Source organism: Vombatus ursinus, unplaced genomic scaffold (assembly GCF_900497805.2).
Source record: "Vombatus ursinus unplaced genomic scaffold, bare-nosed wombat genome assembly UNPS02003292.1, whole genome shotgun sequence".
NCBI classification, from domain to species: domain Eukaryota; kingdom Metazoa; phylum Chordata; class Mammalia; order Diprotodontia; family Vombatidae; genus Vombatus; species Vombatus ursinus.
The window spans coordinates 19,141,275-19,285,453 of record NW_020943070.1 but is presented as its reverse complement, the minus strand read 5'-3'; the positions used below and the strand labels follow the sequence as shown (position 1 = coordinate 19,285,453).

Here is a 144,179-nt window from a genome sequence, read left to right as displayed (position 1 = left end):
GCTTTCCTGGATTCCTTCTTAAACCCCACCTTATTCAGGAGGTCTTTCCCACATCCACTGTGGTTTCTTTTTCTCTGAGATTATAATATATATACATATACATATATATAAATACACATATACACACATGCATACACATATAAAATAGATAAATCTTTGGTTAATTTGATTTAAAGAAAGAAAAAAGAAAAACAAATTACCAGTATCAAAAATGAAAAGGGTGAATTCATCACCAATGAAGAGGAAATTAAAAATAATAATTAGGAACTATTTTGCTCAACTCTATGTCAATAAATTTGACAATCTTAGTGAAATGAATGAATATTTACAAAAATAGAAATTGCCCAGATTAAAAGAAGAGGAAGTAAAATACTTAAATAACCTCATCTCAGAAAAAGAAATTGAACAAACCATCAACGAACTCCCTAGGAAAAAATCTCCAGGGCCAGATGGATTTACAAGCAAATTCTATCAAACATTTAAGGAACAATTAATTTTAATACTATATAAACTACTTGGGAAAATAGGCAAAGAAGGAGTCACCAAATTCTTTTTATGATACAATTACGATACTGATACCTAACCTGGAAGAGTCTAAACGCAGAAAGAAAACTATAGACCAAAAATTAGCAAAAAGATTACAGCAACTTATCACAAGAATAATACACTATGATCAGGCAGGATTTATACTAGGAATGCAGGGCTGGTTCAATTAGGAAAACTATTAGCATAATTGATCATATCAACAACAAAACTAACAGAAACCACATGATTATCTCAATAGATACAGGAGAAGCTTTTGACAAAATAGAATACCCATTCCTATTACAAACACTAGAGAGCATAGGAATAAATGGAACCTTCCTTAAAATGATAAGTAGCATCTACCTAAAACCATCAGCAGGCATTGTATGTAATGGGGATAAGCTAGAAGCATTTCCAATAAGATCAGAGGTGAAGCAAGGATGTTTATTGTCACCACTGTTATTCAATATGGTACTAGAAACGTTAGCTTTAGCAATAAGAGAAAATAAAGAAATTGAAGGAATTAGAATAGACCAAGAAGAAACTAAGTTATCACTCTTTGCAGATTATATGATGATATACTTAGAGAATCCTAGAGAATCAAATAAAAAACTACTTGAAATAATAAACAACTTCAGCAAAGTTTCAGGCTATAAAATAAACCCACATAAATCATCAGCATGTCTATATATTACCAACGAAGCCCAACAGCGAGAGATAGAAACAGAAATTCCATTTAAAGTTACACAGACATTATAAAATATTTGGGAGTCTACCCGCCAAAATAAACCCAGGAACTCTATGAACACAATTACAAAACACTTTTCCCACAAATACAGTCAGATCTAAATAACTGGAAAAACATCAGTTGCTCATGGGTAGGCTGAGCTAATATAATAAAAATGACAATTCTACCTAAATTAATTTACTTATTCAGTGCCATACCAATCAAACCACCAAAAAATTATTTCATGGAGCTAGAAAAAACAGTGACAAAATTCATCTGGAAAAAACAAAATGTCCAGAATGTTAAGGGAATTAAAGAAAAGAAATGCTAGGGAAGGTGGCCTAGCCATACCAGATCTTGCATTGTAAAGCAGCAATCATCAAAACTACTTGGTATTGGGGCAGCTAGGCGGCGCAGTGGATAGAGTACTGGCCCTGAAGTCAGGAGGACCTGAGTTCAAATCTGACCTCAGACCAAACACTTGACACTTACTGGCTGTGTGACCCTGGACAAGTCACTTAGCCACAATTGCCTAAAAAAAAACACAAAAACAAAACAAAACAAAACAAAAAAACAAACTACTTGGTATTGGCTAAGAAATAGAGTGGTAGATCAGGATAAGTACATAAGACATAGTTGTCAATGACTATAGTAATCTGCTGTTTGATAAACCCCAAAATCCCAGTTTCTGGGATAAGAACTCACTATTTGACAAAAACTGCTGGGAAAACTAGAAAACAGTATGGCAGAAACTAGGCATAGACTAACATCTTACACCACATATCAAAACAAAATAAAAATGGGTACATGATTTAGATATAAAGGCTGATGCCATAAGCAAACTGGGAGAATAGCAAGGAATAGTTTACCTGGCAGTTTATGGAGAACAGGAGAAGTTATGACCAAACAAGAGATAGATAACATTATGAAATGCAAAATGGATAATTGTGATTACATTAAATTGAAAAGCTTTTGTACAAATAAAGCCAATGCAAGGAGGGAAGCAGAAAATTGGGAAAGAATTTTTACAACCAGTGTCTCTGATAAAGGCCTCATATCTAAAATATATAGAGAACTAAGTCAAATTTATAAGAATACAAGTCATTTTCCAATTGATAAATAGTCAAAAGATATGAACAGGCCATTTTCAGATGAAGAAATTAAAGCTATCTATAGTTATATGAAAAAATGCTCTAAGTCACCATTGATTAGAGAAATGCAAATCAAAACAACTCTGAGGTACCACATCACACCTATCAGATTGGCTAACATGACGAAACAGAAAAACAATAAATGTTGGAGAAGATGTCAGGTCTTCCTGACTCCAGGCCCAGGACTCTTTCCAATGCAACATCGAGATCCCTCTGGACCTCTTAGCCCCCAAGCCAAGATGCTGTGTCAGGAAAACTGGATCCAATGAGGTTGCATTGTGGGAAAGAAGTCAGAGAACTCAGGGATGCTGAAGCAAGAGAACACTGATTCTATCACATCTAGTATCTATAAAATATTTTTAAAAATCTCTATAAAGTCTTTACGTGTTATTATCAAGCAGTTATGGAAATAATGGAGACAATAACTCCATATAGTAAGAACGCAGGATTGGTTTGCAATTTACGATGATAAAGAGAATACTTATACTGGTGAAATGATGAAGACAGAAAGGTATAGCTAATTAAAGGCTTGAATGAATGTTAAAGAATCTGGGTTTTATGACAAACCACTATAAATTTCTAAAGGGAGCAGCATAAATGTCTGAATAACGTGTTTCTTACTCTCACAAGGCATGATGAATTTGAAAGAAGAACTGAAATAAAGTCTAGCCTCTCAATAGAGAGACACTACCACTGGGATTCAATAATAGCTTAAACCAATTTTTAATGCACTCCAGATGGATTATAGTGAAATAAAAACATCAAATTTCTGAGGAAACAAAATTACAGACCTTAACAATACTTTAGTGAGCTCAAATAATTAATGAATAATTTACAGTACATAATGTAATCCAGATAGTAGAATAACTTATTTGTCTAAATACAATCTACATTTTTCCTAATGTTTGAAGTGAACATTATCAAAAGTCATTTATTTTCCTGGTTCTAAATTACTCTTAAAGGAGTGCTTTTCACTTCTTTTAATGGACAAAAGGTTAATGATATTCAACACATCTTGAATTTTAAATATATCCTTTAACAAAATATGGGTCTTGCATGCAAATTATTAGTTCACACAGTTATTTAAGTATTTTACTTCCTTTTCTGTTAATATGGGCAATTTATATTTTTGTAAATATGTATCCATTTCACTAAGATTGTCAAATTTGTTGGCATATAGTTGGGCAAAATAATTCCTAATTGTTGTTTTAATTTCCTCTTCCTTGGTGGTAGTTTCACCCTTTTCATTCTGGATACTAGTAATTTGGTTTTCTTCTTTCTTTTTTTTTAATTAGATTAACCAAAGGTTTATCTATTTTATTGTTTTTTTCATAAAACCAGCTCTTAGTTTTATTTATTAGTTCAATAGTTTTCCTAATTTCAATTTTCTTAATTTTTCCTTTGGTTTTCAATATTTCTAATTTGGTATTTAATTGAGGATTTTTAATTCTTTCTTTTTCTAGTTTTTTTAGTTGTATGCCCAATTCATTGATCTCCTCTTTTTCTATTTTATGTATGTAAGCATTTAGAGATATAAAACTTCCCCTAAGAACTGCTTTTGCTGCATCCCATAAGTTTGGGTATGTTGTCTCATTATTGTTATTCTCTTGAATGAAATTATTGATAGTTTCTATGATTTGTTCTTTGACCCAATCATTTGTTAGGATTAGATTATTTAGTTTCCAATTATTTTTTAGTCTATCTTTCCATGGCCCTTTATTACATATAATTTTTAATGCATCATGATCTGAAAAGGATGCATTTACTATTTCTGCCTTTCTGCATTGGATTGTGATGCCCTAGTACACGGTCAATTTTTGTATATGTGCCATGTACCGCCGAGAAAAAAGTATATTCCTTTCTATCCTCATTCAGTTTTCTAGTTCATACAGTTTTGAAATGAAGCTTAAATACTAAAAATAGTTTTAGTTCTACTGGAATTATTACAATATAATAATTTCATCTACTTAAGTTGTTAAAAAACAATCCCTTGGAACCCTAATCAGTAAGAATTTAGGCACTTTGGAAATTTTTAAGTTAACAAGATGCCGAAAAATACATACCTGAATATAATGAGAACAGATGCCATAACATGAGTTATTATCATAATTGTAGAATGTGTTTTCACTGAACCAACTTTTGATAGCAAAAGTTGCAGAATATTCATTATCAGGGCCAGTCCATATATTTTCACCAAGGCCACTAAAAACAGGATGAGATGTTCTCATTTCTTCTAAATGAGCATTACCTTCAGGAACACATTTCTTTGCCCAGGCTCTGGCAGTCTTTGCCAAAGCTTCATCCCAAGTCTGCAAACCAAAACAAGTAAGTTTTAGCTATGCTTTGAATTATTTCAGCATTCTAAAATGAGATATACAATTGGTCAGAAATGACAGCAAGTGTCTTCCAAAAGTCCAGATTGATAAAAAAGGCCAAAAGGAGAGGAAAGATGATGTAAACACAAAATTTAAATATGAGGGATTAGACTGGAGTATTTGAATGGGAAAGGAGTAAAGAAGGAAGGAGTGAAATAGAAACAATATATATTTTGGAAAGGGGAGTTACAAATTAGAGGGAGAAAGAGCAGTAATAAAAGTAAATTCTAGAAACTTAGAATGGGGCAGGAAAGGGGAATTAGTAGGAGGAGATAGGGATATTTTACTATAAACAAAACAAATCACAAAGACTAATACTGACCTAATAAAGAGGGAAGCAGGGAATACAATATAAAATAGTTTAACAAAGGCATAAATTTAACAATTATAACTTTAAATGTGAATGGATTAAACATCTTTGTAAAAAAAAAGAATGGAGGAATGGACTTTTAAAATTGCTTTATTTGAAAAACACATTTAAAATATACTGAAATGGATCTGTGCTCTCACCAACTTGAATGCCTTTTCCAATTATGCATATTGCAACCTATCCACGCCTTCCCATGCTGGGCAACTCTTGTCCATGTGTCCTCTACCTCCATAATTTAGTAACCTCTTTTCCTGTGCTGAGGTTCATTTAATCCATATCTACCACTCAAACAAAATCCTTAGCTGTTGTCTACCAAACTTTAAGACATTTTTCTTTCCTTAAAGAGTTCAGTGCCTGGCTCACAGTCTTCCTCTCCTCCTCTCCTCCTGCCATCATACTTGGATGTGTATGTGTATGTGTATGTGTATGTGTGTGTGTGTGTGTGTATGTGTGTGTATCTACACACATACATATAAACATATATGTATATATATATTCTCATATGTGTGTATAGATAAGTAGATAGATATTTCCTTAAACATCCTAACCTCACAGCTCCTAAATTTACACATTTCCCATGATCTACTCCTCCAAGTCACTTCAGCCACACTCCTGAACTTGACATCATCCACAAATGTACCACTTCCACGTTCGTGAGCTCTGAAATACCCTCATCAGATTACAATCTATGTCATTCCACATCTCTTGCTGCCTCGCAACTCAAAGTCCTGTTCTTCATCTGCACCATGATTTGTAATCCATCGATTCCTAAATTCTTTCAAGGCCATTACCCCTGCACTAGTTATGTTCTTCTCCCTTCCCCATCCTGACCCACTGCTAAACTTGTTCAACACAACACTGTTAACTTCTCTTGAGTCCCGTGCTCCTTTTTCATATAGTCTATCTTGCCCTGTCATGTCTCAGCCTTCTATCACTTCCATTATTGCTGTCTTTACTGCCACACATATGCTCCTGAATGAAGCTTGAGAAAATCATAAAACTATATTACTGTATCAATAAATTTATGTTACATAACTTTAACCGGGTTTTCACTATTGGTAGGTAATCCTTTTACATTTCCTTAACTGACTCACTATCTCATTCTCCACAGTCTTCCAAATCTTTTCACTTCTCTTCAAACCTCCATGGCTCTCCCACCCACCCACCCTCCCAGCTGAGAACCTCATAGTTTATTGAAAAATTGAAGCCATTCACAGAAAGCTTCCTCTTTCCCTCTCCTCCTCATCTTATATTACCCAAATGTGTTTCACCACTATCTCTTCCTTCACCCATTTCTTAGGTAATGAGGTAGCCTTTCCCCTTGCCAAGGCAAACCCCTTTACATGCAAAAATGGCCAAATTCCATCCTCTCTTCTACAGAAGACTGACCACTCTCTATCATCCTCAGCCTCTCACTTATCTTCAATTTCTCCCTGTCTACCTGTTACATTTCTCCTGTCTACCTGTTACTTCTCTATTGCCTGCAAACATGCCCATGTCTTTCCCATACTCAGAAAAATACTCTCACTTAATCCATCTGTCCTGCTAGTTATCCTCTCATATCTCTCCTCCCTTCTGTGGCTAAATATGCAAAGTTCGTCGACAATGGGTATCTCCACTTTCTCTCTTCTCAATCTCTTAATTGCCTTACAGACTGGCTGCCAACCTCATCATTCAACCAAAGATGAGTTAACTGCCAAAAGTTATTTAACTGCCAGTTTCCATGTTCTTCACTCAATCTTTATTCTTCTTGACCTCTCTGCACTCTCTAAAACTATCAATTACTCTTCTTGATACTTCTTTAGGTTTTTGTGACACTCATTTCTACTGGTTCTCCTCCTACCTGTAATATCACTCCTTTTCAGTCATATTTGCTGCTTCTTCATCCAGGTCATTTCTGCTAACTGCAGGGTGTCTCCCAGGGCTCTGCCTTTGGCCCTTTTTTCTATTTCACTTGGTAATCTCATCAACTCCCTTGGATTCAATTATTATCGCTATGATAATGATTCTCAAATCACTTGTTCAGCCCTAACCTCTTTGGTGACCTCCAGTCTCACACCTCCAACTTCTTATTGGACATCTCAAACTGGATGTCCCATAGACATCTTAAACTCAATAGTTCCAAAACTGAACTCATTATTCCAACCAAAACTCATCTTCCCAACTTTCCTATTACTTTTGATACGATCACCATTCTCATAGGCACCTGGCTTGAAATCTAGATGTTATCTTCTCTCTCATCTCCAATATCCAATCTCTCTCATCTCCAATATCCAATCTCTCTCATCTCCAATATCCAATCCAATATCCAAGCCTATCAATTATACCTTCATGACACCTTTCTTATATGACACCTTCTATCCTCTGCTTCTGCCACTACTCTGGTACAAGTGCTCATCACCTCATACCTGAATTATTAGAATACCCTGCTGGTTAGTTTTCCTACCACACGTCTCTCCCCACTCCAGGTCGTTCTCTGCTCAGCTATCACAGTGATCTTAAAGCTCATGTCCAACAATATCACCTTCTTACTCAATAAACTTCAGTGGCTCCTTATCACCTCCAGAATAAAATATAAAATCTTCTGTTGTCCAAAGCTCTTCATAACCTGCCACCCCACCGCCAACTTTGCAAGCTCCTTACAATTCATATTCCCACCGCATGAGGTACAGTCTGTGATCAGGGGCCAATAGTTTCCTTTTTGTTTGTTTTGCTTACCCCTATTCCTGGAATTCTTCCTCCTAATCTCTGCCTCCTAGCTTCCTTCAAGTCCCTCCTCCTCCAGGAAGCCTTTCCCCACCTCTCTTAATTCTAGAGTCTTCCCTCTGTTGCTTATTTCCAATTTATCCTACATACAGCCTGTTTGTACATAGCTGTTCGCCTGTTGTTGTTTCTATTAAACTGTAAGCTCTTAGGAGTAGTGACTCTCTTTTGTCTTTCTTTGTGTCCCCAGTGCTTAAGATAGTGCCTGACAGGTAGCAGGTGCTTAATATATGTTTCCTGATGGACTTAAGTTCACCATGGGAATTCAGCCAACAAACAGAAGACCTTCTTTGCTTCCTTCTAACATTGTGAGGATACCTGTGGAGCATGTTTTTCTTTTTTCTCACCATGCAACTAGTCCGTTTTCTTTTTCATTTATGCATTTAATGACATTCTTTATACCAAATCTTCTTCAAAGTTTCTTATTCATTATATGTAATAGCACACTTGCACCCACCATACATCTCTCCAGTCACATGATACTGATTTTAAATTCTTTAGAGACTATAATATTTCATGACTTGCAATTACACAATATATTATTGCAATATTTATATTAAAAATATGAACCTTTTTCTGGAGGAAGTTTGAAGTCATTACAAGAAACTTTGTAATTTCCCAAAGGAAATTCAGCCCACTCTCCATTTCTTCTTTGATTAGAAGCTCAACTTAGGTTGACTGTTTAACTGCATATCATAATCTTTGCAATAGATATTCTCCCTCTATACACTTTATTTTTCTATGTGGATAGTCAGGCCAAATTCTATTAAGTAGTTAAGATCTCTAAAGTGTTTGGTGTAAATAGCACAATCTCATCTGGTTTTTTAAAAGATTTTTTTTTAAATTTTTAAAATTTAAAAATTTTTTTAAAAATCTTTTTAAAATATTAGTAAAGTCTGAAAAATCTTCCAGATTTCTCCAACTGTGACATCTTCCCTCCTTTAGATACCTTGTTAATTAATCCTTTATTGTTCTCACAACTCTGTTGATTCCAGCACAGATTTCATATATATGTGTGTATATATAGATATAGATATAGGTAGATATAGATATGGATATATATTCGGTTTAATCCAGCTCCTTGTTCCACTTGCTGTTTTCTTTAGTGTCATTTCTACCTCTACCATCTACCCAGGGAATGGTGATATTAAAGTCCAAGTGTGGTGGTTCCCCTTTCTTTGATTGTGAAGAAAGTTTGTTTTAAAATCTTTACATAAGTGAAGTGAGCGGAACCAGGAGAACATTGTACACAGTAACAGCAACACTGTGCAATGTTCAACTATGAATAACTCAGCCCTTCTCAGCAATACAATGATCCAAGATACTTCCAAAGGACTAATGTTGGAAAATGCTACCCACATCCAGAGAAATAACCGATGGAGTCTGAATGCAGATAGAAGCATGTTATTTTCATTTTCTTTATTTTTTCTGGTTTTTTCCTTTTAGTCTGTTTCTTCTTTCACAACATGACTAATATAGAAATATGTTTTACAAGATTGCACATGTATAGCCTATTTAAAATTCTTACCTTTTTAGGGAGTGGGGGAGAAAATTTGGAACTCAAAATTCATAAAAAAAGTGTTAAAACTGTCTTTACATGTTAATTGGAAAAAAGTAAAATACTATTTTAAAAAATTAAAGTGTTTAGATCAAAAAAAAATCTTTGCTGATTTTTTCATTTGTGGTCCTTCCATTTTCATCCTTAAATGTTATAGTCATGACTTTGCTTGGTGGGGACTTACGGTAGTGGTAACATATACTGTTCCTGTCACATAAATTAAGCTAGTTCTTCCATAAAAAATATAGCAAAACCGTTGAGACATTGACATAGCTTACTGGTGGCCCAAGTATTAAAACAAGCCCAGGCAGAAGCTTTTCCTTCAGGGTCCATTTCCACACTGGCATGGCCAACATAATGGCAGGAAAGTTGTGATCAATTAAATCAATACAATAGCCTTGCTGAATAATCTTTCATTGCTGTGGTTTCATAACCTATTTTTCTTAACTGCTGAATGGTTTCTGAGTGTCTCACTTTATTCCAATTCTGAAACTGAAATATAGGAATGGCCTGAATCAAGGTGGGACTGTAACATTTTAAACATAGTTAGAAGGACTGAATCAAAATAACCTTTTTTAAGTGTTAGATAAAGGCTATTAGGAGGAAGCTGAGTCCCTGATCCCTGGAGAAGGTCCTGATAAGGAAGCCAGGAAACCTAAGGCCTCATCAGTTCTGGCAGTAAACCATGAGGTTATCTGTGAGTGACCGGGGAGGATTAGAAAATAAACTCTGTGGGCATTTAACAAGCACAGATACATGTGAACGTTCTTTGGGCATTTAAGAAACATGCCCTGAAAAATGTTATAGTAGTAATAAGGGATTTCAATAATCTAAACATCTGCTGGAGCTCTCTGTCTCTCTGCCTATCTTTCCTGACCTCTAACCTTAACCTAAAAGCAGAGCAGCTAATAACTTCTTTATTTGCCTTAGTAATAGTTTCATATTTCAAAAGGTGGAGGAAACAGAAATTCTATTGAAGATCTTATTCTCACCAACAGGAGAAGAACTGGGGAGAAAATTATGGGAACTTTAGGAATATGTGACCATTCCATCCAAGAATTTATAGTACAAAATGAGAGGGTAACTAGTTTGGTTTCTTTGCACCCTAGATTTTGGGAAAGCAGACTTCAATGGCTTCAGAGGAAAGATAGGTAGGATATCATGGACTAAAAAAATCAGCTCAGGAGGGATAGGGTATGTTCAAGAATGAAATACTAAAGACACAAAGGGAAACAATTCCAATGAAGAAGAAAAATGAGATTTTTCTGAAGAGGCTGGTGTGGATACACAGGGAACTCACCAATCAACTTAGAGTTCAATCATTTTCAATCATGTCTGACTCTGTGGAACTCCATTTCGGGTTTTCTTGGCGAAGATAATGGAGTGGTTTGCCATTTCCTTTGCCAGATGAGGAAACTGAGGCAAACAGGCTTAAGTGACTTGCCCAGGGTCACATAGCTAGTAAGTATCTAACGCCAGATATGAACTCATGAAGATGAGTCTTCCTGACTCCAGGCCCAACACTCTATCCACTGTACCACCTAGCTGCCCTTAATTACCTTCTTTGATTATTTTCTTTAAAATATCAAGATATTTAGCTGCCATATCCTCATCTGCAATGGCCCCCTCTCTAATAATTTTAACATTATACAACTGAACTCAATTTTTAAAGCAACTGAACCAAAGCTTACAGTAAATTTCTTCACTGTTCACTTCATTTCTATTTTCTTTCACTGTCTCAAATAATAAAAACTTGAAGCTTTTGTCTGAAGAGCAAGTTGGCTAAGAGAAATATGTTTTTGATCGTAATCTTCAAACTATACAGTTAAAAGGTGCTCCATTTCTCTCATCATGCTATTTTTGTTTCCTGTAGTTATTTGCAAACATTTTACAAAAAGTTTTTCATTTTGCTGTGTTTTATATAATATTCTGTAACACAGATTAAAGTGCTCCAACATCTTGTCCTATTTTAGATTTACTATTATCACATTTGTGACATTCATTACATCAAATTTTTTTCTAATGTATTAACAAGCCTCTTCCTTTTAACCATCACAGAATACATAAGTCTATAAGCAGGAACCCTGTGAGACCACTGTAGATCCTCCCAGCTCCTGCCACTGTGGAACCTACCCCCTTTTCCCAGTGCCAGATACCAAATTGGCTGGCATCCAGCAAAAGGAGAGGGACCCTCTTGATAAATGGATGATGGACCTCAACAACCAAGATAGCATCTACACAAACACATCTAGATAAACAACCCCCTTATAGCAGGCAAACGTGTCTGCTGCTAAGACAGGACGATTAGGGAAAACTCAGCTCCCCTATTAGAATGAGTAAAGTGTTCATTATTATCATTTACCTACAAGAGATTTCCCTCCCAGACCCTTCCTCCCAATTGACTACTCATATTGAGGCAAAAAGAGCAGTGAGGCAATTGATAGTAGCCCCTTGATTATGTGACAATGAGCGCAATGCCAACATGCCAGATGATATGCACTTGACCTACTGTGGCCCTCCTGTGGAAAGCGGGTAACTTATAAGGAATGTTATATGTAACTTACCTTTTCCAGATCTGAGAGGGTAACTTAACCCTGGCCCCAAATAGGTTTTGTCTTTTGGCTGGGTGGGGGGAGGCAGAAACAAGGACAGACTCAGTCATAGAGAAAGGTAAAACTATTTATGCTACTGCCCATTGGGTAGATGGGCCATATCGCCAACAGAAGGGCTTTTAGGCAGAGGGTCCATCCTGGTGGACCATGTTCCTCTGGCTTTTAGACCTTGGAGATAAGAGGGAAGAGACAGGGAGAATTCCCAGCTTCACTATATAGAGAAAATACTGGTATGCAGAAAAGTCCCCAAGAGGAAACCTCAATAGGATCTTGTTAAGAGAATCATAAGAGCAATTACATAGGCAGGTGATCAGAATGAGGATCTGTGAGAGATAGAGAAGGGAGGCCTTTCACTTAGGCAGTCATCACTTCATCTGGCGGCCAGATGTCTGACAACGCCTGTCTCTACTTTGACCTAACTCTATTTCAAGGATACCAAGGTGGACTAGGAGTGTCACCCAGCTGTTGGGCCTCACTTAGCACTGTCACTATAATGGGTTCTCATGAGGGACACTGGCACCCAAGTGACTATAATCCTGGGAAGCCCCAACAGCCAGGATGCCTCATTCTTTTTAATGATTTTGTTCAGACATGGATCCTTAACCTGGACACCCAACTGATGGTCACTATCAGTGTGGGACTATACGGGTTCTTGTGGTAGACTGTGAACCCCTTCTGCAATGAGGAATATATATATAGGAACTGACCTCCTGCATTATTTACTAATAACTGCAAAGCATTGGAAATAGCTCCTCACCAAACAGCTACTGACTGATGTTCATTATAGTTGGTAATGTCTTCAGCTATGCCCTGTCTTATCTTTTGACTCCTCATCAAGTAGTGCAAGCGAAACAATATCAGATACCTGGAGATGAGAGCAAGATTACTCACCCTCATCCAGGACCTCCTGAATGCAGGGCTGCTGTAGCTGATCACCTGCCTGTTAAATCGTCCTGTCTGGCCAGTACACAAAGCCAATGGTATCTGGAGCTTGGCAACTGACTTGGGCCTTCAACAAAGAGGTCCCACCTATTGTTTCAGTGGTCCTAAAAATAGTTACCACCATGGACCACTTGACCCCTACTTCCAGACACTGGTATGTTGCTGTTCATCTAGCTTGATGAGCCTTGGCATATACTTGGCAAGGTATGCAGTACACCTTTGCTGTCCTTCCTTATGGCTACCTAATATTCCCACAATCTGCCTCCAATGGATGGGTTGTACACTGGCCTCTTTGATTGTGGCCCTGGAATGGCCATCTTCCATTACACTGATAACATCCTGATTAGGCTGAGTAAGTACACTGTCTAAGGTTCTGAAAGCCTTGTTTACTGCTCATCGATGATGGCTGGGCTACCAACATTGATAAAATCCAACGGCCCACTCAACAAGTCAAGTTCCTGGGTGTTCAGTGGGCTGGGGACCAGTGGGAAAACCCCACCAAAAAGAAAGAGACCCCTTGCACTGAAACCAAATCCCACTAAGAAGGATGTCCAACATATCATCAGGCTTTTGGCTTCTGGAGACAAAACATACCCCATCTGGGCATCATCATGAGGCGATCCATGTAATTTGAGCAGGGTCCCAGGCAACAAGGGCAGGATCATCATCAATTTTCCAGCACTTAGTAGAGCACCTGGCACATAGTAGGCACTTAATAAATGTCTACTGACTAACTCATCTGTAAAATGAGGGGGTTGGCTTAAATCGAGGATTCTTAACCTTTTACAAGCCATGGGCCCCTTTGGCATCATGGTGAAAGGCTATGGGCCCCTTCTCAGAATAATGTTTTTAAATGCTTAAAATAAAATACAAAAGATTACAAAGGAAACCAACGATCTTGAAATGCAATCATTTGACAATTCTTAAATTTTTATTTTTCGTTTCATATATAACTTGCTAATTATATTTGATACTAAAATAGAAGTAGTAAAATATTTTTAAATCCACTCACTATAAACCGGACATTGGCTGCTGGTGGGTTAAGATGTGACCGAAGCATATTGTGCGTATCCACACACTCCTGGATAAATTCGCCATCATCGATGTCTGGGAAGTCCGCCTGTGATGCTTGGACCCTGAGGATAAGGAGCAAGAAAAAGCTCCGCCACTGCCTCATGGCTTCCGTGGTTTCACCCTGCCTCAGGTACCTGGCACGCACTGCAAGTCTGCGCCTGCCCAGAGCTCCCGAGGCTTTGATTGGAGAATTCTCTCCCGCTTGCCCCGCTCTGTCCTGCCCCTTCCCCAGAGCTCCCGAGGCTTTGATTGGAGAATTCTCTCCTGCCTGTCCTCCTCTGTCCCGCCCCTTCCAAGAGTTCCCAGGGCTTTGATTGGAGGGCACCTCACCTACAAGGACAGCTCCCTTAGTTTTGATTGGAAGGATCCCTCGCTGCAATTGCACTCCCCGCCCTCAGGCTTTTCGAGGCCACGAGGTGTCAGAACTCCCAGACTCTTATTTGTCAGGATACTTTCGACCAGCCTCCTCTCCCCCCACTCTACCTTGCACCTGCCCAGAGCTCCCCATGCTTTGAATGGCAGGAATTTTACCTACATGACCCTACTTAACTGAAGAAGGAGATTACAGACTTCTTGAAGGAGACACTCTAGCTCAAGGATTCTTAACCTGGGATCCATAACCTTTTTTTTTTTTTTAAATAATTGTATTTCAAGATAATTAGGCTCCATTATAATTGTATGGGATTTCATTTTGTGCATTTAAAACATTATTCTGAAAAGAGGTCCACAGGTTTCACCAGATTGACAGTGGGGTCCATGACACATATATAAAATGTTAGGAATCCTTATCTATAATTCACAACCCCACATTCAATCCTTTAGAACCCACGGTCTTTCCAATTTGGATCCTTACAATCTAAAGTTCCAAACTCTTTGTAGAATTACTTTATTTTTTATTTTTATTTATTTATTGGTTTTTATGTGTTACCTCAGTCCCAAAACCCATTAGTAAGTTTTTTTTTTCCCCTTTTTGATAGAGACTGGCCCGTGTGAAGGGCAGGAGAAAGCAGAGCTCTTTAGTTCTCATTAAGTTTTAAATCTCTTCAGAATTTTTCAAGACAATTTGGGTGCTTCTAACTTTCAACTTTCAGAGAGAAAATGTTAAAAGCCAATCCCACTTCAGATTGCTGAAGGAAAAGACTCTAGAAAGACATGGGAAGAGTTGCCATTTTCCATTACGTCCCTTGTCTTCAGCTTGCTACACTAGAGACTTTAGGGAATTAACTCTTAGATGAGATTTACGATTCTCTTGTGAACCATATCTAGACAGACCCATGTGGAACCACATAATCTATATGGGTAATTTTTCCCAGTATCTTTTGCCCTCATAGAATCATCACATATAATAAATAATATATTATCAAAGAAAAAAAAAGAAATAGAAAAACCAGCAAAACCAATCAATATATCAAAAAAGTCTGAAAATATATATAATATTCCATACACATCGGCCTCTTATCTCTGCAAAGAAGTGATAAGAGGATCTCTTTACATCTCTTTACAACAATATGCAGTTGTTCTTTCCATTTTCATTGTTGCGATCATTGTGTGTATTGCTTCTCCATGTTCATCATATTCAGAGTGTTGTGAGTAAAAGTTAACAAAAGGGTAAACTGGGGCAATTTCTCTGAGCAAGATAACATTTTATTATCAGGGCTGGTAATCTGAGAAGAGGAGTCAATGGCTGCCTCAGTTTCCATCCAAAAACCCAGAGCAAAAGGATAGCTCCCCTTTTTATAGATCTGGGGGAGTACAGAAGAAAAAACAGAATGGGGCAGGTGACAACATGAGGTTGAAGGAAACATGATTGGTTACATAGCTGAGGCATGGGGAACAATATGATAGGTTGGAAGTTGGGAATAAGAGGAGAGCAACAACTCTCACCTCTCCCTCCTGTGACTAAGAAGTGTTCATTGTTTGAGTCCACCCATAAGGTCAAAAATAAGACCCTAGACTTCTTTGGATAGAAAATAAGACGTCCTTGAAGGATAGCATGGTTATGTAAAGATAGTAGGCCTGACTCCATTATGGCAAGCCACATCCTTCAAGGATGTGGAAAAGTATACAGGGTATACAGGCAATAGAATATACAAGAGGAGTGGACTCTGTAACTTAAGAGTGAAACTTCAGTTTGACCAAGGAAAGAATGCAGCAGAGAAGGGAATTATAGAGGATCCGAGAGACTAGCATATTGCCTCTAGGTTAAACAACAAAAACAAAAACAAAAACCAAGCTAAATTTTGTAACACAGAATGGCTAATTTAATGCCCCCCCCCCACCTCTCCTCTCCTTCTCCCAGAGACAAAGAGAATATAGGGGATGGGACAGTGAAATGTATTGGCTGAGCCAACTGCACCTTTTTAGTGACACTCACATAATCACCAGTATTAAAGCCATTTGAAAGAAAATGTAAGCTATACATAATAGATTCACAGTTTCATATGTACTTCTCTTTTTTTCTGTTTAATTCTCTGTATGAAAATGCTAATATTATTTGATCTTTCTTAAGTTCAGAATAAAAAAATTTAAAAGAAAATGAATTCTTTTATTTCTGTTTTTCTTCATTTGAAATACTTTCTTGAAGATAAAAATAATGATTAATATACAATAAAATTGTAGTATAGGGTTTTTTTTAATCTTCCTCCTGCCATCACGATACACAACTTAGAGTCAGTCTTAGAGAGTTACTTGGGGGCATTAAGATTTTATAAGGTTTGTCCAAGATTATATAACAGAGTCAGAGGCCAGATTTGAAATTGGGTCTTTCTGATTCCAAGGCAGGCTCCTTATCAATTATATATCATATGGCTTGACAGTTTAATATTAGCTAGAGATAAGGACTGGACCTATGATTTCATTAGTATATGGAATTCCTAAATGAGGAAATTCCCTCTGCCAATGCAGATAGGCACTTTCTCCGAAACTTGCAGTCTTAGAGAATTGCCCTTACAGTCTTAGTAATTTAATGGCTCATGCTAAAAATTCTTTAGTGGCTCCTTAAACAGTAAATAATTGCTGAACATTATCAGTGGCATATTAAATTGCAATTCACAACATGTTTCTGTTGTTGTTGTGTTTGTTGAAAGAGGTTCACAGAACAACAGCAACGAAATAAATTGGTAACCACTGACCTAAGGCACTGAGATGTTTAGGGTCCCACCCAGGGTCCCATGGCCAGTATGTCTCATGTGGAGCTTGAATTTAGCTCTCCCTGGCTCCCAGGCCTGCTTTCCATCCACTATTCCATGTTGTTGTTTCTGTTGTTGATGGGTATGATGGAAACTGCCAACTCCTCTGTCTTTTCAGAGATTTTTTCTTCAGCAACCTGAAGTAGGGTCTGCTTCTTCCATTTTCTCTCTTGAAGCTGAGAGTCAGAAACACCCAAATTGACTTGAAAATAAAAACAAAAACAAAATAACATACTATTTTAATCAATCAATATGCATTTAGATAAACTCTTTCCAAGGAGACAAGATGTATGTACAAAATAAATGCCAGGTAAGTTGAAGGGGATGGTACTAGCATCTGAGTGTTATCAGTAGTTGAAGTAGTTGAACAAAGATGTCATGCCAACTGATGAGGCCATTCCTAATCTTATTAATGTAATGTACCAGGTAATCTAAGCCACTGGAGAGTTGTATGCAGTTATGAACTTAATGTCTTTTTCTTTATTTATATGGTTGAGACTAGTCAGGAACAATTGGCTTTCAGATGGGAAGGAGTCCAATACTCCCTCCCTGTCTTTCCCTAGAATTACCTGAACTCTACTTCATATTTTCACAGTCTGGTTGGCAGATATTTGAAAAAGGCCCTTCTTCCTGATAGCATTCCTATCTACCACCACATTTGTGATATAACAGTGACAAGACCCAAGTTGGATGGTATCTCATATGAAGGACAATCCTAGGTAGGTCATCCCTAAGAAAATACAAGATATAGCCCACTGCCGAATTTTGAGGAATGGAGTAGATGAGAACCCAAATCCTCCCAGACACAGTCCAGAAAAATCTGAATTTTCTTCCTTTCTCAAGAAGCCCAGAGATATTTAGACTTTTAATGTTTGGAGAACTCACATTCTCTATTTGGCTATTTTGATGGCTCCCATTTATCAAGTCCCTTTCATGACTGCCTCTTTTGGATGGGATGAATGAACTACAATCCTTTAAGATCTAAAGCAGACTATCCTGCAGATTCCTCCCTGGGCCCTTATGATTATTTGGAGGTCTCTGTCCATAAATACCAAGTTGAGTGGAGACTAAGAACCTAGAAACAAAATGACTATTAGATTTCTTAAGCCAAAAGTTCCCCATAGTGGGTCCTTGGGATACCACTTTAAAAAAAAATAGTAATACTTTATGAATAATGAGTATGGTAACTTAATTACTTGGCCTAAGTATTACCATCAGAAACTGTGTATTTAATTGGAAATTTTGTCTAACCACATGAAGAGAAAGAAAAGGAGGAGGAGGAGTGAACATGACACTCACTAAAGTGGACAGTTATACTCCCTTTCTTTCACATGAATGGGCAGAATCAATATTTTCTGCCCTTTTTGGAAAGGAGAATACACCATTCTGAGCTGTCTGGGAACCAGACACGGACAAGCCTATGAGTTTGCCTGAAGTGATACTGTGGCAGGTTAGGCTTGGAGGAAGGATTTGGAGTGGGTGTATCTAATGGTATTTCATGAAGTTTCTACCTTTTGTGGTGGCTGTCTTCTTACCTTGTGAATTTAGCTTTAATTACCATAGGTTTTCCTATGTTTCTGGAAGTTTTTAGGTTGGAAAGATATGGGGAACAATGACTACTCCCAATTATCTTGCTGATCATAGAACCTACAAATAGCAAGTGAATTCTAACATTTAGAAATGAAGACCTTTTTCATTATGTTTTGTGAGCATTTTATTATGTACAATAATTTTATTTGTGGGTTGCAGAACACAATTACATAAATGTTTGCATTGTTAGAGACTACAGATTACTACAAATTTTATGAACAATGAATATGGTAACTTAATTACATAGCCCAAGTACTACCATCGGAACCTGTACATTTAATTGAAAATTCTGTAATTATTCATGTTTTTAAGTTTTAAGAAAATCTTAACAGTAAATCCTAAGAAAAGATCAACTCTAATATAATATTTTAAGAAAGCCAGTGAAAATCAGGTTATTTTAAATTGTTATGTATAAATATATATGTAATATATATATACACACATACACATATACATACATATATATATATACATATATAGTATTATATATTGTGTACTTGTCATATTCCATGGACCAGTTAAGTTATTAATCTCCCTCTTCTCTCTCTTTACACACACACACACACATCTTTCTCTACAATATAATTTTTCAAATAACCTGACAACCTTTTAAATATAATTAATTAATTGGAGGAATTGAAGACGTCTGTCCTAAAATAATGTATTAATTGCACATTTAATTTTAAGCAAAAGTTTATTAAGATAGCATGAAAATAAATCAAATGGCAAATAGAAATTAGAGAAGTAGAAAAGTAATTTGAATTCCAACTATTGCTCTCATATGTGACTTTGTTTTTATCTTGTCTAACCATGTTTGGTAGCCATTGTTAACTCAAATATTAATAATGAAAGGGCTTATGTTATTAAAACCTGATGAAGGCAATGACTGCATCTACAATATACCAAAACACCAGAACCAAAAGTTAAAAAATTAAAGAACCTGGACATATTTGCTTATATTGCATCAATTATTCAGATAAATGGAAATATCCAGATACTCAGAAACACAAACATTGCAGATTGGCATTTTTAACTTTAATACTAATGTTTTCATTGGGCAGAAATAACCAATAACCCAGAGGCAATATAGGCATTTGCTAGCTGAGAGACACTGGTATTTCAGCTGAAATATACAATGTCAGGGAAGCTACCTCCCCACCCCCTTTCAGGAATATATTTCTCACATTATTATGGAAGTTAGTGGAAAAATACTATTTGTTTCACAACAATTCATTTTACAATTTTTTTTTACAATATTGGTTAACAATGACAAAAATTAAGTCAATTTGGTACCTAAACAATGGAATTTTAAAAACTGAATGAACTAAAAACTAATTATTTTGTTACCATGTAGGAAAATGCTCAAATAATTCTGGTCTTTGTTAGCGATAAAAGCATTGTTCATCTCAGAGCAGAGGCTCATTTATTACTCACATTTTTCTTTTAGGTTTAAAAAGATAAAAAAAAATTATACTGTTAACTTAGAATAAATCAGTTCTTGTTGGCTTGTCCTAAAATATGATTTTGAGTTTCAAAAACTATGAATATACTTAGTAAGTGTTTATAGTTAGCTTGGAGACTTCCCCTTCGACGATTTAAATCAGAATGTCACATTTCATTTTCAAATTCCTTTCCATTGTTAATTGCTATACAACTCTCTTAACATTTAAAATTTTAATATTATTTCTTAAAAACATATTTATATAAATATGTTGGGCAACCCCTATGTCACATATCTAACTGAAAATGCTCATATATTCTTTATTGTAAATCATGGTGGTGATATTCTCAAAGGTAAGTTTTGGAGCCAAAGCAAAATACATCAATTCATTTGTTTTATAGTTTACAGCAACTTTACCTTTAACACAATGGCACTCATTCTATTGGGAAAGAATAATATGAGAATCTTCTCATGTTTATGTAGCTATAATGCCAAGTTCACATAAATTACTTTATCAACCTTACTACCTGATTTCACTAGTCCATTCTTTTAGTAGAGATCTACAGGATCTCCTCTGACTTCCTATTTAATTCAAATAGAAGAGACATTTAGGGCATGGAGATTTGGAAGAAAATTGGATTGATGGTAGCTCAGCCTTAGTTATAAACTAAGCCATTAATTGCATGTTCGGAAATTTCTTTTGTAGTATATAAACACCTGTAATTGCAAATACAATTCCTACCAATCTAAACGACACACAGATTTGACAGAATTGATTACATGTAATTCGACGAGGAATTTCCCAACTTGGATTCCAATATGGGTAATCTGTTACAACAACAACAGCACAGAATAGTTAGAATAATGTCACACTAAACAAATCACTTAATTAAAAATTAAATATTTTAATGTATACGTACTTAAGCTTTTATCACGTATTGGATTTCCTAGAAAGAAAAAAAATACAAATGAAAAGGTCTTTAGGATTTATTTCCTCCATTAACTTTGGAAACTAATTTTAGTTATTTTTTAAACACATATTAGGAAGATTTAGAGATGAGCAAATACAGCATTTAAAAGTTTATGCTTTCAAATTACTGACAGCAGCTGTGAATCAGAAAACATTTGTAAGAAAATTTTTTATGTACAAAGCACATGTCAGTCCTAGCTAAAATTTTTGTGAAGTAAGAAAGATTTCTTATCAGGATCTCTCAATCCCCTCCTTTTTTTTTTTTTTTAAATCATCATAGCACTAAGGCCCTGCCATCTTTTAGGGCCCCTTAGCTGCCCCAAGACCCCAGTGAGTGCCCCATTAATCCAAATTCCCAGAATCTCTCTACCTCCTTACCCCTTCAAAAGATTTCTGTATTCCAGCCAATTTAGCAGAGACATCCTCCTCACTAACCAAGTGACAGAATGTGGGTATGATTACATGTCTGAATAATCATATTTAATTTTATATATAATTTGCAAGTCAGCAAAAATTGTATCTGCAGTAGCTATTCCTTGTTGTCTCTCGAAAATTGTGAAGGAAGATAGGCCCAATACAAAAGTCTTTGACATAGTGTTATTTGAAAGGTGAAAAAATTTGTCTGACTGATTAAAAAAAAAAAGTATTTCCTCCCGAAGTCTGTCATGATGCCTAAAATTCCTTCCAGTGGAAGTTAGGTAGTGCAGTAGATACAACACTGGGCTTGGAGTTAAGAAGACCTGAGTTTAAATCCAGCTTCACTTCAGATGCTTACTAAACAGTATGACCCCAGGGCAAGTCATTTAACCTTTATCTGCTTAACAGTGACTACCTCCCAGGGTTGTTGTGAGGATTGCATGAAATAATACTTCATATTACCTAGAATATAATAGGCTTTATATAAATGTTTTTTCTCCTCCCTTCTCCTTCTCCTCTATTAACTTCACAATAATAACAGCGACATTGACATTTACATAGCACTTTAACGTTATTATTATACAAAATATTTTATATACATGATCACATTTAGCCCTCATAATAACTCTGTGAGGCAAACATGGTTACTTCTATTTTGAAGATGAAGAAATACTTATGATTTGCTCATGTTCACAAAGCTGGTAAGTGTTGAAAGTGGCATTGGAATTCAAGTCTCTCCTGATTCCAAGTACAGCAGTGTTTTCAGATAAATACATTAGCGTTAAGGAATTATGCTAGGGATGCGGTGGGGAGAGAACATGTTATTATTAAGTAAACTCAAAGTAGCTTTATGTTTTTGTTCATTCAACAAAGATGTATTGAATGACTACTATAGCTACAGTAGATTGAGTTTTGGAAGATACCAATATTATCATTTCTATCCTTGGAGAGATTTAATTTCCTTTTTATAGTAGCATTTACTATATTAGGACAGATCTGGCAAGCTAGCAAGCCCCCAGAGGAAGGGACAAAGGTATTGAAGGGCCTTGAGATCATGCCATATGGGGAAATGAAAATCTTTGGCCCGGTTAAGAGAGCACTTAGGTTAGATAAGGTAATGATCTTAAAGTGCTTGAAAGGCAGTCTTGTAGAACAGCATTTAGACCTGTTCTTCTTACTCCTAGGAATAATGAACGGAAGTTGCAGAGGCAAAATTTGGCTCAATATAAGAAAATAAACTTCCTAACAATTAGAACCAAAAGTGGAATGAACTGCCCTCAGAGGGAGTGAGTTCCCTGTCAAACAGAGGCTGGACGCCTACTTGTGAAGCATATTGCAGAGCATATTCTTGTTTGGGTATGGGTTGGTGGTACAGTGAATAGAGTACTGGGCTTGAAGTCAAGAAATCAAGAAGTTCAGATTTGGCCTTAGACACTTAGTGGGCTGAGCTTTGTGACTGAGCAAATCACTTAACCTCTATTTTCTCATCTGTAAAATGAGGATACTAACAACATCTACCTCCCAGGATTGCTGTGAGGGTAAAATGAAATAAATCTTTATAAAGTGCTTTGCAAACCTTAAAGGTATGCAAATGCTTACTATTATTATTATTATCCCTTCTAACATTCTCTGACTCAGTGAAAAGCAAAAACTTCGTGGAAATTCTCCTATCCTATTTAATTCTTCTTGCGATTTGTTGTTGTTTATGTTGCTTACTGCATTGATTATTTTCACAAGTATCTCCTTCCTCACAATAAGTGCATGATACTCCTTTTGCATAAGGTCTCGTTCCAACCAAGTTTCCTCTATAAAAATAATAATATTCATTAGTTAGATAGATATCAATAACTATCATTTCAGTTGTTTATTTTTAAATTCTATGAGTATGTTATGATTAAATGAATTAAGAAAATATGCTGATGTCTGAAAGTTCTGAATAATATAATTCACTTCAGTAAACATTAATTGCCTACTGCAGGGTTAGGATACATTCTAGACCAGGTTCTGCTGTCCACTAACTTTTTTCTTCAAATATTTTGAAATCCGTATTTCAATAAAATTAGTTTAATTTTTAAACCTATATATTTTAATTTTTTGGCATATAAAAACATTATTCTTCAAGGGCTGTACCAAACTTCAAAAGACCACAAAAAAGGTTAAAAGTTCTAGGCTCAGACCCATTAAAACAAACAAATAAACAAACAAACCCTAATGAATTAGTCTTTAGAAAAGGGCATTTCATTTTTGAATTTAAAGAATTCTTTGAAGACAAGTATATTTTCATTTTCACTTAATATAAGTAGAAAACAGTTACCTTTTAGATGCAAGAAACTAGTAAACACACACAAAAAAATCATAGTAAAGAGAAATGAAGATAACTTATTTTTAATTAATGCCCTTACTAAGAAAGGATAGTAAATAGCTTACAAATGAATTCACCTCAAATTCTCAGGATTGTGTTGACCATTTTGCTGCCACTGTTTTCTTTCAACAGTGAACCTAGATATAGTTTTCAAACTTATCAATCAATGGGAATGGAACACCTCGGTGGGAGCACTTTTGGTGGCACAGTGCTAGGTACATCATATGTGCTTAATAAAATGTTGATTGTTTGGCTAATCGAAGGACCTCTAAAGCAACTACTTCACTATTTCCTGTTAATTACCCCAAAACCAAACTTTCTGGACTATTTGTTATAGGGAAGCAAAGATGGTAAGAAATGACACTGTGCATTGTTTTGTGCATTTGTGCAAATGACATTTGTGCATTGTTTATTCAAGTAGATACGTCAAACATTACCTTCAAATTTACTTTTATGATAATTTAAGACATGTTTCCCTTCTCCCTAACATTCCTCAGAATTCATTTTAAAACTAATGAAAGTTATTAATGAGAAGTGCAAAACAACTCTTAATTTCCACTTCATGCTCATCAGACTGGTAAAAATGACAAGAAAAAAGAAGAAAAAGGACAATGGTTGAAGGTACAGTGGAAGGGCAAACACTTTGTGCCCTGTTTGGGAAGCTGCGAAATGGAAAACATTCTGGAAAACAATTTAGAATAGTACCCCAACAGTCAATAAACTGTGCCTACCCTTTCACCCAACAACAGCACTATTAGACATATACCCCAGAGAGATTAAAGATGAAGGAAAAGGACCAATACGTTCAAAAATATTTACAGCAACACTTTTGTTGTAGCAAAGAATTGGACATAAATGAGGTTCCCATCAATTGGATGATAGATGAACAAATTATGGCATATGGATATATTAGAATATTGCTGTGCTTTAAGAAAGTATGGAAGGGATGGATTCAGAGAAACCTGGGAAGACTTGTATGAGCAAATGCATAGTGAAGAGAGCAGAACCAGGAGAACAATTTATAAAATGACTTCAAGATTGTAAAGGAAAACAGCAGTGAAAGACTTAGAACTCTAATCATTGCAATAGTTTACCATGAATTTAGAACAGTGGTGTCAAATTCAAATAGAAATAGGGTCACTAAACTGTGCATAAGGATCCCTGCTGGCCACATACTAACTTACAAACCACGTTAACATTATTTATTTTATTCTATTTTTACTTATTTTGTCAAATAACTCCCAAATACATTTTAATCTGGTTCAGGCAGTATTAGGGAGTGTTGTGGGCCATGGTTGTTCTGTTTCAGAAGACTGATGATGAAGCATGCTTTCCACTTCTTACCAGAGGAGTGACAGATTATTGTTGCGAAACAAGACATACATTCCTAAACAGTGTGTGAATTTGTTTTGCTTGACTATACTTATTACAAAAAATAGCATGCATTTTGCAGAGGGGACAGTTGTAAAGGATAGTTTTAAGATAGTGATATAGGTATGAAGAAAAAAGAAAGAAAGAAAGGGAGGGAGGGAAGAAGGAAGAAAAAAACCAAAAAAATGAAAGAGAAGAGAGCAAGAAAGAGAGGAGGAGAGAAGAGGAAGAAAGAAGTGCCAATGGATCATTTAAAAATGCAGACAAGAGCAGAGTTTCTAGGAAACACAAATGGGGAATTATTAGTATTGTTGTGTTAAATTTCACATATATTTTTAAAAGAAAAAATCTATACATAATATAAATGATTTCCAATATAATCCTTTCTTGTTTTTATATATGGAAATGTTCATGTTTGTTGATGATTGTCAGGTTCACAATAAAAAAAAAGAATTTGGAAAGAGTAGTAAATGGACGTGACAAAATACTTTACAATTGTATGTTCAATTGAGAAATTGCTTTCCTAATTGAAAACAATGTTCAATAAGACAAATACTACACTGAATATACATTGTTCACCCATTAATTCCATAATATATCAATCAGGACCTAGTTTTCTTTGGTTTCATGATCATTGCTGCATAAAGTGGGAAACAGAGACTAGAGAAGTAGTCAGAGGTGAGAATCCATGTCATTGGTTGTGACACAATTGTCCAAATCAGTGGCTGTTTGGCTTTGTTCCCTCAGCTTGGGATTTAGATATGCTGTATTAGAAAATGTGATAACTACCTTTGACTTGTGGAAAGAAAGCACTTGTCATGCCAGCCATAGTATGACCTGCCTTCCTGTCTCTGACTGTCCAAATTTTTATCCATTCTGCCTTCTCATCTGATCCCTCCATAGCTCTTCCTCAATGATATCCATGATTACTCAAAATACTGTCCTAAAATTCTACATGAGGGGAATGGATTTTGGAAATTATAGCAGGAATTATTAATAACATAGGTTTGATTGTTGTTTTTCAGTCATTTTCATTCGTGTCTGACTCTTCATGACCCCATTTGGGTTTTTTTTGGCAAAGATATTGGAATGATTTGCCATATGCTTCTCCAGCTCATTTTACAGATGAGGAAAATGAAGCAAAATAGGATTAAGTGACTTGCCCAGAGTCACACAACTAATAAATATCTGAGACCAAATTTGAACTCAGATCTTCCTGATTCCAGGCCTGGGTACTCTACACACTATGCCACCTAGCTGCCCATAGGTTTGAATACACTGTCAATTTGTATCACTTTTAGACAGGCTTTAGCACATGAAGAGAAGTCAAAGTAAAAGTCATGTTTGAGCTGAAATAAATTGCTTCATGGATTAAGATAAAGTTTAGGTATTATGTGTACTATTTCTTTGTAACCACTGACTGGTAACTTTTTGAAAGTGCAAGTGTTGGCAGTATATATCACAAATGTGAAGATAAATTTCTTTTTATGAAGGAAACAATGCTGATCTCTATCAGAAAAGCCTATATATGAAAAGTAATTGGAAAGGAAGAAGGCCTGGACTTATGATTTCATTGCAATAGGGAAATCCCAGGTGAGAAGACTCCCTCTACCAATGCAGGCTGGCACCTTCTCTGTAGCTCTGAGCCTTAGACAGTATGGAGAAGTAACTTGCCAAGAGTCACACAGATAGTATGTATCAGAAAGAGTATTTAAATCACCTCCTGAAAGAGATCCCCAAAGGAAAACTCCTAGGAATATTGTAGCCAAATTCCAGAGTTCCCAGGTCAAGGAGAAAATATTGCAAGCATCCAGAAAGAAACAATTCAAGTATTGTGGAAACACAATCAGCATAACACAAGATTTAGCAGCTTCTACATTAAGGGACCAGAGGGCTTAGAATATAATATTCTTGAAGTCATAGGAGATAGGATTACAACCAAGAATCACCTATCCTGCAAAACTAAGTATAATCCTTCAGGGGAAAAAAATGGACATTTAGTGAAATAGAGGACTTTCAAGCATTCTTGATGAAAAGACCAGAGGTGAATAGAAAATTTAACTTTTAAATACAAGACTCACGAGAAGCATGAAAAGGTAAAGGAAACAGAAATCAAAAGGGACTTATTAAAGTTGAACTGTTTACATTCCTACATGGAATATTTGTTTCTCATGGGACCTTTCTCAGTATTAGGGTAGTTGGAGGGGAAAAATTATATATGTAGATAGATAGATAGATAGATAGATAGATAGATAGATAGATAAATAGATAGATAGATAGATAGGTAGGTAGGTAGGTAGATAGATAGAGGGCACAGGGTGAGTTGAAGATGAAGGGGTGGTATCCAAAAAACAAAATTAAGGAGTGAGAGGATTATACTGGGAGAAAGACAAAGGGAGAGATAGAATGAGGTAAATTATCTCACATAAAACAGACAAGAAAAAGCTTTTACAGTGGAGAGGAAGAGGGGGAGGGTGAGAGGGAATGAGTGAATTCTTATTCTCATCAGATTTGGCTTAAGGAAGAAATAACATACACAATTGGGTATGGAAATCTATCTTACCCTACAGGAAAATAGGGGGGAAGGGGATAAGAAAAGGGGGTGATGATAGAAGGGAGGGCAGATTGGGAGAGGGGGTAATCAGAAGGAATCACTTATGAGGAGGGACAGGGTCAAAAGAAAGAATTGAATAAATGGGGGGCAGGATAGGAAGAAGGGAAATGTAGTTAGTTTTTCACAACATGACTACTATGGAAATGTTTAGCATGACTACACAAGTATAACCTGTATCGAGTTGCTTGCCTTTTCAATGAGGGTGGATGGGAAGGGAGGAAGGGAGAAAATTTGGAACTCAAAGTTTTAAAAACAAATGTTAAAAATTGTTTTCACATGTAACTTGGAAATAAGATATACAGGCAATGGGGTACAGAAATCTATCCTGCCCTACAGGAAAATAGAAGGGGAAGGGGATAAGAGAAGGGGGGGTGATGGAAGGGAGGGCAGATTAGGGGAAAGGATACTCAGAATGCATGCAGTCTTGGGGTGGAGGGAGGGGTGAAATGGGGAGAAAATTTGGAACTCATAATCTTGTGGAAGTGAATGTTGAAAACTAAAAATTAACAAAAACTAAAAAAAAAGGAAATATAGACACACACATATACATACAAATACATACACACACATGTATATATACACACATATATGTACATGTATACATATATACAGACAAATACATACACGTTTGCATGCACAAAAATGTCTCTGTATGTGTGTGTGTGTGTGTGTGTATCAGAGACAGAAAGTCTCCCCATATATCAAATTATTCAGAATCACACTCTCTGTGTTAGCAAGACACTGAGAATAAAGTGGGTATACATCAGTTTTTGAATGACTGAATAAATTTTGGTATCTGAATTTATAACACCATAGATAACAAATATAAGGAATTCAGAGAAATGTGGGAAGGTCCAATTAAGTAGAACCATAGGAACAAAATATATAATAATTAAAATAACGTATAAAACAACACTAAAGGTAGTTGTACTCTGATCTTAACAATTTATTTCCTCCTTAGGAAGGAGACAAAAAAACACACTTCCCTTCTCTTCATAGAGATGTGGGGATCCTATGGATATGAAAAATTGCATTTCCCTGGCAATCAATTAATCAAGCATTTATCAATTTTTATTCACTAAGTATTCACTAGGAGCCAGGCCCTTTGCTAAATACTGGGGATCAAAGAAAAGCAAAAAACATTCCCTGTCCTCAGGCACAGTTGGCTATATCACTTTGGTGATGTTGTTCAACCTTTGTTTCTGTTACAAGAGAAAGTTTAATGGTATCTCTCTGAGGTCAGAGCTGTTATTGTGATCTGATATGAAATCAGGAAGAGCAGGCAGCAAAGAAAAACCAGGCGCTTTGGAATGACTAGGGAATGGTTACATCTCAGGGTGTGATGAGGTGGACGTGTAGGAGAGGGGGCCATAAGGCCGTTCAAAATAATAAAAGGTTTGCAACTTCAGTTCAGATATTTGGTTTGGGTTCTAATGGTTCATAGAGCTGTCTGTTAAATACAGAAGGAGCTGTTCTTATCATGGTGGTCAAAATAGGTACTTCCTAGTTTATGAAGTTCTAAACAAATGTGTACAGAGCAAAATTGTGCATCACAATTAATGAAAGAAACTTGCAGTACACAAGTCATTGTATACCCTTTGAAAACCACAATTCTAGACAATCATATCCATATTTGGTCCTCCAACATTTCTATGACAATGCCTCAGTGATATTTGGAGGAGATAGAGGATAGAGTTATACAGGGTTACATTGTTATATGTCTTCTTCCATATAGTACTACTCTCCAACCTCTCCTCCCTTTTTTTTTTATTAAATCTATTCTCCTTGAATTACATAGTCCTTATGGATCTTAATATTACTGTTCTTAATAACAAACAACTCTTGTTTATTTCCACTTTTAAAATACTTTTAAACAATAAAATTACTTACTCAGGTGAATAATTGCACACAAACATTACAACATGTTTTCCTAAATTAGGACACATTTTAAGAGCACAGCCAACTTTATAGGTAGAGGCCCAGACAACCTAGAGGAAAATGGATTTAAAAATAAAACACCCTGAAAATTGTAAGTCAGAGCTTACACTATACGACCATCTGAGAATAAACTGTACTTTTTGGGGGGGCAGCCATGAAATGAGCCATTTAGTACTTCTTGGGTACCTCTGCAACCTCCCTTCCACTCCAAAAAAGAGTTGTTTCTGAAACTGAACTAATAAAACCTTCTTTCTACTTCTATACAAATAAAGCATTCTATGGGTCGGCAGGGTATAATAAAAAATACAGGAGAAATATAGAGTGAGGTGCCTTTCGCTTTGGGTTTTCCTTCGGGTATAAAGAAGAGAGCATAGCAAATGGTTTTAAAGAGTTTTGATTAATGAAATCAGTTTCAGCATGGATTTCTGAAATGCAAATGAATTAAAGATATACATTCTTGAGAAATATTTAGAATATTCTGTCCCTTAATTTAATAATTTTGGCCCTTATATCTTTGCTTGTCTGTTATTTCTTATTTGGCATGCCTAACTTCCTCCTCTTTTCAAGTCCCAGACAATGTTTTTCTCCAGGAAGCATTCTCAGATAAACACCTTCCAACTCTGATCAAGTCTATAAGTCCCATTTGATCTTGGACTTGATAATTATGTGTTATTTTGATTATCCCAAGTACACTGTATATATTTTGAGGGTAAGATAACATATAATACATAAGAACATATGATAGTTATAATGAACATACACATGTGTATATATGTACATATATAAGATATTTCCAAAGAAAGATTTAGGGTAGGAGGAGGTTAATTATGTTTTGCAAAATTGGTGTACAATCATTAGACCAAATAAACCATCTCTAGGCGGATTTTGGAGTCTCTACAGAATGAACACAGTATCAAGCATAACAATTTTTTCAAAGTTGATTCTTTAAATATTGTTTTATTCATGGTTTTCGATAAGAGAAATTGGCAAAAGATTAGAAGATATTTACCTGAGTGTAATGGCCACAGACTCTCGAACATGTATTGTCGCTCATCTCAAAATATTTTACTTCATTGAACCAATCTGTAGTAGCATTTCTGACAACATATTTGGTCAGTATGCCCATCCATAAATTTTCTCCTACAGTTTTAAAAAGAGGATGGCATGCATGTCTCTTGCCTATATGAACATTATGTTTAAAAACACATTTCTTTGACCATGCTCTGGCAGTCTTTGCTAAACTGGCATCCCAAGTCTGAAAGAGAAAATAAAAGCAACCAAATTGTGCATAGTTAGAGATTGAAGTAAAATAACAATTTTTTTTAAGTTTACATTTATTATTCTTGTAAAATACAAATGTGTAGTCTTAGCTGTTTGTTCTTTAAAATCATACTCTAATCTCCTTGGTTGCTTTAAGTAACCGATCAATGATCCATGTTGTCAATGGGGATACGCCTTTTACCAATACCAATTATAACCCTTCTGCAACACCATGGGTGGTCTTGGTGAGCTATTGTGACAAACAAACAAAAGAACAAATGAATGAATGGATAAGTCTTCACCTTGCATCCAACCTAGAGATGAACTTCTCTGAACTAACTAGGCTGGTTCATAGATAACAGGCAGATTGTCCATTGCCAGTCTGGTACTAGTATAGGTGGTCTTTCTTAATTCTGTCAGCTTGTCTGCTGATCCTTCTTCTAGCTACAAAACACCCTAATTTATGAAACATTAAAAGAAACCTCATGTAATCCATTTTACATGGCTATACATTCTCAATTCTGCAAAGAGATTGAGATTTGCCTTAAAAGAACAAAGAAGTTGCTGCCTATTGGATCTATTTTCAAACCTAACAACTATAATTTCCACTTCTCTACATATCAACATGAAATATTTTAAAGTCTCATTTTATCCATGTCTTTTTTTCCCTTCAAAAACCAGAGTAGTCAGTCAAACATTTATTGAGCATTTATGTTGTGTTCAGTACTCTTTTTTGAAGTTAGAGTATTAAGGATGCATTTTATTTTTTTGCCTAAACAAGCAACCTGTTTTAAAAATACATTTCCCTGCTCCATTCTAGAAAGTTTTCAATAAAGATGTATTGTAAATCTGTAAAACAAATATTGATTCCAGTGCTTAGCACAGGGCCCAGCATATATTTGGCACTTAACATATATTTATTAACTTTCATCCAAGAAATATGCAGTTGAATAAAAAGGAGATAACATGGATACAAATAGCAATAATACAAGTTAGGATGTGATAAAACATATGTGAGAGAGTAAACAGGGCTGAGAAAAGGGGAAACAGTTCAAAATTAAATGATAGAAGCAGATGCGAAATGGAGGGGTGGCTGAATAATTGATAGGAACTGCAGTTGCGTGACATTCAGCTGGAAGATTAGCGTTTTGGATTACTGGATCCTAGACAGATATGGCAGAAGGACAGTGAATTCTCTCTTGATTCAAGTAGGAGGAGATCAAGTTAGATTGTATTTCAGAAATTACATCATTATTTCGAAGATTCCAAAATGTTCGTTGCTGCAAATGCCAATGATCCCAAACTAATTAATACTGCAAATAACCAGCATTCTCTTCATGATGTTATTTGGATGGAAAAGTGGAGAATTGCCAACTCAAAAGAATTAAAATGACAACTCAGAAAGTGATGGAAAGGAACTGAGTGTGTATAATCAGGCTGTGTTACAGTGGTCATTTGTTTCCAAGAAGTAGCATAAAAAGACATTCAACAGGATTTGTCTGACTTCAAAAGGAAGTGGGCTGGTCTTAGAACAAGAGTGAGAGATGGACAGCCTGGGGAGAAAGAGGAGGAAGAGAGGGAAGCATACCATGATAATCTTACAATACCAAAAGAAAAAGAGGAAGTCCTCCAATATGTTGGGTAGATTTTCTATGAAGTACTTGGAGAGATTCTTTCACACTTCACATTATATCATTTTGTTTCCACAGTTATACAGGAAATTTCAAATCTTTTGGTGGGGGAGGGGAGAGTAACACTCTTTTAGAGAATTTAGAGAATAAATATACTCAATTTAATACTCAGGAGTAATCTGAATAGTTTTGAGAATTCGATTCATTTCTCTCCTCTGACACATTAGACTGAGCTCTTTGAGAGCAGGGACTTTTGTTTTTGTTTGTTTTTGCCTTTCTTTGTATACTAGGTACTTAGCATAGTGGCTAGCATATAGTTGCTTAATAAATTCTATTGGAGTGATTAGCCCTAGTGCATGCCCTCATAACCTTACACTTGGATTATTGCAATAGTCTGCTTTTTGGTCCCTCTGCCTCAAGTTTCTCTCCACTCCATTCCACCCTCCACTCAACTGCCAAATTGATCCTCCTAGAGCCCAAGTCTGACCATGTCATCCTCTCCAGTCTCCCCATTCAATTTACTTCAATGGCTCCCTATTGCCTCCAGGATGAGGTATAAAATACTGTTTAGTGTTCAAAGCTCTCTGTAACCTGGCTCCTTCCTACCTCATTCTTTTTTTTTTTTCAGCCAAAGACAAGGTTTATTAGAACATCCGCCATATTGGCCAGACTCTTAAGGAATCTGAACGTTACTGAGCTATTGGCTAGATTATAAGAATCTGAGTACCTTAATGGAGACAAGATAGACCTTACATACAGAAAGACTGTGGGAGAGATCTAGGAGTGGCCAAGTAGTCTGTGGGAACTGTGAGGTAATAGAATGCCAGGCACCTGGACCAAATGGCCAAGGGAGAATGGAGCCTAGCTAAAGATTAAGGGTGGGAAGTGGCCCAGGGCCAGAGGGAGGTAAGAAAATGGAGGGCCAGGCTAGGTTAAGGGGTAACAGAGAATTGGGAGATTAGGTTTAGCCACAATGAAAAGCCAGTTGATGGGATCATAGCCTCAAGTGAACACCAGAGATTTAGCCACGTGGAAAGGTCCAGGGTTTTTCCTTTCTGGGGTCCAGTTCCCATCCCCATTGTTCCTCGCTCAAACAAATGGGACCCAAATTCTTTCGGAGTAAAGGATGAAGGTCTTGGCTTCTGAAACTGCTTCTTGCTGGCAAGGGATGTAGAGTGGTTCCTGCCTCGAGGGGGTCCCAAAGAGGAGGTTGACTGGAACCAAGCACAGGCTGCCTTCAGGGGATGATGGGAGGACATTGGCTGGTACTTACTGTTTGCTACCAACTGTAGGTAAATGGCCTGTAGTCTGGAAGACACAAATCTGACAGAAAAGACTGCAGGGCCCAGATATGAGACTTAGCTCTGTTTGGATTCAGATAATTCAGTTTTCCAACCATGCAGTATCAAATCTACCTCATAGCCAGACTCGGGAATAGCCAGGTGGGTAACATTTCTTTTCAAAGGAACATAATGGGGAAACTTGAGCCAGGAGGATCCCATTTTACATTGAGGCTAAAATTGTCCTCTCAGTTTTTCCTGATGCTGACTTCCCACCAGCATCACATTCTCTCTGAGTGGCTTGTGGCATTTCTCTCAGATGGTGGATTATTGATTATCAATGGATTTTTATGATCCATTAGACAACTCAAAATAAAATCCCATGAGCTTTTACCCCAAACAGCAAGTTTCACTAATCACCACTTAGGAAAAACTTTTCCAGGATTTACATCTCAAATTTAAATTTGTCCTGGTGTAGAAAGTCAATTGTTAGAGATTATTTCTATATACTTGCATATTCTCAGCAAGACAAAACCCAAACAAGCTTTTTAGCAAGTTTACACATTAAAACAATAACCAGCAATAGCCAAATTATTTCAGCGGTAACCAAATAATGAAAAGTTGCTTGACATAACTGATACAAAATGTTCATCAATTTGAAACTTGAAACAAACTCACTACCAATCAGATGACTTCAGTTTTATTAAATGCATTTCTGAACTACTTTACACAGAGAATCAATATCTCATCATTAACATTTAAAACTACAACTTTAAAAGAGTGTGCTCACCCAAGTTCGGAGGCTAGCTTTTTTACCTTGAGCAGGATATGCTGAACGTGGGTGATGCTTCTAAGAAAAGATTGCCCTGGGTGGGGGAGGGCAAAATCAAAAGTGAGTGGGAAAGGGTGAAACTCTTTTCTCCTTATGAGAGGGGTTAATAGATAGCCTCTTGACTCAAGGGAAGGGAGTGACCAGGTTGTACAGAGGTGTTTCAAAACTCCTTAATGATCAATCACAAAACCTCCAGAATCTGCTAAGATGTTTTTAGCTGTTCTGACTTTTCCCTGTAACCTCCATGAAGGAGGATCCAGGGCTATAGAGGAAAGAGATAAGTAAGCCTGAGGGAATCAAAGAGCACCTGCAGTTTTCCCAATTCTCTAGCACTGAAAGAATTGACAGAATTGGACATACGCTTCCAGAAAGGGCATTTATCCTTGTCCTCCATGCTTCGGAAGGTGTATCCAGGTCCATGGCCTCAAATCAAACCAGTGGACTGACAGTCTGAGAGTGTCAGGCTGAGTAACAGCCTCATAACTGTCTGCCCGAAAAGCAAGACTTCCTAGGTGCTTGGAGAGCGAGCCCAAACGCAGGGCAGGAAAGAAGGCAAGAGGCTTACATACCTTCCAGTCTTGGCTGAAGAAGAACTTGGGGTTAGGCAGTTTCCCTGTATGGGTCACCAAAATGTTGAGGTTTAGGGGTACTAGGACCACAAAATCACAACACGCAGGTTCTCCCTGAAAGAATTCAACCCAACCCTCCTTTCAGCCAAAGATAAGGTTTATTAGAACATCCGCCATATTGGCCAAACTCTTAAGGAATCTGAACATTACTGATCTATTGGCTAGATTATAAGAATCTACCACATTCTTAAACCTTATACCCCGACTCCCAATGTACTCCATCATCCAATATTGTCATCTTTGCCTGGGCCCATAGTAGATGTCCCCCACACCTGCTAGTCTCTCTTCATCATCTTAACTTCTTGGCTTCCCTGGTTCAGCTAAACATTCTCCAAGATTCAGCTGAAGCCCCACCTTCTACAAAAAGACTTCTTTGATCTCCTGATCCCCCTTAACACTTTCTCCTTCCCTGAGACCATTTCCAATTTATCCTGTATTTGTCTTGTTCATACATAGTTATTTGAATGTTGTTTCCCAAACTAGACTATGAGGTCCTTGTGAGCAGGGCCTGTTTTTTAACTTTCTTTATATCTCCAGCACTTGTTCCAGTACATAATGGGTACTTAATGAAAGCTAGCTGACTGATTGATATTAAAACTGATGAAAGTAAAAAAAAAATCAGTTAATACCCGGATGGTATGAGGGCTACTGAGCCCTTTTCAGGGCTGCTTTCCACCTTTGGTGTCTACTGGATTCACCCAACTCTCACTAGTGGCTCTAAGAAGCTGTAGCATGCTCAGTGACCACACCCTGGTAAACCATCTCAGCAGATCAGCTAAACCAGGTTGAGGGTAAGCAACAGGTCACAAACCCATCAGAGAATTAGGGACTTCCCCAGTGGAATAGGCAGTTAAGAACAACTTGTTCCAATGTTCATGAAGGCAGCTGAAGCAGGTGTTGTGGCTCCCTTGCAGGAGTGGGGAACCTGCAGCCTCAAGGCCATATGTGACCCTCTAGGTCCTCAAGTGCATCCCTTTGACTGAATCCAAACTTCACAGAACAAATCCCCTTAATAAAAGGATTTGTTCCATAAAACTTGGCCTCAGTGAAAAGGCCACACCCGAGGACCTAGAAAGTCACATGTGGCCTTGAGGCCTTGGGCTCCCCACTGCTGGCTTAAGAGGTTGGTTGAACACTGAAAATGCCAAGGTCATCCACTGCATACTAATCCATCTCCAGCCATCTAGACTCCAATGACTCTGGAAGAGAGTGAGGTCAATGACTTCGAACAACTCTGCCTCACTTAAATCCAATTTATGCATGAGTCAAAAGACATCACCCGTACCAAAGTCCTGTGGTGATAGGCAAGTAATGAAGCAGCAAGTGTGGATACATTTGGAAACTGTAGTCACAGCTCCACACACAGGCGGCCCAGGCCATAGGGTCTTCTTCTCACTGGAAGCAGCAGTGGGATTTGGCAGCCCCCTGGCTGTCTGAGCAGCCTTGTAAGGACTGCACTACTCACCTCCTGGCATGTGGAAGGGTGTAGAAAAAGAGCTCTAAAAATTGTCTGCTTCACCCAACCCTGGCCTGCTTGCAGGTAGGGATACTATCCTGTGGTTGAAGTACACACATACACATACGCGCGTGTTCACACCCACCCACCCACCCACACACACACACACACACACACACACATATACCTACAAAAACTTTTGTCGCAGTACATAGAATGCATATACTCTTATGGACAACATGAAATCCAGTAGACCTAAAAGATGAACAGCTCTTGTTACAAGAGAACTCAGCAGATATCCCGTCCAAATAGCAACCCTGAGTGAAATAAGACTGCCAATGAAGGCCAGCTTACTGAAGTTGGAGCTGCATACACCTTTTTCTGGAGTGACTACAGTGAAAGGGAGCATTATGAAGTTGGCATAGGTATTGCAACCAATACTAATCTAGTCAACAAGCTTGTATGCCTACCAAAAAAAGTGAATGGCAGATGCATGACAATGGGATTGCCACTTGCAGGAAGGCATCATGCCACCATCATCAGAGCCTATGCTCCCACCATGATGAACTCTGATGACATCAAAAAAAATTTTTTATGAAAACCTGGAGGCCCTCATCATCAAAAAAGAGGACATCACCTCCAAAAGAGGACAAGCTTATAATTCTGGGTGACTGTTTTTTAGGCTCTACATGTACATTCCCATTAAACATATTTTATATTAGTCATGTTGTAAAGAAGAATTAGAACCAATAGGAGGAACCACAAAAAAGAAGAAACAAAACAATATAGAAGAAAAAAAAAAGGAGAGCAAAGAGTATGCTTTGATCTGCATTCCAACTCTATAGTTCTTTCTCTGGCTGTGGATAGCATTTTCCTTCATGAGACTTTTGGAGATGTCTTAGATCCTTGCATTGCTGAGAAGCACTAAGTCTATCAAAGTTAGTCATCACACAATGTGGCTGTTACTGTGTACAATGTTGTCCTGGTTCTGCTCATTTCACTCAGCATCAGTTCATACAAGTCTTTCCAGATTTTTCTGAAGTCTGCCTGCTCCTTTTTTCTTATAGCACAATAGTATGCCATTATATTCATATACCACAACTTGTTTAGCTATTCTCCAATAGATGGGCATCCCCTCAATTTCCAATTCTTTGCCTCTAGGTGACTTTAATACCAGAGTAGGCACAGACTACCAGACATGGCAGGGAGTGCTTTGGAGGAATGGAGTCAGAAACAGCCCAGCAATCAATTACTACTAAAGACTTGTGCATCTTATGACCTTCTCTTATGACTCATGAGTATCTTCCATTTACCTAAATGAAATAAAACTTCATGGATGCATCCTCACAGAAAACATTGACATTTAATAGACTATGTCATTATGAGGAAAAGAGACAGATAGGAGGTGAGACTGATGAAGGCAGAGTGATCATAAACTTATCCTCTTCAAGCTAAATATTTACATTTAACAAAATCGTTGGCCACAAGTGAAAATAATTACCAGGAGACTTAACGTCAACAGATTAGAGTACTTGTAGAAAGAACAATCTGTTACTAATGTGGAGGGAAAACTGAGCCAATACACAGTTGGCAACAATGGAGTAGAAAAGGAGTGGGCATCAATCAGCCATTTGGTTTACAGTACTGAATTTACTCATCTGACCCAGAACACTCATTAAGTATGGAGATTGATTTAATGAAAATGATGGGGAAATTCAGAAGCTATTAAATGAAAAACCCAAGAATTCCACAGGGTTTACCAGCAGGATAGTTCATCTGTCTCTAAGAAAGCAGCATTTAACTCTATCAAAAGTAAAGTGTAAGCAAAGATTAGAGAGATGCAGGATTCTTGGTTCAGTAAGAAGGCAAATGAAATTCAGTTTTATGCCGATAATAACAATTACAGGCCAAAAACCTATGGTGCACCTCAACTACTCAGTGCTGATGGACCCACATTGATTGGTGATAAACATGATAAAAACATGATCCTGAAGAGATGTGCTAAACATTTTCACAGTGTTCTCAACAGACCATCATCCGTCAATGCTGATGCCACTGACCATGTACCTCAGATTGAAGTCAATCTCTCTCTAGCTGAACTTCCAACTGAAAAAAGAAGTTTTTTAATATCATTTGGCTCCTCTCCTGTGGCAAAGCACCTGGTGCTGATTCTATTCCAGCCAAGATTTCCAAGGCACTGCTCATACAAAAGCTGACTAAAATCTTCCAGATTATACAGCATGAGGAGGTTAACCCCCAAGAGTTCAATCCTATCCTGTCCATCTCTGTAAAGGTAAAGGAAATAGGTTATCCTCTGACATTCACATGGTTGGGGGAAGGGGGAGGTCTCCCTGTCATTGCAGGCAAGATTCTTGCCAGACTCCTCATTAATGGGCTGATCCTTTACCTGGAGGATGCTCATCTACCCAAGAGCCAGTATGGCTTCAGAGAGGGCCAAGGAATGGTCAGTATGGTGTTTGCTACCTCACAACTTCAGGAGAAATGCCAGGAACAGAACAGAGGTCTGTACACATTTGTCAATCTGACCAAGGCCTTGGATACTGTCAGTCATGATGGCTTGTAGAAAATCATGGCAAAATTCAGTTGCCTGGAGTTCATCAGTATTATACATTGGTTTAATGATGGTATGCTTTTATGGGTTCTGGATCATGGATGATGCTTTTATGCTTTTCCAGTCACCAATAAAGAAAGACTGCACATTTGCTCCCATGTTTTTCTTAGCATAATGTTTACAGCAATGTTGTTAAGATTCCTTCATTGAGGACAAAAACGGCATTGCTATCACACTGGTGGTAAGTTATTTAACTTGAAAAGGCTACAAGCCAAGACTAAAGTGGAGAGACAGTTGGTTCAAGACTTTTTGTTCGCAAATGATTGCACACCCAATGCAGCCTCTGAGGTTGAGATGCAGCAAAGTATGAAGTATTTCTCTGCTGCTTGTACTAATTTTGGCCTAACAATTAACACCAAAAAAACACAGGTTCTCCACCAGCTAGCACCACACCATTTATACATGGAACCATCAGTTACAGCGAATGAAATTTGGAATGCTGTGGATAAGTTCACTTATTGTGGCAGTATACTTTCCAGGGATGTACACATACATGATGAGGTTGATGCAGGCATCGTTAGAGTTAACTCAGTGTGTGGGAGGCTCCAAAGGAAAGCATAGAAGAGAAGACTGTCTACCAACCTGAAGGATGACAGAGCCATTGTGCTGACCTCATTGGTGTATGCCTGTGAAACTTCGGTAGTATACCAGCACCATGCCAGGAAGCTGAGTTACTTCCATTTAAATTGTCTTAGGAAGATTCTGAAGATCATTTGGCAAAATAGGGTAACAGACACTAGGGTCCTTTCTCAAGCTAAACTGCCAAACATCCAAATTCTATTGCAGAGAGTAAAACTCCAGTGAGCTGGCCAAATGTGTGTGGAATTCTTTTGGCCATGGCAACTCATGAAATAAAGAAAATATTTTTTAAGGGTCCTCAGTCCCGTGTTGTAGCACAGTGTGTAAAACACTGGACTCAAAGTCAGGAAGACCTGAGTTTGAATCCTGCCTTAGACACTTATAAGCTATGTGACCCTGTGCCAGTTTCTTGACCTCACTTTGCCTCAGTTTCCTTTTCTGTAAAGTAAGGATAGTAATAGCATCTAATTCATAGAGTTGTTTCAAGGATCAAATAAAGTGCAAAATCTGCAAAGTAAAGTGCTTTGCAAACCTAAGCGCTCTATAAATGCTATTTGTGTATTTATGTGTGATATTCTGCAGCGACGACCACAGAGTTGGTAGGAAAGGGGATATGGAGGGGGAGAGGGATGGTAAGAATCACATCCTTGTTGGATTTTAATTTGAATGTTGGGACTCTAAATGTGAGATTGTTGTCCAATGAGAGGACAAATTACTGGAGAAGTTAAATCCTATCCTTGCTATCAAGAAAACTGGGAGAAGGAAGAAAGTTGTAGTTAAAAGGAAGGGTGACCCCCAGGTACTCCTTGGAAAGGCCAAAAAAAAAAAAATAATTAGTGGAGGGAGTTTTGTCCTATGTCCCAAAACTCCAAGAAACATTATCTAATGAGACATTTGGTCTTCAAATATTACTGTCCTCATGAGAAGTACTCATAAAAGACCACCATTAAAATAACTGCAGTTGAAGTACCAATGTTAGTTCTTAAGAATGAAGTGGTAGAGAAATTTGATTAAGAACTTGATAAACTTTCCATATCAAATTATCACTCTGATATTTGGTGACTCAACGCAAAGATGGGAAAAGGTGAGGATGGGGAAAAATTGTGCAATCATTATTGACATGGGCAGTTATTTTTACATAGACCATCCACTATGCAAAGATCAGAATTTATGATAAAAATGTGAACAAAGCATGATAATGAGAAAAAGATATGGCATACAATCAAGATTTAATAGTCAATTATTTAAACATACTATTGAAAAAATTTAAAAGTACTGGCAACACAAAAAATAAAATGGCAAAGTGTTCCCAACCTGTCTTTGTAACAATTGTTGTAAAATAACTGTGATGATTACAATTAGATTATGGGAGCAGAAGGAAGAAGAGGAAGTGATCCATTCAAGGAAGATATACTTGTGCAACTTTGAAATAATGGAAAGAAGACTGGATTTAGAATCAGGAGTCCTGGGTATGAATCTGACCACTGACACTATTTGTGTGACCTTGGGAGTTTTCAGTTTCTTCATCTTGAAAATGAAGAGGCTAGACTAGTAGGTGATTTTTAAAAATTTCTTCCTGTCATAGATACAGAGATGTAATGGGCAGAATGCTGGGTTTGAATCCTGGCTCCATCACTTACTGCCTGTGTGACCTTTTGACAAAGGCTTCACCACTCCTAGCCTTGATTCTTTCAACTGAAAAATGAGCAGTTGTACCAAAATGACCTTGAAGTTCCATTTCAGTTCAAAGTCTATGAAACGATGAACTTTCGCTTTTCTCCAGGCTTTGGCTACCTCATCCATAAAATGGAGATAAGAATACCTATGCTATCTACCTCACAGGATTCTTTTGAGGTTGAAACAAAATATAGGCTTTTGTAAACCATAAAGTTCTAGATAAATGTTAACTATGACTAATGATTACGATCCCACCCAGTTCTTTCTCACCATGTATTTCATGTTTCCAGCAGTCGGGTTAACTATAGCCCGCAGCTCATTGTGGATTTTGACACAATCCTCGATAAATTTGGGATCCGTGATTGGTGGTATTTGGGGCAGCTGCGCAAGTGATGACTGTGCGGCCATAAAGGCCAGGATCTGGAGCCAGGGGATTCTCTGATCCAACATCATGACTAGCAATTTGGGTTGAGGATTGAGTCCTTGGGATCCCGGAGGGACTTTGGAACATCTCAGCAAGCTCCCAACAGCCCCTAACTGCCCCTCAACGGCTGATTCTGCCCCGCCCTGCCCACGCCCCAGTCACACTCTCACCTTGCCCACACCAGCCCCAAGCCCTGCCCTCCATCTTAGTCAGACTTTGGCCCTCTCTGACTATCCCAGCCCCCACCTGTGGCGTGGGGCTCCTGCGCCCTTCCTCGCCCGCCCGTTCCAGCCTCTGCACTCTTGTGTTTGCCATGCTGTTCACTCGTGGGGCCCCGTTCAGGATATCTAAAGTTGAAGTCCAACTTTATTCAATATTACTCCATCGCCCTGGCCCTTCTCCCACACTTTCCTCGCCTCCACACTCAGTTCTGGTCCCCCGCCCCAGGACCGGCCTCCATCAAGTCTTGTGGCCTCGCTTGTTACAAGATCCCTGCCCTGAAAACTCCGGGGGTCTTCTGGACAACACTTTGAGAGTGGTACTTTTGACATCATGACTAAGAACTGAGCTGGGTAGAGGCAGGAAACCCTAATCCAAAACCCTAGGGAGAAGGAAAATAAAGATAACACCACTACAGTTGCTAGAACCTATATAAACCCTTAAAGGTTTGCAAAACACTTTACACTTGCTTGGTATCGAATTTGTTTCCCACAACAAACCTGTGACGTAGGTGTTGTTAGTTTATGTCGTTTCATTGCAAAGGAAACAAATTAAGATAAATTAGATGAGTTGCCCAGGGTCATACAGCTAGTACCTGTGTGGGATAGGATTTGAACTTGGGTCTTCCTGATTCTGCCAATTAGACTAGCAATAATTGAAGTCTCAATAGCACGTCAATAAAACAGGGCAGGGGTGGGGAAATAGGTTCAAGAGTTACTTTCCTCCATCTCTTGGCGGAACAGTGTAACTAACACAGAGCCCATAGGGCTACACTGGGCAGACAGGAAGACGAGTTCAAGCATTGATTAAATACTTTGTGCTAGGCACTGTGCTAAATGTCTGGGGTTACAGAGAAAAAGCAAAAAACAAAACAAACAAACAAAAAACCGTCCTCCATGCCCTTGAGGAGCTTACATTTTAATGGTCTAGCTAAGATAAATAGGTACATGCAAAATACATAAAGAATAGAAGATAACCCCGCAGGACAAACTCTTCCAGTTCTGTGAGCCTCCGTTTCTTCACCAATGAAATAAATGGGTCCCTGAAACCAGACGCTTGCAGAATCACACCCCAAGGCTGTCTTGACCTGGCATCCTAACTATTCTTGTGGACACATTGTAAATGTATTCAGTAAACCATAGACAGGGAGGTTTTGGAAACTCTCTTGATTTCTTTGGCTCTTAAAATGATTGAGTCTGAAGGTCCTCTAGAGGTCATCTAGTACTTTCTTTCATTTTACAGATAAGGAAACTGAACCTTGAGTAATAATTGAATTGCCAAAGGTGGCATATGGGTAATGTGTTGCAGATTTAGGTTCCAATCCCATGTCCTGCCTCCAAATGCAGAATTCTTTTCATTACAATTCCAAGCTAAAGAATAGGAATGGGACAAAACAAAGCACCTCTCTTTTGGGAAGATAACACATGAGTGGACTTGGAATCAGGATGACCTGAGTTTGAATTCTGTCTCAGATACTTACTAGCCATGTGACCCTAGGCAAGTACTTAGCCTCTCTCAATCTAAGTTTCCTCATCTGAAAATGGAAATAGCAAAGGCACCTACTTCACAGGGTAGGTATGGATCAAATGAGATAATGTAAAACATTTTGCAAAGCTTAAAAGCAATATATAAATACTAGCTATTATTATTATTGTTATTATTTAGGCTTGTAATAAAAAACAAATAAAAAGTCAGAGAATGTTAATTTCTAGCACCTCATAAGATAGCAAACAACTCAAATATAACTCTTTAAGATATAGGAAGTGATCTTATTTCCAGCCACTATGAGAGCTAGGTAATACAAGTATCATTCGCTTCTATGGTTTCTATCCATTGCAGCTAATTCTCTCTATTGGAGGAAGGCAAAACAAATCTATTCACTTCCACATGACAGCTTCTCAAACACTTGGTAGTTATTATGACCTTCCTAAGCCTTATCTTCTTTAGTTACTAAGGGCACTGTTCTCTCACATTGATTATTGATTGATTAATTGTTAAGAGTTTTTAGTTAATCACTGTAACTAATCTCTGTAGATTACATTTGGAATTACTTGTATAGGACTCAGCAGTAGAGTTTGTAAGAGTTTAGGTACCCAAATCTTAAGACCACAAGCTGCTTCTCTCTCTCTCTCTCTCTCTCTATCTCTCTCTCTTAATAGTATTTCATTTTTTTCCTAATTACATGTCAAGATAATTTTTAACATTTGTTTTTACAAGATTTTGAGTTCCAAAATTTTTGTTACTCCCTCCCTTCCCTTTCCTCTTCCAAAAATGGTAGGCAATTTCATATAGGTTATACATGTGCTGTGATGTAAAACATATTTCCATATTAGTCACAGTTGTGAAAGAAAAAACAGATCAAAAGGAAAAAAGCCACAAGAAAGAATAAAGTAAGTGAAAAAAATGCTTTGATCTGCATTCAGAGTACATCAGTTCTCTATCTGGATGTGGATAGCATTTTCCTTTGTGAACCCTTGATACTTTTCTTGGATCATTGTGTTGCTGAGAAGATCTGAGCCGTTCATAGTTGATCATAACACAATGTCACTGATACTATCTATGTACAATGTTATTCTGGTTCTGCTCATTTCATTTTGCATTAATTTGTACAAGTCTTTTCAGGTTTTTCTGAAATCTACCTGTTCAATGATATTTCTTATTGTACAATAGTATTCCATTACATTCATACAACAAACAACTTATTCAGCCATTCCCCAAATCATGCCCATCCCCTCAGTTTCCAATATTTTGTCACCTCGAAAAGGGCTGCTATAAATATTTTTGCACATGTAGGTCCTTTCCCCTTTTTTTTGTGATCTCTTTGGGATACAGACCTAATAGTTATTGCTGGATCAAACGGTATGCACAATTTGTTGCCTGTGAGGCACAGTTCCAAATGGCTTTCCAGAATGGTTGGATCAGTTCACAACTCCAAAAGTGCACCAGTGTCCCAATTTTCCCACATCCTCTCCAACATTTGTCATTTTCCTTTTTTGTCATATTAGTCAATCTGATAGGTGTAAGGTGGTCCTCAAAGTTGTTTTAATTTGCATTTCTCTAATCAAAAGTGATTTAGAGCACTTCTTCATATGCCTGTAGATAGCTTTGATTTCTTTACCTAAAAACTGCCTGTTCATATCCTTTGACCATTTATCAATTGGGGAATGACTTGTATTATTATAAATTTGACTCAGTTCTCTATATATTTGAGAAATGAGGCCTTTGTCAGAGATACTTGCTGTCAAGATTGTTTCCCAGCTTTTTGCTTTCCTTACAATCTTGTTTGCATGTATTTTATTTGTTCAAAAACTTTTTGATTTAATATAATCAAAACTATCTATTTTACATTTTGTAATGCTATCTCTTGTTTGGTCATGAATTCTTCCCTTCCTCATATGTCTGACAAGCAGACTATTACTTGCTTACTTATGGTATCACCCTTTATGTCTAAATCATGCACCCATTTTGACCTTTTCTTGGTATACAGTGTGAGATGTTGATCTTTACCTAGTTTGTGTCCTATTCTTTTCCAGTTTTCCTGGTAGTTTTTGTCAAATAGTGAGTTCTTATCCCAAAAGCTGGAGTCTCTGGGTTTATGAAACAATGGGTAACTATGGTCATTGATTGCTTGTCTTGTGTGTTGCGGTCTGAGAGGTTGAGACCCCTCAAAGACTGGAGTACAGGATGGGGTCATCTGGAATGAATTTAGACACTCAAGCATTCTTTAAGTCAAGTTGGCAAAAAGTTTATTTGTTATGCTTTTCAATGGGCAAGGATTCTTAAGGAACCTGTGATCTTAGAGAGGTACAGTTAAAGTTTATATAGGATAAAATGTAACAAAACGTGTCAAATATGCTAACTAGGTGATTCAGGGCAGGATCAGGAAGTGGTTAAGGAGTAATCAGTTCTTAAAGGAACATGCACTTTTTGTATCTACTGCACAGGTGTTTTACCCAGAGTTCACTAGGAGAAGCCCACAAGGGGGGGCCACATGGAGGTGTGGTTTTAGGCCTGCTATGCCACTAAGTTAACTAGAGTTCAGGGGTAACTGAGAGTTGTCCAGTCTACCACCAGTCAGTGTCTTGTTTGACTAGATAGATTTAGGGAGTATCCATATGTCTTGGGTCTAGAATACAGATAATGAGGAGTCCAGGATGTAGATAATGAGGTATGGAGGTAGTATAGATAGTCGAGTGGGTAAGAATATCTTTATGACCCAGTGCAAAGCCAGTTCAAATTAACAATTCCTTCAGGTGCTGTTTGTAACTCCCCCAGGGAGAGAGATAAGGGTCTTGCTGGGGCCCATTCATGAGTAATTGCTAGGCACAGTGTCCTTGGGCTGGGGAGAAACTGTCAGAGACAGTGTTTCTGAGACTAGGGAGAAATTGGGGTCCAAGTACAAGCACAAGCACCCAAACACAAGCACCCAAGCAACCCATCATTGTGTACCTAATCTATTCCACTGCTCCACCACTCTATTTCTTAGACAGTACCAGATAGTTTTGATGAGCACTGCTTTACAATATAGTTTGAGATCTAGTGTTGCTAGGCCACCTTCCTTTGTACTTTTTTTCCCATTAATTCCCATGATATTCTTGACCTTTTGTTCTTCAAGATGAATTTTATTTTTTCTAGCTCTATCAAATAATTTTTTGGTAGTTTGATTGGTATGGCACTGAATAAGTAAATTAGTTTAGGCAGAATTGTTGTTTTTATTATATTGGCTCAGCCTACCCATGAGTAATTGATATTTTTCCAGTTGTTTAGATCTGACTTTATTTGTGTGAAAAATGTTTTGTAATTGTGTTCATATAGTTCCCTGGGTTTGTCTTGGGAGGTAAACTCCCAAGTATTTTATAATGTCTACAGTAATGTTAAATGGTATTTCTCTTTCTATATCTTGCTGCTAGACTTTGTTGGTCATATAAAGAAAAGCTGATGATTTATGTGGGTTTATCTTATGTCTTCAAACTTTGCTACAGTTGTTTATTATTCCGAGTAGTTTCTTAGTTGATTCTCTAGGCTTCTTTAAGTATACCATGATATCATCTGCAAAGAGTGATAGTTTTGTTTCCTCATTGCCTATTTTAATTCCTTTGACTTTTGTTTTGTCTTATTACTATAGCTAACATTTCTAGTATTATATTCAATAATGGTGGTGATAATGGGCATCCTTGCTTCATCCCTGATCTTACTGAGAAGGCTTCTAGCTTATCCCCATTACAGATAATGCTTACTGATGGTTTTAGATAGATATTGCTTATTATTTTAAGGAATACTCCCTTTATTCCTATGCTCTCTAGTGTTTCTTAACAGGAAAGGTTGCTGTATTTTTTTTCAAAAGCTTTTTCACCATCTATTAAGATAATCATATGATTTCTGTTTTTTGTTGGTTTTGTCAATTATGTTGATAGTTTTCCTAATATTGAACTAACCCTGCATTTCTGGTATAAATCCCACCTGGTCAGAATGAATAATCCTTGTGATATATTGCTGTAATCGCCTGCTACTATTTTGTTCAAAGTTTTTGCATCAATATTCATTAGGAAATTGGTCTAAAATTTTCTTATTCTGTTTTAGCCCTTCCTGGTTTAAGTATTAACACCATATTTGTGTCATAAAAGGAATTTGGCAGGACTCTTTCTTCATCTGTTTTTCCAAATAGTTTATATAGTATTGGAATTAATCATTCTTTAAATGTGTGGTAAAATTCACTCATGAATCCATCTGGCCCCAGGGATTTTTTCCTAATGAGTTCATTAATGGCTTGTTCAATTTCTTTTCCTAAAATGGGATTATTTCTTGATCTGTTAATCCAGATAATTTATATTTTTCATCGATTTCACTCAGATTGTCAGATTTAATGGCATATAATTGGGCAAAATATTTCCTAATGATTGCTTTAATTTCTTCTTCATTGGTGGTAATTTCACCCTCTTCATTTTTGATACTGGATATTTGGTTTTCTTCTTTCTTTTAAATCAAATGAACTGATGATTTATTTATCTTATTTTTTCATAAAACCAGCTTCTAGATGTGTTAACTCACTAGTTTTTTTTTTTTAAATTTTCAATCTTATTAATCTTACCTTTGATTTTCAGGATTTCCAATTTGGTGCTAATTGAAGATTTTTAATTTGTTCTTTTTCTAGTTTTTTTTTTTAGTTGCATGCCCAATTCATTGATCTGTTCTTTTTCCATTTTGTTGAGGTAAGAATTTAGAGAAATAAATTTTCCCCTTTGGTTTGCATTGCACTGGATGCTTTGGTTGCATTCCATAAATTTTGGTACGTTGTCTCATTGTTGTCATTCTCTTTAATGAAATTATTGTTTCTATGATTTGTTTTTTGACATTTATTATTTAGGATTAGATTATTTAGTTTCCAATTAATTTTAAATCTATCTTTCCACTGCCCTTTGTTGAATGTAATTAAAAAAAAATGCAAACTACTGAGACTGTTTTAATAGAGCTTTTTTAAAAACATTTTTACAATCAAAAAGAACAATGGAATTACATTTCCCCTAGGGAAGGGGTTAAAGGCTTAAACCTTAATTATTTCTTCAGGTAATAATTGCTTCTTCCTCCTCTTGTACCTGGATTTAGATTTGAAGTTTCCTCCTCTCCTTGGGTGGAGTAATCTCATCTGTTTCCATTCTTCAAAGGTGGGGCCAGCTTGCTAGTGTTGGTAAATTCCTCATCAAACACAGATTTCTTCACTTTCTTTTTTTTCCTGCCTGGGCCTGGCTCCTCCTCAGGCATACTTTGTGCCTTCTTGGCCCTGGGATTTCTCTTTAGCCAATCCCTCAGCAAACATTTGTGACTTTAGGATCTCAAATTGAGACCTTTCTTCTGGTGTTGATGAGGTTGGGATCTGGACCCCAGAAAGGAAAAACCCTGGACTTTCCCATATGGCCAAATCTCTGGCATTTGCCTGAAGCTATAATACCATCAACCAGCCTCGGCCTTACATAGTGGCTACACCCAATCTCCCAATTCTGTTACCCTTAAGGTAGCCTAGCTCTTCATTGTCTTACCTCCCTATGGCCCCTGACCACTTCCCACCCTTAATCCTAGCTAGACTCCATTCTCCCTTGGCCACATGGTCCAGGTCCCTGCCTTTCTATTACCTCATAGTCCCTACAGACTGCTTGGCCACTCCTAGATGCCTCCCATAGTCTTTCTGTATATAAGGTCCATCTTGTCTCTGTTAAGGTGCTCAGATTCTTACAATCTAGCCAATAGCTCACTAATGTTCAGACTCCTTAAGAGTCTGTCCAATATGATGGATGTTCTGATAAACATTATCTTTGGCTGAAAGAAGGCTTGGGTCAAATTCTTTCAGGCAAGATCTGTGTGTTGTGATTTTGGGGTCCCAGCACCCCTAAATCCCTAAACCTCATCAGTGTCATTTTCCCCTTTTTCTTGTAGCCCTTCATAAACTTTTTTTCTCTTTTTCTTTCCCCTCAAAGCAAAGTCAAACTCTTGTAAGGCCGTTCAATTTTTTCCTTCTTCCTCTCCTCTTTCCTCTGGAACCAGGTCCATTCTGGCTCTTCATTCTCTTTCTCTAGGAGCCATTTTGCTATATTTATTTGGGCTTCTGAGTGCTGCATCTCCATCTCCTCAGTCTCTAGTCTCAAGACTGCATACACATCTTTCTCCATCTTCTCAATCTTGTTTCAGAATTTTAAGATTACATCTTGAGGAAGGATCCTGGCCTTCACAGGTGCTTTGGTTGATTTCACAATCTCCTTTAACATCTCACAATCCTCCTCTCCCACTAGGGAGACAGAGTGTCCAGCCCTCCCAGCACATACTGTTTGGCCTACTAGATGCACATAATGCTTGATGGTGTTGGGCATTGTAAAGTTGATGACTGTTTTGATACCTTCAATGTCTACTCCCCAGGCTGCCACATCTATGGCCGTCAGGATGTTAATCTGCTCATCCTTGAAGCACCTTAGGGCTTCCAGATGCGGTGTTTGAGAGATATTGCCATGCAGCTCTCCCATCTGCAGCCCCATAAGCCCTAGAAGGATGTGTATACGATGAGCCTGCTTCTCAGTGTGGGTGAATAGCATCCCATCATCTGTAAAAGTTCATGTCAAAAAGAGCTGACATGATAGCTTCCCATTCTCCTTCTCCATTAGGTTGGATTCAAATGAATTTTTGCCTTAGGAATGGAGCTACATTAGTTTTGCTATTCACAAAGATCCAGACAGAATTCATTAGTGAGATTGAGGCCAGATCTTTCACCTCATCTGTCATGTTGGCTAAGAAGAGCAAGATCTGGTGGTGGTGGGAACACAACTGAATAATTTATTTGTTCCTCAGAGTACCCATCTAGCATCCTGTCAGCTTCATCCAAGATGAGTTCTTCGATACTACTCAAATGGAAGGAAGGGCAATTGTGCAGATGGTCAGTGAGCCTGCCAGGTGTAGCAATGAGGATATTTAGTCCAGCCTGAGGAGCTGCCTCCTGGGATTTCACATCCAAGTCACCCACTGCAAGGCAGGCGGTAACAGTGCTAAACTAGGCCAGCTGCTTGGTGACAGAGTGTACCTGAATGCCAGTTCTTGAGTAGGAATTAGCACAAACACATGGGTTATGAGAGTCTGTCGAGGTTTGCAGATAAGATGCTCTGAGACAGGAACAGCAAAAGCAGCTGTTTTACCTGTTTCAGTGGCTGTACAAGCACAGATGTCCTTCCCTAACAGCCCCATGGGTATGCAGGCCTTCTGGATTGGGGGAGGTTGCTTGAAACCCATGGCTGTAATGGTCTTTAGGAGAGGTTGAGATAGATTCATGGCCTGGAATGTGAGGTTTTCATCATACTGAGAGGCATCTTCAAAAAAACCTGTTTCCTTCTCCTCTTTCTTCTGTTTCTTCATTTTCTTTATTTTCAGCATATCTGCTTTGGTGATGATGTTGTCATCAGCTGTTGAATACTCCGATTCTGATTATTCCTCTTTTGCTTCTTCCTCATGTTCTTCAGAGTCGTCTTGGTTTTCCTTCCCAGAACCCTCATTTTCTTCCTTCTCATCTATTGTTTTCCCAAATTTGCCTTCTTTTTCCTCATTCTTCCATTTTTTTGGACTTTCTCAATCTTGTCATCTAATGTTGTGGCTGTTCTCTTCTTGTTGAGTTGACTCATAACATCAGCCATAGCCCAGCTTTCATCATATGCTCCCTTTTTTTCAGTAAAAAACAAAGTCTGGATTGAAATCAACACTCCAATTCTTCTGCAATGCCTGCTTTTTTCTGTCCAGCACAATGGGCTTCTCTTCCTCTGTCAGACTCTGGTCCTAGGGGCCCCGCATCCTCTTCGCCAATAGTCCCAATCAAGTCTAAACCCTGAAGCATGGTATCTCCCCAAACACTTCCCTTGAATGTAATTTTTATTGCATTATGATCTGAAAAGAACATATTCAATATTTCTGCCTTTCTATACTTGATTTTGAGGTTTTTATGCCCTGTTACCTGGTCAGTTTTTGTGTAGGTGCCATGTGCTGCTAAGAAAAATGTATACTCCTGTCATATCTAAATCTATTTATCATCATAGTTTCTTTCTTTTTTTTTTTCTTCTTTTTTTGGCTAGGCAATGGGATTAAGTGACTTGCCTAGGGTCACTCAGCTAGTAAGTGTTATGTGTCTGAGGATAGATTTGAACTCAGGTCCTCCTGAATCCAGGGCTGGTGCTCTATCCATTGTGCCACCTAGCTGCCCCTAGTTTCTTTCTTGTTTATTTTTTGGTTGAATTTATCGAGTTCTGAGAGGGGACAGTTGAGGTCCTCCACGAGTATGGTTTTGCTGTCTATTTCTTCCTGTAACTCACTTAACTTCTCCTTTAAGAATCTGGATGCTATACCACGTGGTGCAAAAATGTTTAGTATTGATATTGCTTCATTGCATATGGTACCTTTTAGCAAAATGTAGTTTCCTTCCTTATCTCTTTTAATTAACTCTATTTTTGCTTTTATTTTGTCTGAGATCAGGATTGCTACTCCTGCTTTTTTTTTAACTTCAGCTAAAGTATAATAGATTCTGCTCCAGTCCCTAAACTTTACTCTGTATGTCTCTCTGATTCAGGTGTGTTTCTTGTAAACAACATATTGTAGGATTCTGGTTTTTTTATCCACTCTGCTATTGATTTCTATTCTATGGGAGAGTTCATCCCATTCACATTCACAGTTATAATTACTACCAGTGTATTTCCCTTTCTCCTATTCTTCCTCCTGTTTGTCCTCTCTTTTCACCCTTTCCCTCCTCACCAGTGTTTTGCTTCTGTCTACCATGTCCCCTGATCTGCCTCAGGGCCTTCCCCCCCCCAACCCCCACCTCCCCCACCGCTTGGTCTTTACTTGGTCTCCTCCCCTCCTATTTCCCTGTTGGATAAGATAGATTTCTATATTCAAGTGCTTGTGCATTTTATTTCCTCTTTGAGCTAATACTGAAGAGAATAAGGTTCAAGTGAAGCCCATCTTCCTCTCCATTGTAATAGGTCTACAAAAGACCTCTTTCAAAAAAAGTGCCTCTTCATGTGAAATAATTTACTCCATTCTACCTCTTCCTTCCTTCTGCACCCACTGTATTCCTCTTTCTCATCCCTTATTTTTTTTAATTTCATTCTCTTAAATTCATCTTATACCAGTATCCTCTGTCTGTGTATATTTCTTCTAACTGTACTATTAGTGATATAATGTTTAAGAATTACAAGTATCATCTTCCCTTGTAGGGATGTAAACAGTTTAGCTCTTTGAATCTCTTATATTTTATTTTTCCTTTTTACCTATTTATGGTTCTCTTGGGTCTTAATATCTGGGATAAAATTTTTGGTTTAGTTCTAGCCTTCTGCTTATAAAAGCTTGAAATCCTTCCATTTCATTGAATGACCATTTTTTTCTCTTGATGTATTATGCTTAATTTTGTGGGGTAAGTGATTCTTGGTTGTAGTCCTCGCTCCTTTGCCATCCTGAATATCATGTTACATGACCTTTGATCTTTTAAGGTTGCATCTGCCAAGTCTTGTGTAATCCTGATTGTGGCTCCCTGATATTTCAGTTGTTTTCTTCTGGCCACTTCTAGTATTTTTTCCTTGACCTTATAGTTCTGAAATTTGGCTATAATGTTCCTTGGGGTTTTTATTTTGAGATCTCTTTTCCTGAAGTGACTGGTGCATTCTTTCTATACTTATTTTGTCCTCTGGTTCTAGGACATCAGGGAAGTTTTCCTTGATAATTTTTTTTTCTTTCTTTCTTTTTTTCTTTTCTATTTATTTTAATTTTAATTTTTGGAATAAAACAAGCAGTATAATAAAACACAGTATAATAAAAGAAGATGGCTTGTCATTGTTTGTTTTTCAATTGTGAATCATAGAATTAAAACCTTAAAGATCATTTAGCTCCATTTTCATATTTTCCAGACTGAGGGCCAAAGAGATTCAGTGACTTAACCAAGGTCACATAGGATCAAGTGCTTAAAGCTAGATGGAATATTAGAAATCCAGTTACTGCCTTTTCCTTTAACTTTCATGACACTCTTCTCTGCTGGTTCTCTTCCTACCCATCTGACTTCTTCAACAACTCCTTTTCTAGACCATCATCCATCTCCTACCCATAGCTATCCCCAGAGTGCTGTCCTCTGCTATCTCTTTGTTTTTTTTTGTCTATATACTCTTTTGGATATGCACCCGTTTATTTTAAAATCATCTCTACATAGATGACTCACAAATCTACATATCTAGCCCTAATCCTTCCCCTGAAATCCATTCCCACATCTTACCTGAGACATATCCTCCAGGATGTCCCATTGGTATCTCAAATATAACATGTCTGAAATGGAACCCATTATTTTCCTTCTAAACTCTCCCTGCCTTCAGACTTCTCTCTTTTTGTTGTGGGAGCCACCATCGTCCCAGTCACTCACTTTCTATAACTTCTGAGTCATCCTTGTTCCTTTAGTCTCTCTCACTCTCTATAGCCAATCAGTTTCCAAGTCTTGTCAATTCTCCCTCCAAAACATCTCTACTCTCCATTCTCTAATCTCCACTCACATGGCTTCCACCCTAGTTCATTACTTTTTAAAAAATTTTTTTCATTACTTCTAAAATATGCAATAACCTCCTTATTTTTCTCCCAGCTCCTGCTTACTATTCAATTTCAAAATGAAATATTTGACATATTTTTTTCTGGTCTCTTCCTCACTTCTCTTTTATGGTGAAAACTGGCTATTTAGATTGGGGGGGGAAGTCATATCAAAAGTAACATAGTACTTATACATCACATTCAGATAAAACAAAAGAAAATAATTTAAATTTTCAAAAGCTTTATCCAATCAGAATTCATTAACAAGGTAAGGCTAGGGGGAAAAAAAAGAAAAGAAAGGCAAAATTGAACCTTCCCAGATTAGAGAGTTGTTCATGTCATATAGTGCAATTATATTTGAAACTATAACATTTGTAGAACAATGAATTTTTAAACCAAATAATCAGTGATTAAAACTAAATATTGTGGCCTCATATGTCCATGTCTAAAAAGGCAAAACAATGTACAAGTTTTTGCACATAGTCAGTCAACCAATCTAGAGAATAAAAGAAAATGATGAATGGGTTTTCTTGTGTGTGTTTGTTGCATCTGAATTATGGGATGCCCTCTACCACCACCCCCATTCATCAGCCAACAGCAGCTTTAATAGGTAGATATGGCTCATGATGGGTCACCAACAGCTGGCCACACATAAAGGCTTCAGAAAAATAACAACAATTCAGCTTGCTCAATGAGAACTGGGAGGATGTGTTTTTGTCAACCTAGAACCCATTTGACCCTTGTGAATTCTCACCTTCAGTCTCTGGGGAATTTGAGTTTGTTTAGCCTCAGAAAATTCTGACTTCCTATTAAAAAAAAAGGAACATTTCCAAGTGATGTCCAAAATATTCTTGGACATCAGGTAGCCCTCCAATTCACATCTAATTACTTATACATCAACAAATTAAAAACATATGGATTCTACTTCCTCTCAAGTAGAAGTTGTTTCCTTTTTTTCCTTGATAATTTCTTGAAAGATGCTGTCCAGGTTCTCATTTTGCTTATGGCTTTGAGGTAGCTCAATGATTCTGATATTGTCTCTCCTGGATCTACTTTCCAGGTCAGTTGTTTTTCCCATGAGGTATTTTATGTTTTCTTCCATTTTTTTCATTCTTCTAAATTTGTTTGATTGATTCTTGATGTCTCATAGAGTCATTAGTTTCTATTTGCCCACTTCTACCTTTTTTTTTTTGACTAGGCAATGGGTTTAAGTGACTTGCCCAGAGTCACATAGCTAGTGAGTGCTATGTATCTGAAACCACATTTGAACTCAGGTCCTTCTGACTCCAGGGCCAATGCTCTATCCATTGCGCCACCTAGCTGCCTCCACTTCTAACTTTTAAGGAGATGTTTTCCTCAACTAGCTTTTGTACTTCCTCCACGTGGCCAATTGTACTTTTTAAGGAGTTGTTCTCTTCAGTGGATTTTTGTATCTCCTTTTCCATTTGGCCAATTCTACTTTTTAAGCAGTTGTTTTCTTTTTTCAGGCAGTTGATTATTTTTTCATATTCCTCTTGCATCACTTTCATTTCTTTTCCCAATTTTTCTTCTACCTCTCTTATATGATTTTTAAGCTCTTCCATGAGTTCTTTCTGGGCTTGAGACCACTTCCCTTTTTTCTTTGGGGTTTTGCCCATAGGTGTTTCGACATTGTTGTCCTCTTCAGAGTTTGTGTCTTGATCTTCCCTGTCACCATAATAACTTTCTATGTTCAAATAATTTTTGTTGTTGTTGTTGTTTATTTGCTCATCTCTTTTTACTTTTTTCCTTTCCTCTAAATTTGAATTCTGCTCTCAGCATAGAAGGGGCACTATCTCAGGCTTCTTGTGCAGGAGCTGACTGTTTACCTGGTGCTGCGCTGATGTTGCTCTGAGGCCCACATTTCAGGTGCTGACCTTAGGGGTTGGGGTGGGGGATGACTGGTACTGCTGGAGGCCAAGGGGACCTGACAGTTTTCCTGGTCCTGAACTGGGATCTTAGTGATGGTGTCTGGCATGTGCTGAGGCCTGTGGGATGTTTCTGCATTTCCCTGGCGCTACACTGAAGCACATAGGGCAGCTGCCTGTTTGCCTAGGGTTATGCTAGGCTAGGGACCTGGCACTGGGGGCTCCCTGTTTGCTTAAGCACTGGTTGGGTTGGCATTTACCTTTTTGCCTGAGGCTACACTGAAGCTTGGTGGAGATTGGCCCCTGGAGGTTGCCTCTTTGCCTAGAGCTATGCTGAAGCACGTGATGCTTTTGTCTGTTCTCCTGGCTATGCTGAGGCATGTGGAGGTGGGGAGGTGTCCTAGTGTTGATGGTGTTTGCCTGCTCTACTGCACTGGGGCTCAGGATCTCTGGTCCTATCTCTTGCGGAAGAGATGGAAAATGATTGGTGGATGAGACCATCTGTTCAGGAGATATTTTGCTCAGCAGGTAGTATCTTGTGTTAGGTAGTATCTGCCACTGGGCTTTCCAGAGAGTGTTATTCAACTATGTGTTCCCCCATGCTACGAACTCTAGAGACCCCTTCTTTCCAGTCAGTGTGCTGTATAGTCTACCCTTCACCTTTCTTATAGATTAATCGCAGTCTTGGTTCAGTTTGCATCACTGGACTTTTTGTAACCACCAAACTATAAAAAGCTGCTCTGATTTAAGGTGTGTCCTTTCATCAAGGGGCCATTGATGTCTATCACCCTGATTCACCATCACTTGGCTTTCTTTTCCCTTCATCTTCCCTGAGGTCCTTGCAAACAGTTCTATGATGTCAGTGGATGGCAGAATTGTTGAAAGTGTCATTGTCTCCATAGTAATGACAACAAAAGGTTAGGTTGCAAAACAGTCAGAATGAAATAAAACCCTGGTATTTCACTGAGCAGTTAATAAAAGAAGGTTTACATAGTAAAAATATGCAAGAAGGTTACAGTGGGACTTAGCTTCTACAGATATGTAGGGGTTGAGTGGGGGAGGGGTAGGTGGTCTTTATATGGAAAACAGTCTGGTTAGCAGGGTCAGGCCATGGTGACTTATGTAGTCTTTGGACATCTATTAAGTTAGAAGGGCCCCCAAAACGTGTGAATGGAATCTTTTAGTCCTTTAGATGACCAGGAAGCCACATCAACATAGCCAGAAGCCACCAGAAAACTGTGTCAAGGGAGGTACAGCTTTAGGCTCACTCCCTCTCCTCTTCAACTCTGCCCTCCCCCACCCCCTGCCCCAAATGGCTCTGCTTTTGTTGCCTTATCCTAATACACATTGAGGCTGGACCTGTTAGATAGTCCTATCACACAAGGTTACACATTATTAGCCTACCTCTAGGAGAATAAGAGTATAGAAACCAAGGATAATTTTAATTATTCTTTAGTATCTAAGCAATAGACTAATATTGCCAAGATCTTTAACAACAAATCAATGGCTTGCATATCCTCACCTTGAAAAAAGAGGTTGACTACTTGAAAGGGTGAAAATGAAACTTACAAAAAATAGTCATTTTTCCACTGAAGAAGATGTCAGGCTGTCACAGCCTGATAACTTGAGAAAAAAACAAAACACATCTGTAAATTTTTCTTCTGCTTTTTGGATTATCTCAACCCTATCATTTCAGGAATATAAGATCCTTAGAAGTAGAATTATGTTACTAGTATATCAAAGGCTAGTAATTCCACTTTGCAATCTCAGCACATTAATCTAAATGATTTAAATCCATTATATGAATCAATTACATTGTTCAGAAATGAACAATATATTCTTACCTTCATCCATTGATTTTGGTATTGAAAGGAATTCTCCAGGATCTTCTACTAACTGCTTTCAAATAAATTAAATGCTTTTAGCTAATGAATTTAAAAAGTTATATAATTCAATTCAATAAGTATTTATTACCTCTATGTGCCAAGAAATATCATTCATATTATAATGAAACATGCATAGTGCACATAATCTTCTTTGTAAAATTTTAACTTTTACTCAAATATCAGAGTCATCATTAGTATCAGCTTGGTCAAAAATTCCAATTAAAATAATAATTTTCCATTTTTTTATTTTTCAGAAATTGCATTCAGTTTACAAAACACCATTAGATCTATAGCCCTTTATTAATCACACTCTCTCTATCATATCTCTTTCTACTGTTGTCTATGTCATTTCTGAGGTGGTGCAATGGATAGAGCACTGAGCTTGTAATCAGGAAGAATCCTCTTCATGAGTTCAATCTGGACTCAGACATTTACCAATTGTGTGACCCTGGACAAGTCACTTAACCCTGTTTGCCTCAGTTTCCTCATCTGTAAAAGGAGCCGAAGAAGGAAATGGCAAACCACTCCAGTATCTGCCAAGAAAATCCCCACAATGAGGTCACATGACTAAACAACAACAACAATAGATTTTTAGAGAGCTAGCTAGGGATCAGTTGAGTCCTCCCTCAATCTCCCCCCTCCTCATTCATTTGACAAGGTTATAGGAGGTAATGGGCAGGTAACAGAGAAAAAGATGCTCCCTTTTGAGGATTCCCATTGGCCCACTGGCATACGAAAGGGCAAAGAAAGTGGGCTGAGGATTGGGTACAGTGGGTGGACTTGCCTCTGGGTGGAGATAGCCTTATTGATAGTTTAAAAGTAGAGGAATCCCCAGGTTCATGGAACTGATCTCCACTAATGAGGAGAGATACCCATACCAATGGGCTTCGGGACTCAGGTTACATTCCTTCCTTGGTCTGAAACTCTTTGTGGTACCTTGTGAGGAACAGCTGGAGCAAGACCAAAACCTGTAACTATACAGTATCAATGCAAACACCAGCGCTTTAAAACAAGGGTGGTTTTCATGCTATCCCAGGTAACCAACCTTCAGTATTGAAAATAAAACAAACACAATACAGTCAGTAGACAAGGCACTATACAGAGCAGCCTGGGAGGAAACTACAGTGATAACATGCCTAACTACGTACAGAATATAACAACGCACATTTATGCCTGAGATGTCAGGTTGGCTGTCAGTATTTTTAGTTCTGTGGCTTGATTTTGTACCCTAAGAGTCTCTACAGCAGTTTTGGGCAGGAAAGGAATTGCTTCTAGGTTCAGTTCTCCTGCTTTCTAATAAGGCATATAATCAAAGCCAGCAATCAATCATTCAAAAGTAATAAACATGACTAATTAACGAAGTAAAGCTAGCTAGCTGCAACTATAACACTACCAATTGGCCTATATATAAAGCCCAGCTTATCTCTAAATATTAGCATATATGCAAAACAATGAATAGACATTGTTACATCCCTAACATAACACAAAACAGAACCAAATGAACATAACAGAAAAACAAAAAAACAAACAAAAAACCAAGTATACTCACGTATACATGACATACACATTCACAAGTTCAGCAATATTGTTTCATTTTAGTCATGTCAGACTCTTTTTGACCCCATTTGAGGTTTTCTTGGCAAAGATACTGTAGTGGTTTGTCATTTCCTTTTCCAGCTCATTTTACAGATGAGAAAACCAAGGTAAACAGGATTAAGTGACTTGCCTGGAGTCACATAGCTAGTCAGTGTCTGAGTCCAGATCTTCAGATTTACTGGTAACATCATAACTTAGCATAGTGTCTACTAATAGGCCTAATTCTCTCACTGACAAATCTCTTAGCCCCTATACCAGAGTAGCTGGTAGTGAGTATGGGCTGACTATCAGTATCATTATAGATTTGTGTGTTTACGCCTGAAATGTCAGGTTGGCTGTCAGTATGTTTTAGTTCTGTGGATTGATTCTGTATCCTAAGAGTCTCCATAGCAGTTTTGGGCAGGAAAGGAATTGCTTCTAGGTTCAGTTCTCCTGCTTTCTAACAAGGCATACGAGCTTCCTTCACTGAATGCAACAGTTTCAGGACCCATATCTGGGTCAGAAAGATAAGCTCCCTAGTGAGGGCTTATAAATTCCAATTTAAGAACACTTATAGAGCAACCTTCCAACAATGCAGTAGCCACCCTTGGGGGACTCAGAAACAACCTGCCAGGGTGAGTACAAATTGGGGGTAACACAGCATGGGTGCTACACATTTAATTTCAAGTATGATTTTCCTTTTTATATTCTTTTTATTATTCCTCTTTATATTCTATTTTCTGCTTGTCTTCCATTGGTTTTATGCCCCAAGAAGGAAGGGAGCAGGAAACCTTACAACGAAGTTCCTCTAATTCTCTCCATGTTGGTATTTTGACTGCTTGTCAACTTGCAATTGCACATGATCCATTCATTAGGGGAGCCTTTAAATTTAGGACATAGTTATCTGAAAACAATACAGATTTTCTTGTTCCAGCCTTTCATCGCTACCATTCCACCCCATCCTCATGTTTTTCTACCCAGTCAAATTTAATATTTTCAAGGAGTGTTGCATTCAAATTATTCCTCGAGAATATTAGAAGACAAACATGTTGTAGTAGTGGAACAACCGAGGATTAGGAGCTGAGATAAGGTTTGTACTTATTTGGTTGCCAAGAACTTGCTTTGAGACTCTAGGTAAATCACTTAACCTCTCTGGGCCCTAGTTTTTCTTTATTTGTAGCCAGAAGAGATTGCACTGGATGACTTTTCAGGTTTGTTGTTCAGTTATTTCAGTCCTGTCTGACCCTTTGTGACACCATTTGGGATTTTCTTGGCAGAGATACTGGAATGGTTTGCTATTTCCTTCTCCAGTTCATTTTACAGATAAGGAAACTGAGGCAAACAGGGTTAAGTGACTTGGCCCGGTACTCTATCCACTGTCACCTATCTTCGGAGACAAGAAAGTTTATCTTAACCTAAATACCTTGGAGATTCAGAATCAGCGTACTAAGGTGCAGGAAGCACCCGCTTTGCCGACAGGTGTAGGGCCCCCAAGGCGTACTGGGTCCCCTTCCGGAGTCCTATAGCCTTACTTGCAGAGTAGATCACTTTAAACCCGGTCTACGGTAGCTGAGGGGGCAGATGTAGAGGGTCTTAATCAAGTAGGGTTGCCATGGCCTTTCAGGTTCTCTTGCCTGCTAGTGGGGAGCAGAGTGGGCGTTTCCACTTTCTTCCGAAGTGGGGCGGAAGCAGAGCCTTTGTAGGGGAGGGAGGGGTGGTGCAAGAAGAGAGAAGAGAGAGGCAGGCAAAGGGAGCTAAGACCTTCAATTCCCTCCCGTCTGCCAGGGCCGGGGCGTGAGGGCGACGCAGCGCGAGGGGAGGAAGCGTCCATATGTTTCTAGGCAACCAAGTAACTCCTAGGCCTGCTTTGCTGCTGGCCAGCACGCCTACCAAAGGAGGCTCGATCCCCAGCGTCCAAGAGTTGACCCCAAACTGCTTAATGCCCGGGACTGCAGAGATTTTGTGCTTTGCAGGAGTCCTAGAGCCAGGCATAGAGGAAGTTTTCTATTTAAGTGAGACTCCTGAAGGAAGAGAAAGAAGGGTCTTTTACCAGCCTCATTCAGCCTCATACCCTTGTGCTCCAATTCATCCCCGGACTGGGTCATAGTCGGCCCCAAAGACATCAGGTGGGTCTTGGAGCCTCTCACCCCCTATGCCTCCCTCCCCACCGTGGCTATGGTTTCGTTATGGTGTGGGATGGGAGAAGGGTGACATTGGGATCGACTGGGAGCATTCCAGAGATCCTGCATTATAACCAATCTGAATGCCGCCCCTCCACCCCCCACCCCGTCCCGTGAAGAGGAGAGAATTGACTCTGGTCTTTTTGGAAACTACAAACCGTCCTGAACTGGGAAAGATGTCTTGGATGAGTTTCTGGCCTAATTTTAGCCCAAGTGGCTTTTTTTGGAACACTGCATTTGAATAGCTTTTTAGTTTTCTCTGATATGTTTACATTTCCTTATTTCACCCAGCCCTTCCTTTTTCCCCTCCCTCCATGGCCTGCCTTAGTTTGTGACTAAGGTACGTGCTATATGTGTTGTAAAGTTGGAACTACCTATGGAATGTAAAAAAAAAAAAATGTGTCCAAGATTTAATTTTGAACCTCCCATTAACAGTATTCAAACAACAGCAACAACTACAAATATTGCTCCTGGTGGTGCCTAAATATATTCAAATATATACTTAGACACATTCTAAAAAGCAGAGACATCACCTTGTGACAAAGGTCAGTACAGTCAAAACTATGGTTTTTTTCAGGAGCAATGGGTGGCTGTGTGACCATAAGGAAAACTGCATGCTGCAGAATCCATGCTTTTGAATTTTGGTGCTGGAGAGGACTTTTGAGAGTCCATTGGACAGCAAGGAGATCAAATCAGTCAATATTTAAATAAATTAATTCAGGCTATTCACTGGAAGTTTAAACACTGAAGCTGAAACTTAAATATTTTGGCCACATTAATGATAAGGTGGAAGTCATTAGAAAAGACCCTGATGTTGGGAAAGATTGAAAGCAAAAGGAAAGGAGGATGGCAGAGGGTGAGATGGGTAGATAGTATCATGGAAACAACAAGCATGAACCTGACTGGACTTTGAGAGTATAGAAGGGCCTGACATGCTATGGTCCATGGGGTCATGAAGAGTTGGACATAACTGAATGAACAACAATAGCGCCAGTGTATATTTGAGTATATTTGGACCAGCGGCAGAGCTGTAACAGTTTTGGTGGTTAAGTATAATAAGCTAAAATAAGGGTGTGTGACTTTCAGAAAAATGTTTGTCTTGTATTGGTTGAAGGATACCTAGGTACTGACTTAGGGGAGGGCTGGGGCCTGGGGGTCATCTATTTATTACTGTCATACACTTGCTGGCAAGCCCAAGAAGCTTTTCTCTTACTCTTTACAGGTGGAACCAATAGTCCCTCTGAAGGTTTTGGGAAAAGAATTGGATGGGAGAGAGAGATGTAGGCCAGTTAGATTGGGGATGGGAAGGTACCCAAGTGGGAAATCTTGGGTGAGAACAGTTCTTGGGACATACCGAATGCCAAGTCAAGCAAATGCAAGCAAATCGAGGTTCTCTTTCTATTACTAAATGGGGAGTGAACTTTTGGACAAAGATGCATTTTTGGCAAGATAAGAGGAGGCAAAAACTCTTTAATAAAATTGCAAAACCTTGTGTAGTACAGGCACTGATCCATTTTAAAAATTAATTTGTCCTCAAAAGTGGATTAATTTTTAGTATATTTTCCCATTTTATGTTCTCTACTCACCCCCTGCTCAATGTAATTATTTTTTCTTCTTTTATCTGCCCTGGTGGACTAAATAATTAAGCATAGATATAGACAAATGTATTTTCGCCAACAGAAAAACGTAACCTTAAGTTTTAATTTAAAAACGGGTATTAAAAGGCTCTAGGAAAGACAGCTGGAAGAATATATTTCAGTGGCAGTGAAGAGAAAGAAAATGGGAAAGGTGAATCAGGGAACAGATTTTAAGGAGGAATGGTATTAATTCTTTTCCTGATTTCTTTTAGTATCAATTGTAATAAATTGCATAGTTCTTTTATGCAGAGTTTCACATAGTATTTTACCTTGCCTATTCTTCTTCTTTTTTTTTTTAGTATATTGCAGGACATATAGTTGCATTTAAATGAATTTAGAGATTAAAGGAGTTTCTGCTTCCCCTAAGAGCCAAACGCAGCAAGTCTCCAGAAACAAGAAGCATATGCAAGTATGTTGGCTACAATTTAGGGTTCAAATGTTATTTTTAATTGTTACATAACAGTTTTTTATTATTTAAATTGTAGTATTTTAGAAATAACTGTGGTTAGGAAACTTGCCTCTAAATCATTGTGTGTCCTTGGGTAATTCACTTTGCCACAAACATTTATTAATGTGCAAAGTACATCAGTCACTTAATCTTCCTGGGCCCCAGTTTTCCTTATTTTTAAAATAAGGAGAATTGACTGTACGACCTTTTAAGAGTCCCCGCAAGCTATAACATTCTGTGATTCTCAGTTCATCTTATTTTCTTTCTTTCTTTTTTTTTTTTTTTGGCTAGGCAATGGGGTTAAGTTACTTGCCCAAGGTCACACAGCAAGTAAGTGTCAGGCTGGATTTGAACTCAGGTCTTCCTGACTCCAGGGCCAGTGCTCTATCTACTGCGCCATCTGGCTGCCCCTAATTCATCTTATTTTCGTGGAGATACATTGATGTGGGTCCTCCTTCCATTGGCACAAATCACAACCCGTCCATGACTTCTGATTCTGTGTGACTTTGTTCCATATCCTTCCATAAATCATTCACAGATGATTTCCCTCTAGTTCTTATAGAATTTTTCACATTGTATGTATACCAATGGAGTGCATGGGCTGTCTGTTATTTTCCCCTGACCCTCCCCACATTACCAGATCACCTTCTTTTCCATTCATACATATCTGATGACATCCTTTATGCTGCTTTCCCTATACAATTCTTCATTAAAAATGTTTTACCATTTAGAAACTCATCATACACCTCTCCATTGTCCTTTGGGTGGTACCTCAACTTTAATTCTTTGGAGGTTGTGGTATTTTGTGACTTTCAGACACAGAATATCACTGGGAGAATATTATTGTTAAAAGAAAAGGGCCTTTTTCTCAGGGAGAAGTGTAAGGTCATTAAAAGTGATACACATTTTCTTAAAGGCTGTGTAAACCACTGTTTCCATCTTGTTCAATTGTGGGTCCAGGAGCAGCTAGGTAGTGCAGTGGATAGACCACTGACCCTGGGGTCAGGAGGACCTGAGTTCAAATCTAGCCTCAGACACATAACACTCACTAGCTGCCTGACTCTGGGCAAGTCACTTAACCCCAATTGCCTCGCCCTTCCTCCACCCCCCCCCCCTCAAAAAAGAGAGAGAGTTGATCAACTGGGGTCCATTTCAGAGGCCATCCAGCCAAATACATATCATAATGTGGGTAATAGACATTTTTCATCCACTTAGTTTTTCCTATTTGGATAGATGACCTCTTTTAAATTATTATCAGTCTTATTTAGAAGGCTTTGCAGTTTTCTGGGATCTGAGGCAATCAACATTATGTCATCTACAAACAGGAGCTTCTGGATTGGAATTACCTCTTTCATTTACACTCTATACTGGACATTCTCTATGACGGTAGCTATGAACTGCCTCTGTTTCATGACTGGCTTGATATTAGCAGTTAGAAGATTGTTGAACAATTTTTGCTGGATTCTTCAAGGAATATTTTATGACTTTAACACATTCATGGAAGATTTTTATTTTAAGCAGCATATTCCTCTATGAAATCACATACTTAAAAATATGTATATAAATATACAAAAATACATATTTGATTCTGTAAAAGTTTATACAAATCTTCCCACATTTCACTGACTTCCTCATATTTATCAACTCTTAGTGTATAATACTATTAAAATACCTTTGTGGTACCCCCACTGAGCTTCTCCCACAGTCTGCACTGACATTGGTAGCTTAGGTCCTGGGGGGAAGGGCTATTTCATAGTTCTAGCACCAGACTGTGAGGTTGCTCTTCTAAGACTGTAAAGCTCAGGAATGTCTACAAGTACACTTCCCATACACAAACACCCAGTAGACATTATAAGCTTTTAATAAGATGGAATAGCAAAAACATAAGGAAGAAAACATTCTCTCTGTAAAACTGGGGAATGTTCTCCCACAAATAAATACAATGTCTTAGGGTTCATACTTAGATCAAGCAGTAGTGAGGCACACCCTAATGATACATTTGTGGCAAAGGCAGCTTGCTACTAATATTTCAGTGCTTTGTGGAAATTCTGCCAGGCTCACTACTTGTTTCTATTCTCTAGCACCTCCAGGCTCTGTTAAAAGACTCAATTGGGATACTGCTGAACTTTTCTTTTTTTTTTTTTTTAAAGGCAATTGGGGTTAAGTGACTTGCCCAGGGTCACACAGCTAGTAAGTGTCAAATGTTTGGTCTGAGGCCAGATTTGAAATCTCTTTAATTCTTCTACAGGGCTTGAGCTCTGTGTTTTATCACCTGGCAAGCAGTAAGTAGGAAAGGAGACCTTGAAAATTGCCTTCAACAGCACTTTGTAGTCCAGGGCTGAGAGCCCTCACCCTGATTTATGGTGACTATCTAGTACATTTCCCAAATCTTCATCTCTGTAGCCAGATTATAACCAGCAATGGCCATTCATCATAAAGTCATTAAAAGTTTTGAGGTTAGGGTTCATAAGATTTTAAAATTCTGAAGCCTCTCCTCATGATACAGAAGCATTCTGTGCTCTGGGGACAAGTCTGCAGGGGGTTTAGCTGGTTTCCTGGCCTTTTTACATGTCAGTGAGTTATATATTCAATTCCCTTACTAGGTACAAATGAGTATACTTAAAAGTTTTATTCCAGGGGCAGCTAGATGGAGCAGGGGATAGCACACAAGCCCTCGAGTCAGGAGACCTGAGTTCAAATCTGACCTCAGATACATAACACTCACTAGCTGTGTGACTCTGGGCAAGTCACTTAACTCCAATTGCCTCACCAAAAAAAAGTTTTATATTCTTTAAAAACTTCAAAAGGAACTACTTGAATATGAGAGCAGCTTACCTTTACATTTCATTTTCTCTGTTATTTGCCTTTTTAATTTTCAAAATTTATTAAATTTATTTATTAAAGTAAGTAAGGGTCCAGGACAGGGTCCAGGGTTCTTCATCTCACAAACTAACATTCTCTTTTCTGGGTCTAGTCACTTCTTTTCCTACCAACTTAAAGGTGAACTGTCCCATATGCAGGATCCACAATGTCCCCCAGGTACCTTGGCCTTTTATCTCACATGGGATCCACTTATCCCTTTTTATCATCACATACTGATTTCTACTAGATTGACATCCCCAAGCTCCCTCCCCCGCTTCACTCTTATTGCCTGATGCCCCAGAACTTAGGTGACAACAGGTCTTGATGTCATGGAAGAGATCCTACATAAGCTACTTACCAAGATCTTGCTGGCCTCCAGGAGTAAAGGCTCCTTTCTATGTGGCAGTAGAGTTGGCAGGAAGAGCAACTAGCTCTCACTTCTTTGACTTCTTCTTTAGGGAGGTGGGTACTTCTCTGATGGGCTCATTCCTGCATAATATGTTCGTTTCCATGGCCATTTTGGACATGGATCCATTGTGCTGTTGAGAGGATTTGTTGGGTTCAGGCTTGATAAGCTATGTAATTTTTTTTGCTGTATTCCTCAAGGAATGATCTCCTTCGGTGGGCAGATTCATGGGTAACGTACAGTCGTTGGTTTTTTAGTTCTGCTACCATATGAGCCTACAGGGATGCCCCTATATTGGGTTGAACTTGATTGTGAAATTATTATGATTCTGTCCTGTGGGGGTTGCCACTATAATTATCCCATTACAATTATGACAGTTAATTGGGTGCCCCACAAGAGTCCCTGGACAGAAGCTATTGAGGGGAATTCTCTTGCCTCTTAGCATGTGGTCATCCCGGTACTACAGTGACATGGGTTCTAGTGTCTAGGAGACTCAGAAAATGCCTAATTCTCCCATTTGGCTGTTAGATAGTTACTAGAATATATGGCCTATGATTTCCATTCATGTTTGCCTGATTTGAAGCAGGGTGAGATTAGGATAAAAGACAGATATTTGGGGTATTTCTTCCCCTAAAGGGAGGCAGGAATGACGGGATTGGAAAGCAGAGGTTTCAGTCTACAGGACTTTACCTCAAAACTGACACCAATATGAAATTGACCTATCATCCATAAGGAAAGGTAGTAGCATAGCCAGGGCCAGTGAAAGGAGGGTATTTCTAAATTGCCTAATAAGGCATGAGGAATGTATTTTCTTTTCAGAATATTCTAATTTAAAAGATTCTGGACTTTGTTGACATTCAACAAATAATGATTAAATGCCCACTAGAAGAAAAGTACCATCCTAGGAATTAGAATTCAAGAGAAGTTTGACAGATTGTCAAGAAATGTATATACTAAATGGGATGTCTGCTAGCAAAGACCTGGAAATTAGAATATTTTAATCTTTTGTTTATAGATACTTGTCTTTAGATTAAAAACTAAACTACAATTGTAGTGTTAATTCATTGTGAATATTCAAATATCATTTCATTCTTACCATATATACAACCTTTTCTATAGAAGATTGTAATTTAATGGGAATGTGACATTCAAATTACATAATTTGTGTGTATGTATCATATGAAATAAGGATTCTTAGAGGCAATTCTTTTTATTCCTGATTGGTCAGACAGAACCCTTTTATTTTGGAAAGACTGAAGATTAGGAGGTCCCTCTACTGGTCATCTGTGTCTTCTATTTGTTTGTCCTAAAGTAGTTCATTGTACACTTCTGTGATAAACGAGATTGCCCGGAAGATGCATATGAGTACTTTTCAGGGATCTCAGCATGCATTAAATTCCAGCTATCTGCATCTTTCATAGTAAAGGAAAATGATTACTTCTCTTTATAAAAAGCCTTTCTTTTGAACTCCTAAGTTCCTAAATGTTAGTTCTTTCTATTACTCCAGTATGTGAACAATTAAGTACATTCCATTTACCTTTTACCCATATAGTTTTCAAATTATCTTTTCTTATTTCAGGAATTAAATGTGATGCTTCTGCTCTTGAGTTATATGCTTTTTAGTTAAACTGATTCCCATAAAGGTAACACCAGAGATTGTATACATGATTGATTTTAATTCTTTAAAATAGATTGTAATACAGTGTAATCAGAATGTAATTAAGAATTGTCTTTGTTGTGTAATAAAAGACTGACATTATTTTAGGATACATCATATATGCATGTATATATACTCACATATATTGGTTTTATATATACATCATAGGCTATATATATATATACATATTTACGTGTATATGTATAAGTGTATTATGTGCATATTATTTTCCTATTAAAGTCTCTTGATGATTTTTAATAACTTTTTCCTAACTTTTTGACTGATTATGGTAATTTTCAGTCTGTTATAGCTAATACGTAGCCTAATTTGAATTCAAGAATTTGAGTAATCAATCAGAATGACAGAAATACATTTTTCAGACAAAGCAGTCTTGCTGATAATTTCACTGGGTTAAAGGAATTTTTGAAAGTGTTTTAGTCAAGTACCTCTGTCACTGAAATAATGTGTCTCATAACATTTATAAACTATACTACCAGCATTAGCTGGTGGGCTGTTTATTTTCTATCTTGAATATTTAAATATAATTTTATGAAACTAGACCTAACCCAGTTTTGCCAAGTCATTGGTTCTATGAGTATATAATATTTTGCATAACTTTTCTAGTTTTTTGAAATTAAAAAAATTGTCATACACACACACATATATGCATGTACATATAGTTAGGCACATAGTAGTTGTATTTACTAGGTTGAGCATTATTTGACTTTTTTTTTGAAGCACAGAAATTTTGAAGAACAGACTAAATATATATGTGTTTTCATTCTTAAATTTAAAAAAACAAACAAACAAACAGGGATGGAGACCCAGATCATGGGCAAACCGTAGTCCACGTCCTTCTGAGTAAGTATTTTTACTCTTAATATTTGCATTTTTAATGTTTTTATGTCTAAGTATAAGAATCTTATAAGTATATAAATTTAATAATTGGAATAGAAGTAGCACATCATAATGGAAAGAACTTAATACTGGGAGATAGGAGCCCTAGTCTTAAGCTCTGCCTCTGCTACAGACTTGATCTGTGATGTCTGGGCCTCAGTTTCTTTATTCATAAAATGAAAAGGATGGAACTGATCATCTCTTAAGATCTTTTATGGCCCTAACATTCTGGGTCTAGGAATTCTGGTGATTTTTTTCCAGTGTTTTTTCACTGACTACAAAAATTTAATTGCTTTGTGAAGTTTAATTTTTAAATAATTACCCCTTTATGTATATTTAGCTCCCCCACAATATATTCTTATGATTTCTGTTCAATTATTTATTTTTTTTTGTGAGGCAATTGAGGTTAAGTGACTTGCCCAGAGTCACACAGCTAGTGAATGTTATGTGTCTGAGGCTGGATTTGAACTCAGGTCCTCCTGATTCCAGGCCTGGTGCTCTATCCACTGTGCCACCTAGCTGCCCCTGTGTTCTATTATTTTGCCAAGCCTTTATTTTTCTAAATTTAGGAGTTATAAGTTTTTTTTTTAATTCAAGTATACAAATTCTATTAAGAGTTATGATAACTTTTGCATGAAGTTTTTATAATTTACATGTTCCTTAAACATTTATTACCTCATTGGATTCTCATAATAACCTTGTGAATTAGGAAAATATTCCCATCAAAAGAGGAAACTGAACTCAGAAGAACTAAGTGACTTACCCAAGTTGATACATTTGTTAGATCTCAGATGTAAGTTTTCAGGACATTAAGCTGTGATCTTTTTCCACTCTGAGAATCACATTTCTTCTTAATCAATAAAAGTATCTTAGACCATAGAAATCAAATCCTTAACCTAGAATTCTGGCTCCTATAAATATAGAAGACAGAACGAGATAGGCTTGTAGGGTCATTGTGGGTGTGTGGCATTGGTTAGCAATCCATCTTTGAATTCTGGGTATATTCAATTTCCAAATATACGTCTGTTAAATGCACACACACAGACACACAACTTTGTTAATCATATTTTGTTTCCTTTAGTGTGCCACAACTTGATTTTGGGAGACTGGGAGACTCCGATGATGAGGTACTTTGATTTGTATATGGGGGGGCAGTAGGCATGTCTAGATGTGTGTGTGTGATAAGTGTTTGAGAGAAATGTTATCTTTAAGCTATAAATTATCTCATTTGACTTTATTTTAGGATGGTCCTACAGGTTTTCCTCTTAGTATAGTTCATCTTAACTTTGATGCACCCTATTCATCTTCAGCTATTAGTTGGGGTGTGCGATTGCCTCATACTGATGATCTTTCAAGTGAGCAGGTTAGTATTTGCCAGTAGGTCAATAATCAATAAGCACTTATTGAACACCTACTATGTGCCAGTCACTGTATTAAGCAGTGGGAATACAAAGAGAGGCAGAAGACTGTCCTTCCCATTGAGGAATTCATAATCTAATGGAAGAGACAATAAGCAAACCAATCTATACAAACAAGCTATGCATTGGATAGATAGGAAATAATCAACAAAGACAAGGCACTAGAATTTAGAGCCACGGGGGGGGGGGGGGGGGGCAGGGTGAATGGAGGGGTACAGCCAGAGAAAATGTCTGGAGCTGAAAGATAAGTGTCTTGTTAGTGGAATAGTTGAGAGGTCAGTATTACTGTAACAATGAGTACATGATGGGAAGTAGGAATAAGAAGACTGGAAAGATAGGAGAGGGCTAGGTTATAAGGAGCTTCAAATACCAAACAAAGGATTTTAGATTTGATATTGGAGGCAAGAATGAGCCACTAGAGTTTATTGAGTAGGGGTGTGTGACATGGGTCATAACTGCTCTTTAGGAAAACCACTTTGGTGGCTGAGTGGAGGATAGACTGGAGTGGAAAGAGACTTGAGGCAGGTAGACCAACCAGCCTATTGCAATAGGCCAGCAGAACAGAAAAGATAATGTATTGGAGAGATATTGCAAAAGTGAAATCTACAGTCCTTGGCATGGTAAGACATAGTGAGTAGTTAGAGAAGATTCCTAGGTTGTGAGTCTGGGGTATTGGGATGGTGATACCTTTGACAGTAAATAGGGAAGTTTGGAAGTAGGGGAGTGTTTATGGGCTAAGATAAGGATTTCAATTTTGAATATGTTGAATTTAAGATGTCTACTGGGCATTTAGTTGGACATGTCTGAAAGACAGAGATGTGAGCCTGAAGGTCAGCAGAGAGGTTAGGGCTGTATAAGTTGATTTGAGAATTATTTGCATAAAGATGATAAGTCTATGGGATCTGTGAATTCATTATTGAATCTTTAGTAACTATTATTCAGTGTGTAGGTGCTTATACTTATACTTGTATATTAAATTATATTTGATTAAGCTTTTATATTTTTTAAAAAAAATTTATAGCTGCAGTTTGGAAGCACTCAAATGTGGGAGATCATTAATAATGTGCTTTAATTAGTACTTAAAATGTAGTATCACTTAAAAAAAGTTATAATAGATAAATTATACAAATGCAGGGCCTGAGAAACCAGAAATTGTTTCCATATTGGACTAGATCCTGTTGGTAGAGTGATGTATACCTTATGTTGCAAGTTTTGAAAATTAATTTATAACCTTAGGTTATAATGAATTAAATAATTGTTCCCGTTCCAAGGCATAACCTTAGAGAGGAACTTATTTATCAAGTCAAATTAGCTCTATCTTTTAACAAATTTGTCTCAGACCATAAGTGGCAAAATTTAAATTTTATTTAGTTATAATGATTTTGGCAAAATTAACTTCTTTTCAATAACATTCAATGATTTTTAAGGGGTGAAAGTTGGTTCTATTCAACCTTTTTCTAATTTAAGGAAGAAAAAAATAACCTTCTTTTTGGTAAATCAGTTTCTCCATTTCCATTGTGGCCACTTATGTTTTTTTTTTCCTTAAAAAAATCTTACAAATAGGTACATCTTTGTACATATACTACCACCAGTCCTAAACAACAAACCCATTACTTCATATTTTCATGAAGTATGATTTTGTCAGTCTGGGTCCTCACCTTCTCCAACATGCATCACAACCCCTCTTTTATTTTTTTCAGTAAGCATGTATTAAGTGCTTATTGTGTTCCAGGCACTGTAATAGGTCAATGGAGAGATAAAGACAAAAATAAAATAATAAAAACAATAGCTATTTACCTAATACTTACTACATGCCAGGCACTGTGCTAAGTGCTTTACAAATATTATCTCATTTTATCCTCACAACAACTCTGGGAGGTAGATGTTATTCTTGTCTCCATTTTACAGATGAGAAAACTTAGAGGATAAGTGACTTGCCCTGTGTTACAGTTAAATGTGTCTGAGCCTGGATTTGAACTCAAATCAATGACTTGCCCTGTGTTACAGTTAAAAGTGTCTGAGCCTGGATTTGAACTCAAATCTTCCTGAATCCAAGCCTGGTACTCTATCCCCTGTGCTACCTTAGCTTCCTCTGCCTTTGAGGAACTAAAAGTCTTTTTACCTAGTAGATGATTTGCATGAATTACCATGACAATTGCCATTGCCATAAGAAAACTAAACTAAAATTAAATCCCCTCATGGCCAGCTTTTGGGTGATTAACCTCTCCCAATATAAGTAGGCTGGTTCTTTAATGAAAGATACAAAATTCATTGCTGGACTGACTTCAGAGCCCTTCTGTCTTGGAATAATATTTGCCAAAGATTTGCCTTCCACTTGGTATAATCTTTGAGAGCCCAAGGACACCCCTATACTCTGATGAGGAATTGGAATGAATCCTTGTTAAGGGAATCTAATGAATATTAGTATTTAGAATAGATGAAAAAGAATTTGAAAAAAATCCTATATTTTCAGTGGTGCTGTTCATTTCTAGTGAAAGAGGTTGGAACCTCTCCCCTTTTTTGTTAAGAAACTCTTACTATAGAATGGGAAATTGCAACTTCTTTAGCCATTACTGGGATGTGTAGGTTATACTCATCAATGCCACTGATAGACATGAGAAATAAACAAAGAAAAAAAAAGATGAGAAAGGGAAGCAGAGAGAATGGTAACAGAGTGGAAAAAGAAAGTAAAAGGAAGACACAAAGGAGAAAAAAAGGGTGAAGTGTTAGAAAAATCACGGGATATTTTTGTTTCTCTTCTGGAGATTGACATTGTCAATAATTTCTTTGAGAATAGGCAACTAAGTTGTTTCTATCAAGAGCTAACAAAATTCTCATAGAGAATTTAAAACTTCTCGCTTAGATTCTTTTACAATGTAGATTATGAAATCCAGTCAGTTTTTTATAAAATGCTAAATTGTTGAAACATTAAAAAAACTTACTTTTGTCTTGGTGTATTTTTAAAATAATCCTTAATGACTGTGATTTTAGTGAATCTTGTCATTTTTTTCCTCACACAGAAAATGATACCAGAAAATTTGCCATCCCCAACCCAGAAATATAAGCAAAAATATCAGCAATATCAGACAGAAATGAAAGAAGGATATAAGTGGTATAGTCAGATAAATTCAGAGAAGAAACGACCAAATGTTCCATGGCAGCAGCCTTCAAAAATTACGGATGAAATGGTACTGTACTATATCTTTATGAGTCTCTATAAAACTCTTGAATGTTCATAACTTAAAAAGTGACTCTTATCATTCTTTGGCTTGCTTATCTTTCTTCTTGTTTTACTTGAATAATTGCAAAACATTGAATATTTATTTATGTTGTTATGAAAAAAAATTGGTTCCCGGGAGTTCAGGTCACCAGACTCATTATTTGACATTGGACTTCTTTGTACTGTCTTTCCCTCCCCTACATTTCTTCATCTTTCTTTATTTCCCAAGGATTCATAAAGAAGAAGCTGACTCTTTTTGCTTTCTAGATCGAGTTGCTGTTGTGACCTTTTCATTGCTAAGCTATGAAGAGTAATAAGCAAATTGTAGCTGAGTGGAAGGCCTTAAGGATTTGGAATTTTCAAGATAAAGGAAGGAGTTTTTCATATCTGCTGAAACTCATGACACATGTGCTGTGGCCTGTTTTCTGAGACGCACTTATTACAACCTTGTAGTTATAAACATTATGTATAATCTTTTTAGTAATAAACGTTTGTTTCTTCTGAGATAGACTTACAGATGATATGGACTTTATGATAGAGGACACAGTTTGCCTTCTCATATTTGATAGACTTTATTTCATTTGTTTCAGGATCTGAGCTGAGTATGTTTTATTCATCCATATAATATTGTCATCTTGAATTTGAATAAATTTGACTTTACATGCCACTTAAAAATTTTCTATTATACCTATGATATAATTTGTTAAAATTTTAAAGTACACTTGAATTTTTTGAGACCTCCATATGTTCTAAAACTGATTTTATTTGTATATTTTTTGTTAATAAAACTGGATACATGTATTTCAAGGTAGAAAGGAAGAAAACAAGCATTTAGTAAGTCACTGCTATGAACTATGTTCAAATTTTTGTGCTGAACATTGGGAATATAAATAGAAAAGCAAGAATGTCCTTGCTTTCAAGGAGATAATTTTCTAATGGGAGAGACAACAGTTATAGAAGGTACTGGCCACAAGTCAGATGAGAAGGTTAGGTCCAGCAGAAAGCAAATGGAATGCGTCTTCTTCAATGTCATTTCCATTCCTAAAACCATATGTCCTTAAATCTGTGTCCTTTACATGGCCAGCTGGGTCTCCTCTCCTCTCCTCTGCTTTCCTCTTTTCATAAAAAGCTTTGAGTAAAATTTTCCAAAAGACATTTTTTTTTCCCAGCAGAATAGTATCTGCGTACTCATAAACAAAAGGATGTATTCAAATAAAAAGCCCATTTAACTTATTTTTATAAACAACAGTGTAGTTGCTAGGATGACTGTTTAAAAATTATTACGTAGATTAAAAACAGCTAATAACTTTACAAATAGTACATAACAACAGTTAATTTTTTTAGTTGTTCCAAATGTATAAAAATTTGCTTAAATTACTTAGTGTTTAGCTAATAGACTAATAACAGTAATAGAGGTTATAGTGTACTTTAAAATTGTATTGTAAAAGAAACTCCCGAACAGATTTATACAAACATAACCATCTGGTATCAGATAATTTCACACCCTGCTGGAATCCAGGATCTATTTGTGTGTATGTTTGTATAAATATATATGTATGTAATACACCATGGTCACATTGATAAACTAAAACAAAGCCTTCCACTAACATCTGTTTTACTAGGTCATACCCTAACATTCCAAATTATATATTGTGGAAGTGTTTGTTGTTTTTTTTCCTCCTGCATACTATATCCAAATGGAAACATCTGTTTGCTTTTATGTTAGGGAGTACTAAGCTCTCTTTATAGATAGGTTAGTAACAGCTCTTGTTAGTAACAGTTGACTGTTGGAAATATTTATAAACTAGTGAGAATAGGACAGTTATTTTCCAAGAGTGGAGGTATATAATATTCACTGATGGGAAGAATATTAGTGACATATGACAGATTCATTAAAAAAGATATAGGAGGTAATCGAGTCCAACTAATTAGCTGAAAAATGTAATATTCCAACAAGTGATCACCCAGCCCCAATTAGAGACTGGTAGTTTTGGGGAACCTACTACGTCCCCAAGGTACAACACATTGCATTTTTCAACTGCTCTAATCATTGCCTGCTGGAAATCTACCTCTTTTATGTCCATCCTTTAGTCCTGTCTCTTTCCTTTGAGGCTGGGCAGAAAGGAACTTGTTTTTGAACTATACATGTGATTTGATTTGTAGAGGATACTGGCATCCTCCTCATAAGGAAATACATTTTTTCTACCATTACAAATCAATATTTTCTCTCCAATTTATGATCTTAGAGTTGCCTGGGGACACTGAGATATTAAGTGACCTGTCCAGGACTGTAGTACCAGAATGTATCAGAGGTTGGGTCCTGAACTCACCTCTACCCTTTCTAGGCCTTCTGGCTCTTGAGCTGAATAGATCTAATGTCTCTTTTATATGTATATTCTTTTTCTATAGATTTCTACAAGAAAGTCTTTATCAGTCCTCTAGATGCTAGTGTCATCCCCCTGTGATTATCTCCCAACGTAGCCGTTATGTATCTTGCTTGTATATAGTTCTTTGCTTGTTATCTCCCCCAGTAAATTGTGAGCTCCTTGAAGTCAGGGTCTGTTTTTGCCTTTCTTTGTATCCCCAGTGCTTAGCACAATGCCTGGTTCATAGTGAATGATTAATAAATGTTAGTTCCCTTGACTATAGACTAAACATCCCTAGCTGAACATTCGTTCCTCTTATGACACTCCTTCTGACTATCCTTCTGGTCAACCTCCTTTTTCTTATTCATGTCCTTCTTAAAATGATGTCCCAAGTCTGGACAAAATACTCTGGATAGAGGATGAGCAGACCTGTCCATATTCTAGTGGTACTGTCATTCTCTGATCTGGACATAATGCTTCTGTGCTATTTGCATATACTGAATTTATAGGCTACCAAAATCTTTAGTTTTTTTTTTATATGAACAATTCTCTCTGTTACTACCATCCTATCCTTGATCAAATAAGGTAAAATTTGTTAAAAGAAAAAAAAAAGCACTTAGCACAGTGCCTAGAACAATGCTTTTTCTCCCCCTTCCTCTCCATCATCCATATGGGGAGGAACCCATCTTAAACCCAAATGTAAGACTTCACATTTATTTTTTTTATTATTAGAGCCATCCTGTTTAAAATCTTATATCTTGATTCTGTTATCCATTTTAAAAAAATCTCCCTCTCAATTTCAAGTAATCCTCTAATTTTATAAACAAGCTGATTGTAGCTTAATCCAAGGCTTTGATTTCAGAAAAAACAAGGCTGAGTACATAATAATCCTAGGGCATTTTGTTGGACATCTCCCTGCAGTTTGACACAGAACCATTAAAAATACCCTGTGGGTCCTTTCATTCAGTCATTTCTGTATGTATCTAAATATGATTCATATCTTTTCATTTTGTCCACAAGAACATGATGAGAAGCTCTCAAATGCCTTGGTAAAATCCAGGTACAACTATTTATCTTCAGCATTTCCTTGATTTAGTAATCCAGGCAAAAAAATGAAATTAGTCTACTACGGCTTGGTCTTAGTAAATTCATGGTGGCTTATGGTGAGCACTCCCTTTTTAATAATATTTTCTAGAATTTTCCAAGAACTAAGCTCACCATCCTATAATTTTCAGAATCTAATTTCATATCTTTTTTTTTGCCTACAGTCCACAGCACCTCTCCAATTTTCTTCAATTCTATAGAGAAGATGACACTTTTGTATGGTTTATTTGCTTCTATATGAATGTAATTGTAATATAAAACCCATATATAGTAAGTTACTTCAAAGAGGAGTTCTAAAGGTTCTTTATAATCTTTCACTTGGGAGGAGGAAGGAAATTATTGAATGGCTAATACAATTAACAGTGGCTTCCAAAGTTCTCTTTGAAGATGAGTCATGCAATCAACTGTTGTTAATTATGGCATTGTTCTTAAGTGAAAAAAAGATAGTATGATATGGTAGAAAAGCATGTAAGAAAACCCGAAATCTAATCATTGCTCTGTGACTTACTAATCTCTGGGCCTCACCTTGTTCATTTAGAAGATGAGAGATCTGGACTTGATCATTTTTGAAGTCCTTTCTGGGGTAAAATTTGTGATATAAGGATATCTCAGTATGACTAACTATAGTGAATCACGTAACAGGTCATAGAAAACAGCTAAGTTTATCTTATGTTCATGGTTTCCTTATAGTAAAGTGTAAGTGTTTTATCCCGAAAATGTTTTAATTGATCAATATTAAGGTAATTAAGGTAATACCACTGGACCAGCAATTCGATTTTCAGATGCCTTTTTAATATTTGCTAACATTTTAACAATAAATATTAATAATGACAGAGAGTTAGGAATACTAATAATGAAATATTTTTTCCCATGGTGAAAAACAAAATTCGGTCTGAAATTTTCAATTTGGGTGTGGAAGATAAGGAAATATCCTATTGGTAAGGTAATTATTTTTCTATTCACAAAAACATGAAGAAAAAAAAACTAAGTATCAGAATGCTATTTAGTGTAAAATAATTCATGATCATCTATTCGTTTGTTTCATATATATTTACTGATAGTATATAGCTTTGAAGTTTCTGCCAGATCCAAAGTGTATGTTAATCCAAACTTTAGAATGGCTTTGTGCACTACTGGTTTAAAATCCGATATTATTTTGTTAAGATTGATTGTTCTGTCTAACTATGTTCATTTGTGCCACATGCGTTGTTTTATATGTAGAATGCACAAGTTGAAGAACAGGTCAAGGACAGTGTGACAGCTTTGGACAGGAAAGCCCTTTTGCAGCAATGTTATACAAATAGCTCTTTCAATACACGGCAGTGCCAAAAGAGATCAGAAGCTGTAAGTTACCATTTTTTTTTATTGTTTGTTTTTGTTTTTTAGGCAACTGGGGTTAAGTGACTTGCCCAGGGTCGCACAACACTGCTAGTAAGTGTCAAGTGTTTGGTCTGAGGCCGGATTTAAACTCAGGTCCTCCTGACTTCAGGGCTGGTGCTCTATCCACTGCACCACCTAGCTGACCCTGTAAGTTACCATTATTTGGACTTAGTAATTTGATGACCTATAGGATAATTATTTTTTCTGATAGGGAGGGCATGGGATTTTATTTTCAAATGTGGATGAATTCTGATTTTAAAAAATGCAGATGCTATCTCATTTCAGTAGGAAGTTATAACTTTCTGTGATATCCTAATGTACTTTGTAAAAATGATAATAACTACCATTTGTGACAGTGGACTTACCTAGCATAAGAAATGCCTGGGAAAAATGTTTTTCCATATGATATATGTATTATTTTAAAGAATTTTAAATTTAAACTTAACACAGAAAGAGACAGGAAATTCAGAATGTATTAAACCCCTTCTTTCTACTTGATCAGGGAAAAAGTGAAAACTTCATAAAGCCATTTTTAAAGTTGAGACCTTTTTGGGCAGTTAATTATTTTAATTAAATATTTTATTAGAAACTTAATATTAAGCATCTCTATAAAGAACTAAACTAATTTAAGTTAGTCACATCATTGCATCAGTCATGTCATTGTAGATTTGTCATATCAATGCAAGTGGACAGAAAATGATTGAAAAGAAAAAAAGCTGTGTAGTAGAGAGCCTTTTAAATGATTTTAAAATAAAGGTAATAGATGTGAAATGTCTTGCTACCTGAGATATATTTCTCTCCATGTCTACCCTCAAAAGAACCAAGCCTATTAAATTCTCAGGTGGCATGATGGAATGAAACAAACACCAGATTTGAAAGTAGGCAACCTGGGTTCAGAGACCAGTTTTGCCAGTTATTACTGGTGGAACCACAGGTCAAGTCACTTAGTGTTTCTGGGCCTCAATTTCCTCATCTGTGAAGCAAAGAGTTATAGTAAACTCTTAACCTGGAGGCTATGAACTTGATCTTTTAAAAATATTTTAATTTTCTAGGCAGGTAATTGGCATAGTGTGTACAGTGTTGGGCTTGGAGTCCAGAAGACCTGAATTCAAATGTGGCCTCAGGTACTTACTAGCTATGGGACCCTGGGCAAGTCACTTAACCTCTCTCAGCCTTGTTTTTCTCATCTGTAAAATGGGGATAATAATAACACCTGCTTCACGGGGTTGTTGTGAGGATCAAATGAGATAGCCTATGTAACATGTTTGTAAACTTTACAGCACTGATGAATGCTAGCTGTTATTATTCATAATAATAATTGTTTCCTTTGTTATCCTATATATTTTATTTTAAACAATTTAAAACATTATTCTGAGGATGGCTCCATAAGCTTCACTAGACTTGCAGAAGGATCTAAGACTCCAAAAAAGATTAAAATCCCTGATTATCTCTAAATTCTACACCAGCTAAGTTTATGATCTAATAAATATCTTCCTATAAATAAAAATGCTACATAAATGTGAATTATTTTTCTGGAAAAAATGCTCAAAACAGTGCTTTGGATTCCACTATTAGTCTATTTCATTGCTTATCTGTACTATGGAAAAAAGGAATTGTTATTTTTTATTATTCTTACCCTTTCTTTTTTCTCTTAGGAAATTGTAGCTGCCAAGAAGAAGCAGCAAGCTGTGATAGAACAAGTAATGATTGATCAATTATCCAGGTAAAATTTTAGTACTAAGGAGCATTTGTCCAATAACAATTTATTCAGTGCTTGCTGCTACTTCCCTTCTTCTTTCCTTTCCCCTTCTGCATTTCCCTTCCCCATTCCTCTTCTTCTTCCCTTCCTTTCTCTTACGGGCAAAGTCAGTTAACACATCCAAGTTTCAGTGTGGAAATGTCAATTCTGTCGAAATGAGGAGACTCATACCAGCAGTACGTACCTCATGGGATTATTGTGAGAAAATGATATAATATACATAAATTCCTTTGTAAGCATTAAAGACCTATATATAAAAGTTGGCAATTCTTTTCATTATATCCAAGTGGAAATGCCCTTTAAGTAGTTGGAATTGTCATTGGATTTTGGGGAAGAGATCAGTACTGGATGTAGATATTGGAGAGTTAATCAAGCATAGAAATCATAATTGAAGCCGTGAGAACTCAAGGTTATGCTCCCCTTAGTCTGTGAATATACTCTTTTCTATATGTATGAAATCTTAAATGCTAACTGTATTGAGAGAAAAATGATCAACAGTCACTCCAGTAGCTAAGGACATGGAAAAGCTTTGCTGTGACAGTCTAGCAGCTTGTTGAAATCAATGGATGTCTTAACACTCTCAACTTTTTTTTCCATTTGATTTCAAACAATATTCATGGCAAAATGGCCAAACAACAATATTCATTTTTGTGCTATCCATATCTTTTTCATTTGTTGGTTTTAATTGTACTATGCTTCTTTGGTGCCTATCTGAGATAGGTACAACTTCACAAGAAATGTAGTTGATCTCATGCAGGTGAGCTATCCCAACTATTTATAAATAGATGAGAGATGAAGCAAATGCAGGGATTACATTTATTTGTTGATCAATTTGCTTTGTATTTCAGAGCAGTCATCAGTGACCCAGAACAAAATTCAATAATTGGTAGCCAACAGGTACCTTATCTTCCTCTTTTCCATGAGAAGGTGCCTCTCCATCTTAGGAAACGAACACTACATGAAACAAAGTAAGACTTTTAAAAGTTGACAAATTCTAGCTGTGCTACTGGTGTGGAAGGGTTTTCCCCTTCTCCCTTTGCCTTTTTTCCTTAAAAAAAGTTTTATTTCTTCCTATAAGAGGATTAACGATGTATGCATCATTTTAAAGACTTCCTCTTATTTACAAATTAATTTTCTGGTGCTTCGTTTATAACACAGGAATGGGCTTAAGAGTCAGGAGGACCTGAGTTCAAATCCGGCCTCATACAGTTGACACTCATTAGCTGTGTGACCTTGAGCAAGTCACTTAACCCCCAATTGCCTCACCAAAAAAAAAAAAGGCAAAAAACAAACTCATCTAACTAAAGAATGGGCTTAGGATAGATTCAAATATTGATTTTTTAAAAATTCTTTTTTTTTTGATAACTCATTTAACATTGTTGCCCAACTGGCCAGTTCCACTTTCATCCCCAGTGGGGCAGCTCCTACTATTTACTACTCACAGAGGTTGTTGTTTGTCCTTCGTTCTCAGACGATGACTATGACATCAGAGAGGTGATGTCATGACACCTAAGTGGTTCCTAGTTGAATATGTACTTGGATGGATAATTTCCTTAGTTTGATTTCTCTGCTGATTACAATTATAAGCTATCCACAATCTTACATTCTTTAATATTCTTGTCCATTTCCTTCTGTAAATGTGTCACCAGTGTATTGGTTACTTTTCTCTACTTTTTTTTTTTTTGTTTGTTTGTTTAACTTCAGGCAGAAGCCTGCATATGTTTTTATGGTTGGTCTATGGGCCCAATGCCAGATTAACACAGGAGTACCTATCAGTCTGTGACTTTTGCTTCATTCATTTCATTTATTGTGATAAGGTTGCAGTTTGGCCAGAAATCCTGAGGGTCCTCCCCTGCCAAATTGATTTTTTTTAACTAGGTACAAGAGATCATTTCTGCCTCATTTCTTACCTACCTTTAATCACTGATTGGGCATTGCCTCAGACAAACTGAGACCTGGGAAAGACCTTAGTTTAAAAAAGCCAAGATCTCCCCCTGCATCTAGGGCCATCTCCAGTCATTCTGATCTATATCTGGCCACGGAACCCAAATGGCTCCAGAGGAGAAAATGAGGCTGGTGACTTTGCACAGCCCTCCCTCACTTAAATCCAATTCATCTGCACGTCATGGCATCACCCCCCTCATGTCATGCTCCTCTTTGAGAACAAAGGACAAACAACAAATTTGAACTGAGGTCTTCATGATTTCCAGTCCGGTTCTCTATTCACTGCACCGTGAAACTGTTGGTCACACATCTTCATAATCTGGGTGTAAATCACCTTGACTTCTTATTCTCACTCACCCCACGTATTAAATCAGTTGTCAGATTTTGTTTTTACCTCAATATCTCTTGCGTCAGCCCTTTTCTTTCCACTTTTACAATGACCACCCTCATCACCTCTCTCTCTGGCAATTGTAAAAGCCTCCTAATTGGTCACCTGGCCTCAAGTCCCTCCTCATTTGCATTTTTCCTCCATAAAGCAGCCAGAATGATTTTCCCAAGGTGCAGATATGACCATGTCACTTCTCTACTCAAAAAACTCCCACACTCCACTTTTCCTTCAAGCGTCACATATCAATTCTTTATAACCTGTGCCCCACTTAACCTAACCAGGCCTTATACATTATTTCCATCACTCATGTTGTATAACTCAGTCAAATTGATTTTCTTACTGTTTCTCACACATGTGACTGTAAGTCTCATATATATTAAGTACATATTATCTTCCCTTTCTAGATTGTAAATTTCCAGAGGTCTGAAACTGTTTTTGTATCCCCAGTGTCTATCATAGTATCTGGCCCATGATAGGTATTTAGCATGTGGATTAATTGCTTAATGCTCCTTGTGTAACCATGTGCATTTAAGCTCCATTGGACCTCACTTTCCTTGCCTGTAAAATGAGGAAGTTGGACTAGATCTGGGGTGGGGAACCTGTCACTTCAAGGCCACATGTGGCCCTCTAGGTCCTCAAGTGTGGCCCTTTGACTGAATCCAAACTTCACAGAACAAATCCCCTTAATTTGTTCTGTAAAACTTACATTCAGTCGAAAGACTGTACCCAAGGACTTAGAAGGTCACATGTGACCTTGAGGCTGCAGGTTCCCCACCCCTGATCTAGATGAACTCTGAATTCCCTTTCAGCTATGTCCCTTTTTAAAAAATTTTCTTTTTGCTTTTTTTTTTTTTGGTGAGGCAATTGGGGTTAAGTGACTTGCCCAAGGTCACACAGCTAGGGCGTGTAATGTATCTGAGGCCAGATTTGAACTCAAATCCTCCTGATTCCAAGGCTGGTGCTCTATCCACTGCACCACCTACCTGTCCCTCAGCTATGTTTTTTTTAACAGATCACTTGAAAACTTGCTACTGTTTTAGAAAGGAGAAGTACTTTCATTTAAGCTCCCCCCAAAATAATTAACTTTTTTCTTAACAGGATAAAAACCCATTCAACATTAACTGAAAATACACTGTCAAACAAGTTAAGATTTGATGCTCGTATTTTGTCAAGGTAATTGTGAATTTTAATATAAGCATTCCTTAACTACAAATGATACATACAAATGTTAACTTTTTTGTGAAACTTAAATATAAGAAGTTAATTTTAAGTTGATGTTATAACTGAAGAAAAACGAATTTAAATCATTTTTAATGAATGGATATGACTTACTTTGTCATGTAACAAATTATAAATAACTTTAAAATGTGAATATAAAAACACTAGCAGTTTTCTTAAATGAGAGGATATTAAAATATTAACAAGATGATTTCAAGGCAAACTAGAAAACTTATATTTAAAAAAACACTACATATTATTCTAATGAAATTATAGAAGTTTTTCTTTCACTCTTTATTTTGAATGTTTATTTAAATTTAATTTTCCTTTCAATGTTTTGGATAACATCAGAATCTTCAGTCATAAGAAGAATTTAGCTTAAGACATATTTTTGGTTTTATCTTGCCATTTTGGTTTGTTAGCTAAGGTTTGCATTTCCATTGACTTGACTTTGAAATAGATTCAGTTAACTAAAAAACTTTAATACTTTTCAACTCATCTAGGAATGGACGTGATGCTTGTAGAGAGCTGATGGGATTCTTCTTTGCACATGACAAGTCACTTACCATTTACGAGTATCGACAGTTTGGCAGTAATAGGTAAGTGCCATAACTTTACAGTCATTTTAAAGATCAGTTTGAGAGAAATGTCATAATTTCAAGATTTTTTGATTTAATTTCTAGAACAAATGCACTTCCCTTTATTCATAAAGGCATTTATAGTCATCAATATGGACGAAGAAAAGGCAAACAGTATCAACTTCAAGACTTTTATGTTGTAAGTATTATTACTTTTAAAAAATGCGAAGTCAGTTTAGCTGTTGTTTGCTTCATTGGGGTGGATGATGCAGAAGACAACACAAGAGGAAGTGAGATTAAATTAGGCTAGAAGTGAATGTGATAAAAGACAAGGAGCAATTTAAAAATTGTAGCTAACTTCAGTGTCTCAAGAATCTATGTTTTTAACTGGTAGAAGTGGGGAACCTGTGGCCTCGAGGCCACATGTGGCCCTCTAGGTCCTCAAGTGTGACCCTTTGACCGAATCAGAACTTTGGATTCAGTCAAAGGGCTGCACTTGAGGACCTAGAGGGCCACATGTGACCTCGAGGCTGCAGGTTCCCCACTTTTGTAAGACTCGCTTCACAAGTACAGACAGTTTTGTGGGTTTGTGTGGCTCAAACTATGCAGCTGGAGACCACTGGTCTGATGATGAGTATCTCTGAACTTTGGCTAGTTCTTGACCAATAGACATGCAGTCAAGTAAATAAACATTTATTAAAAATCTATTGCATGATAAGAATTGTGCTAAGTTCTGGAGATACAAAGAAAGGAAAAACAGTTCCTGCTGTCAAGAAACTTACAAATTAATGGGGAGGACAACATGAAACAACTATGCACAAACAAGACATAGTATATTAAGCTTGTCTTTGTGTAGCTTTAAGCTTAACTAGTGTAAAACTGCTCTAAGACTTCGACACACCCTGCGTAACGGATAAATTAAAGATGATCTCAGAGGGAGGGTGCTAGAAATTAAGAGAGGATTGGGAAAGGCTTATGCAGAAGGCAAGTTTTTAGCTAAGACTTGAAGAAAGTCAAAGAAATCAGGAGGTGGAGATGAGGAGAAAGACATGGGGGACAGCCAGTGAAAATTCTTGGACTTAGGAGATGGAGCATCTTATTGAAAAACAGTAAGCAGGCTGCTGTCACTGAATTGTAGATTATATGGAAGGTAGTAAGGTTTAAGAAAACTGGAGAGATAGTAAAAGACCAGGGTTTTAACTACCAAGCAGAAATTTTATATTTGATCCTTAAGGTAGTTGGGAGCCATTGGAATTTACTAAATGGATGAGAGAGACATGGTAAGACTTGTGCATTAGCAAAACTGAGAGGAGGCTGGACTGTAGTGGGGAGAGACTTGAGAACTTTTTCAGGATCAGTACTTCAAGCCTTCCCAGTTTCCTTCTTTGATGGCCTATTTGTGCCCAATCTGTAGTAGAGCCTTCTGAGCTTGTATTGGTCTGATTGGGCACAGTTGGACACACTCTACCTTGACTCCAACACAGTGATATCGTTTTGGTCCTCTAAGGACAACAAGCGACCAGTTTCCCGTAGGTTACTGTCCAGAGCCAGTGCTTTCCTAGTGAAACCTTCAGGAACCCAGAGTCACTTCTACATGAAAAAAAATATTGTGTGCACACAATTGTTTGCATGTTATCTTCTCCATTTGAATGTGAGCTCCTCGAGGGCAGAATTTTTTTTTAAACGTTTCTCTTTGTGTATACGCACATGTGTATACATATATACTCTTTAAAAATAATGGTACGCGACAGAAGTATTATATATAAGATATATATATGTATGTATATATCCATATTGGCATACTCTAAAAAGACAACTCTGCCTGGCAGAAGTATTACATATAATTTACATGTATGTGTATGTGTATATCCACACATATATATATTTAAAAGCATAATGAGATAGTAACTAACTGCTTTATTTGTGTACCCTTCTCTATTTTCCATACCTTCCTCAGTGCACCTCTTAAAATGCTTTGTTGTCATTCTTTTTTTCATGTCTATCATTACCCAACAACTTCCCCCTGCTTAGTAAAAGCCCCTGCCTTATATCAAATATGTGTGATCAAGCAAAACAAATCAATGGTGACTCCCTTCAAAGAAACCAATCAACCCCCACCAAAAAAAAGACAAAAAACCTCTTCCTACTCTGTAAAGTAAGGAAAGCTAAACCTCATCCTACTAATCAAAATGCCATCTTTTATATAGTAACATCACCATCTATTGGAACTTTAGGATACTGACTCTAAAAACACTTAATAACAAGGGAGCTTTGTGTTTTTATAGCTAAACACTGGGATAAACTACCAAGGGAAATAACAATTTCTGTTCTCTAGATATTTTAAAATTATTTTTTCAGCTCTTTCCCTTCACCTCTTTAAAGTCACATAATTAGGACAAAAGATATCTTGATATCCTTATTAGTAGTGTGATTCTGGTTGGAGGGAAAACGCTTGGTCAAGGCTAATTTATTACACACTATGTTATGATCAGGTACCAGTAACAATTTCCATGATTGGATTAATATTATCTATCTATCTATCTACTTATACCTATATATACAAATATCTCTATATACTATTTATATTTACTATATCTCCATCTATTTATCTATCTACCTATGTTTATATATAGTTATACCCATATATACTGTATATGTTTACTATATCGCTCCCTATATCTCTGTATGGTATATCTATGTATAATATGATATGATATGATATGATATGAGATATGATATGACACGACATAATATAACATGATATGATATAACATAATGTAATATAATATAATATAATTTTACTGTATTTTCATCTATCCATTCATCTAGTAAAGCTTTGTTTTCACTTTGGTCTCTGCTAACTTCCATTCTAATAATCTATAAAATGAGAAAAATATAACAAGATTAGACTAATTGTATTTGTGATATATTGCTATAATTTAGAGAGAAAGCATGGTAATAATGGCTAGATGATGTAAAATGAGAAGACAGTTGAAAGTTTTGACTCTGTCACTGGGTAGTAGGATGCATGCAGGGAAGTAATGTAGCTTCATGGTGCACTTGTGTCTTCATCTGTAAAACAGGGTTTTGAATACTTGCCATCTTCTAGTATTATTGAGGCTCAACTGAGACAAAAATATTATCTAAAGTGTTTTGTAAATCTTAAGATGATTTAGCATCTTCAATATGGTATCAGTCCCTCACTTAATGGCTACTTGGGTTGTTATATTGTTTATATATACAAACTGTGTTCACATACTTACTTGCCTTTTTTGACTAAGGAGATTTCAATCACCTAGTTTAATAAAGGAACCCACTGGAATGAGTTTATGAATAAGACTGTGATTACAACACCCAGTGATTAAATCCAAATCATTTCTCTGGTTTTGTTTAAGAACTAAATGACTATATTATTCTTTGATTTTATTCTTTGTGATAAAAATGTTACTAGAATGTAATGCAGGAACGATTCAAAGCATATGTTGATATTAACATTTTATTAGGACTTTTGCCTCTACTTGTATTCTAACCTTATGTCTTCGAATACAGAAATTCTTAACCTGGGTTCCATGGATCTCTAAGTGTTCATGGATCGATTTTGGAGGGGTCTCCAAACTTGAATGGGAAAAAAATGACATCTTTATTTCAACATAATTTTTTTTTTTTGCAATTCAATGTATTTTGCTGTGTGCATTTAAAAATATTCTTGAGAAGGGGCTCATAGGCTTTACTTGCAAAGAAGTCTGTAATAGAAAAAAGATTAAAGATTCCTGTTCTAACAGAAAAATCTCCCAATAATAACTTTTTACATTTTAATCAAAGCTTCCCAGGTGTTTGTACTGTCAGGAAAGTAAAACATTTTCTTATTTGTAATATTATAATTCAGATTCTTTCAGATTACAAAAGGTTCATTTGCTGAAAGGTAAACTTGACATTTTAGTAACAGTTCTTAAATCCCTCCCTTCTTCCTTGCAAAGAACAAGTAATATCAAGACTGTGAGTACCAACTAAGATAATTACATGAAAAGTTTTGTCTTCATATTCAGAATGTTTTTTATTATTGTGTTATCTCAGAACCTGACAAAATTGCTTGGATATTTCATTGGGTTATATATATATTTTTTGAGTTGAGGATATTTTGAGTTATATAATGAAATATAAAATATTTTTGTAAACTATATACAACTTTCTTCAGAAATAAGTCAATTTAACAAGCATTTTTAAAGTACTTACTCTGTGCCAGGCATTATGCTGAGTGCTGGGGATGCAAAGAAAAGTAAAAATAGAATCTCTGCCCTCAAAAAGCTCATATTCTAATAGGAGGGAAGTTGGAGACAACATGTAAACAACTCTGCACGTACAAGAGATACAGTTTGAATTTTAATAAATTGACATTGATGTTACACTGATAAAAATTAATGAAATGATGAATTACTTTTGAGGGGAAAATCCTTTACATTCCCTTGGGTGACTTGAAAAAATAAAAAAAAGACTCCTAAGTAGATTTAGCATACTTTTTAATCATTGGTTCTTTTAAGATACATATTCCCTCCCAAAAGGTGATATGAGCTTAATCCTACATCCCTGTTATTTCCTCTCTCATTCCCTGCTTTGTTTGATAGAGCAAGACAATCTTGAAGAATTGGAACCAAAACTCATTTATTTACTTATTGCTGAGAGACCTTATGGTGTAGGAGACAGCCAGGAAGATGTGGGTTCAAGTCCTATCTCTAACACATACTTAGGGAACTCTAAAATTATAAGCTGCAGAGCAGATGCTATCTGCATTGGTAGAAAGAGTTTTCTCATTTGGGAGTTTCTTATGACAATGAATTCATAGGTCCAGTCCTTAGCTCTGTTTCGATTGCTAGTTAGCTCATGTGCTTCTAAAGTTGTGTTGATCTAATGCCTTGTGCACAATGGAGGCTTAATAAGTAAGTGTTCAGTGAATAAATGAAACTCAGTTCTGATATATCCACCATCACAGAAAGAAACTTGGTGTTTGACCACAGACTACCCACTAACCCCTTTGTATACATTTCGCCATCTTGGGCTTCTCTAATAATTAAGAGGGCAGTGAAAAGTGTGGAGAGTTAATAGCAAAATCTACCATCACTTAAAACACATGGCTATTGGGGCAGCTAGGTGGCTCAATGGCATTGACCCTGCAGTCAGGAGGACCTGAGTTCAAATCTGGCCTCAGACCAAACACTTGACACTTACTAGCTGTGTGACCCTGTGTGAGTCACTTAGCCCCAGTTGTCTAAAAAAACCAATCAAACAAAAATACATAACTATGGCTAATTAGTGCCATTTTTATATATTGGAGAAGTCATATTTTATGTTGAACTGAGTTTTCCTTTGGCATGACCTGTTCAGTTTTTTATTTTGAGCAAAAAAAAAATCACTTGAGTTTCATTATTTATTTAATTGAATGACATTTAAAGATGAATTCTTCTATTTCTTGTAGGAAATTTATAGAATTAACCAAAATCTACATGGTTGTCCCATGACATATGGGCATACTTTTTTTTTCTTTTTTGTGAGGCAATTGGGGTTAAGTGACTTGCCCAGAGTCACATAGCTAGTGAGTGTTATGTGTCTGAGGCTGGATTTGAACTCAGGTCCTCCTGACTCCAGGGCCAGTGCTCTATCCACTGCACCACCTAGCTGCCCCTCCCATGACATACTTTTTTGGGATTATTAAAATACTCTGTGCTAAGTACCATGCAGTATTAAGCTAGTAGTCTTGAAACTCTTTATAGTCTATGTGCTTCATAGCTGCAAATAATTCCTTTTTGTCATTGTCTTCAGGGTGCTAACTTGACATTTTTGAGTTCTTATCATCTTAGTCTTCCAGAAAGTATAAAAGAAAATCCATTAATTACACTTCGAGTCACCCATGTTGATCAGCTAACTTTGGACAGTCTCAGGTAAGTTCCAGACCAATTTGTCATTTAGAGAGTGCAATGGGAGAAGAACAACATAGGTCATGAATAACCTTAAATTGTCAATCTTTCCTCCAAGGAGTTTTAATGTTTAGGTCATTTAACACCCCCAAAACATTACACAGTCTACAGTTTTACATCATATTCTATACAATATTATGCATGTTATATGTAAGTGGAGGAAAGGCAGTGGCAAGTGAATAATATAAAATAAATAAGAAATAAATTTTAAGAAGAAATTTAAGAAGATCTTTATCTTATTCTTAGGCTTTGAATTTTATTACATTATCAAGATAATAAAAATTTTAAATCATGTATTATTTCATTGATGGCAGAAATTAATATCTTTAAAATGATATTTGGGCATTATAAAAAATAACAAAATAACTCAGATTTTCAATTTTGGTCACTTTATACAACAATAATTCCTTACTTTATTTATTAGTGTGAATAATGAATCCTTGGAAGTAGTAGCATATATTTGAATCAACTTCAAATTTAAAGTTAAAGTTATATAAATTATAATTATAAATATAAATAATAAAAATAAATTATAAATTATAAAAAAATTATATAAAAAAGGGTAATTGGTTCTAAACCAGTGGAAATATGAGGCGCAAACTTGAATAATGTGACCGCTTCAGGGAATTTATTATTCACACTAATTGGGATCTAGCTGTACTTTATTGTATTATTGTTACTGTGGCATTTATTTGTAGTTACAATCCTGTTTTAACTAAATATCAAAGTATTGCAGATGTTACTATTACTTTATTAAATTATTAAAATGTATATGATGAAATCCAAATTTTATTTATATTCATGCTCGTGCTCAATGTAAACCATCAAAAATTTTATCCTTTTTTCCAATATTTTAATGTTCTGCTTTTTTTTCCTGACAAAAAGATTTACTGCTTCATAAATGCAAATTCGTTGAAAGTATCATTGAAGTGACTTTTAAAAAAATGAACAGAACATTTAAAAGAGGCTCTTGTTATATTTTATGATTTTACCTCTTGATTGAGGGCTATTCCATTCTTTTGTTTGATTGGAAGTTTTCTTTTTCTTGAGAGAAAAAAATGACTTGTATAGATTCAGAGAAGTTCTGAAAGGAGGACTGAGGCCTTTACAGGAGGCAAGAATCTCCTCTAACTTTTATAAATGTTCTAATTGCAGAAAAAAATTTATGGAAAATGGAGATGATTTGAGTGAACAAGAGGCCAGCGACAGAAGTGTCTTCAAGAGTATACAGGGTTTGTATCATTACTGCCTTTCTGTATTTTACTTAAATGTTTAGTCTCCTTACTAGTCATAAATAGGCATTTCTACATGTTTTCAAAGTCATGGGATAATAAGATCATAGTTTTAGAGCAGGAAGGAACCTTGTAAGTCATCAGGTCAAACTCCACCATTTTACAGAGGAGGAAACAGAGGCCCAGATAGGTGAAATTATTTATTTGTCCACAACACAGATTGTGTGTGGCGGAGCTGTAATCTGAATTCAGGTCTTCTAATTCCAAATCCACTACTTTCTCCATTGTGTCTCAGTGTTATCTCTTCCTTCCTTCCTTCCTTCCTTCCTTCCTTCCTTCCTTCCTTCCTTGCTTCCTTCCTTCCTTCCCTTTTCCTTTCCCCTTCCCTTTTTCCTTTCCTCTTCTCTTTTTCCTTTTCCCTTCTCTTTTTCCTTTTCTCTTTTTCCCTTCCCTTCTCTTCCCTTCTTCTCTTCCCTTCACTTCCCTTCCTTTCCCTTCGCTTTCCTTCCCTTTTTCTTTTGCTAATTGTGTGTGGGTGTATCTTTCTTCTTCAATACAGTATTTATCATCATGACAGTTATATTTAACTGAATGGCAGAATTGTATGAAGTACGAGCTTGTGAAATCTATCAGCTACTAGAATATATGGTTGAAAAAATGAATTGAGTGAAACGTAGATTATTTTCGCTAAGGAAGTTTGACCTTACTTCATGCATTATTAACTTTGCCAGTAAGTTGTATAACAGCACGGTATAGTGAGTGGAGTAGGAGCCAGAAGACCTGGCTGGATTCTAAACTTGTCTTTGTTGCTTTTATTAACACTATGAGGTTGGACATTTCTTTGAGGCCCAATGTTCTCATCCCAATGCTCCCACTCATCTGTAAAATGGGAATAATGGTATCTATTCTATTTGTCTTATAAGAGACAAATGAAATAATAGTTATGAAAGTTCCTTGAAAACTGCAGAGTATTACTCACACGTAAGGTAGTATTGTTATATACACACAACGATCCAACTTCTGTCATATACTGGGTAGGTGACTGAGCAAATCATTTAACCTGTCAGTGCAGGAGATAGTTCTGTAAGACTCCGAGTTACAAAGCACTTACTTATTTGTATTGGTAAGGAGAGTTTACTCATTGAAAATTCCCGCTATTAATAAAATTGGAGCGTTAATATAAAAACCACGTATAGCAAATACAGGGTGGGGGGCAATATAGTTGAATACATGATAAAAATCATACTAAGCCCTAACAGTCACTTCAAAGTGTACCCTCCCTTTGTCATAGATCAATCATCAAACATTTGTTAAGCACCTATTATGTTCTAGGCACTGAGAATACAAGTAAAATGGGTGAAATAATCCCTGTTTGCAAGGAGTTGTTATTCTAGTAGGAAAGACAAGCAAAAAAAGATCTTATAATGTACATAACACACAAACACACATAATAAGCATGCACATATAAACAGGTAGTTAAATATAAGGTAGTTTAGTAAGAAGTCTGTATGTGCATTGACTTGTCCCACTCAATCTGTAAGAAAAGTTTATCAATAGAAATTGTCCATGTGATCAGTATATACCCATTAGACAGTAGAATGCTTTAAAGTATTTCACACATGGGAATTTTTTTGACTCATTAACATTTAAGAAGCCATCCTACCTATGAAATGCTGTTCCATGTATCCAGGAGAATTTACAAGGTTATTACACTTATATTATAAAACTCAGAGCTTTAGAGGGTCTTACAGGGATCTTAGAGGTCCACTTTCTGACCAATGGATGAGTCTCATTTCTAGTCTACCAAACAAATGTTTCCTTAGCCTCTTTAACATCTCCAATGTCATTTCTACCCTCATGACATCTCAGTGCTTCAGTAATATCTCTCACTTCTTTTAAATTATTCAACCAGTAGTTTAGGCACCTCTAACTACTGTTTTGAACTATTGGAATGGCTTCCTAATTGGTCTCCTTGCCTCAAGTATCTCCCTATTCTAACAAATCCTCTACACAGCTGCCAATGTGATTTTTACTAAAGTGCCTATCTGACCATGTCTCTGTCCACATATCTGATCATGAATCTACCCCATTCAAGCATCAGTGGCTTTGATCTCTATAATCCTTTGATTGGCATTTAAAGCCCTATACATCCTGTTCCCAACCTACCTTTCTGGCCTTATTCTCCTTCATGCATGCATATCTGTAGTCCAGTCACACTGTCCTTATTACTGCTCTTCTCAAGATATTCCATCTCCCATCTTCATGCCTTTGCATTGGCCGTCTCTCATTCCTGAAAGCACTGTCTCCTCACCTTTACTTCTTGGAATCTCTAACTTCCTTCAAGGCTCAGGTCAAGTACCATATTCTACATGATATCCTTTCTGACTGTACCGGCTGCTAGTGCTTTCCTCTTCAAACTATCTTGTATCTATCTTGTATAGACCTCTACGTGTATACGTTGTTTCCTGTCGCTAGACCGTAAAGACCTGGAGGGCAGGGACTATTTCACTTTTTGTTTTTGTACCCCAAGTGATTAGTACAGTGCCTGGCATATATGGGGCACTTAATCATATTTTTAATTGCTTGAAAGCTAGTTTACTTCTTTAGGAGGCAGTTCATTCTATTTTTGGACATCATAAATTGCTAGGAAGTTTATTTTTTTAATCTTTAGTGAGTCAAAATATGCCTTCCTGTAACTTCTATCCATGAAGATAAGTATGTGTATAACCACTTGTCCATATATAAAGTTTTATCCAAATACTGCAAGAGAGCCCTTGTTTCCTTACTAAGAGACAGCTTTATACCACAACAAGAGCATTAGGTTTGGATTTGAGTTTCCATTCCATTTCTGCTATGTACTATCTATAACCCTGAGGATGTCTCTTAAGCTCTTGGGCCTACAGTTTTCTTATTTATAAAATAAATAGATTTATTGTACTTAGTTTCCACATGTTCAGGTGGTAGCAAGGTGTTCATTTTCTTTAGGAAGGTGTAGCTCCTCCTGTTTGAGGCTCATCTGAGTTGGAAGGGTAGACAGAGACTTGAACTGTCACTGGTAAATGAGATCAAGTGTAAATAAATAAATAGAACTGTTCAACTCTTAGCACAGTGTCTGCCACAGGGTTAGTGCTAAATGGTTGTTGTCCATCATCATCCAAGAAGAGCAAAAAAACATCACTATGTTGGGATCAAGGTTCAGTGTATCTGACTGTAGCTAATCAGACCAATACAAACGTGGAAGGCTCTACCATAGGTCAGGCACAAATAGTCCATATGAACATTTGAAGTTGATATGGCTCTAAATTTGTGCATCTCACATTTCTTTTGAGCTACTGCAATTCTGCTTTGCTCATAGAGCACGGCTCCTTCTTTGATGTGGGCATGCCATGCTGGCTGGTTCTTTTCCAGTGTTGCCCATGTTTCACAATTGATTCCAGAGTTCTTTAGAGAGACCTTGAGAGTGTTCTTGTATTACTTCTTCTGACTTCCATGTGAGTTCCCCAGGTTAGCCACGTTGTTCGAATGCCAGATGTATGTTTGCCTAAAAGCCTATTTTATAGAGAACTCACAAAAGGCAAGTGCTCCCATGGACGTCAGAAGAAGTGATACAAGGTGCTTAATAAATGCTTATTGATTAATTGATTAATATATTCCATAAATGACAGATGACAAAGAAGGAAAAAATGGTCATTTCCAATGGTTATTTCTGAGAAGAGGAAGATGACATAAGACTTTATAGAGGAGGTTTCATTGGAACTAGATCTTGCAGGGTGGGTGAGTTCATCAAATAAAAAGGTATAAAGGATAGATATTTGAGGTTTACAGAACAGTGTAGACAGAAGTATAGATGCAGGAGAGTATAGGACATATCAAGGAAGTGGTAGGTAATCTGGTTTAGATGAAGCTTTAAATATGGGCGGAAGGGCAAGAGTGTGAAATAAGCTGGAAACTTAAGGCAGCACCACACTGTGGAGAGGCTTAAGTGGTAGAACTTAAAATTAAAAAAAAAAAAGCTTTGAATTTTATCAATTAGGCTGTAGGGAATCATTGAAGGGTTTTGAGCTATGTGGTGACAGTAAATCTATGCTTCAGGAAGATTAATCTGGCAGAGCTAAAGAGGAACGGGAAAAAGATGTTTTCTGAATTAGTTTGTATTTCAAATCCCCAATGACCATTTTCTCTACTTTTGTTTTAGTTCTGAATATCAGAACATTGAATCTGAACAAATATCTTAGATATTTTTCTTTGATGTTTTTTGTTTTTACATCACCTTTATTTCCCGGTATATCTTCCCTAATCATTTTTTCCCAGAGTCATTTCTTATAATAAGGGATATATGTATTTTTAAACCAGCAAAACCAATTTGTCAACCAAGTCTACATTCATACTGCATACAATAAAAAATTTCATCAAAGGACTGTTCATATTTTGACAGGATTGGGAACATCATTCTGGCAGTTGGATGAGAAAGAAAACAGACTTCCATGTTAGACAAATTTTAAACAGGTCCTAAAAGTATTTCATTTAATAGGAGCATCTCACAGAAAAGGGGCTGATATCCCTGTTTTGGTTATGTGCTGTTTATTAGGCATCATTTAAAATTTTGATTCCTCACATTCTATTTTACCTTTGCATTCTCTATTGCACATATTAATTTTTTTTCACATCCACACCAAGAACCAGGTCTCCTTCCCTTCCTTAGTTTCTAAGTGTGGGATTTATTGTACTCAGTTTCCACATGTTCAAGTGTTAGAAAGGTGTTCATTTTCTTTAGAAAGGCATGGCTCCTCTTGTTTGAGGCTCACCTCAGTTAGGGAGCAATAGTTGGAAGGGTGGACAGAGCCTTGAACTGTCACTTTTTGGTAAATGAGCCCAAGTATATTCCTTGTTATTATTTATGTGATGAGATACACAGTCAGATTCGTTATCTAAATCAAACCAAGCGTTTTGTTTGGAACAAAACAAAAAAAATTTTTTTCTTTGATAGTTATAGCTAGCAGTTTCTTTTTCATTCTTTTACTTTTAACTTGTTAGGCAAAATTTGTTAAGAAACAAATTTATTTGTATCCTATTTCCTGAGAATAAAGCAGAATGTTGACTTAAAAATTGAAGTAAATGAAATCAATTGGGTGTGGAGGAAAAATGAGGAAACTAAGAACATGACCCTAGATGATTTTGGCAGGGAAAATTATTTTAAATTCATCCATATCATTTATCCCTCCAACATGACTGTATAGAAGTAACATTGGTTCCTGGCATATAGTAGGTGTGTGTAAGTAAATTCTTATTGACTGATTTAAGGATTTCAAAGTCATTTAGAACTATCAATACCACCAACATAGCATCATAGGTGTTCTTTCAAATGACTTGTTTGGGAGAATCCAAGTAGTGAGACTAGAAATGGTAGTATTTGGCCACAATAGAAAAAAGTAGGAGGTTTATACACTGATAAGCAATCCATTGCTTTTTTTCCCCCTTTCTTTCTCCAAACCGTATGATAAAACTTCTGCCACAGGGTGGTGCTACAGCTCTGGTTTATTTGCCAGATTGCTTAACTGAGCCTCTGTAGTGAAAATGTGGTATCCTTCAAACTTTGCAAATAGGTACCTTACTTCAGTAGTATCGAAAGAGTCAACAGTTAACCAGTGTGGACAGTGGCTTCTATTATCTGTAAGTCTGTATGTCCCTTTGGCTTCATATAATATCAGGCTAGATGACACAGGGGGCAGAGCTCTGGACCTGGAGTTAGGAAGACCTAAGTTCAAATATGGCATCAGAAACTTAGTAGCTGTGTGAGCCGGGGCAAATCACTCTACCTCTTCTTGCCTCACTTTCCTCATCTGTAAGATGGGGATAATAATTGCACCTATCTCCCAGGGTTGTTGTGAGGATGAAATGAAAAAATAATAAAAAAATACTGGCATATAGTGTCATATAAATGTTAGCTATTATTATTTACTCTCAATATGGATTACTTTGACCATGTCATTTTCATGTGGAAAAAAAGTCAATTCCAATTTGATTTATTCCTGAATAAAATGTTTAGTTTTTATTTTCTCTCTTTTCTTGCTGAACAGATCTATTAAAAGAGAAATTACATGAAAGAGCTGTTCGTATTCTAACAGGATTGGGAAAACACTTTCGGCATTTGGACAAGAAAAAGAATGGTCTTCTCTGTAAGGCGGATTTTAAACAGGCCCTAAAAGTATTTCACTTAGAGGTGCCTGAAAAGGTATGTCCAACAGAAACTCAGTTTGCATTCCTCCTTTTGGGATCTGTGCAGTTCTGGGACATCTTTGTCTTTCTTAGACTCATCTTCTTCTTTAAATCCCCCACTTGCTTGATCAAGTTGGTAAAACAAGACAAAACAAAACAAAAAACTGTCTTGGTTATTCCTTTGGAGAAGTCCTTTTTTTCCACACCTTGCCATTTTCAGTACTATCTCTCGAGTTCACTCCCTCATGACCTCCATGCTTCAACTACCGTAATCTCCTTCCTAACTGACCTCTCTGACTCCTTTCCCCAGAAGGCTCCCTTGCTATTCTTTTTCTGGATTCACCTTGATCACCAATTCCTTGGTAAACATTGAGAATCTCCCTCCCTCCTGCCCCATCAACTACCGCTTTGTGGGTCTAGAATCCCAAGCCCTTTGCTACTTGGTTCCATCTTACCTTTGTTGCCATATCTCCCCGTCTCTCCACGCTCTCCACTTTAACCAAACTGGACTGCTCCTACTGTCTCCTAGATATGACCCATACTTAGAATTCAATTCAGCAAACGTTTAGTGCTTGCTGTGTGGTGAGCATTGATATTGGCATTGAACCTGGTACAAAATTTAGGTCAGAGGCAGGGGTGGGGAACCTGTAGCCTTCAGGCCACGTGTGACCTTCGAGGACCATGGCTGCAGCCTTTTGACTGAGTCCAAGTTTTACAGAACAAATTCTTTTATTAAGGGGATTTGTTCTGTGAAGTTTGGATTCAGTCAAAGGGCTGCACTTGAGGACCTAGAGGGTCGCATGTGGTCTTGAGGCTGCAGATAGTCACTGCCTTTAGGGAGCTTACTGTCTACTAGAGGAATAAGACACATACACAGATAATTCTTATACAGAATAGTACGTATAAAAATGTATTCATGATCTGGCAAAACAAAGTGCAATGAAAGGGCCAAGGGGAAAAGGCTATCTACAGAGAGAATCGGGGGAGGCTTAATTGAGAAGTTGGCATTTGAGTTAGGCTTTAAAAGGCATGTTGGAATTCAGGAGATGAAGAAGGATGAAGCAGAATTATCTGCATTTAATGAGTCATTTCTTCCTCATTTAACTTTGGTGTAGTCATCTAGATGCTTAAGGAGGAAAAAAGTGAAGAGGGGGTAGAAAATGCCAATTTAACTGATGTGGGCAATTCCTCCTGCCCTTCTCTGCAATGCATTTGTGTCCTAGGATGGGAGGGAAATAGGAGACGCGAAGCCGTTTTTCCATTGTCTGTTTTAGATCCCCGGGTATCTTACTTACAGTATGAGCTCCTTGCCGTGCAGGTTTTAGAATCTCCTCGTCATCACACCAACAGTCTATTACTTCACCCCTTTTTACGTTCTACTGTTTAGCCAAATTGGCCTTCTTAATTTCCTATATATGATACTCTGTCTCCCATTTCCATGCCTCCACCACACCTCAGCCATTCACAAAGTTGGTCATACCCTTGATCTTGCCATCACCCACAAAGGTACCACCTCCCCATTCAAAAATTTCAAAATCCTCTTATCCAACCATAACCTCTTGGCTTTTCCCCTCTGTCTCTGCCTTCCCTTACAAAACTTTTTGTTCATATCATGACCTTCAGTCCCTAAATTTACCCCTCAGTTCTCTTCTTGGCCATCTTCCCTGCACTAGCCACTCTCTCCTCTTCTCCCTGTCTTGACTTGTTGATGAATCAATTCAACTCTATACTGTCCTCCTCTCTTGAATCTTTGGCCCCCTTTTCATATCACCAATCATGCCCTGCCAAACCTCATCCTTGGATCATTCCCATCATTTGCAGCCTTCATCCTATACTGGCTCTGCTGAACAAACACAACAGGTGTCTCCAATTTCTCTTCTCAATCTCTTCTTAAACACTTACAATCCAGCTTCTGACTTTGCCATTTCATTGAAACTATCCTCTCCAAAGTTACCAGTGATTTCTTTGTTGCCGAATTTAATGACCTTTTCCTCATTCTCCATTCCCCTTTGCTTCTCTATGGCCTTTGACACTTTTTTTCACTCTACTCCTTCGTACTGTCTTTTCTTTAGATTTTAAGGATATCCCTCTCTCTTCCCCATCTAACCATGCCTTCTCAGTCCCCTTTGTTGGATCTTCATCTAGATCACACTTTCTAACCATAAATGCCCCTCGGGATTTTGCCATGGACCCTCCTTTCTTCTCTTCTCCTTCTATACTACTTCACGTGGTGATTTCATCAGCTCCCTTGGATTTAAGTTCCATATGTATTTTGATGATTCTTAAATCTACCTATTCTGTCCTAACCTTTCTACTGACCTCCAATCTCATGTTGCCATCTGCCTTTCAGATATCTCAAATGAGATGTCCTAAAGACATCTTAAGCTCAACATATCCAAAGCTGAAGTCATTACCTTTTTCTCTAAATCATACCCTCTGCCACCCTACATACCTTCTCTGTTACTGTAGAGGGCACCACCATCCTCCTAGTTCTTCAGACTTACAACCTCAGAATCATCCTGGATTCCTCAGTATTTCTCACCCTCCTCCCCATAACTATATATGCACATATATATATACACATACATTCATGTTTATACACATATACATACATTGATACACACATGCATACAAAATACATTCACATCTTGCAGTATAAACATGTTATATAACATAATAACTATAATATGAACATGTAATGTTATATATTGCATTATATATAATACGTATTTTCTGGGCAGATACAAGCATGGTATATGTAAATATATTTGCATATGTACACATATGCACACACGCATATAACCTACACATGCATTGCATTTATGCTACATATGTACTTAAATAAATGTGTATATATGTAGGCATGTCTGCATATATTCACATGAATACATGCATGTAATAAAGTATGTACTATTTGTATGTTTTCTCCACAGAAAGAATACTTCTTAAAGTCAGGGGTTATTTTATTTTTGTCTTTGTATGCCAGCTAGCACTCAGAACGTGATAGACACACACTTAATAGGTGCTTATTAATTGTTTGGTTGGGTTTATAAACCTCCTGAGAAAGACAGTGTGAGCTGACCTTGCCAATATTCCTGGTCAGCTCAAAGGGGCTATGATATCTTGCCTTTGACTTTGTTCTTTCTTGCCACCCAATAAAGCAAGAAGAGTCATTTATGGATCAGTGGGATTCTTCACTAATAACTTTTATGTGAAGTCTTTTCAGGAGTATTCCCTCCCCATTCCCCCATCGGTTTCGCAGCTAAGTCTTTCTCTGTTTTTATTTTTTTTTAACTTTTTATTTTTGGTATGAGTAGTTTCTAGTTCCCTCCTTCTCCTGCTCAAAAAGCTCAGCTGGATATTGTGAAATAAAATTTGCATTTAATTGTTTCCTTCTCAGAATCATCTGCCCTCTGATATAGACTGACCTCTTTTATATAGAGATAGATTCTATTCTCTTCCTAGCCACAAATGATAATATGATGTATTTTAGGGCGTTGCAAAGGATTTTTCAAGGAGAATTTTGTCTTACACAAGATTTTCACCCAACATGCTGAGTTGAGAACCTGACCACTGTATCCATTGTGATGGTACCATATAAGGAATAACCAGAGCAAAGACAGCATTTTGTCCTTTTGACAAAATCTGGTCATTTTTGCCCTGTCTGCTCATGGTTTTACTCTCACTAGAAATGCCCCCTAGTCATCCTGTCAGCTGAAGGAAGAACAAAATAGTAGAAAATGCCAGATCTTGATGTCAAGATAGATATATATTCAAGGCCTGGCTCTGGTAATTAAGCAATTACTTATTTTCTCCAATCTTCAGCTTCCTTATCTGGAAAATGGTTATGATAATTATTGTTTTTCTTAAAATGTTTAGACAAAAATATTCTTTTAATGTCTTTGATGTTTGACATCAACTTAATATCTCCTCTTCATTGACCCAGTGACAAAGAATGAAAAATAAGAGAGGAAAAATAGAATTAAGTTTAAGAGTCAGCAGTACTCTCTGCTGCAGAGAGGTTGAGAATGATCAAAATCAAAGGAAAAAAAATCATTAGATATGGCAATTTACAGGTAACTAGTTGTATCCACTAGTAGTGGATGTGGAGGACTGGTTGCAGGTAACTTAGAATTGAGCAGGTAGTGGGACAGTAGGTGGAGTCAACTCTTCATAAACTTGTCAATGTAAGAGAATAAAGACATAGGTAAGAGTTCTAGGGGACAAAGAAGAGAGTAAAGAGAAGGAATGTTTTAAAGTACAGATAAGTTGTTGTTTGGCCATTTTTCAGTCCTGTACAACTCTTTGTGACCCCATTTGGGGTTTTCTTGGCAAAGATACTTGAGTGCATTGCCATTTCCTTCTCTAGCTCATTTTACAAATTAGGAAATTAGGAGTATCTAGGTGGCGCAGTGGATAGAACAGTGGCCCTGGATTCAGGAGGACCTGAGTTCAAATCTGGCCTCAGACACATAAAACTTACTAGCTGTGTGACCCTGGGCAAGTCACTTAACCCCATTGTTAGCCTCCCCCTCCAAAAAAATTAGGAAATTGAGGCAAACAAGGTGAAGTGACTTTCCCAGGGTCACACAGCTAGTAAATATCTGAGGTTGGATTTGAATTCAGGAAGATGAGTCTTCCTGGCATGCTATCTACTGGACCACCTAGCTTCCTGCTAGGATGAGAAAGTAGGTTTTAGTCAATGTTTTTTGATAAGTTTGTCAGAGTAAGTGAATAAAGTGATAGGTAAGAATTCAAGGGGGCAAATAAAGAGAGTAAAGGGAAAGAATTTTTTAAAGTGTAGATAAGGCTTGAGTAGAATTTTAAGTAAAGGAAGAGCCAGTGAAACATTAGAAACTGAAGAATCATTATGAAGAGGTGGATTGATTTATGGAGCACAGTCTTGGAGGAGGAAGGGAAGAGTTTGTGGAAGTGTTAGCCTTAGCAAGAGGAACGAAAGGTAACAAGCATTTATTAAGTGCCTACTATGTGCCAGGCCTTATGCTAAGCATTTTACAGGGATTATCATTTAATCATTGGTCATTTGACAATGAGTAACAATATCTGAGGCAAAAGGAAAGGAAGAAATAGCAAGGGAAGGCAGAAAAATATCTGATGAGTGAAAGAAGGTAAATGATAGGATCAAAGGATTTAGGGCCGGAAGAGGCCTTAGATATTATCTAGTCCAGGAGTGGGGACCCCTTCATGGTTAAACTCATGGTGAAGTTTGGATTCAGTCAAAGGGCCGCACTTGAGGACCTAGAGAACCACATGCTGCCTCGAGGCCACAGGTTCCCTACCCCTGATCTAGTTTAATATCCTCATTTCACAGATGAGAAAACTGAGGGGTGTAGAGGTGAACTGGCTTGCCCATGGTAACAAGGAGAAGAATCGGGATTTGAATTCAGATGCAGTTGTCTTCTATAATATCACATGGCTTTGATATTCTCAGGAAAGTGGGAGGTTAGGTCATCCTCGAGAGGAGGGTTGGGTTTGAAGCGGGGAGGAAGAATTTCAGAACAATCATTTTAAATGACGTGAAAGAGAACCAGTGAGAGTTGAGTAAAAGTTTTGGTAAACAGCAGTGAGGGTCCAGCTGAGATAGCCGGACTTTACAGTGGATGAAAGCATTTGTACTTTTGAGAGTTCTGAGAAGTTCTTGGAAGGCTAGACAACTTGAGGGATTTTTTTTTTTTTGCAATGTTTCTTGTGATTTGTACAATTTATGGTTTGAATTTGACAGGAAAAATTTACTCAACAGAGAAATTTAACCGAGATTGCATTTTATAAATAAATGAAAAAGCATTTTTTAAGTACTTAGGAGGCAGCGAGGTGGCTCAGTGGATAGAGTACTGGTCCTGGAGTCAGGAAGACCTGAATTCAAATCCATCCTCAGACACTCACTAACTGTGTAACCCTGGGTAAGTAACTTAATCTCTGTTTGCCTTAATCCACTGGGGAAGCAAATCACTTCACTATATTTGCCAAGAAAACTCCATGGAGAGCATTGGTGTGCTAGGGACCACAGGTTCACGAAGTGTCAGACATGACTGAATGACTGAAAGATAACAAGGTACAAAACACCTTGCTAAGTGCTAGAAAATCATAAAGTAAAAATTTATCTTGCATTAAATTAACCAGAATTCACTACTAACTGACAAATTGTAAATATATGAATGGCATAAGTGAGAAATAAACTGATAAACAGGCAACTCGGTGGTGCAGTAAATAGGGCATTGGGCCTAAAATCAGGAAGACCTGAGTTCAAATCCAGCCTCAGACACTTAATAGCTATATGACCCTGGGCTAGTCATTTAACCTCTGGTTGTCTTAATTTCCTCAACTGCAAAATGGAATTAATAACAGGACCCACCTCACAGGGTTGTTGTGAGGATCAAGTGAGATATTTGTAATCTGCCACATAGTAGGTGCTATATAAATGCTTATATTCTCTCTCTGTCTCTGTCTCTCTCTCTCCTTTCTGCCCACCCCCTGATATTACACTTTTTTTGTTTTTATTTTTGTTTTTGCTTTCTGGTGAGGCAATCCGGGTTGAGTGACTTGCCCAGAGTCACACAGCTAATAAGCATCAAGGTTCTGAGGCTGGATTTTAATTCAGATCCTCCTGACTCCAAAGCCAGAGCTCTATCCACTGCATCACCTAGCTGCCCCTTTATAATGTTGTTGTTTGGTCATTTAATTGTGTCCAGCTCTTTGTGACCCCATTTGGGGTTTTCTTGGCAAAGATACTAGAGTAGTTTGCTATTTCCCCCTCTAGCTTATTTTAAAGATGAAGAAAATGAGGCAAACAGAGTGAAGTGACTTGCCCAATGTCACACAGCTGGCTGAGGATGGATTTGAATTTAGGAAGAAGAGTCTTTCTGAATCCAGGCTCAGTGCTCTAACCAATGCGCCACCCAGCTGCCTTCACACAGCTTCTTTTTAATGCTATTTTCTGGTGTCTATGCCAGGGTCAGTAAGAACTTATTCCAATCTACACTTTATCCACTTCCATGTCTTTAGTGCAAAGATATTTGATAATCCTGTGACATATCTGCAAGATGCTGAAATGCCTTCTAAGTCTTCAGAGAAAATAATTGAATCCTCTTTTAATAGGTGTGTGCTATTGTGCTCTTTGAAAGCTGATAGCCTTAATGTTATGTAGGTGGAAGAATCAATATAAAAGATGAATTTGAGCATATTTTCAAAACACTTTATATTAAAACCAGGAACACAATTTTGCCAATTTTGATCTCTACACAACTGAAATTGGATCTTTTTATTTTTATTTATTATTTTATTTGTTATTGGATCTATCAAGATATAGTGTTGATGACATAATGATATTTCTTTGGGTCATGATAAGCATAATCAGGAATCACCCCTCCCCCGTGTGCTCAGGCAAGAACATTCAAAGATTCATAGAGCTCGGTTCAGAGTACATGTGGCCCACTGTAAGTGGCCAAGGGGAGCCCAACTCAGTTCCTGGCATACTCCAATTAGACATGCTGTAATCATGGCACATGGGAGAAGAAAGAGTTCATGATTAGTCTCATTGCACATAAATTATAGATAATAGATATGCATGAAAGTTAAGATTTATTTAAATTCTCCATTAACCAATGTACTTGTGTATCTTAACTATCATAGATCAAAATGAGTTTATTGTGCATAAAACTTTAGCTATAAAATAGATAAATTGAAGTAGCAAATAGTTACTGGGATCACAAAATGATTTTTTTTTAATTAAAAGGGTCCCCATAAGATCTATTTAGTATTTTATTTTCCCCCAGTTACATGTAAAAACAATTATTAACAATAATTTTCAAAACTTTGAGTCCCAAATGCTTTCCCTTCCTCCCCCCCCACCATTAAGAAAGCAAACAATTTGGTGTAGGTTATATATGTATAGTCATACAAAACATTCCCATAATAGTCATGTTGTGAAAGAAAACACAGACCACAAAAATCCTCAAGAAAAATAAAGAAAGTATAATGAAGTATGCTTCAGTCTGTATTCAGACACTGTCAGTTCTTTTTCTGGGGATGGATAGCATTTTTCATTATAAGTCCTTCAGAGTTGTCTTAGATTGTTGTATTGCTGAGAATAGCTAAGTCATTCACAGCTGATTATCTTACAATAATTGCTGTTACTTTGTACACAGTACATTTCACTTTGCATCAGCTCATGTAAGTCTTTCCAGGTTTTTCTGAGAGCATCCTGCTCATCATTTCTTATAGCACAGTAGTATTCCATCATAATCACATACCACATACCACAACTTATTTAGCCTTTCCCCAACGGATGAATATCCCCCTCAATTTCCAATTCTTTGTCAACAGAAAAGAGCTGCTATAGAGATTTCTGTACATATAGGTCCTTTTCCTTTTGTTTTTTTAATCTCTTTTGGGATACAGACCTAGTAGTGGTATTGCTAGGCCAAAGTGTATGCATGGTTTTTCCAGCACTTTGGGCATAGTTCCAAATTGCTCTACAGAATGATTGAATCAGTTCACAACTCCACCAACAGTGCATTAATGTCTCATTTTCCCCACATCCCTTTACCATTTGTCATTTTTCTTTTCTCTCCTATTAACCAATCTAATAGCTATGAGGTAGTACCTCAGAATTGTTTTAATTTGCGTTTCTCCAATTAGTAATGAGTTAGAACATTTTTTTTTCATATGGCTATAGATAGCTTTGATTACTTCATCTGAAAACTGTTCATATCTCTTGATCCCATAGGAACTAAATAACTTGCTTACCTCTAGCTGCAATTAGTTAGATTTTGTTGTGATGACTTTTTACATATAGATTTTAAATTAAATAGCTTATTGATTTTAATTTGTAGGACTTTGAGGATTTGTGGTTAATTCTGGATATCAACGGTAATGATCAAGTTGATTTTGGAGAATTCAGACGTGCCATTTTTGGTGAAATGAACGAATACAGAAAGACATTTCTTCAAAAAGTAAGTTTGTTTTGAGTAGTCTTTTAAAACAGTTTTGTCAAGTAGAGAATTAGATTCCTTATTATGTATTTTGATCAATTAACATATTTTACTTATTTCTTTTTGGATTGTGATGGAACTTCTTACAAGAATCTTTAAGATAGATATTAAAAAAGAAGCTAAACATCCTTATGCCCTTAGCGGAATTTGGCCTTGGCATGGTGGCACATGCTTTTAATCTCTGCTTACTAGGGCATCTGTGCGTGGTGGATCACTTGAGCTCAGGAGTTCTGAGGGCTATGGCTGATTGGTTGTTTGTCCTAACTTTGGCACCCATATGGTGAGCCTCTGGAAGAGGGAGGAGGGCACCAGGCAGCTGAAGGAAGGGCGTACTGGCCCAGGTTAGAAACATTGCAGGTCAAGCTTCCAGGCTAATTAGCAGTAGAGTTGGGCTCCGGAATGACTGCTATACTTCCAGCCTGCGTGGGAGATAGGGAGACATACTCTTAAAAAAGAGAGAGATTTTGAAATTGATTTACATATTAGTTGTTGATATGGTGAAAAAGAATACTGGATTTTAAGTCAAAAAATCTTAGCTATAGTCCTGGTTCTTTTAATTTCTGTGTGGCCCTGGGCATGTCATTTGAAAGGTCTAGGCCTACACTAGATAATTTCCAAGAGTCCTTAAAACTGTATGATAAGAGCAAATAATGCCCACGCATTTAATTACTTGAAGAACAATTCTTGCTTCATTTTAATAATAGAAGTTAGCGTTGATCAAGTTTAGGTTCATTTCTCTTTTCTAAAAATCCTGGTTATTTTTGCTCTTTTGAATAATAGGAGATTCTAATTTGGGCCTTTGTGATTCTATGTTCTTTAACTTTACTCTGGCCTCTTCAACTGCTATTTCAATCCCTATTAGAGAATCAATCCTCCCACCACCTTTCTAGGAAATCACCTCTGATTCATTCTTGCTAAAGATGACTTTTTCCAGAAAGCTGTTTTATGATTACCATAGCCCAAGGATTGATGACAGACAACTACGTTCTGGATTTATTGCCTTTTTCCTCCTGTTACTGTTTTTTCTTCTCTATTGAGTTGAATTGGTTGTTTGTCTTCTTCAAGTAGGGAAATTAACAGGTACAACCAAGCCCTGACTGAAGTGGGCACTGTGTTCAATGCTGTGATTTTTGGTAGCCATTTCCAGAGTGTACTTATCTGAGCAATTATATGGGATATTAATCCCAGGCTGAAAAACAAAATCTATATCCCTATTGACCAGGAAAACACTTACGATGAATGGTGCATCCATTCACCACTTGTAGGATGATAGCTACCCAGGAGACTAACACCCCATCCTCCTACTGCTGAGTTTGAAATTCTCCATTCTGCTCCCTCACCTTGCAATCTGGGAGCAGGAGTAGGGCTAGCAAGGGTGATTATTGCTTCTGCTTTTTTTTCTGTTCCTTCTCCTAGTGTTTCCTTAGACCTTCTTCGACCCAGGGTTGATTGAGAAGATACATTGTAGCATTTCTTAATGAAGGAGTAGGAAGGGAACTTGTATTGACTAAGGGCCTACCCTGTGGCAGGCATTACTATCTCATTTTGTCCTCATAACAACACTGTGTGGTAGATGCTAGTCTTACTCTTATTTGACAGTTGAGGAAACTGAGATAGACAGAGGTTACGTGACTTGTCCAAGGGTCATATAGCTTAGTAAGTGTCTGAGGCTGGATTTGAATTCAGGTCTTTCTGACACCAGACCCAGTACTTCATCCACTGTACCATCTAGCTTCCTCTGCGCAGTGAAGAAAGGACACAATTGTGATTTGTAAAATTTAGTTTTAGTAGTGGCTTTTCTGAGAAGGTGTCTTGTGCAAGTCTAGATGCTTATTTTGCTATTTGAAAAATGGGAATATTATCATTTCCTATCTAACTGATGAAAGATGGTTTCTGATATCCTTAAAACCTCTTCTGTTATTCAAAGTTGTGTTGAGCACAATAACTAGTATTATTGATACTGTGTGGGTAGCTAGGTGGTGCAGTGGATAGAGTGCTGAGCCTGGAGTCAGGAAGACATGAGTTCAAATTTGAACTCAGACACTTACTAGCTGAGTGATCCTGTTTGCCTCTGTTTCCTCATCTGTCAAATGAGCTGGAGAAGGAAATGGCAAACCACTCCAGTATCTTTGCCAAGAAAACTCCAAATGTGGACACAAAAAGTTGAACGCTACTAAAACAAGTCAATAACAACAACAACAAAAAAAATGATGCCATTAAATAATTTACACAATATTTACAATCTCATTTTTCTAATTACACAGCTCTTACAGGTAAATTTATATAAACTATTTACGTAGTTTATAGAATCTTAGATCTGCAAGGAATCTTAGACATTAATCCTATTCTGTCTTTTTACAAATGAGGGAACTGAAGTGTCCACAGAGGTTTGGAGACTTTCCTAAAGTGTAAGTAGGTGCAGTTAGGCAGAACCCAGACTGGCATGTTGATTTCCTGACTTTCAGTACAAGATTCTTCCTGCTGCACCCACCATGCCCCCTCCCCTAAATGCCATTTCGGTACTTCAGGAATGTCTTGTCTGAAGCAAAGACAAGATAATTTACTTACTATTTCCAGCCATTTTGTGCTAATTGGTAGCCTTCTCTCTTTATTTAGGCCTATATGAAATTAGACTTCACCAAAACTGGCAGTGTGAGCATGGTAGATATCAGCAAATGCTATTGTGCAAAGAAACACCCTCATGTGATATCAGGTAAGTGATATAAGCCCAAATACATCTGGCTTCTAGGTTGTTGTGTATAGCTATGTTTTTAAATTTGTTGTAATTCATTGTTGGTTAAAGAGGCTATGTTTGCCCATTCTGTTTCTGAAATTCTCTGAAAATGACATTTGTTGCCTTTCTTTTATTTAGAATCTTTTATTCCAGAATCTGCTTAGTCCAAAATCTTTTATTTTGTGCTGAGGAACTAGCTAGTCAGAAAATTAGATAAGTAAAAACAAAGTAGACAGTAAAGTTGGGCACACACAGATAAATGCTTCTCTCTACCTTAATATTTAAGGATCAGATGGAAAAGAAAGAACGGTCACTTATACAAATGCATGTGTACAATCACTCAAATTTCCTTCAAATGAGTAGCTCTAGTTATATGACAGTTTTAACACACAGGTTGTAAGTCTCCTCTTTTTCATTCTTCAAACGAGAGTTACTGTCATTATTTTGGATTCCTCTATTAATCCCAGACTTAGAACTGGTTTGGATCATGCTTTGAAACATGAGGTTACAAGCTACAAAACTGAGTAAAGAGGTTTAAAGCAAATTATGATCCCATTTTCTCATTGTCCTATTTCAAGCCACATCACTTTTGTTTACTTGCAACCTGAAATTTGATGTAAGGTAATTTATCTTATTACCAAATTGTCTTTGGTCTTTGACATTTTGATTGACTTAAGTGCAAAGATGATGACACTTTAGGTGAAAATATGTATTGGCTTTTTTGGAAAACACTGAGAAGGTTTTAAGGTCCTTTGGTCTTGGACCATCAACCATCTTGACTTGGCATCTGGTCCCTAAATGAGTAGAGGTCCTTGTTGTTTCTTAAAAAAGTGGTTTGGCTTAAAGATTGGATGAGAGATAAGGACGGAGAGAGAGAACAGTACCCCTTAAGCCCCTCTTCCTCTTCTTGGAATCTTCTAATCTAGGAAATTACTATGCATTGTGAGGCTACCAGGGCTACCTCATTAAAATGAAGTCTTTTCAAGGACTTACTTGTGGTGAAAATGTCCCTCAAAGGCACCAAGAACAGGGAAGTTTTCTTAGGAGTCTTTAAACAAAAAACACCTAATTTTCCTGTTACATGACTTGTTAATTTGAATTATCCAGGTTTGGGACAAATGAGGAAAAGGAATATTGGCAAAGGCATATTTATTAAAACTTTTCTTTCCCAGAGGCAGTAGAGATTTAAGCACCCAAAGTATGAGTGATACAGCTTGACAGAAGAAGGAGAGACTGATGGGGGCAGATTTTTAGAGATTTCTGTTGAAGAGTCCTTGGAGACAACTAAGCTTCCTTTTATTGACCCCCCACCCCATTTCTTTGCTGCTATAACTAATTACCCACCATAGAAAAAAATATAGAACTCCCGCATAGAAAAGTAGCCTCCCTGTACTTAATATGAATAGATCAGAGCAGACTGGAGCAGCCTCAAAGGAACTGAAGTAGTCCCTTGCAGATGAGGAGAGGGCAGGTTGAACAAGTGATTTCTTACCCAGACACATAAGTCCTCTTAGAATTGGCCCAGAATGTCTTGGGCAAAGTGAAGCAGATTATAGATACAGTTCACAAATGTAAGATATATAACTCTTACAGTCTTCTGTAAAATTGGCTTTCCTAAGATCATTATATAGTAATGCCTTATTAATTTAGTATCACCAGGGAATGAAATGTTTTAAATAAATGAATTTTCCAGATAACAGAAGCTTATTCTTTTAATTAATCGTCTTCTCATTTTTTTTTGCATTTTGGACAGAAAGCTTTATAAAATATATAAATCTCTGCCTCATTAAACACCAAATGTAACTGTAGCTTTTTAACATTATCCTAATGACCTTGGTCGTAGGATAAAGTTATATAACTTTAAAGACCTATAGCAGAGTTATTAGCCTTTTATGTCCTGGATCCCTTTGACAGTTTTAGGAAACCTATGTACCCCTTTTCAGAATAATGTTTTTTTTTTCAAATGTATAGAATAAAACACTTAGGATTACAGGGTAATTCTATGTGCCAATTGTATTGAAATAGTAAAACAAACAAGCAAAACCAACTAGTTACTAGGCCCAGGTTAGGAATCCTCAACTTAGATGTTATCTAATCTAAAATCCTCCTTTTATGTATAAGGAAACTGAGGCCCAGGGACATAGTCACTTGCCCAAGGTCCTATAGGTAATGACCGAGTCAGTATTTGAACCATCCATTTGGTCATCATTAGGAACATCAGTTATTTTACTACGCACTGATTTTCTTTAGGGTATAGTTAATGAGCTATGCAGGGCTAGTAGGTCCTATACTAAATGGCCCCAGACTGCAATCCTTTTTTAATTCTTGTGTTTCCTTTACTTCCATGTGCATTACTGTGGCCAATTGCTCTTCTCTTCCTTCACTGTGCATCGAATTTACTACGTCTGATCAACTGTAGACAATTTCATTCTTTGTGGTATTATCTGAAGCTCAGCGTGTTCAATACTACTCACTTGTGTTTTTTGAAGAAAATGTTTGTGACATAGATAAGCGAAGGTTCTGTATAATCTACAAATCTTTGGCCTCTCTCATTTCTTTCTCTTCAAGCACATTTTACCATATATAGTTTCCTCATCCTTCTTTCCCACATTTGCACTGAAGTAACCAATTAGCAGTGGATTTTAATTTGATTTTGGTGAGTATTGCCAAGTTTTCTCTAAGAATTTTTCTACCATTTTATTTTCAGCAACTGATGTTGGTGTATAAGCTGCAATTATTTTTACCATAGTTTTTTTTTTTAATAAATATTTATAATTAATACTGAAGTATGTGATAAGGACCAAATGTCATTACCAACTCCTTTCTTTGCTTCTTCAAGGAGTTCTTGTGAGCCATCCTCAGCTGAACCTTCTCTTTCTTTTAGTTTCGTCTATGACAAGGGTTCTTAATCCTTTTGTATATCTTGGATCCTTTTAGCAGTCGGTAAAATCTATGGACTCCCTATGAGAACATTTGTTACCTACATTCATAAATGAAGGAATGCTAAATTTTCGTTACAGGTTAGTGAAAAAAGATGTCATTTTTTTGTTCTTCTTACATGTTCATGGACGCTGATATCTATCCATGAATCCTTTGAAGGGGTGGAATAGTGAGACTCTATGAGCTCCAAATTAAGAAACCTTGGTTTATAGCAAGAATGTCAAGATTGATATGAATTAGCTCTTCTACTAATATTTCCATTCATTGGTGATTGAACAAGAATCTCTCATCCAGAGTATCAATAATCAAATTGAAGTTTATAGGCAATCTAAAAATGATGTGATTCTAAGCACCATCTGGGCCATTTCCCAACACTCTGCTACTATCACTGCAGAAGCCGAAGGGGCCACATAGCACTTACCATCATTTAATTTTTTTTTCTTTCTTTCGTGGGTTCCCTTGGCCAAAAGAATTCATCACTAGGTATCTAGTCTACTGGTGATGGGCCTCTGTGTCACTAGCTAGGCTGGTCCTTGGAAAACAGATTTAGTCTGTTACCAGAACTGCGTTCAAGGACTTGAGACATTAGTATCTGAGGCTATATTTAATCTTATATGTTTTTTGACTTTAGGCTCAGTGTTATATCTACTCCACTACTTAACTGAATCTGTCTATAGCCCATGTGAATGAACATTAGGATGTGATGAAAAAAAATTAACCTAATTTTTTTTCCGCTCATGGAGATTGCTGTAGTTTATTACCCTGGAATGTCAGGATTAGAAGAGATCTGATGGGTCATCTATCCCAACCTATATCAGAAACAGAGTCTACTCTTTAACAGCTCCAACAAATGGTTATATAGTCTCTGCTTTCACTCTTGGAAATCTTTAATTGTCAAGATGTTTTTCCTTCCATTGGGAAAAAAAACATCTGCTTCCATTCATCTTATTATCCTACGTTGACCTTTTTGTGAACCTTCTGAGCTCTTATTAGTCTGAATGGTCGGAAGCCCAACGTAGCGATGTCATTTTGTTCCTAATTGAGAGCCACTTCTACTCTCTGGGACCAAAAAGGTTAAACCATGTGGTAGTAGAGAGGGATGATGGCATCCAATGCTTGCATCATGGTTATGTCCAAAGTCATGACTTTGAATTATGCTGTAAGCTAGTATTAAAGTATTAATGTAGTAGTTTAAAGTTGGCAAAGTTCTTTCATACATAAGTTATTCATCAAATTACATCATTTGATTCTGGCCTTCAGCTTTTTGTCCCTGTTCTAATCTAAGTTGGATTGTTCAACCTTCTCCTTTCAGAACTAAATGAGCCAGTTGCTGCCTTCAGCAGTCTATCCTACCATGTCTACACCTTGTATCCTTTCTCCCCATTTATCCATTTCTTTCTTCCTCCTCCCGAGAGGTCATGTCTTGGTATCTTTCTTTGTTGGCCACAGACTTGAATGGTGAAAATAACTTGTTTTTTTTTTTAATTTATTATCTTTTCTTGTTCTTAATTCAGATAGGTGATTCAAACATTTTGGCTTTCTTTCAAAATGTACCTCCTTTAAAACTTGGCTCATAATTATGATATTTTTGGATGTCTGTAAGCTGTCAGTTAGGAAAAAATACTTTCTTTCCCTTTTTCTCTTCAATACGTGAAAAAGCATGCATTGGACTTTACTGTTATTGTATCTTAAAACTGGGAAAAATGCAAAATGAAACTTTTCATCTCATATCTTATCAATAGTAATCTACTCATAGATTTTTCTGGTATATGAATTGTTCATAGTTAATAGTCATTTACAAATTAAAGCTTTTATACAACATTTTCACTTAGATTCTAGGAAACCATCTGGTATTCTTTGACTTAAATATCCCTTCAAAGAAAAAAAACAAACCATTGTAGGGTATAATAGAAATCAGATTTCCAAAATAAATTTCTGCTTAATGGCATTGGAAAACATTATTGGCAGAATAAGATACTCATTTATCAGAAATTTGCTGGTCTCCAAGACAGATCAGAAAAACCTGATCTCAGTTGCAGGTGAGAAAAGGCAAACCTTCTTTCTAAATTTGAAAATTAAAATTATGAGATTCTTCTATAAATTGTAGTTTGGAAGAAAGTGCTTGAAACTAAGTAACATTACTAAAAGATTTATTTGTTACACACCCTAGCAGGTGGAACTAATTTAAGAAAAAAAATTTTCATCCTTTTGTTTCATTATTATATTAAGACACAGACGTTTAAAAAAAAAAACTACCCAGTATGTATATTCCTTTTAAAATACACACACAAACTTAACATTTGTGGCATTCTATTGTAGTTGGAAAAGTTGGAATTATGCAAGTAGGGTTGGAAACTCGGCCCTGCCACCTTACTGTCTCTGTGACCTTAGGGAAGTCACTTAATCTCCCTGTGTCTCAGGTCCCTCATCTATAAAAAGAAGAGATTGAACTCTCTAGGGTTCCTTCCAACTCTGTATCTATGGTACTACAATCCTTTTTGTCCAGCTTTCTAATATCGTCAGCATTTGATTAACTATTTAGACTATATTAGCTTAAAAATATAGTAAAGTATTTGTGGCTTCGTCATTCTATTTGAATAAACTGAGCTTGTAATAGGGATATATCAAACATAAGTTATTTTATGGTTTGTAAAAGTTAGCATTTATGTAGGTTTTAAGGTTTGCAATGTGCTTTACAAATATTATCTCAATATATCTGCTCAACTACCTTGGTAGGTAGGTGCTGTTATTATTTTCATTTTAAAATGAAGAAACTGAGGTTTAGAGAGACTTGCACCATCGTAGACCTAGAGCTGGAAGGGGCCTTTTAGGTGCTTGAGTTCAATTTCTTCATTTTACAGAGGAGGAAACTTGAGTCCCAGAGGGCTTAAGTGATTTATTTGACGTCACACCAAGTTGCAGATTTAAACCCCCAGGTCATCTGATCCCGTGTCCTGGACTCTTTCAGCTTTAACAGACTGTTTCCCTCTCTTTGTCAAAGTGATTAGACCAATATCCTGGGATTCCAGGTATTCTCTCTCTCTCTGTCATATATACCAAACCTCTTTCTTCATCTTTCACATTTTCTCTCTCTCTCTGTGTCTCTTTTTTCTCTGATTCTTTCTTTGTCTTTCTCTCTTCATTTCTTTCTCTCTTACCACCTGGGCTGTATATTTTCTCTTCCAAAACCCTCATTTTTACTTCCCCTTCCCTTATCCGCTCCTCCTCTTTCTCCCTTAACTGTAATACACAACTGAAATAGAGTCATAAATATTTGTTTCATTCATTAACTATAGTCTAATGTTTTGTGTTTACTTAATGTAAAAAAATCCAGATAAATGGAAAATTGTCTTTCTATAACACAAGAACTTAGACCAGTTTTTTTTTTTTTCTGTGTATGTGTCTCTTGATTGCTTCCTTCCTCCCCTCTAATATGTGTAGAATGTATTTTTTTTGTCTATCACTTTTCTTTGCGAATATGGCTCAGTGACTCTCAGTGGCAGAAGGTTCCTCACTCTAAAGCGTAAACAGTCTTTATTCGTAGATTACTATTGAATACAATCTTAACCAAGCAAAAGCTCATTCAATTAAGAATTTCCTAAACTTGTAAAATGTACATTAGTACTTGTTTTCTATTTCCACAAAGCTTTTCAGTTGTCTTTTGAATAAATAGTTTAATAATGTCTGCAGATATCCATTACACAATGGATCGTGCTGTTCTGAAAAGTCTATAAATCGTTGGAACTTTTCAGACATTTCTTCTTTCATTTACAATTGAAATGGAGTATCCCTTATACCCCCACCTCCCAAAAAACCCAACCAAGGATATAGTTAATATTATTTTACCTCTATGTAATGAGTAATAACTTTACTAAAAGCTTTTGAATAGCCCTTAAAATATTTACTGATAAACTTCACTTATGAATTTTCTTCCCTGTGTTTCCCCTGCAGCCTTCAATCACCAATAAATTCTAGTTCATGGGGAAGATATTGGAATAAATTGGACAGTAGTTTAATGTATAATCTCAAGCTATTAACAGTGTGATTTCATAAACTGATTAAGTAATTTTTTAATAGAGCTAATACCTTTTATTCAATTCTTCAGAAGATTGTTTTATAGCCAATCCTGTTTTGCAGGTCATGCAACGGAGGAAGAAATTAAATCTTCATTTATAGAAACCCTAGAGAATGCCTGTAGTCACCCCCATGAAGTGTCATACTGTGAATTTGAAGATTACTATGAAGGACTAAGTTTTGGAATATCAGATGATGAAGATTTCATTACTATCTTAAGGAATTCTTGGGGGATTTAGTTTTGAAAAGCGCACAAATGAAAGTTTGCCCACACTGAAAATTTCACATGGGAGACAAATTTAATGTGAGGTAGTATGAAATATCTTATTTTTCTGAGACTTCTCTCAATTCTCATACACGTAGTTCTTCAAAAGATATTGTGTCTGGGAAGGGGAATATTTCTAGAACAAGGGCTGTGTTTGTGGGTGGGTGTGAGACGCTGAAGCAACTGTACTGCTTGTCGTTTTGTTGAACACAGCGGAGATGGTCTGGAGTTCATTTTTATCATTGTCAATGGGAAAATTCCATCTAGAAAGAAATGCATATGAATGTCTCTGTTGTCAATTATTTCAGGCTTTCTCTTCTGCTCTTCTTTCTATATCTCTTCCTCTCCAGTTTCCTTCTCCTACCTCCTGAATAAATCTTCAATGAATTTTCAGTAAATAAAACAGTGCAACTTGTATTGAATATGCTGAAAATATTAAATGAATGAAAGGCTATGTAAAAGGAAATTGTAATGGAAGTCTAGATTTTTGTTATTGCTGCAATCACCTTAGAATTGATTGTATAAGATAGAGGATCATGAAGGGATGCCCATAAAAATGTCATATTTGTACATAGATTTAGTTTATAAAGCTCTAAATTTTGTTGTGCAAAGGCATGCAACCCCAAATTATGTGCTATTGGCTATTACCATAATTACAGGACTGACCAATCCAGTCTCTCTCTTCAGGAATTCATAATTCTTCTACTCATATACATAAATTGATTCATATTTATATATTCACATATATTATACATATCATATATTCATATATATTCATATTCATATATATTCATATACATAAACTGAAAAGCTAAGTTGGAAGAACGCTCCATTTGATTATTAGAGAGTTCGTTGATGTGTATTTATAGGACATATGTGATAAATTGGTATAAATAGAAAATGGAAAAGAATATAATGAAATATATTTTAAACAATATAAATGGTTCAAATACAAATGTAACATACTTTAATGGTTGAACATTTTGTGGTCTTTTTCTGTTAAATTATCTTGTATATATTATTGCTCCTTGGAAATAGACAAAAAGGAAGAAAAGAGAAAAAAATTAAGTTCCCAATTTAAATTCATTCACATTAAAATAATCTAAATTAGAAAACTTAAATAGCCCTAAAATAACATTTGTCTGGTCAAGTGGAAAAGTAACTAATCGTGAGTAAGACTACATTCTAATGTGACCTATATAAATCCACCTTTGATTTACTCATTTCCTTTGCTTTACTATTCTCATCTGTAAAATGAAGAGGATGGTTGCCACTCCCATGCCAAGAAAGTGGCACACGTGTAGTGTGGTTTGTTTGAGCCAGAAACAGTAACATTTGAAGTGCTATTCATTTTCATCATTAGTGTTAGGATTTAGATAAAAGAGAAATACTCCTAAATATTTTGGAAGAAAACTGGAATAATTAAAATGTATTTTAATTAGTCGTATCATCAGCTATCATAAGTACATAGTATGCATTCTAAATATTTTCAGAAAAGTAGGTTAAGAAAAATTAACCATAATATTATGAAATAAATATTTTGACAAAAATATAGGTTGTTGTAAGTATGATGCCAATTGAGTCACATTTTCTTAAAGACAATGATCTCACTAACCATAACTAATCCTAAATCTTGTCACTATTTTATGATAAATGCATAATTCTTTTTCCTAGTAATACATATAGAATATGCTTTTTCATGGGTCATTCTTCTTTGTGAATTTTAAATAAATATATTACTGTGCAAAGTTTTTACTTTGAAATTAGCAAATGCAAAATTTTAAATTTTGTTCAAAAAACTTTTGTGAATTTAACTTATTAATGTGACAGATTTTGCATAACATACACACATAAAGCTATAAATGGAACATAACATTTTGTAGAGGAAGAAATTGTCATCCTTAATGGTAAATGTGTCTTTGTAGGGGCAGCTAGGTGGCACAGTGAATAGAGCACCAGCCCTGGATTCAGGAGGATCTGAGTTCAAATCTGGCCTCAAACACATAACACTTACTAGCTGTGTGACCCTGGGCAAGTCACTTAACCCCATTGCCTAGCCAAAAAATAAAATGTGTCTTTGTAGTTAATTTCATTATTCTCCAAATTTGTATTTCATGGTCATTTTGATGTAGAGCTGTAACATGGTTAGTCAAGTTTGGGTCTGTTTAGTTAAATTTTAATTGTTAAAAAAATCTGTTTTGATTTTGCTTATTTTTTAATCTTAGTACAGGAAATTATTTTTTATTCCTAATTTGACAGGTAGAACTTTCTATGAACCAGCATTTCCTGATATCCAGTATGCAGGGACAATTTATGATGATGATTCTGAGACATTGCAGATTCTGATAGGCTTTCTAAATCATTTGAAGAATTGTGTAGTTATGATTGGCATCATTTCAATGTCTCTTTTACAGTTTTCCAAAATTTTGAAAATAGGTAATTCATGTTGATAAACACATATATACATACATACACACAAATATGTGTGCATGTGTATATATATATACCTGTGTGGATGGTCCCTTATGAACCAGAACATTTAATATAGTTGACTTTATTTTTTGTGGCTTCATAGAATGTCAGTACTTCAAAGATTTGGAATTCCATCAGTTTCAGTAATCTGTCTACTGTCACTGATCACAATAACAATAGCTGCCATTTATGTAGTGCTCAAAGACTGAAAGAATGGTTTAAATATATTGTCTAAGTCAATGTCAGTTCTCATGAGTCTTCTATGACTTGACTTTAGTAAATGGTTTTTAAGAGTTACTATGGCGGCAGTTAATGTGCTGATGGGCTTCTAAGCTTGGTCATGCCTGTCCTAGGACAATATAATAGTCTCTCACTTGATTTATACTCAAAGCTTTTCCAGCTTGGCAGGATGCTAAAAAGCCTTGTACTTCACTGTCAAAGCCTTCAAGAACGGAGGGTTCACCTCTACCACACAAAGATATGTTGAAGTAAGTCTTTAGTGGAAGACCTTTATAAAAGCCGAATTGAATTTCCAAGATAAAATCATTTAATGAATATAAGGTATTTTTCAAGAGCCTTTAAAAAAACCTGCAATAGTTAATTAAAATATTAATTAAGGCTTGATAAATTTATATAATATGAAACAATTTCTAGGATATTTAGCTCGATGTGCTTCTAAATACAAGTGTCTTCTTGACGGTAGTTTTATTGGAATTTTTGAATTTGTTGAATCCATGGTTAGTAATAGTAGAGAATGCAAGATAATTGTCTACCTACCGAGTAATTTAAAATAATTCACAGTCTTTAGGAACATTTAATCCATATCTTGAATTACTCATTTTTTGTATCCAAACTCTTCTTTTGTTAGCAGTTGAAATTACTGTCAGCTATATTTATTTACAAAAATATTTAAACAGTTTAAAAATTATAAGATTTCTAGATTCTTCTTGTCTGTTTTTTCCCTAAAAGCGAGTGGCAACTCTAAATTTTCTTAACCAGCCAGCACATATCTCATCATTACAGAATATTTTATCTATACTAGATCCACTTGAGTTACTTAAAATGTGGCTAAGGAAATTGAGAAGGAAGAATTTATTTAAAAAAAGCCTTGACGATCATTAAAATGATTGACATACTAGTTAAAGAGAAGGAAGTCATTCTAGAAAATGATATAATAAAGACAAAGTTTGATTAATATGAAAATTATAGTGCCCTATGTAAAAACACTCAGAGAGGCAGGGGGCACAGCAGGTAGAAGACTTTGAAATCATAAGATTTGGTTTCAAGTCCTTTGACTGTAACCATTCTCAAATTGCTTAATTTCTCCATGTACTTCTAAAACTAAAAATTAGAGATGAATTTGATTTTTTAAAAAGTCTGTACCTGCACTGGGGGAGGGAGTTTCTATATCAGTGATTTCCCTACATCAATGAAATCATAGGTCTTATTCTGCCTCCACCAAAAAAAAAGTACAAGAATAAATGAGTGGATGATGTTGAATTTAATAGATTCTCTATAATTTGAGAATCTTTTGCAAAACAAAATAATGATCATTTTGGAGCATATTCCATATATCCTTGATGTACGTGCTAAGTCCATGACATTTTCGATACTCAAAGGACATTTATGAAAGAAAAAAAAAAACACCTTCCATTTGTCAACTTCTTTGAAATAGAAAAAGGAACAGTTATTATATATGGAAAATGGAAACCCAGATTTCTTGCATTATTAAAGTTAAACCAAGATAAACCATTTGTATATCAAAGACTTGATGAGTTATTCCTTCAGCCAGTATAGTTTCTTATCTAGTGTGATGCTACTTTTTTTTATTTATGCATTTTACCTATTAGAATAGCTAAACATCTTGCAGACAGGGAGAGAAAGAGAGGAAGGGGAGAGGAATATAGAAAAAGAGAGACAGTGAGAGTGAGAGAGACAGACAGAGACAGAGATAGACACAAAAACAGAGACAGAAGGAGAAGGAGAAGGGGAGAGAGGAGAGGAGCAGAAAGGGGGAGAGAAGACAAGAGTAGGAGAGTTAAGGAGAGGAGAGAAAGAGAGAGACACAGAGAGAGAGAGACAAAGAGACAGAGGTTCTAGAAATGAATATGATGAATATAACCACTATTCCAATGGAGAGAACTCCAAGGGCCTCAGGATTTTTACTCTCTTAAAAAAAACATTATTCAACTACCTTTAAGGCAGTTGAAGGTAAATCATGAAACCCCGGATATATCATTATTTCACAAAAATCAGCTTTTATCTTCTACACTGCAGTGTTTCTTAACCTGGAGTCTATGAACTTTTAAAAATGCATCTTGATAAATACATTTCAATATGATTGACTTCCTTTGTAATACTATGCATTTTATCCATTTTAAAACATTTTGAGAAAGAGGCCAAAGGTTTCACCAGACTGCCAAAGCACATACACAAATGGTTAATAACCCTGTTCTACAAAGTCATGAGACTGCAGCCTTTTCAGGGCATTTTCTAACATTTCATTAGGAATATTTTTGTTTTCAGCTTTAATGATTTCTCTACCATTACAGAAGCTGAAGAGGTCACATTTTTGGTACTAGAAAATGCAGTGCTTGCTTGATCAGACCCAGTAATGAGCCTCACATCCCTATTACTGGGAAAGACCTATTTCAGGAAAATATCATTTGCCATTTAATCTAGGTTTAAATCTGAGTTCAAACAAATTGCTCCCCCCACCCCTTTTTCTCTTACTTGAATATCCTGTCAAAGTAGGTGTCATTGAGAAACTTCCAGAGCTATTAAATTCAATGTTTCTTCATTCAGTAAACATTTGCTAAGGGCCTCTATTCAATTCACTAGGATAAATTAGGGTGAGCTGGCACCTAAGGGAAATACTTTATTTCATATTAGTGTTGATAGTCATCTCTGGATATATTAGTAGAGACATCATGGCATAATGGATACAGTCTTGCCTCCGAGTTAGGGAGACCCAGAATCAAATCACACCTGTCAGCTATATGACCTAGAGGAAGTCAGTCAAAAATATTATCTATTATGGGTGATGCAGGTGATGAAGATGCAAAGATAAAAATTAGTCCCTGCCCTCAAAGGGTTTATATTTTAATAATAATAGCATTTATATAAGTACTTTACAGTTTGTAAAGCTCTTTATCTCATTTTATTCTTACAAAACCCTGAGAGGTAGGTGCTGTTAATATCCCCATTTTACAGATGAAGAACCTAAGGCAGAAGGAAGTTAAATGAGTATTCTAGGGTCACACAGATCTTTCTGACTCCTAGTCCAATCTTTATGCATTGTACCACTGAGCTACCTCTTAGAGGGCAGGGGAGATAATATATATATATATAAATAAGTATATTTAAGTTCTAATATCTCAGTGCCCTAGATCCTCTAAGACTATATGTATATAGTAGTGATGTCAAACCCAAAAAGAAACAGGGGCTACTAATCCATACACAAGAATCTCTGTAGGCCATATATTGACTTAGTTTTAAAATGTGCTATTGTCTGTGTTTTATTGTATTTTTATATTTCCCAATTACATTTTAATCTAATTTGGATCTGGAATGCTGTAGAACACATGTTACTAATGAATAGCATGTTTGGCATCTCTAGTTTAGAGCACCTAGGCACCCCTTTTTCACCTCTTCTGGGAAAAAGAGTCACATTGGATATATTTAAAACTTTAGGGAATTAAAAGTTATTGATTTATTCTCTTAAGAGGTAATGTAGTAGGATAGAGTATTAGAGTTGAAGTCTGGGAAATGAGAGGGCCAAGTGGGATGCAAGTTGACTTTTAACTCTCAAATCCAGAGTTCTTATGAGTTTACTGAATTATCTCTATTGAATACTTAGATGGTCACTGCCCTCTCTTTGGATTGAGAGCCCCTTGCTTGGTATGAGCCCAGGATCCCTGTAGGGAACTAATTAGGGAGGTTGCCTACAGTTACTCAAGTCAATAAGCATTTATTAAGCATAAACTACGTGCCAGGCATTGGGCTAAGGGCTGGGAATACAAAAAAAAGGCAAACACTCAAAGAGCTCACGGTCTAATAGAGGAGACGACATGAAAACTATTACGTGTACAAACAACACATAGGATAAATTGTACAAGATAAATAGTACAACATATGTGCTATCTGTATGGACAGCATATAGACAGGATAAATTGGAGCTAATCAATGGAGGGAAAGCACTAGCTTTAAGGGCTATCAGGAAAGGTTGCCTGTAGAAGGTGGGAGTCCAAGATAGATGGTGGCTGCCAAGTGTCAAGGCATTTTTCAGGCTAGGCAAAGGATTCAAACTAAGATACCTAATGAGATCAGGAGCCTCAGGACTTTAAGCTAATTCTTTGCAGTACTTTTCTTATATTCCACATATTTCATTTTCTTTAATCAAAGCCATTCGCCTCATCGCTAGGCCTTTTCTTCCAAATTTTGTTACTATTTGTCATGTATTTGGGATTTTCTTGGCAAAGATGCTAGAAGGGTTTGCCGTTTCCTTCTCTAGCTCATTTTACAGATGTGGAAACTGAAGTAAATAGGGTTAAATGACTTGCTTAGGGTCACAGAGCTAGTTAAGTGTCTGAGGCCATATTTGAACTCACAAAGATGAATCTTTCTGACTCCAGGCCCAGCACTCTATCCACTGTACCATCTAGCTACCCCTTTGTCCCTTTTAATGAAGTAAAATTTATTATAACAAATTATGGGAATTATAGAAAGCTTGATTAATTTTGTGGTGTCTCTTGGTTTAGAGATGAAAGGTAGATTGCTAATGGCAAGGCAACTTTAAATTTTTAAAATATATATATGTGTGTATATATATATATATATAATATTTTATTTTCCCTCAATTCACATGAAAACTATTTTAACATTTTTTTTTATTTTGAGTTCTAAGTTCTCTTCCTACACTCCCCCCTCATTGAGAAGGCAAGCAATTAGATATAGGTTATATGTGCATGATCATACAAAACATATTTCCATATTAGTCATGTTGTGAAAGAAAACACAGAAGACCAAAAAAAATTTAAAAAAGAAAAAAAAGTCAAAAAGTGTGCTTGAATCTCCATTTTGACTCAATTCCTTCTCTGGAGGTGGATAGCATTTTTCATCATAAGTCCTTCAGAATTGTTTTAGATCATTGTATTGCTGAGAATAGCTAACTGAAAGGCAGTTGAAGTTGGAGATTAGAGGTTAGCAGAGAGATTGGGGCAGGATAGATAGATTTAAGAATCATCAGTATAGAGATAGTGATTAAATACATGAGGGCTAATGAGGTCACTAAAAGAAGTATAGAAGGAGGAGAAAAGGGGACCCAGGACAGAACCCTGAGGGATGCCTACAGTTAGATAGGGAAGATCCAATGTGAGTTGGAGATTCACTAAGAGAAGCAGAACATCTATAAATAAGGCAGTGAGAATGCTATTGTATTCTAATCATACCACATCTGGAGTATTGCTTTTTGTTCAGAACATCTTATTTTAGGATTTAGGAAAGGCTTTCATTGACTATCCAACCAAGCATGGTTAAGGGCCTTAGTGTTATATCTCATGAGGACTCATTGAAAGAGCTGGGAGTACTCAGCCTTGGGAAGAAAAGACTTAAGAAGACATGGTGGCTACCTTCAAGTATTTGAGGGGCTGTCGCATGGACAAGGGGTGGTACGTGTTCTCGCTTGTGCCAAGGGACAGAACCTGGAGCAATGAGTAGAAATTTCAAAAAGGCTGATACCAGCTGCATGTCAGGGAAAATTTGATTTAACAGCTAGAGATCTCAATAAGTGGAAAGGGCTGCCTCTTGGGAGGTAGTGGAGTTTCTCCTCATTGGCAGTTCAAGTAAAGGTTAAATGACCAATTGTTCACTGTGTGGTAGAGGGGATTCTCTTATGTGTACAAGTTGGACTAGTTGTCTGCTGAATTTTCTTCCAACTTTGGGTCTGTGGGATTCTGTGGTACTTACGGGGAGAGGCAGTATTAATTGTATCTAAGTGCTGGGCATTTCACCTACAGAAAGACCAACAACAGGTTATGATCAGCTTATTTTCATTCACTTTGGCCTCTGATCTCTGTATCCATCCCTCCTCTTTGCCAACCCCTCTGCCCCCACCATATTCATCAGAAGGAATAACCAATTTGAGAGACCCATAGGGCCAAGGATCCTGATCTAAGATCAGGGGTAGTATCCAGGAAGAGACCCATCTAAAGACTTGCCTAATCCAGGCATGAAGGCAGCTTAGCCCCAACCCACTCATGCCCAAGTCACTGTGCATCCAGTCCCATCTGTGGGGCTGCTTTTTGGCATATGGTCTTTTCTGCGAGGCTCAGAATCTTCAGTTCCTCAAAGATCTGTGATTTCAATAGCGTGGGTGGGTCCTTTCTCCACTAACACAGATTGCAGTCCTTCTCTGCATTCAGAGACAATCTTTGTGAACTGTTATGGCCAACATTTTATCACTCTGTGGCCAAGCTAGTGATGAGCTTTTCCACACTTAACCAGGCTAGTAGTCAGACAACAGCCAAAACATTCTACCGCTGTTATTCTTAAAAATTTTCCAGCTTGTGCAGATTTGTTGGTGGACATTCCCCACTGGTACGATCTTTGAGAACATGCCATCATGTGGCAAGTGAACAGGACTTCAGCGGACAACTGTTGTGTAACTTTTAAAAATTGTTTTACTGTATTTATTTGGAATTTTGTTTAAAAGCAAAAGGGAACTCTCCCTTTTAAAAATAATTTTCTTTGTTTTTTATTTTGTTTTTTTGTTTTTTTGGGGGGGGGGGCTAGGCAACGGGGTTACGTGACTTGCCCAGGGTCACACAGCTACTAAGTGTCATGTGTCTGAAGCTGGATTTGAAAAATAATTTTCTTTGACTAAAAGCTAGGGGGTTAACAAACTTGTCTCACAGCCAGAGGTCTTTTCCAATTCTAAGAGTCTATGATTCTGTCCCAGATGGTCACTGAGCCTTTGTTTGGACACTTACAATGACAGGGAGCTCACTATTTTGTGAAAGCATTCCCATTCAGAGAGATCTAATTTAGGAAGTTCCTGCTTATATTTAGCTAAAATCTATCTCCTTGTAACTTCTATACATAAAGCAATTCTGTTTACCAGAGCTACACAGGGTAGTTAAACATCCAAAATTATGGAATTTGATAGTTGGGAAGGACCTCGGTAACCATCTAGTTGAGCTCATAAACAAAATGAATCATCACCAGGATATACCTGAGACATAGTCGTCCAATGGCTGCTTGAAGACCTTCAAGGAGAGGGGACCTACCAGCTCCAAAGGCAGCCCATTCCACTTTTGAACAGCTCTAATTGGCTAAGAAATCTGCCATGACATCAAAGCTAAAGCCGCCTCTGTAACTCCCTCCTCTCCTTCCCCTCCATCCCATTGTTCTTGGTTGAGTCCTTTAGGGTAAAACAACAATCCTAATCATTGCTCCACATGACAGCACTCTGATACCTGTAGATAACGATTATGTCCCTCCTAACTCCTCTTCCTCAGCCTGAACCTCTCTAGTTCCTTCAGTCCTCATAAAACAAGGATTCAAGGCCCTTCCCCATGCCTCGGGTTGCTGTCCAGCTTATCAATGTCCTCTTTAATCATGGTGCCCAAAAATGAACTGGATACTCCAGATGTGATGAGACGGAGAACAGTAGGACTGTCACCTCCCTATTCCTGAAGTCTAGGAATAGACTCCCTCTTCATCACACATGTGCATGTATGTTTGTGTGTATACATATATGTACACACAAACACATCGATATAATGCATGACAAATTTTAATCTGAATCATTAACATTTTCTCCATTTTCTTAAGTCTCCGATCAAGAAAACAATATTGCAAACCCTAATTCATATGCATCATTTTCCAAGGTATAAATGCTCAGACTGAAAACAACTGGCTTTCATGTGGATGTATTTTACAAATATAATATGATCTGACATAACGTAACATAATATATTACATTATATAAGATTACATATACACATGTGCACATACACACGTGCATGCACACGTTTGGTTAGCTCTAATTGTTACAGAGTTTTCACTTCTACCGAGCCAAACTCTGCCTTTTATTTAGGAAATGGTTTCCAAGCTTCTCTCCAACCTGATTGCCTTTTTCTAGATGTGGTGTAATATGTTGCTGTGCTCCATAGTGAGGTGTCCAAAATTAAGAGTGAAGCTTTAAGGAAAAATCAGGAAAGATTTAATGGGGAACTGAGACAGCCTTAATGTTGGGAGATTCAGCTTAGCCACTCATCACCATATTATAGTTAACAATCTATAGCTTCTAGTTATTTGATTGGGAAGAGGATGTATAACATAACTTATCTTTCCCTCATTTGCCTCCAGTGAGTATAGATAAGAGGGATCTTTAGTGAGTAATGGATTTAGGGAGTGGCTTTCTGTATATTAATGACTCAGGAACTTCTTGATTGAAAACTATTGTCCACAATGGTGTGAAAAGTGAAACATGAAATGACTGAGGAAATAAAGGTTTGATCTTCCGAATATATTGATTTATTAAGCCATGCATGCCAATTGCCTAACAAACCAAGACCAGAACTCCTCAGCTTAGGCCTAGACCCCAAATACAGAGGGAGACAGACTTTTATACATTAATAACAGTGAATAAAATGAGTTCAATTAACTAAAAGGAAACACAACAGCATTAGATAATCTGATATCCAATTGGAGGAAAGATTAGGGACTTTCCAAGTTGAGAGGAGGAAGACTAAATAGGTGCAATTCCCCGAATTTGGAAAAGGCAGTTCCTCCAAGTGTCTGTGGACAATCAAATGCACATGGAGTTCTGTATGGGTCCAGTTTTCAGATAACACATATGAGTTGCTTGAGAGGTACAACTGTGAGAAAATTCCTTGCATTAATATTTGGATCTGACCAGGTTTCTGGTCAGCATAACTTAGGTCCTTAGTTAAGGTTATCGAAGAAGCAAGGAGAGGTGGTCCAGCTCCCCAGCCACATAGGGCTAGTTACCAAAAAATACAATAAAGTTTTTCCCCCAATACTCACATTTGTATAAAGTTTTCTTATAAGATAGAATTTGGACTAGACCTATTATTGAGTAGAAAGGGAACTAAGTTAACTCCAGAATTGAGTCAGAAGATGGCATGAGTATGGTTCATTCAGTTCTCACAATTAACCATTTGCTGTCCTAGTCTCCTCAATTCCCTCAATGAATAATGTGGACTGAATTGAGGAGGTGGTTATTTGTTCAATAATAGGTTAGGACTCCCTTGATTCAAAACTAACTCTTTTCAGCAGGGGTGTGCTGGAGCCAGCTCAAACTGGTTCATGAGAAGTGATTGTTTTCAATGTGAGCATTTGCATTTCGGAAATCAACAAGCATTACAAATCAAAACTTGATTTATGGCTATATTGATTGTCTAGACTTAAGAAAATCTGAATAATGAAGATTAAACTTAAAAGTGTGTCATACACACATTTTTCCCACCAGAGAGTGGGAAGAGTTGAAATAGGACACTGGGGCACAGCGTTGAGGTAGATGAGGATGGGAGAGTAGACATCAATAGTTGGAGAAAAGGGTTTGCTCTTCAATGTCAATGGATTCAGTATCTCAGGGATTGGAAAAGTAAAAGAGGATGGAAGTCTGCCAACTAAGGAGGAAAGATTCTGGGCAGACCATCAGTGTATGAAAGAAGCTCTGCTGAAGAAAGTGGGTAAGTAAAATGTTCAGGTCCATAACTTAATCTTACTGTCCTCCATCTACCAGGTAGAAGATCACTATTTAATTTTATAGGAGGACTTGCTCTACTAAGCAAGATGCTGACTTCCATGTGGATTAAGGGTTTCACCTTTATTTTTTCCCCTAGAGCAGATAGTCTTGCATGTTGGTGACTCTCTGAATCTGCAATCCACCCTACAATTGGTTAAAAGACAACAATATGAAAGTGGCCAATGCCAAACTCCTCAGGAGCCCTTACTTTTATACAGAGAACTTGTGCCTGGGCCATCCTTCCTGGAACTTGGTAAATAGGGTAATTGGCCCATTTTTAATCATGCAAGTAGTGAGTTCTATAAGCTTATTAATTCTCCAAACAATTGTTAAATGTCGAATGTGTGCAGAGTACTGTGTTAGGCACCAGGGGCATACAGAATTTAGATAAGACATATTCTTTTTCCTCATGGAGCTTACAGTCTAATAGGGAACACAAACACATAAGTATAAGAGGAAATATTTTATAGTAAGCACATTAGAAAATTGCCCAACAATGTATTCTCTATGAAGTCCAAAATCATAGCAATTACTGATTAAAAATATTAAGGAAGGCTTCATGGAATGGATGACATTTAACCATTTATCAGGGTTCCATTTTGGTAGGGGTTGAAAAACATGGTCATTGAAATCCTTTTCAATTTTGAAATTCTGTCATTCTGTGCTACCTGATAATCTCTTTTTTTTTTGACCTCTCTGAACCCATACTCACTCTATACTTTATTCACCAATGAGAGAACCTTGCAGTTTTAAATGTTATTTCAATGAATATGACTCTGAATTGTTTATCTCCAACCCCGACTGTATACCCATAGTACTTAACATAGTTCCTGGTACAATAGTAAGCAATTATTACATGTTTATTGATTGACTGACTTCTCCTCTGAGATAAAGTCCTGAATTACTAATTGTTTGCTATTAATCAGCATTTATTAAGCATCTATTTTATTATATGTTCCAAGAGCTGTGGACATAATGACGAAAGTGAAACAATTCTTCAAGAAGCTTATGATTTAACCAGGGGAGGCAACGCATGCATATAGAGGTGTATGCAGAATATATACAAAGTAGGTATAAGGTAATTCCTATGGGGTTGAGGGAAGACATCCAGGTATCTATGGGAAGCAAGAAAGGAAGCACCAAGCTATCTTAAAAGGACCTGCCATTGCTCTTGATGTAGAAATCTAATGATGATATGGGAATGTTACCGGGAAGATGGTTGTAGAAGGAATAATTTTGCTGAATGATATAGGATACCTGTGACTTCTCTAGGAATGATCCAAGAAAAAAGAAGTAACCAGTTTTAGAAATTAATCAACTATTCAACAAACATATATTACTTACCCTGTCAGACTCTGAGCTAGGCACGAGCTCAACAGAAAAGAATGGAACTTCCCTGCCCTCGAGGAGGTTATGTTCTATTAGAGGAAAAAAGCTGTTTGATGATGATACATCGTTAGCCTATAGATTCAATAAATTTCACATTTTCTTGCATCACTTTATGTGCATGTAACCCAAATAAAATCTTCAAATCTAGAAGATGAGATGTCTGACAAAGACAATTCTTTATAGCAAAGAGCTTGGCAGAGTACCCGGCACATAGTAGGCACTGTATAAATACTTATTCCTTGTCCCTTTTCCCCATTTCCCTCTAAATTTAAAGTTTGTGCAAATATATTGTTGTTGTAGCTTCAATGTCCTAATGATTGAATTCAGTAAACATTTATGCAACTGTAAAGTTATTGTGTATAAGATTTTCTTTTCCTTCTTGGACCAAGTGATCTGAAAAGTTTCCCCATTACTAAAGAACAAATTTAATTCATTTCAGATTCTGTCACTTTAAGATTGAAATGTTTACGTCACAGCATGGGTTTTCTCTAATGTTCTCTGGTGAAGAAAATTGATTAAATTTCTATGTTAAGACCTTGTTTCAATTTCTTTCTAATGTAACCAGCAATTTATGAAGGAGTGACAAATTATGATAGTTTATTTCAAATCATAAGTTTGATTGCTTTTTATAACTTTAGGAGAGTTGGGTATAGAAACTCTTTTGCTATTGTTACAAATTTTCTAAGTAATGTTATGGGAATTAGATTATAATGTGCCATGGAAGTCCTTTAAAAGCAAGAATGATATCCTGTATTTGCTGCAAACAGCACATGAATTCTTTAATAAATGTGTAACAATAGTAACTAGGCATACACTGCTACCTCTTAATGAGTCCTCTGGGAACAAAGCTCCTATATGACAAAGTTTATGTTATAAATAAATAGAAATCTTCATAAATCATGTGGAACAGAGATGCATGTGTTTGCAATCTGGGCATTACTGTTTGCCCTGGTCCAGTTAAAGGTAAACAGGGTCAGCTCCACATCTTCTGATCAGTAGCCAGAGTTATAACTAAGGTGGAGCAAGTTTTTCCCCAGAATGTTAAATTAGAGAGTAGTGTTGGTGAATTCCTTTCCTGTTGCATGCTGCCCCTTACCGCACACGGTAGCTTCACCTGCAGCAGTCTCCTTATCTTCCCTTCATGGAGCAATGTCCCACCCCAAACAGAATCAAATGAAGGCATGCTTCATGATGCTCCCAGCATATTTTATGATTCTGGCTGCAGGCATATAATTACTAATCATAGCCCTGTTGACAGGCTCCAATTTCTGCACTTTTTCTGTTCCTACCATCTGGCGAGTGCCTTGGTCCCTTTTCATGTTCCCTCCTGCTATCCTTTCCTCTAACCCATGATTACAATAGGAAAGGATCAGGTAGCACACCTGACTTTTGCCTAAGGGACAAAATCTTTTCCACCACAACTTTTTAAACCATCAGAAGGGAAAAGGACAACAAAAATGACTCCAAGATTTCATTCGGTTTCAATTACTGCTGAATCTATGGTATTTCATTTATAAGAAATAAACAAATTTATATTTATTTTTACACTTATAATCAGACAAAACTTTGCAGTTACCTCTTAAATAAAGTTGGTAGCCCCGGGAAGCCTTCAGAAATGAGCATGTATAATATTGTTCCCACTTTTACTTTCTGTTGAGTAAATGTTTCGATTATTACTGCTGTTGTCTTATTGTCCATTATTATTATAATGTTATTAATATGGTATGTTATTATTATATTGTTCATGCAGCAATGTGTTTGACAGCTGGACCTTCTCCAGTCATCCTGATCTATATCTGGCCACTGGACCCAGATGGCTCTGGAGGAGAAATTGAGGCTGGTGACTTTGCATGGCCTCATTCAAATCCAATTCATTGCGAGTCATGTCATCATCTCCCTGATGTCATGGTCTTCTTCAAGAATGGAGGACAAACCGCAACACAACACCTCTCTTCTATGTGCCCTCTACTATTACCTTCACCTCTACGTCTCTCTCTGGGCTGTCTTATTCATTCTGAACATCTCTCACATTGATGGGTCTGGTTTTTTTTTGTTATTGATACTCACTTTTCTAGTGTGAGATTGGCCATAACTATGAGGCTCCTACTTTTTTTCTTAGGGAAATAGAGGAAATTCCATGTGGGGTGTGGGGATACACTTCTGCTCATTACCACCACAACTTCTGAACTTCTACCTGTATGCTTTCCATTAATACAAAATCAATTAGTCACTATGATGCCATTGAATAATGGCATAAAAATAAACATTGAATAAACAGCAAGGCAAAAGTAGGAAAAACCATATTTTTACTTAGTAGCAGGCAAAACTATATACCTACAAACTTGGGTTGCCCTCTCCCACAAAAGCACAAGTATCTCTAGGAGAGAGTGGACATATGCTTATAGAAAACTAGCAGATAGGCACACAAGTGGGGAAACCCATGTGATAGCACAACTCAAAACTCTGAAGCCCTGAATGTCCTTGGTCTGTTCAGGAATGAAATCAGCACCACAGTAACCTGCTATTCTGCTAGCTTGTCCTGCTCAGCCCCTACTGGGCAAAGCCATTCATCATCTGCTCCTTAGCTAATGAAGCAGTGATTGGTTCTTTGAACTTACAGACACTCAACATGGTGCTGAGAGAATGTTATAGACACATAGGTATCCACATATGTGTGTACAATATTTATCTATGTATTATCCAGCTGCAGTCCATCTGTCCATCCATCCATCCATCCATCCATGCATCCATCCATCCATCCATCCATCCAACCATCTATCCATCTACCCACTGCACTTGTTTAGTAATAAACCTTCCATTTAAATTGGTGGTAAGACAGACAGGCAAATAGATAAATAAATAGATAGATAATAGATAAATATGAGTCAGATAGACAGACAGATTGATATGATAGACAGACAGATAGATATATAAATAGATAGATACTAATGAAGTATATAAGCCAATCAACAGAATTTGACTTTCTCCAACCAGCTCCTAGAAAAGCAAGGGCTCTTCTCTAATAAACACAGATCACAGTAAAAACAGATGCAAAACCTTTCTTTTCCCTTCTGTTTCTTTAAAATCAAAGAGGACAGTACAAACCCTAAGAACTCCACAATCCAATAATACTGGTCCATTTGTTTTTCCTCAGACAGACACTCCATCTCCTAATACTGTGCCTTTTCCTTGGCTATCCTCAGTGCCTGGAAAGCTCTCTCTCTTTTCAGCTCTGCCTCCTGGCTTCCCTGGCCTCATTCAAGACTCAGCTCAAATTCCATCTTCTTCAATAAGGATTTCTTGTCCCATATGCCCTGTCCTTTACCCAGGAGATTAAATGGAGTCTTTCACACTATACACATGACATATGCATACAGTATTTTTGCATATTGTCTCCTGCATGAAAATATAATCTGCTTAATGGCGAAGGCCCTTATTTTTGCCTCTCTTTGTATTTTGTAACATTCTATGAGATGCTTTCCTTAATACCTCTTAATGTTAATGTCTTTCCTCTCTTCATTATTTCCAATCAACTGCTTGTTGACTGTGTAAGGAATTCTATTCATCCAATTCATATCTATAGCTTGTTTGTATCTAACTTTTTGCATGCAGCCTCACCCATTAGACTCTGAGTTCCTTGGTAGCAGAGATTACCTTTTATTTTTCTTTGTTTTTTTTTTTTTCAGAGCTTGGCAAAGCACTTAGTACAGAGTAGGTGTTTTACTAATGCTTATTGTCTTATTGATCCAATGCTTAGCATAGTACCAGACATAGAATAAACTCTTTATGTATACTTGTTGACTGACTGATTGACAAGAGAAGGCAACCAGGCAATCTGGAGAGGTTTACTCTCAGGGTATAGATGGCGCTAGGGAAGAGTAAAATCAAATACACATGTACATGGCAGCAGAATTCAGCTCTCCCCCAATCACCCCAAGCGCTGAAGCATTTCTTCTGATGATTAAGCCTTTCTTCAAGCCAATCAGCCCATCCTGCCTCTCTTCCAATCTGCAAACTGCTGGCAAAACATTGAAGGGTCAACCCCCTCAGCTGGAAGTAGCTTCTTCCACAGCCTCCTCTGTCTTCTCTCCTAACTCCATATATTCCAGGTGATTCACTTGCTTCCCCACTTCTTGTTCTTCCTATAGCTTTTTCTCTCTGATCCTACATGTTTCATTGCTTCTATGAGGATCAGTTGTTTATCTTGTTCTCAGAATATTGTCCCTCCACATCATCTTATCTGAGAGACTGTTTCTTCACTGGTTGGTTTTATCAGTTTTCCTTACACAATCAGTCAATAAACATTTATTAAGCACTTATTATGTGCCAGGCACTGTGCTAAGTGCTGGGGATACAAAGAAAGGTATAAAAGATAGTCTCTGCTCTCAAGGGGTTTATAGTCTAACGTGGAGGCAACGTTCAAACAACTATGTAGAAATAAACTATACAGGATAAATTAAGCATAATCAACAGAAGGAAGGCACTAGAACTAAGGGGGATGGGGAAAGTCTTCCTGTAGAAGGGGAGGTATTATCTGGGACTTGAAGGAAGCCAGGGAAGCAGGGAGGTGGAGATGAGGAAGGAAAACATTCTAGGTATGGGGGACAGCCAGAGAAAATGCCCAGAGTCCAGAGATGGGAACAACAAGGAGGCCATCGTCACTGGATCAAAGAGTATGTGGGGGCGGAATAATATGGTAAAAGAACTTGAGAAGGGAGGGACAGGTTATGAAAGGATTTGAATGCCAAATGGAGGGTTTTATATTTCATCGTACAGGCAGTAGGGAGTTTATACAGTAGAGGCATGATGTGGTCAGAATTGCATTTTAAGAAGATCGCTTGTGCTATTGAATAGAGGATGGAACTTATTGGGGACAGGCTTGTGGCAGGAATACCAACCAGCAGCTATCGCAGCAGACCAATGGTGAGGTGATGAGGGCCTGCACCAGAGTGGCGGCAATGGTCAAGGGGGACACTGCTTTTTTCAGTCAGGAACTACTCACACATAAAAGGGGTAGTACTCATACTAATATCGGTACCGATTGTTTGTATCAGTAGAATATAAACTGCTTAGGGCAGCTAAGTGGCACAGAGGATAGAACTCCAGGCCTGGGGTCAGAAAGATTCCTCTTTGGGTGTTCAAATCTGGCCTCAGACACTTACTAGCTTGGGTGACCCTATGCAAGTCAGTTAATTCTGTTTCCCTCAGTTTCCTCATCTGTAAAATGTGCTGGAGAAAGAAAAGGAAAACCACTCCAGTATCTGTCAGAAAAAAAAACCCAGATGGGGTCACCAATTGTCAAATGACTCAACAACAACAAAAACTGCTTAAATTCAGTGATTGTCTCATTTTTGTGATTGTCTTTGGAAATCCATCACCTCGCCTAGTGGCCGGCTATGCTAGGTCCTCAACGACACTTGATTGATTGGTGGATGTTTTCTTCCTTGACCTTCTGGAGTCTACTCTAACATTTTCTACTTCCCCATAAGGCTTCAAAGTTGCCACTAATTCTAGCCATTTACTCTTATTGATGGAAAGACTAATTATACTCCAAATGAGTCTTAGGTTTACCTTGGCCAGCATTTACACTTTGAAATTCTCAGCTTTGTCTCCTTACAGCCCTTCCCCTACAATGAAGAAGAAAAAATCTGGTTCAGAGATTAGGGGGATAAAGGAAACCCACAAATCACACATTTGTAAACTCTCTTCTACTGCTACCCTTCCCTTCCTTCAACCTAGGGGAGGAAGAAGAGAACTGGGTGGAGAGACTTCCCTTTCATGGCCTAACCTTAATTCTGGGATCTATTCCCTCACCAAAGTTTATTTCCCCGTATTCACCTTCTTCTGGGGCTCATACACTCTCACGGCTCTCCTAACCTTAATTCACCTCTTATTTTCCTCTTTTCCAAGTCTCTTAGCTGTATTTTCTATGTTTCGTGGCACACTTGATCCTATATTTAGGTAGTACATAATATTTTAAATATGGTAACCTCCTCTCATCGGATTTCCTAGAATGTGTCCCTATGCCTTCTATACTCTTTCAAAGTCCTTTATAAAGTTTGACAAAGAAATACATCATTAGAATATTTCTGTTTAAAAATAAAAGGCATTAGTGTACTGAGAGGCAGCATTATATAGTGGATGGAGAGTGGACCTCAAAACTAGGAAGACCTGGGTTCCAAACCTGCTACTGTCATATACTGCCTGTGTGACCTTGGTGAGTTAGTCAGTTAGTAGACATTTACTAAGTACCCATTGTGTGCCCTGCACTGTGCTAAGTACTGGGGATATAAAGAAAAGCAAAAACCAAACAGCTCTTGCTCTCGAGGAGCTCACGGTTTAACGGATAAGTTACTTAACCCCTTCAGTACTCTAGACCAGAGGTGTCAAACACGTAGCCCACAATATTCCCCCGTGTGTCTGAACCAGATTAAAATGTGATTGGGAAACATTTAACAAATAAATTAATTAACAAAAAAAGAAATATATCAATGTGTGATTTTCTAAGTCAACGTGTAGTCCATGGGGATCCTTATGGATGGTTTAATAGCCACTGTTTCTGTTTGAGTTTGATGCCATTGCTCCAGACAATTCCATGAGATTTTAAGTCACAGAGGAGTTATTGGCCTGCATTTGATAGAAGGAATGCCCTCATACAGGAATTCTCTATGCCAAAGAAATCCCAGGTCCAGACACTATCCCTACAAACTCATAATTTAAACTTAGCCTGGCATAAGGGATAAAGAGCTGGCCTTGGAGTCAGGAAGATGTGGGTTCAAATCCTGGCTTGGTGAACCTGGGTAAGTGAACTGAACTCAGCATATTGGCAACTGTTTATGAGATTTATGGTTCATTGGAGTTGCAGATAAAATAAGAGATAGATGAAATAAGAAGTCTAGTCTTCTCCCCACCCTCCCCAAATTGTTTGGTACAGCTAAGTCTTGATTAGTGTAAATAATGAATCCCCTGAAGTGGTTTCATTATTTGAATTTTCATTGCATGTTTCCATTGGGCTGGAACCAATGACCATATTTTACATGCTTATTACTTCAAATAATGTGAATCTGAAGACATGCAACCATGTCAGAATATTCATTATTCTCATTGATTGAGATGTAACTGTAAATACCATTACTTATACATATGTATGTAGTACATACACACAGTTTTAATTCTAGAATCAATCACTCAAGAAGCATTTATTTGCTGATTACTGTATGCAAAATAAGGCAGTTAGGTGGTACAGTGGATAGAGTACCAGGCCTGAAGTCAGGAAGAACTCATCTTTGTAAGTTCGAATCTGGCATCTGATACTTACTAGTTGTGTGACCCTGGGCAAGTCACTTAACCCTGTTTGCCTCAGTTTCTTCATCTGTAAAATGAGCTGGAGAAGGAGATGGCAAACCTCTCCAGTATCTTTGCCAAGAATACCTCAAATGGGGTCGTAAAGAATTGGACATGACTGAAATGATTGAACTATAACCATACACCAGACACTGGGCCAGAAGAAACCGTGGTGAATCTAGTTAACTCTTCCATTTGATAGAGGAGGATGCTGACCCTGGGAGATGCTGAATAACTCCCCCAAGGCCAGATAGCTGGAATCATAACTTGTCTCCAGACCTGGACTCCATTATCCTTTCCACTACATCATGTTAACATTTTTATGTTGATTTTGATTTAAATTGATGGTCTTCTCAAGTTTTTCTATCATTCCCATACACACTAAATTTTGAGAAGAGGGATAATGAGAAAGAATAAATTTCACTCGTAATGACAGCTTCGGAAAAGTCCGCCTCTGATGCCTCGTTGTGGTAGGAAGTTGACCCTGTGCTCTTCAAAGTTACTGCATGGAAACGCAAGGTCTGGCAAGATCTAGGTGGGGATACAGTTTAGTGGTGTCAAACTCAGCTAGAAACTAACCTTGCAGGCTGTATATTGACTTAAAAAACACAAGTGAACATTATCTCTGTTGTATTGTATTTTTATTTATTTTATTAAACATTTTCCAATTACATCTTAATCTGGTTTGGACCATATTGAGGTGTTTTGGTTTTTTTTTGGTGGTGGTGGGAGCAAGTTTCACATTTCTGGTGCAGTGGATAAGACATTGGATCTGGAGTAGGGAAAATTTGAGGTTAAATCCTGCCTCCAAAGTTAAACTAGCTGCCTGACCCTAAGAAGGTCACTTAATCTCTTTCAGTCTGAGCTTTCTTATTTGTAAAATGGGGATAATAATAGTGCCTACCCCACAGAATTGTTATGAGGTAACATATATAAATGACATACCATCTGCAAAGCACTTGGTAAACCCTAAAATTCTCTGTAAAAGCTAACTATTATTATTACCACATTGAAAAAGGCTTTACATATAGTACAAGCCACACACTGTGGTGTGTGTGTGTGCGTGTGTGTATGTGTGTGTGTATGTGTATGTGTTTTAAGCAGGATTAGCCCAAATCATGTCAAACAATGGAGAGGAAGGTTCTTAATACATTGGGTAGACACCCTGTGGAATACTGATAGGAATTTGCACTGTTGGACAGAGTGCGGACAGTGAATAGATCACAGATTTATCATAGATCCATGGAAGTATTCAAGAATAACTTGCATTTATAGACATTTTAGAGTTACATAGAAATTTTCGTAATTCTCTTATTTAATATCACAACAAGCCTGTGAAGAAGGTGGCACTAGTAATATTATTACCATTTTACAGATGAGACTCAGATTCCAAGTGACTTACCCTAGGTCCTAAAGGGATCAGTGGCACCCAAATGCAATTCTTATTCAGAAGTATAGTACTATTTTCACCATAACATACTGACTCTCAGTGGATGAATTTTCCAAAAGCTAATAGGCAGAAAAACAATAATGAACATTTAGGTCATGCTTAGGCATGTAGTACAAATATTATTATTATGCCCATTTTACCGAGGAGATAATGGAGGCCCACAGAATGTAAACAACTTGGTCCATGATTACACAGCTAATAAATGCCAGTCAGGATTTGAATCTGGTCTGACTTCTGGTCCAGCAGTCTTCCTAGCATAATAGCATGCTAACAACAATCTGTCATGACTTCCCTTTTGCTACATGGTCAAAATAGGTCTGCCGCCTATCCCTATCAATCTGTTAGAGATCTTATTTCAAAGAGGAGGACTATTATTCCTTTCTTCATATCCCATGCTCTTTTCTTTTTGTCCATATTATTCCTCTCTTCTTATCTGAAAAGCCCTAATCCTTCTTATCTACCAATAAAACTCTTCAATTTCACACCAGGCTCAGTTTGCCTCATGTCTTCCATGATGACTTTCCTTACTACCATCACCCATGGTGATTAGTCTCTTCCATTAGATTTGGTAAAACCTACAGTATATTGTGTATTACACAATTCTAGGGCTTAATTTTGTGCAATAGGATAATAAGATGGTTGGATTTAGACTGGAGGGAGACCTTATACCTACCCCATTTGTAGATGAGACAGTCACCAGAAATGAATTGACTTGCCCATGTTCACGCAGTTTGTAAGTAGCAGAGGGAGAAATCAAACTCAGCTTTTCTGACTCCAAAGCCAATGCTTTTTGTACAACACATGAGTCTTGTATTATTTTCTCATTTCTTCATGTACAAAAGTTGTCTCCTCAGTCAGACTGTGAGCTTCTCAAGGATAAGTCTTGATTTCTCTTTCTTTTGCATCCTACAAAGTGCCCATTATAGTGTTCTCAAAGCAATAGCTGTCTCAATAGATTCCTAATGATGTGACTTATCTTTAAGAATAAATTTTTATTGATAGCTTTTACTTTAACATTGTTTCCCCTGTATTCCTCCCCTTTCTCTTTAAAAGAGCCATTCTATATGATAATTTTTTTTTAAGAAAAAGAAGAGAAAAAAATAAGCAAACGTAGACAATACATTAAAAAAAAAACCTGACAATGTATGAAATGTTCTACATGTATGGACCTTCCACTTCTGCCATGGAGCTGGGAAGAAGGGAAAGAGAGTTGATGTGACTTCTTTACATTTTCTAGCTTTCCTTTTAAAAATGGCTATACTCCCTCAGCTCTAGCAGGATCATGTTTGGTAGTCATTTGCAACAGAAAAACACTATAAGAATTGTAAAAATAGTCAATTCTCCCCTAGTCCTTTTGTCCAAAATCTAGTAAGATGTTTTGCAGGCTTTAAAAATACAACAAAACCCACTTTGTTCTTTAATTATTATGGGGGGGCAATTTGATTCTTACTCCAAACTCTTTCCAGCTCACTTTATATAGTCGTAGGATCTAGTCATGGATAATTAGATTTTAATATGTTAACAAGATGTTAAACTAACTATAAAATTGAGGCCACACCCAGTGATCCCTTTAATGAAGTATGAACATTTCTCTGACAAAGAAAGGAAGAAGGAAACAGCAGGATTGGTAGAGAAAATAAACTAGCCACACCCCTGGGGGCTTTTAATAACTAAGCCCTGGGAGCTCACTAGAAATACAGATTAGGGAGCACTTTATAGAGGAGAGCCTTGCAATGGGGATCAGGCAGAGAGGAAGGCATTTCTTTTCCCTTCCACTGCACATTGACCTTGGGGTCTAGCAGCAATTTACCCAGAGGTCGATTGCTCAGCCAGTAATTCAAGAGTTTGTAGGTTTGAGGCAGAATTGAAGAGTAGAAATATACACTCCAGAGAGATATTGATACAAAAAAGTAATCACTTGAGACATGGAGAAGCTTTGACAAATTGGATCCCTGGCAGCAGAGAAGACAGTCATGCAGATAAGCAAACTCTGGTCACCTATATGGGAAACTTCACTTTTAAAGACAGAATACCCAAAGGGAGTTCCATGAAGTTTCTAGAAAGAAAGGACTTCTGGACTCAATAGTACCAAGAATTGTGAGTCATCTTTACCAGCGGGTACAATGCATAACTCTACAATGCCATTGTCCTCTCAGTTTAAGCCCACTATTCCGATGGATCTTTATTTTTTTGGAGAGTGTTCCCCAAGTTGAATGGAGACAAAGAGGAATATTTTGTGGCTATTGGTTTACTATGCCATCTTACTAAAATACCTTTCCCAGGAGCTAATTGTGGATACTGGCTGACTCTTAGTGGCACCCACATTAGTAGAGGTTTGTGAGTGGTGAAATTAGGACTTTGGGCCTTCTGGGTTACTCTTAGAACCCTCGGAAGTAACTGCCCTGTAGAAACCCAACCATTAAGGGCAATGCAAGTTCAGGGAATATCTCAGGGGGGTTTCCATTATAAAAAGAGAAAGGGAGTTTGCCCAAATAGCTTCAACCCCTAGGATTCTTTTAGCTTCATTTTCTAGCAGCTGTCATTAAAAGATGATTCTGGCATAGTTTCAGTGCCAGCATCCCAAGATGGGCCAGATGGGTGGCACAAACTTGTGTAATGAGATTCTGCTAGAAAACTCTGTGGATAAGACTCAGTGCAAGGAGAAGAAGATGGAAGTATGGAGAAAGATAAATAAGTATGGCAAGAGATTTCCTTAACTCATTTTGCCACAGTTTGCAAATACCGGGGTGTTTTCTAATCTCCTGTGTGACGTCAGATTTTGAACTCTGTTTTAATTGAGCCCTGTGCAACTTCACCTCTTTTGTATAATTGTTCAAGCCAGGAGCTGCAGGAGATAAATTAGCAACTCCTGGACCAAGATGATGAAGATGGTCACAACCAAGATTTTTTACAATTGGAGCAAATACCAACATAAGTGGCAAGAAAGATACCCTTAGATGGAGTAGGTAATAGAACAAATGCTGAAGTGGTTTTAATTGAATACAAACAACATGAGCTTCTAAGATATATCATATGTAGGTTTTTCCAAAAGTCTTGGTGAAGTTTTAAGCTTTAATGCACTAAGAGTTTGGGGACTTGCTGCATGATCAGGCTATGTAGTATGCTACTATGTAGTAGGTATATAACCAAGAAACAATAATTTGCATTATATTCTAAACTTGTCAAATGAAATCTTTTCAGCTTCAGCTGCCACATTTTAATAGGCACACTGGTAAAAAAAATATGTTTGTCTAAAGAAGTGTCACCAATGTAGTTGTCAGATCTAGAAACCTTGTCACATGAGAAATAGCTGAATGACTGCGGGGTATTCAGCCTGGAAAACTAGGAGGGGATGTGATAGCTATCTCCAGATACTCAAACAACTATAACATGGAAGAAGGTACAAGCTATTTTGAGAAAAAGTGAGAATAATAACAACCAATGAAATGACTAGTGTTTATATAGTACATTAAGACTCAAAAATCACTTTTTTAATTAAACCCCCTTTAAAAGCTTAAGAGGGTAGAACTAGGAGCAATGAAAAGAAATTTCAAGGAAGTTGAGATTTAACTCAGTATAGGAAACTCTTTTGTAACAGCTGGAGTTGCTCTCAAATGGAAAGGGTTTCCTTGTTGATTAGTAAGTTCAGCATTATTAGGGTGATAAGGCAAAGGCTGAATGGCCATACCACAAAGTTGATGTTGAATGTGTTTATATACTAGGAGTGAAGTTGGATTAGACAATGTCTAAGATGTCTTGCAAATCTAGGATTCAGTGATTTTATGGAAAATTTTCTGGTTACTCTATTAAT

The 144,179-nt window shown here is 37.0% G+C and overlaps 3 protein-coding genes and 1 pseudogene across 3 annotated transcripts in view; 1 reads left to right on the top strand and 3 right to left on the bottom strand.

Annotated features, from left to right (window-relative positions):
- Nucleotides 1–14,605, bottom strand: part of GLIPR1L2 (GLIPR1 like 2) — a 48,421-nt gene extending 33,816 nt beyond the window's left edge. Inside the window, exons 1-3 of the mRNA XM_027872185.1 lie at nt 14,581–14,605; nt 14,036–14,490; nt 4,467–4,712 (exon numbers count right to left, since the gene is read on the bottom strand). Of these exons, the coding sequence (XP_027727986.1) occupies nt 4,467–4,712; nt 14,036–14,490; nt 14,581–14,605 (726 nt within the window). The remainder of the gene's footprint in view (nt 1–4,466; nt 4,713–14,035; nt 14,491–14,580) is intronic.
- Nucleotides 14,606–20,983: 6,378 nt separating this feature from the next.
- Nucleotides 20,984–42,939, bottom strand: LOC114050459 (GLIPR1-like protein 1). Its single transcript, XM_027872172.1, has 7 exons — nt 42,777–42,939; nt 42,635–42,735; nt 42,235–42,531; nt 30,998–31,243; nt 29,941–30,038; nt 23,420–23,508; nt 20,984–21,144 (listed from the first exon to the last, which is right to left on the bottom strand). The coding sequence occupies exons 1-7, from the start codon at nt 42,937–42,939 to the stop codon at nt 20,984–20,986; spliced, it is 1,155 nt and encodes a 384-aa protein (XP_027727973.1).
- A 6,209-nt stretch (nt 42,940–49,148) lies between these two features.
- LOC114050456 lies at nt 49,149–51,968 on the bottom strand (annotated as a pseudogene).
- A 12,212-nt stretch (nt 51,969–64,180) lies between these two features.
- CAPS2 (calcyphosine 2) lies at nt 64,181–118,637 on the top strand. The gene is made up of 17 exons (XM_027873614.1): nt 64,181–64,261; nt 70,040–70,086; nt 71,204–71,249; nt 71,366–71,485; nt 74,561–74,728; nt 79,452–79,574; nt 81,266–81,333; nt 82,218–82,337; nt 84,800–84,874; nt 85,423–85,518; nt 85,603–85,696; nt 91,312–91,430; nt 92,622–92,698; nt 98,776–98,930; nt 107,767–107,886; nt 110,542–110,638; nt 117,737–118,637. Exons 1-17 carry the CDS (start codon nt 64,181–64,183, stop codon nt 117,910–117,912), a joined length of 1,782 nt encoding a protein of 593 aa, XP_027729415.1. The 3' UTR covers nt 117,913–118,637.
- Nucleotides 118,638–144,179: the final 25,542 nt, after the last annotated feature.

What these genes read in the sequence shown, in the direction of transcription:
- LOC114050459 (XM_027872172.1), bottom strand. Translation starts at nt 42,939, where the DNA reads ATGTCAAAAGTACCACTCTCAAAGTGTTGTCCAGAAGACCCCCGGAGT. An exon ending in CTGGAAACATGAAATACATG is followed by an intron (nt 31,244 to 42,234) that starts GTGAGAAAGAAC and finishes TTTCTCTTTCAG; the next exon opens with ACTTGGGATGCCAGTTTAGC. An exon ending in TTGTGAAAATAATCAATGCA is followed by an intron (nt 21,145 to 23,419) that starts GTAAGCAACATA and finishes TTGTTGTAACAG; the next exon opens with ATTACCCATATTGGAATCCA.
- CAPS2 (XM_027873614.1), top strand. Translation starts at nt 64,181, where the DNA reads ATGAATTTAGAGATTAAAGGAGTTTCTGCTTCCCCTAAGAGCCAAACG. An exon ending in GATGCTCGTATTTTGTCAAG is followed by an intron (nt 84,875 to 85,422) that starts GTAATTGTGAAT and finishes CAACTCATCTAG; the next exon opens with GAATGGACGTGATGCTTGTA. An exon ending in TGTCTTCAAGAGTATACAGG is followed by an intron (nt 92,699 to 98,775) that starts GTTTGTATCATT and finishes CTTGCTGAACAG; the next exon opens with ATCTATTAAAAGAGAAATTA.